The sequence below is a fragment of the Filicampus tigris genome, chromosome 19 (genome assembly GCF_054856515.1).
Source record: "Filicampus tigris isolate MCC_2025a chromosome 19, RoL_Ftig_1.0, whole genome shotgun sequence".
Taxonomy (NCBI): Eukaryota; Metazoa; Chordata; class Actinopteri; order Syngnathiformes; family Syngnathidae; genus Filicampus; species Filicampus tigris.
In genome coordinates this window covers 13,205,739-13,349,917 of record NC_141235.1, presented here as the reverse complement: position 1 = coordinate 13,349,917, position 144,179 = coordinate 13,205,739, and the positions used below count along the sequence as shown (strand labels likewise).

At 40.3% G+C, this 144,179-nt stretch overlaps 2 protein-coding genes and 1 non-coding gene across 6 annotated transcripts; 2 read left to right on the top strand and 1 right to left on the bottom strand.

Annotated features, from left to right (window-relative positions):
* Positions 1-5,113: 5,113 nt before the first annotated feature.
* On the bottom strand, positions 5,114-5,232 carry LOC147129597 (5S ribosomal RNA). Its single transcript, XR_015083338.1, has one exon. It is a non-coding gene; the product is annotated as a 5S ribosomal RNA (ribosomal RNA).
* Positions 5,233-25,559: 20,327 nt separating this feature from the next.
* On the top strand, positions 25,560-96,569 carry exoc6 (exocyst complex component 6). Of its 4 annotated transcripts, none has more exons than XM_086016819.1 (24): positions 25,560-25,729; positions 32,162-32,333; positions 35,565-35,612; positions 43,101-43,191; positions 44,656-44,701; positions 47,859-47,912; positions 52,433-52,583; positions 52,658-52,813; positions 55,558-55,626; positions 55,756-55,839; positions 56,317-56,363; positions 56,512-56,632; positions 59,409-59,480; positions 59,562-59,659; positions 60,575-60,680; positions 60,917-61,026; positions 61,527-61,638; positions 61,717-61,851; positions 62,057-62,236; positions 62,949-62,978; positions 70,855-70,996; positions 74,385-74,458; positions 88,637-88,749; positions 91,849-96,569. In XM_086016819.1, the coding sequence occupies exons 1-24, from the start codon at positions 25,590-25,592 to the stop codon at positions 91,973-91,975; spliced, it is 2,478 nt and encodes an 825-aa protein (XP_085872945.1). In that variant the 5' UTR covers positions 25,560-25,589; the 3' UTR covers positions 91,976-96,569. The 4 variants fall into 4 exon arrangements, with proteins under 4 accessions (XP_085872945.1, XP_085872943.1, XP_085872942.1 ...); XM_086016817.1 differs by lacking the exon at positions 25,560-25,729 and adding an exon at positions 26,860-27,010 and having other exon boundaries at positions 60,920-61,026; XM_086016816.1 differs by lacking the exon at positions 25,560-25,729 and adding an exon at positions 26,860-27,010.
* Positions 96,570-121,568: 24,999 nt separating this feature from the next.
* Positions 121,569-124,894, top strand: cyp26a1 (cytochrome P450, family 26, subfamily A, polypeptide 1). The gene is made up of 7 exons (XM_086016766.1): positions 121,569-121,843; positions 121,947-122,171; positions 123,157-123,438; positions 123,526-123,675; positions 123,749-123,883; positions 123,956-124,102; positions 124,171-124,894. The coding sequence occupies exons 1-7, from the start codon at positions 121,655-121,657 to the stop codon at positions 124,507-124,509; spliced, it is 1,467 nt and encodes a 488-aa protein (XP_085872892.1). The 5' UTR covers positions 121,569-121,654; the 3' UTR covers positions 124,510-124,894.
* The last annotated feature ends 19,285 nt before the right edge of the window (positions 124,895-144,179 follow it).

Sequence of the window (144,179 nt, the reverse complement as noted above, 5' to 3'; positions counted from 1 at the left end):
AGTGACTTTAGGAAACAGAAGCTATTTGTGACTGTGTGTGGTAGTTTTGAGGTCATAATTACATTTACACAATAAATTTAGCTAGGTTCAACGGCCTCGCACACATCTGACTTGTCCAAAATCAACAGTAAGCTTATTGATCTGGGCCACTGTATTGTGTAATGCTTCACAAATTTCTCAGGGTAAAGTCAACAATTTGAGGATTAGCACACACAGTTGACGGTGAAATGTTCAATAAGAATTCAGCATGCACACACAAAAGCATTCACAGAATACTTGGGGATACTACAACACAATCTAATGAGAATCAGTACAAGATTTGTATCAAAACTTCAGCCATTTCCAAGACATTTCAACAACATGATTATAACCGAGGTCAGTACATTGGATTCGTGGTTAGGATGCTTGGCTCACAGTTCTAAATTTCTGGTTTCAAACTTATCCGTTTGCATAGTCTGCCCCAAGATGAGCCTTCTCTCTAAGGTGTCAATGTGAATATTTTTTTTTCTCTATAAGCATCATCCTCTGCAATTGGGTGGCAACAAGTTCAGAGTAAAAACCGCCTCTCTAGTCAGACTAAGTGGGTTCCAACTCACTTTAGTCATAATAAGCGCTATCGAAAATGGATTGGTGGATGTGTGAGACTCTGGTGGAGTCTTAGGAGTGAAGTGAAAGTAAAACGAATCACACTAAGAGAAGAAAACTGAGCATCCATCCATCCGTCCACCCAAAGCCCATAAAGGCACTCATCCATCCATCATCCATCCATCCATCCATCCATCCATCCACCCAAAGCCAACCCAGGCACCCATCCATCCATCCATCCATCCATCCATCCATCCATCCATCCACCCGACCCATCCCTCTGATATTGACAGAAAGGCGGACTACACCCCGGACATTTCTTGCAACAAAGTCAGACAAATGTACCAGTGACTCTTTTCTTATCAACTCTACTTTAAAAGTATTACAATTGTAGGGCCAATTCGGTTTCAGGTCTGTAAGTTGCTGATGAAGTCTACATTCATACCAATTATATTGTCGGTGTAACCAAAAGTGAAAACGAGAAATCTATTTATGGGTGGGAAACAAGCAATTGGAAATAAAAGATCATATGATGTCATATTCATCTTATCTTTAAAGTTTTCAGTCAACAGCAAAAATAAAATAATTGGCCAACCTTTGCTAATACTTTGGGGAGTTCATTTGTAAAGGCCACATATTTAATACAGCACTTGATTGTAGTGGGTTTCATTAGTAACAGAAACTTACCATCTTTCAAACAGACACAACTATCAGAGGTCATCTGATACCGGGTACTTCATCTGACTAGGGCTGTATTTAACCAGTCCAAGGTTTTGTCAATATTCCGACCAGGAATTAGTTACTTTGTATTACCTCTTCAACAGGAAAAAAAAACCCTCATATGACTGCAGGACAGTATTGGCACAGCCCAGTGACAAGCTATAAGCTGTGTGTGTATTGGAGGACACAAGTTAATGTGTGGTTGTATTTAAACGACTGAGGAATGCGCTGATTGTTGACCTTGGCCAAATGAAAGCCATTATCTCCCCCTCCTTCACTCAGCTGATAAATTAATGAGAGAAAACACTGTTTACATCGATAATCGTGTCGCCACCAGCCACAGAGACAGGGGTTGGGGGGGGGGGGGGGGGTGGGTGTTGGTAGAGGAGGAAACAGGCAGAGACTGACAAGGAAAGAGACAAATATCAGTGATACAATAAGATGAAAAAAGGAAGAAAGAGCTGGGGCTGTGTCTTCTTTGATCCTTTGGATTGATTACTGTAATGCCTCTTTGGCATTCCCCAAAAAAGCATTTCAATCTTACAATTATAACAGAAGTCGCCAGCACGTGCCCTGGCAAAGACCAGAAGGTGGGAGCACATTACAGCAATTTTAAAATCACTGCATTGCCTTCTTCTGTGTTTCAGGATAAATGTTATTTTACAGTTTGTTTTTTTAAAAATACAATCCAACTTTATTTATATAGTGCATTTCAGAACAGCTGCAGCGATAACAAAGCATTTACATTTAATGAAAACAGCACTGATACAAGAACAAAGACAGTGAAACCAATACATTAAAACACAAATTAATGATACTAAAACATATAAAGTAGACGCCGGAAAACGGCAGAACAGTGTCAGTCTCACATAGGGTCAAAAGCCAAAGAATACAAATGTGTTTTAAAAATGGACAGAGAGGGGGCTTGCCTAACATTTAATGGAAGGTCACTCCAGAGGGAAGAACCGGCAACAGAAAAGGTTTGAGCCCCTCCAAGGCTCCACTTAGTCCTCGGCACCTCCAGTAGCGTCTGGTCCGCAGACCCGAGGCACCAGGCAGGTGCGTAGGGGTGGAGGCCATTTAAACATTTGAAGACAAATAGAAGCATCCTAAAATGAACCCTAAAATGCGTTGGGAGTCAGTGAAGGGATGTCAAAATTGGTGTTATATGCTCCCTCCTTCGAGATCCAGTTAGCAGCCTTTTAGACCAACTGGAGACGCTTGAGGGAAAACTGTCTGACTTCAAAATTAAGTGCAATACAGTAACTAGCCGCGATGTAACAAAGGCATGGATTACTGTTTTGAAGTTCTGCTGGGAAAAGGAAGGGCTTTACCTTAGCCAGCTACCTAAAATGAAAAAGCTGGATCGAATAATAGCACTGATTTGCCAGTCCAATATAAATTCACTGTCCAATTTAAAACCAAAGTTCTACACTGTTGGCTTTAGATAAGAAGCCACGGGGCCCAGATCAACAGGGTGGGATGTAGAAGAGCCACTGGGACCGAACACCATAACTTCTGTTTTCTTTTTGTTGAAATTTAAGAAATTGAGTGACCTCCGGGCTTTGATTTCCTCTGGACAGGACAAAAGTGATCTAAAGGAGGTTGCGTCTTTTGTGCTCAGCAGGACATAGATTTGACTGTCATCTGCATAGCAGTGGAAGGAAATATGTTTATCGTAGGATGGAATTCAGGGGCAGCAAATACAATAAAGAGCAAGGGCCCCAAAATAGAACCCTGTGGAACACCATACGACAGAGTGGCAGAGCGGGACTCAGAGGAACCTAAGCTAACACAAAAAGTCCTGCCATCCAAATAGGATCCAAACAACTCTAGAGCGCTACCACTAATGCCCACCTGGTGATGCAAATGAGCCAGAAGTATACTGTGGTCCACCGTATCGAACACTGCACTTAAATCCAACAAAACAAGACATTCATAGTCCACACTGTCATTTGCCAGGAGGATATCGTTAAAAACACATAACAGGGTTGACTCTGTGCTATGCATCATCTTAAAAGTGTAAGCGATTGTGGTATTAGGAAGCCTTGGAACGTGTCGCGGTTCAGGGAGTGTCCGGTTAACTCAGCCGTCTCTTGCTCACCAATGTCACACTGACATGTACGACCGGGATGGAACGCAGTCTCCAAGTGGCCACTTCACAGGTCTGTAATCTCCCTGTCCAACTTTACATCATCCGCCTGTGGATGACTGATTGCAGTTCCTTCTAAATGTATTTAGCGGACTTTGACCTCCTGTATGGACTCCAGCAAAGTTCTCCTTCCGCCATGTTAAAGACTGTGCATGTCTTGCATGCCAATTTTATAGGTAAATTGGATGGAACTTCTACATATTGTTGGCGAATCAAGTCGGTTGTGTTCATGCCCACAACTGCACATACCTACCGTTTTAAACTGCGGCAAGCTGAATGCGTCTGCAAAAATACCATCAAAAAATTCTAGCCCGCCCTTACGCTGATTTAGACCACGCCTCGCGCCAGACTTACGCTCACGGATACATGCCATCTAGCATGATGCCATGCGTGATTGGGGTTTCACCTGTGACTTTAGAGGCGCATTTCCCAGAAATTCTGTACTCCAATCTTGCTTCATATATTTTTTTTCGTGAAATTTGCATATTGTCTCATCCTTGCCTGGGTTTCCTCCTCATCGATCCTGTGTGTACATCGCCTTTTGCTCAGGGAAAGTCTTGAGCTCACCAGGGACCTTGAGGAGGATGAAGCAGTTCTGAATCTGTGAAACACACATATGTATATGTAGAACCAACAATATACTTATTGTATATTGACTGTTACTTATATCGACTGTAAAAGGAAAAATCGGTTCCAGTTCAGATTATTAATGAACGTTAGGCAGATCAAAGATGCGCCAGACATCAGGTCTTTATGCAAAGACTTGGTCAAGGCAGTTTTGGCAGCCTGAGATCATTATTCACGTACTAACCTCTCAGGGCAGAGGAACTACAAGTTAAATTGGTTGTGAGCTGATTTGTTTCAAAACTGAGCAAACAATGTCGCATTCTCAAAGGATGGCACACCGGTCCAAGCAGCTTTCTGAGGACTTTTAATGATGACAAATGAGTGTTCCATCAAGGGTACAGTGAGTCACACACTGTCATTCCCCTTACCATTAGCCTCCCATTAATGCTCAACCCTGGAATTGTGTGTGATTTGAGCTAAATAGTAGTATATTTGTAATGCACGGCTGACTGGACTTTCCCTTCCCTTGACTCACCATTTTCAGGATGATAGCATCAATGATATCTGTTGTGGCATATCTGTTGACTTTTCAAAAGTGGTAGTTGGTCAAAGTTGGTAAACGGAAACGCTAACGGAAGCCCGTTTAAAATGCTTGGCGGACTGGCCGATAAGCCATTATTATTTGGTCCGGCCGGACAAAAAGGCGGATAGACGGACGGCGGAATGGTACTTGGCTGCAGGCGAACCGGGAAATTTTAGTAAAATGCCCAGCTCTGGGTGTACACATCTCTAGTCCAATGTCTTCTGGGATAGGATAACCGAAAGAGGATTAGCGTTGAAGAAAATGGAATGGAAAATTGGTATTGTATTTTATTTATTTAACCTAATATAATCGTTTTTTAATCTTGTAATATGATTATCATTGTACAGTATATGTGGTTTAGTTCTACATGCTCTGTCGGTTTTGAACACCCACTCCTGTAACTAGCTATTATTTTTTTATAGGCGACGCAGTGTCAGGATAGCCTGGTTAACTGTGAGCAAGAAGCTACAGAAGCTGAAAGACAGATTTTGCGATTGAGTTGCAAAAGCTTACAGCACCTGGTATTCCCAGGCGGTCTCCCATCCAAGTACTAACCAGGCCCGACCCTGCTTAGCTTCCGAGATCAGACGAGATCGGGCGTTTTCAGGGTAGTATGGCCGTAAGCTGTACTGAGGTTTAAAAATAAACTTTTTATAGGAGTTGCAAACCCCAATTTGGGGGGGGGGGGGGGGGCGGTAGGGTCGGGGCCGAAGCATTTTGTATTTGTTCTATTTGATTTCCTCCACTATTTTTCCACAGGCAAGGGCTGTTAGCATTTTCAACTGTCAATCTGTCAGGATAGCATGTGGTTAGCTTTTACCAAGCAGCTACAGTACTTGACGTCCGTTGTAAAAGTTTGCTTTTGTGAGTGAGTTCGGGGGAAGTAGTTCCATGTCATTTAAGAAGGGCTCACAGAAAGTAAATGCACAGCAGGGAAAATTGGGTGATCAACGTGAACCATCGCTTCATTCTTTTAAATTCTGGCAGCAACTTCTGTCAAGATATGAAGATGCTGATGCATAAATTATAAAACCAAACAACCAGCACCATTCTCATGTGCAAGCAAATGGATGATATTAAAAGAAAAATGTGGAGTTTTGCCCGATATGCTGGATTCCAAAAACATGCATGTTAGGCTAATTGAAGAATCTGAGTTGACCAAAGAGTGTGACTGAATGATGTTGGTCTATATTATTTGTCAACCAGATAAAGATTGACCCATTTAGATTATATTGTATTGGTTTCAATAATTGATCTCAAAGTGTACTATATTTTGAAACTAGGCACTTGCAATTGCATGAGAATACTGAAATGTTGAATGGAAAAAGTATATGGCATCCATTGCGGCCAGGTCATCCTGGAAAGGGGATTGCCCCATCTATGCCGTGCAAGGTTTCTCATTCGTCCCCTGATGTTTTTTTACTTATTTATTTTTTTAGTTTTTCCTTGCCCTCCTGGGGCTCAAGATTAAGGGTGTCGTTAATATTTGTCAGCTGTAGGCATGTGAAGCCCTTTGAGACGTTTCTGTGATTAATGGCTTATATAAATACATTTGACTTGACTTGACTAGAAGCATGTGGAATGATGTTGAATGATACAGAATGATTTGGAATAATATGGAATGATGCTTAATGAGTGGGAATGGGAATGAATGGGAACATGGAAATTTCTTGCATGTTGAAAAATATCCCCAAGGTGAATTGAATGAGCTGATCAATGTGAAATTAAAAGGAAAATCATTTAAAGTTGTTTTGTTGAATGTGTTATTGGGATTGAATAGGTATATTTTTCACAGACTTTTTGGGCTGACCATTTTGAGATTTTGGTAAATGGGAATGTTGGCATGTTGAAAATCCTTCCCAAGGTGAATTGAATGAGTGGAATATTTTGAATTTCAAATTTGAATGACGCGAATCCGTTTTGTTTAATGTGTACTTGTGAATGGATAGGGATTTTTTGTTTGAAAAATGTCTAGCTTGGGGAAACAAAGTGCTAAAGAATGAGAATAACGTGTGAACGCCTTCAAAATTCACACAATTATGTTTAGGGTTAGGAATTGAAAGTCAAAGAGAAACACAGAAAATAATTTGTTTGATGTTGGAGTTTCTGTTTCAACCCATCTCTCTGCATCAACCTCCCTCTCGTGCCATAAAACACACATGGATTTGCCCCAAACAGTTGCCTCTGTTGATGTTTTTGCTGCTTGATTGAAATCTCTTTTAATCATTAGAAGACAGTGAACAAAAGCCCCGTTAATGTCACTTCAGAGAACACTGACTTGAATACTCACTTCCTGGATACACAACTAATCATTGACCTTTGCTTAACCTACTATGCAACTGACAAAATATGCCCATAGCAGTAGTAACATCTGGTACAGCAACATATAGACAAGGTCATTGAAAACAATGGAAAACATCAGCGGGTGTGGAAGAGGGCTCAGTAGCAGAGACCCATTCCTGCAGCAGCTAAGGAGATGTCACTCACTGACTCACGGATGCAATCATGTGTACTATTTACTTTTCAATTAGGCCATATCCAAATGGAAGATAGGGAGGTTTTAAAAGTATTCACATGGTAGTTAAAGGTGTACAGGATTTTCTGCCTCACCTTCCAATTTAGTTCGAGTCCATTTGCACAATTAGCTGTTCAAACAACATCCTCGGGCAGAGCACACATAATGATAATAAATCTTATGAGCTAATGTTGCAAAGAGCTGGCAAAAAGAAAAAATGGTGGTATAGGGTCAAAAGAGATGGCATTTTACCAAAATAGCAATACAGTGTATGGCGATATATCTGCATGCCGAGTAAGCTTATCAGTAACTCATAAAGTAAGCGTGATACATCATCATACAGTTGATTGCACATTTTGCCAACCATTGGAAGAAATATTATTTTTTTCTGCCTGTCATTACGCACCACTTGCATAGACGAAGATATATTTCGGATTGATTAAAATAATTGAAATAACAAGAATGCATTAACAACAATGCAGTGTTTTAACCTAACTATACGAGACACAATTGATTTTCCCAAGAGTCACCAAATAATGAACCGTGACCACAAAACCGAGACATGAACTTAACTATGGATTTTGTAAAGCGTTCCACCCCGAAAAGGAAACTTTAATACAAGGCAATAGAGTGAATCATTCACTCTGAGGTCAAATTCATAAGTGTTGCATTCTTTCTATTTATCTGATTTGTTCACATTGAAGAGATGCAGTTTCTCTTGGTTTCAGTGAGGAGTTTTCCCGTTGAAGTATGAAATATTGCCACTTGAATAATGTTACCAAAAAAGTGTGCTTTTGCATTGTAGGCATTCTACGTAGTGTTGTGTCATTCAACTTTCACTTTGCACTTAAAATTCTACCTTAAAGAGGAAGTCAACACAGACATTTTCAAGGATATGTTCTATGCAAGCCCACCAGTTGAAACAAGGCATTCTGATAAACACAGTATGTCATGTCATGTCATCTTCCAAACCGCTTATCCTATATAGGGTCGCGGGGAGTTGCCGGAGCCTATCCCAGCCGTCAATGGGCGAAGGCAGACTACACCCCGAACTGGTCGCCAGCCAGTCGCAGGGCACACATAGACACTGTCACTGAGCGGGAATCGATCCCACGCTGCCCGCACACAACTCAGGCGTGTGTACCACTACACTATCAGCGGACAAACACAGTATTGTGTTTGTCAAATAAGAGTTAATCCAACCGTTTTTAGCTATTTCTGGGGGCAGCCATTTTCTCACTTCTGTTGACTGAAAATTACATCACAACTGCTCAGGGCTCAGGTAACGATCAATCACGGCTAACCTGTTTTCTGAAGCTGAGCGTGATTGGTCGTTAGCTGAGAACTGAGCTGTTGTGATGTCATTTTTAGTCAACAGAAGTGACAAAATGGCCGCCCCGCTGTACTTAACTCATTCACTGCCAGTGACATATTTATTTGTCTTTTCACAGTACAGCCATTCAATCCCTGGAATTTATTTATATTTATTTCCAAAATTTTTAACCCTTATAGTAAAAGAGGGTCTGAAAGTGTCTAAAGTGAATGAGTTAAAGGCAAAGTAAACCCCAAAAGATTATTTGCAATAATATGTTCTAGGTGCCTTCACCAGTCTAAACGTGGCATTCTGATTAATATTGAGTTTGTGGAATATAAATAAATTAAGAAGCAAAATTCACCCATTTTTAGCCATCTCATTTTGTCACTTTTGTCAACTGAAAATGACATCACAGTTGCTCAAGTAACAACCAATCAAGGATCACCTGTTTTCTGAAGCCGAGCCATGATTGGTCATTACCTGAGCCCTGAGCAACTGTGATGTCATTTTCAGCTGACAGAAGTGAGAAAAATGGCTGCCCCCTGAGGTGGCTAAAAGCGGGTGGATTTGTACTGCTAACTCCTATTCCACAAACACAATATTAATCAAAATGCCATGTTTTGACTAGTGGGCCTACATAGAACTTGTAAAGACTGAGGTTGACTTCCTCTTTAACAGTTCAATAGATGAAGTTGCCCCCCGTGAGCCGTCACCTTATCGTGGTGGAGGGGTTTGCGCGCCCCAACGATCCTAGGAGCTACGTTGTCTGGGGCTTTATGCCCCTGGTAGGGTCACCCATGGCAAACAGGTCCTAGGTGAGGGACCAGACTAAGCACGGCTCAAAATGACCCCTTATGATGAGAAAAATTAATGGACCACGTTTTCCCTCGCCCGGACGCGGGTCACCGGGGCCCCCTTCTGGAGCCAGGCCTGGAGGTGGGGCTCGACGGCGAGCGCCTGGTGGCCGGGCCTGCACCCATGGGGCCCGGCCGGGCTCAGCCCGAAAAGGATACGTGGGTCCCCCTTCCCATGGGCTCACCACTGGTGGGAGGGGCCAAAGGGGTCGGGTGCCGTGTGAGCTGGGCGGCGGCGGAAGACGGGGACCTTGGCGGTCCGATCCCCGGCAGCAAAAACTAGCTCTTGGGACATGGAATGTCACCTCTCTGACAGGGAAGGAGCCTGAGCTGGTGTGTGAGGCTGAGAGGTTCCGATTAGATATAGTCGGGCTCACCTCCACGCACAGCTTGGGTTCTGGTCCCAGTCCTCTCGAGAGGGGTTGGACACTCTTCCACTCTGGAGTTGCCCAGGGTGAGAGGCGCCGAGCAGGTGTGGGCATACTTATTGCCCCCCGGCTTGGCGCCTGTACATTGGGGTTTACCCCGGTGGACGAGAGGGTAGCCTCCCTCCGCCTGAGGGTGGGGGGACGGGTCCTGACTGTTGTTTGTGCTTATGCACCAAACGGCAGCGCAGAGTACCCACCCTTTTTGGAGTCCTTGGAGGGTGTGCTGGAGGGCGCTCCACCTGGGGACTCCATCGTTCTGCTGGGGGACTTCAATGCTCACGTGGGCAATGACAGTGAGACCTGGAGAGGTGTGATTGGGAGGAACGGCCCCCCCGATCTGAACCCGAGCGGTGTTCGGTTACTGGACTTCTGTGCTCATCACGGATTGTCCATAACGAACACCATGTTCAGGCATAAGGGTGTCCATATGTGCACTTGGCACCAGGATACCCTAGGCCGCAGTTCGATGATTGACTTTGTAGTCGTATCATCGGACTTGCGGCCGCATGTTTTGGACACTCGGGTGAAGAGAGGGGCGGAGCTGTCAACTGATCACCATCTGGTGGTGAGTTGGCTCCGATGGTGGGGGAAGATGCCGGTCCGACCTGGCAGACCCAAACGTATTGTGAGGGTTTGCTGGGAACGTCTGGCAGAATCCCCTGTCAGAAGGAGTTTCAACTCCCACCTCCGGCAGAACTTTTCCCACGTCCCGAGGGAGGCGGGGGACATCGAGTCCGAGTGGACCATGTTTCGTGCCTCCATTGTTGAGGCGGCCGATCGGAGCTGCGGCCGCAAGGTGGTCGGTGCCTGTCGTGGCGGCAATCCCCGAACCCGCTGGTGGACACCAGCGGTAAGGGATGCTGTCCAGCTGAAGAAGGAGTCCTATCGGGCCTTTTTGGCCTGCGGGACCCCGGAGGCAGCTGACGGGTACCGGCAGGCCAAGCGGAATGCGGCTCTGGCGGTTGCTGAGGCAAAAACCCGGGTGTGGGAGGAGTTCGGGGAGGCCATGGAAAATGACTTCCGGACGGCTTCGAGGAAATTCTGGTCCGCCATCCGGCGTCTCAGGAGGGGGAAGCAGTGCACCATTAACACTGTTTATAGTGGAGATGGGGTGCTGCTGACCTCAACTCGGGACGTTGTGGGTCGGTGGGGAGAGTACTTCGAAGACCTCCTCAATTCCACCGACACGCCTTCCACTGAGGAAGCAGAGCCTGGAGACTCTGAGGTGGGCTCTCCTATCTCTGGGGCTGAAGTCACCGAGGTAGTCAAAAAGCTCCTCGGTGGCAAAGCCCCGGGGGTGGATGAGATCCGCCCGGAGTTCATAAAGGCTCTGGATGTTGAGGGGCTGTCATGGTTGACACGACTCTTCAACATCGCGTGGACATCGGGGACAGTGCCTCTGGATTGGCAGACCGGGGTGGTGGTCCCCCTTTTTAAGAAGGGGGACCGGAGGGTGTGCTCCAATTACAGAGGGATCACACTCCTCAGCCTCCCCGGCAAGGTCTATTCAGGGGTGCTGGAGAGGAGGGTCCGTCGGAAGGTCGAATCCCGGATTCAGGAGGAGCAATGTGGTTTTCGTCCTGGCCGTGGAACAGTGGACCAGCTCTACACCCTCAGCAGGGTCCTCGAGGGTGCATGGGAGTTTGCCCAACCGGTCTACATGTGTTTTGTGGACTTGGAGAAGGCGTTCGACCGTGTCCCTCGGGGAGTTCTGTGGGGGGTGCTTCGGGAGTACGGGGTACCGAGCCCCCTGATAAGGGCTGTCCGGTCCCTGTACCACCGATGCCAGAGTTTGGTCCGAATTGCCGGCAGTAAGTCGGATTCGTTTCCTGTGGGCGTTGGACTCCGCCAAGGCTGCCCTTTGTCACCGATTCTGTTCATAACCTTTATGGACAGAATTTCTAGGCGCAGCCGAGGTGTCGAGGGGGTCCGGTTTGGTGGCCTCAGTATTGCATCTCTGCTTTTTGCAGATGATGTAGTACTGTTGGCTTCTTCAAGCCGCGATCTCCAACTCTCGCTGGAGCGGTTCGCAGCCGAGTGTGAAACGGTCGGAATGAAGATCAGCACCTCCAAATCTGAGACCATGGTCCTCAGTCGGAAAAGGGTGGCGTGCCCTCTCCGGGTCGGGGATGAGATTCTGCCCCAAGTGGAGGAGTTCAAGTATCTTGGGGTCTTGTTCACGAGTGAGGGTAAGATGGAACGGGAGATCGACAGGCGGATCGGTGCAGCGTCTGCTGTGATGCGGACCCTGTATCGGTCTGTCGTGGTGAAGAAGGAGCTTAGCCGAAAGGCGAAGCTCTCAATTTACCGGTCGATCTACGTTCCTACTCTCACCTATGGTCATGAGCTGTGGGTCATGACCGAAAGAACAAGATCTCGGATACAAGCGGCCGAAATGGGTTTCCTTCGCAGGGTGTCTGGGCTCTCCCTTAGAGATAGGGTGAGAAGTTCGGCCATCCGGGAGGGACTCAGAGTCGAGCCGCTGCTCCTCCGCGTCGAGAGGAGCCAGTTGAGGTGGCTCGGGCATCTGATTAGGATGCCTCCTGGACGCCTCCCTGGTGAGGTGTTCCGGGCATGTCCCACCGGCAGGAGACCCCGAGGACGACCCAGAACACGCTGGAGAGACTATGTCTCCCGGCTTGCCTGGGAACGCCTTGGGATCCTTCCGGAAGAGCTGGAGGATGTTGCTGGGGAGAGGGAAGTCTGGGCTTCCCTGCTGAAGCTGCTGCCTCCGCGACCCGACTTCGGATAAGCGGGAGATAATGGATGGATGGATGGATAGATGAAGTTGGCAAATACTAGGCCTATAAGTGTATGTGAGGCTTTGTAAAGCTCTGTGGGCAGCCATGGTATGATGTAGATACACTGATATATGGTGCGCTCCATTTATCATTTTTATCAAATCATCTGTTGTGGCCATTGTGACCATGTCGAAGTGTTCCTGAGCAATACATTGAATCCCAAGGTGCCCCTAATCATTAAGTAAATGAGGTAACAGTGTGAAGCGCTTTGAGTACTGAAGGTAGAAATTAGAAAAGCGCCATATGAGTGCCCGCCCATTTTACCCCAAATTCATTTTTTTTTTTTTACCAAAATCGGAACAGAAAAGACCTCATCAAAAGGTGACAGGCCTTTGAGCCACTGGGACTCAGCAACCCCTTGCCTTAACGGCCCATCACAGATACCGTGATCAACTGTGAGAAAATGTGTTGTGTTAGACAGATAGATTTTGTTTGAAAGGGGACAGTGAAATTTCACATAACGCATGAAAAAACATGGTTAAAAAAAGCCAGAATTAGCCAAGAGGCTATTTTTCATCTGCAGCTCCCTAGCTGGCCATGATGTAAAAAAAAAAAAGCTTTAAAATACAATTTCAAAACATAAATACCAAGACACTAATTCCTTCAAACATTTTACAATATACATTATAACAAATAATTAACGAAAGGCACACAATAAAAATCACAAATTAAAAGCTATGAAGACATGAAGACAATGACAGCAAAGAAGGTATATGTTTTAGTGTAGTTGTTTTTGTGCCATGTGCTCAAATTGATGATTATTGATTATGGAGAAAAAAAATGTCCAAAATCCCACTTCGCGCTATGCAGCCAAACAAAGCTGCCGTGGTCACCTGGAACGTAGTGTAAACGTAATAAGCTTTTATCAGTCTGCTGCTAGCTGCTGTTTGTCATGCTTGTGCCGTTACCCTCATCACAGGCCACTGATTTTTACTGCTTGCGTACACATCAGCCCCCTTGTAAAACTGCATTGGTTCACAACAATGTGTCGGACAGATTGTAAGAGCGTTTGTATGTTGATGTTTGTGTTCACTGATATGTTGTACGTATTCTGGATCAATGTGAGAGATCTTTTCGAGATGCAGCTTTTCGTATGCGATATTGGACCCGCTGAAATGATCTATTCAAGTTGATTAACTCTTCGGTCAAGCATAAACCTTTAACTGCACGTGTCAGATGACTTCCTTGACCATTTGTCCAGGTAATAATGTGGCAAAAGCAACTCACCAGTCATGAACCTCACTAAAAGTCACTGTCTGGAAGCAATGAGATGGAATCCAACTGGAAAGAGGCGAGGTCACTGGAGCAATGGCAAAGCACGGAGCGGCAAGCAATTGCAACACTCCGATACCTTCCTTCCATTTGAGCGGCACGTAAAACACCAGCTTGCTTATCACAACAATGCATGTTGTTAATGTTTTTATTTGTGTGCGTGTGTTTTATTATTTTTATTTTTAAAGCAACATACAGTTTTCCTCATATTGTTGGATGGACCCTTCGGTGATATATACGCTGTGTGTTTATTTTCAAGAATAAATGCGCTGTTTTGTCATCTCTGTAGATTTATAAGCTAACAATTGTATTGTGGGGATTTGCGTGTCTTCACACGTTGCCAGTGTTTGCAATCATTAGCAAACATTTTTACATAGTTATGACAAATAATACTCATCCAGAGACTAATTGACATTACACCTGGACATCTGATAATTCTTTGAGACACTGACCTCTTATTGTTTTTGGACTTTGGCCTGGTTCTTGTTACCACCCTGTATCCTGCCAATGAACAAACTGAGGTTATCCTGTTTTCCTTCTTTTGTTGGGTGACAAAATGATTGTTTCTCTCATCCCAAAGAGAGAGTCATCTTGACCCATGCAAAACAATGACAGGACTCCATAGATGATCATTCAAGAGTGTTGAGATAAACACATGGTTACATCTCTACAACAAAAACGTTAACACACTGATTAGTACACTGGAGCGAATCTATTCTCGATAATATATTATAAATAATTTAATAAATTACTGATGAAAAAAGACAGTCAAGTAAAAGCCTTTATAGAAACCTAAATGATCACTTGCTATTCATACAGCAATGTGCACATACTCGTGCCGGAGTCTGAGGATTGAGTGCCGAAAGCGTTGGTTCATACAATACACACTTTTCCACAATGGCCTTATCTTATTAATGTGGAGTTTCAGGAAACTATTGCTGCACTGATGTTTCCAGCCACAATGCAACAGGCCAGAACAATGTAGCGTTAATTTGTTTGGTTTCCGGCAAAAGGACTGTGAAAACAGTGATGGCCATAGAGACAGGAAAGGCCATTAATAGATGAAGGAATGTTGACTGAGAGCAAAAAAGGAAGTGGGACAGAGTCAAATGTATCAAGTAGGGAAAACCAATATGTTGTCCTTCACTAGCTAAACATAATGTGAAAAAAACATCTTCAGTACTGTGTTCACACATGTGATTTGGTGATTCTTTTTAACCTTTTTTTTTGCAATACAAAACATCCATCCATCCATTTTCTTCCGCTTATCCGGGGTTAGGGTTGCAGGGGCAGTAACTTTAGCAGGGAGGCCCAGACTTCCCTCTCCCCAGTCACTTCGTCCAGCTCTTCCGGAGGAATCCGGAGCCATCCGAAAGTAGTCGACATAGTCTCTCCTGCGTGTCCTGGGTCGTCCCTGTGAGACGTGGCCAGAAGACCTCACCAGGGAGACATCCAGGAGGCATCCTAATCGGATGCCCGAGCCACCTCATTTGGCTCCTCTTAGCAGCAACTCTACTCTGAGCCTATCCTATCTCTGAGGGAGAGCCCGGACACCCTGCGAAGGAAAGTCTTTCCGGGATTTTTTTTCTTTTGGTCACGCCTCATAGCTTGTGACCATAGCTGAGGCTCGGAAAGCCGATTGATCAATAAATTCACCACAATGGACCAACAAAGTCCGCATCACTGAAAATGCTGCACTGCTCAGTCTTTTGATCTCCCATTCCATTCTTCCCTAACTTGTGAAAAAGAGCAGAAGATGATTCCCTACCTGGTAGGGGCACTCCAACCTTTCGTGACTGAGAACCATAGTCTCAGATTTGGAAGTACTGATTTTCATCCGAACCGCTTTACACTCGGCTGCGAACCACTCCAGTGAGAGTTGGAGATTGTGGCTTGATGAAACCAACAGTACCACATCTGCAAAAACCAGAGACATAATATTGACCAATAAACCGGACACACTCTCCGCCTTGGCTGCGCCTAGAAATTCTATCAATAATGTTCTGAACAGAATCGGGGAAAAATGGCAGCCTTGGCTAAATCCAACCCTCACCAGGAACGAATCCGATTTATAGGGAGACAGTCGAATGCCATCTCCGAGTCCACAAAACACATGGAGTCACATGTCGTTGGGCGAACTCTCATGCACCCTCGAGGATCCTGCCGAATGTGTAACGCTGGTCCACTGTTCCACGGACGAAATCCACACTGTGCCTCGGTAAGTTTGACCTACAGCTATGAAAACTAGGAGGCACATGTAGCATCCTCAGGCGTACAAAAATTCTTTGGTACCCATGCCCTAACATGCATAGGAAGTGAGTTATGAGTATTTTAACGTACAATTTTGGCCTATTTGTGCACATTTACAGGGGTATGCTGTTTTTATTTATGTTTAACACAACATCCCAACTTAACTGGAATTGGGTTTGTACTACGTAAGGCGTAGGTGGTAACGTTCAGCCAATTGAATGGTCGCTTTAAAAAAAAAAAATGTAAGTAATTCGTGACACCAATGTGAGGCATAATGGGTTTTGTTGTTTGTTTTTTCCCCCTCTCGTTTGTGGTGGCACTTGCATATTAAAACGAATGCTTATAAATGCATGTGTGTGCTGGGGTAGTAATCCGTACAGCGTGTAGAGGAAATGATTGTGCACTGACTGAACATGTGACATTCAATGCCATTTGCGTTTAAATTTGTTTTTTTCTTTTTAAATGTATTATTATCATCATGGTTTATTTTGTTAGCATTCCTTAGTATGATTATTTTATTTTACTATTAATACTGTATCTTTATTTACTCTTTATATATTTTGTATTGTTTTGTTTTTTAGGTGTATGGACCCCACAAAGATTAGCTCTTGTATATTGCAAGAGCTAATGAGGATGCAATAAAGAATAAATAAACCTAATATTTGAACTTTGACTGATGGAAATAATTCATTTAGTGCAACCTGATTTTGAACTCTAAGTAAACATTTTTTTAAGGTAAAGCAAAGTATTTATTTCAAGTCGTCTGAAATCAAAATGGTTGAATTTACTTTATTACCTTATTTAGTACAAATAGTCTAGGAGACTGGTTAGCACACCAACCTCATAATTCTGAAATCGGGAGTTCAAATCAAATGTTAGCCCTTCCTGTCTGGAGTTGGCATTTTCTCCAAGGCTTTTCTCCAAGTAGATTTTTTTCTTGGCCTCTGGTTTCCTGCATTCCAAAAATGTGCATGCTAGGTTATTTGAAAACTGTAAATTGTCCTTCTGTGCAAATGTGAGTAAAAATACAATTATGGCAATGTTATATCTTTATTTGCAGCCACACAATGTTCCAACATTCAAAAATGGTTTATATGAGGTTGAAACTTTCAAATTAAAATTAAAGGATTATTTGGATTAATTATTAGAGCCAATTTATTATTTTAATTTCAGCCCACGTTAGATATTTAGTTTTCTCCATCTTAAGAAATTTGTTTGCATAAAGCTAAAATTTTCAGCTTGCAATAAATGAGCGCTGAGCAACCATGATGTCTTTTTCAGTCGACGGCAAGTGGGAAAATGGCTGTCCCCTGAGCTGGATAAAATCATGTGGATTCATATCCCACAAACGTAATATTAATCAGAATGTCGTGCTAACACTAGGTGCGGCGCATAGAAAATATAATTGTAAATATAATTTTTGACTTGACTTCCCTTTTAAACTGACTTTACGATTTTTAAATGTTCTTGAAAATTGATCTGTATGACTGGCCCATACATCTGCTTGAGATGAGAAAAGTTTGTTCTTAAACACATTCTTAAGTGGTTTCAGATGAATGTGGAGCACCAAATGATTTGCCTACTAGTCGCAGCACACGTGTCATACTTCAGAAACAAGCTATCGAGTGCACATTGATGTGTGTCACTTGAACTTTCACTTCCTAATTTTAAATGAACACTGAGCCAATTTCACAACAGACTGGCACACAGTTGATCACTGAAAAATTAGTCTATGATCTTGTTACCTCTAGACTGAATTACTGTAACATAACTCTCTATTAACAGGAGACCAGTAAGTCTCAGTAACTAATGACCAAGGCAGAGCGATGAATGATTTTCTTATTGTGGGGTGGTAAGAGAACTATCCTTTTCTATCTAAATTACCGGTATTTAGAAGGGAGATTAATGCTGGCTGTAATCTACATTACAACCAATTGACAAAAATAAATGTGGTGGAAATTCAGACATGATCACTGAGGGACTGGCTATCTAAATTAAAAAGGTATGATCACTGAAATTGTACTTTTCTGTTACTCGGATTAATGGCACAGATTTGCTATTTGGCGGTGAGATGGACTGAACGCATTTGCACCGCTGAAACTATAGCTGATGTTTGCACTTTGCAGGCTAACCATTATGCTTTGCTAAATTACTCAAAGACAACACAACCAAACATTTTGTACATACCTGTGAGAAAATGTGTTCCACAAACCCGATGATGGGGGTTTGGTTCAGTCTCTCCCTTTAGAAGTGGCTCCAACATTACCAGGCATTCTTGCTATCTTCTATGTACTACTAGCATTCACAATGTCCACTTGCCTAAAAGAAGGAAGTCAACTAAAAAATGTTCTTTACAAGAATATGTTCTATGCGGGCCCGCTAGTCGAAACATGGCATTCTGATTAATATTGCATTTGTGGAATATGAATATATAATATATAATATCCACCTTCTCAGGGGGCGGCCATTTTGCCACTTCTGTCAACTGAAAATGACATCTCAGTTGCTCAGGGCTTAGGTAACGAACAATGAACATAAAACATAAAAGAAAGAGAATTACACATTTTGTATTTCAGACGGATACAGTAGTTTTATCTTAAAAAAGGTCAGTTTAGCTTAATTGGAAGTCCTTCTTTTTCAAGAATATGTTCTATTCAGGCCCACTAAACAAACATGATTAATATCGCATTTGTGGAATATGATTTAAACAGTAAAATCCACCCGTTTTAGCCATCTCAGGGGACAGCCATTTTGATTCTCCTGTTGTCCATAAATCATTAAACGCCTCGCCCCGGCATACCTCTCTGAGCTCCTCCAATCCTACGCACCCTTCCGCAGCCTCAGGTCTGTGGACCAGGCGCTGCTCGAGGTGCCGAGGACCAAGTGGAGCCTCAGAGGGGATCAAGCCTTTTCGGTTGCTGGTCATTCCCTTTGGAATGACCTCCTATTGGTTGTTAGGCATGCCCCCTCTCTGTCTACTTTTAAAACCCGGTTGAAGACATTTCTATTCTCTGGCTTTGGAGCAGACCTGAAATTATCGTCTCTTTTCCGGTGTCTATTGTATATAGTGTGTTATGTTAATTTATTGATTCCATTTTGGTGTATTATGGCTATTTTGTTGTTTGTGTGTAAAGTGCTTTGTTGCAGCTCTAGCTGTTATGCAATGCGTTATATAAATAAAATTGTATTGTATTGTATTGTATCGTATTGTATTGTATTGTATTGTATTGTATGTTCAGGGCTCGGCTAACGACCAATCATGGCTCATCTTCATAAAACAGGTGAGCCGCGATTGGTCGTTGCTTGAACCCTGAGCAACTGTGATGTCATTTTCAGTCGACAGAATTGACAAAATGGCCGGAAAAAACGGGGGGATTTGACTTCTTAACTCATATTCCACAAAAGCAATATTAATCAGAATGCCATGTTTAGACTAGTGAAGGTCCATAGAACATATTATCATATTTTGGGGGGATTGACTTCCCCTTTAACTTCCACACCCACTGGTTCCTATGGATTTTTTTAAGGAACTCAAAAACGAAATCTCAATGTTTTGGGATGTATCTGGCAGCGAAACCACAAACACAAGTCTTTGTCATCATTTCATTTCAGGTCAACAGTAGTCATTTGCATTCTGCCTCCAGGAAGTAACCTGGTTCATATTGTTGACAAACATTTGAAAATGTCCAATTACAAGAAGCCATTATTTGTCAAAAGTGGCCATCTATTGAGAGTTTGTAAAGGTTTACATACAGTATGTGTGCAACTGTACATTGCCCAAAATGCATATTTTTCTGTCATTCACCCTCAATATGATTGCTATTATGCACAATCAGCAAGAAAACCACACTTACAGCATTATTTATATTGGCTAAAATTAACTCTGTAAGTTTGCTCGCTTGCATACAACAAACAGACTGCATGATGAGGATCGAAGAGAGCTAAAGCAAATGGAGCAAATGAATGTTAACATTCCTACAGGTCCTTAGTCTGAGCCTCCCCACTTGAAGGAGACAGGAGAGAGTGCTGAGAGGTTTTATGTCTGCACAGATAAGATCACCCACGTCTCTCTCCCTGTACTTGTATAATAAGTGAGTGTTCCTGTGTAACAGGTGCATGCTGCTGGAAATTATAGACACTTCAATAATCAAGCGCTTTTTGTTCAGCTGACTAGAACTCTTCTCAGACACACTCATTTTCGAGGGTAAGACCAATGTTGAACAACATTATGACGGTTAAAGTTAGATGGACAAAAGAATTCCTAAACCTAACTGTTTACCACTCATCTATTTTCCGAACCACTTATTCTCACTAGTGTCGGAGCCTATCCCAGCTGTTTTCGTCGGTAGGCGGGATATATATCCTGAACTGATCTCAGCCAATCGCAGGACCTAACCATTACAACTACCGAACAAATAAGTGCAGTACGATTTTGGGGTGTGCAGGGTTTGGACGCTGTCATGCTTGCCTTCCCTAAATGGAATCATATAATCTAAAATTATTATTTTAAATGTAGATTATGATGTATCTAGGGTTCGAGCTCTATGCCCTGGATAAGTATTAACTGAAGTCTCCGAAGAGGTCTGTCTGCATCTACTGTAGGTTTGTATAACTGAGTACACCACTGATTACACACGCAGTGGGCCATGCCTATACTCAAGGGTTCCCTCTGCAGGCAAAAATGAGGCAATGCAGCATTAAAATCAATTGCTTGACGAGTAGCCTCTCACATGATTACACATAACATGACAGTAATGCAAAGAAGTGAAATTTTATACATGGGATGAGCAAACACATTACATTGAGTTTGTAATCTCAATGGTAAATAAATAACCAAATGATTAATGCATCAAGATTGATGGTGATTGTAAAGCGTATCAGTGCATTAATAAATAAGAAATCTGAATACTGCTCTGCTTATCCTTAGTAAAGAATAGCATGTATGTATATATATAATATATATATAATATATATATATATATATATATATATATATATATATATATATATATATATATATATATATATATATATATATATATATATATATATATATATATATATATATATATATATAGTCTGTTAAACTCAGGTGTGGGTCAGCACATATACATGTGCATATGCATGTGTTATATGAATACAACATTGAATAATGACAACATTCCTCAGTCATTCCTGAGTCATTCTAATCTGTACGGTTATATGTAGAGATGGGCATTGCGTCCCAGGGATGGAATGGTCCGGACGGATGCCCAATTTGGGGATGGAGGACGAAGTTTTTTTTTAAAAAGCACGGACTAAACAAGGGCGAAAGTGTTTTTTCGTCCGTCCCCGTAATCGTCCCTAACCGGGTCAAGTACCGTCTGACGTGTTGTGTTGTGTTCTTTAAACAAAGACCAATGTTCTCTTCAGCTTTACCACAGAGCCACCTTTATTAACTGCAATAACATTGTAGAGTCCTTTTTTTTCCCTTTATGTGCATTCTCTGCAGTAATATTGTACTCACAGGCATAGTCTGCCCTCTAGTGGTTCAACACATGTAATGGAATGCCCGAATGTGAAATATCACGACGCGTCTCTCACTCTCTGGCTGTCTCTGTCTCTCTGTGTGTGTGTATTTGTATATATATATATATATATATATATATATATATATATATATATATATATATATATATATATATAGGGACAGCCATTTTGAAAGCCTTTTCGGTCATCTGACGTTCGCAAGCTGAGCCGTTATTGGTCATTACTCGAGCCTTGAGCAAATGTGACGTAATTTTCAGTCGACAGCAAATGGCAAAATGTCTGCCCCCTGAGATGGATAAAATTGGTTGAATTTTGCTCCTTAATTCATATTCCACAAACACAATTTTAATCAGAATACCTTGTTTAGACTAGTGTGGGTGTATAGAACATATTATTGTACAGAAAATGTTTGACTTGACTTCCACTTTAAGAGGGATTAATATTATTTTGCACAATATTTTCATTTGTAAATGAGGAAGTGAAATGAATTAAGATACTGGGAGCGTCGGTCCCTTACTAAAGACTGAAACTGCTTGAAGGATTTTGAGCAACAGCATACCATTACTATTGCCATAATGCTATTTGACCCCAGTTCTTCTGGGAAGAAAACCCCATGAGCAATGGACTTTCTTTAAGTCCAGGATGTCCTACAATGCTAATTGTTTGGAGTGTAACTTACAATAAAGGTCAGCAGCTGTACGGCACAACCTGTGGTCTGGAGAGACAGAGGAAGTGGGCAGGAAGCTGGCAGGCATTGAAAGGAAGAACACATGGTCACAGGAGAGCTCATGGAGGAATCTTATTTTCCAAACAACACATGAGCATAAAGAGCCGTGAAAATATTTGAGCCCATTCTGATTTCAACCCCATTAAAACACAACAAAATAAAGACGGCCCAAACAAATACAAAACACAGTTTCTAAATGATTACATATTAACACTACCACCCTTCTGGTGAACTTGCACATTTGACGTATGTAGCTGTCAATGGCAGTGAATGATTACAGGAGAACAAATCCAATCCTATTTGGGAAAAAAGTCATTTGACGCCCTTGTCAAATTATGAGCTAACTGTGGTTACCCACAGTTTTTGGAAACCTTTGTGCAATGTTAGCTGGCCACATCCAAGTGTGATTACCACCTAATTTGTTGAATCAAGAAATCACTTAAAGTACCTGTCAGACAAATGGAAGGAGACTACAAGATAATGTGCTGTAGTGTAAAGTTTTCAAGAACAAAAGAGAAGTGATCAAAATCTGTATCAGACTGGAAAAGGTTACAAAGCCATTTACGGGACATCTGCAAATCAAAACATAATCCACAAATGCAAAAAACTCGGAACAGTGGTGAACTTTCCCAGGATTGGTTGGTCAAATAAAAATGAATTGCAATTACGACATTACAAGGATGTCATAAAAGAAGACACTAGGCAAAATAGGCAGAAATGAGAAATACGTTTTAAGTTTTTATTGTGTTATCCATCCATCCATTATCGATACCGCTTATCCTCACAAGGGTCGCGGGGCGTGCTGGAGCCTATCCCAGCTGTCTTCGGGCAGTAGACGGGAGACACCCTGAATTGGTTGCCAGCCAATCGCAGGGCACACAGAGACAAACATTTGCACTCACAGTCACACCTAGGGGCAATTTAGAGAGTCCAATCAATTTACCATGCATGTTTTTGGAATGTGGGAGGAAACCGGAGTACCCGGAGAAAACCCACGCAGGCACGGGGAGAACATGCAAACTCCACACAGGGAGGCCGGGGCCGGGATCGAACCCACGACCTCTGAATTGTGAGGCGGACGTGCTAACCTGTCGACCACCGCCTTTATTGCGTTATTTCACTATATAAATAATTATTGCAAAATAACGCAATGTTATTTTAGGAGACTCCCACTTCCGGGTCTAACTTTAAGTGTATGGTGTCGCTTGCATGAGCATGAATGACAGCTTGGAGAAATGTTTATGCTCTAGAGATGTCCCGGACAAGGACATACTTTGCATGCAAAGGGGTAATGTATGTACGAACAGTTAGTGAACAAAATTGCTTTCCAGCCTACCTTTTTCCTCGTCAGTGAAATGGTCGTCCTGTGGCATAATCCATGGTATGATTACATGTGTTGAACAACAAGAGGGCAGACTGTACCAGTCAGTAGAATGTTTCTGCAGTGAATGCACATGAAAAAGAAAAAAAAAAGACTTTCCAGTGATGTCAGGCAGTTAATAAAGGCGGTTCTGTGGTTTATAAAAGAACCCAACACAATATGGAAATTGGTACAGGGATGGACGAAAACCCACTTGCGTCCTTGCTTAGTCCGTCCTTTTAAAAAAAACTCCTCATCCTCTGTCCTACGTCCCCAAAATGGGTGTCTAGCCGGGACAGATGGACGGACCGTTCCGTCCTTGGGACAGAATGCCCATCTCTGAAAATAGGCATACATGGTGGAGTTCAAAGGCAAAATCCCATTCTGACAAATAAGAACACAAAGGCTTATCTCACGTTTTCATCTTATTGGTCCAAAAGATTTTAGCACAAAATATTCTGTAACAGATGATAGACGTTTTGTGTACGTGTCTAGGAATCTGGTGCAAAAATAACACTGCAGTTGAAAAATAAAAAAAGAAAACATGGTGGTAGCAGTGTGATGGTCTGCTTTTCTATTTCAAGGACTTGGACCATATGGTGTGATTATTGGAATACAAATTGGACCATCTCAAGACTACATAAGCATTTTTCTTCCATCCGTCATCTTACTACTTTATATACTATCCACCCCAAATGTCCATCTGACTCAGTCCATTGTTTAACTTTGTGTTTTCATTCCTGCAGCTCTGGCACATTTCCGATGCTGCTGCTGTGAGTATCCTTTTTGTGTGTGCCTTGCGTACGTGTGCTTTGTGTGTGTTCTCTGTGTGTGTGCGAGTGCGTCGAACCACTTCTTGTTTTTGGTGAAGTAATAAGGAAACTCATAGTCAGGGCTTTTGTAAAGACATACTACAGCCACGCTTCCAATTGGTCAATCCATTTCAAGAAGAATGGAAGGAAATAGAAAGTGGTTGTGTAAACTGGTCAGGGCCTGCTACTTGACAAATGCAGTAGTTCCACAACAGCCATTCAGCTTCAATATTTGTTTGTATTCACACTTTTCAAGTCGCCCATTTGCAGGCTCATACAGTTTGACAAAATGTAAACTATTTCTATGCTATGTATGTATGAAAATGTAATGCTAAAATTATTTTGTTATCCATGATTTTAAAAAGGTATTCACATTTATATGACAGTATAGGAAGACACATTATCAATTAATTACTGATTAAAGACAAAGTCAACCCAAACATATCTTTTTCAAGAATTACTTCTATGCAAGCCCACCGACAAAATGGCCGCCCCCGGAGATGGCTAAAAATTAGGGGATTAACACTTATTCCACAAACGCAATATTCATCAGAATGCCCAGTTTCAACTAGTGGGCTTGCATAGAACATATTCTTGAAAAAAAATATGTTTGGGTTGACTTCAGCTTTAAATCAAATTATAATTGTTCATGGAATCTCCTGAACAGAAAATGTTTTAGTAGTTGATTTCTTAGACAGGTTCAGTAAGGAGGCTCAAATCTGGGTAAAAAAACCCAAAACAATAGAAAAAAACAAGTACTGTAGTCAAATTCCTCATTCCGTTTGAAAATGGAAAAAAAACATTTAGACTTCACAGAATATGAAAGAGTCCATATTAAAGAAGTTTATGATGCTGGACGAAACAAATAGATGGTGGTCTAATACATTTGTGAAACACTGTAAATGTTAACTTCAAGGGAAAATTGATGAAAAATACATTATTACTTGTGAAGTTTTATTGCACTCAAAGTTCAGTGAATCACAAGGTTTCTTTTTCCTGTTAGTAATTTTCTGCTGACTTTGGCAGGTGACCTAGAGTTCACCACACATTCAAATTCAAACACATTTCCTGTGGTGCTGACATTTTGCCGTCGCACACTAAGAAAGCTTGAATTAAGAAATGGACAGTAAAAGGGTCCATGCTGCTTTACCCGACCCTCCTAGTCCAAGACAAAATGAGAATGAAGAAGAAGAAAAGGTTTTTGGGAATATTTTTGCAGAACTGGAATCTGTCGATCTTCCTTTGGGAACCACGTTAAGGTAAACCTGATGCAATATGGCGACACAATCTGGCAAATATCATACATGGGAACAATGAGCTGTTTTGTATTACGGGCATTGTTTAAGAAACTGTAGGCAGAATCATATTGGTTATATAAACACAATTGATACTGGAATTGATAATACTGCTGAAAATTACAGTTTTGCTGACACAATCAAGAAAGAAAGGTGATTATAATAATACAAAAACTAAAGTCAGAACCGGCATATTGTTACTATAGGCTAAATATCATTTTATTAGATTCCAATAAATTTCCAAATGTTCAAATTGTTTTTTTTAAACTTGGAAACGCACATTGCATTTGCAGCTGATGTGTGATTTGATCTACAGTGATACAACTACGTAACTGTACATTTTGAGCATTTTTGATATCATCAACTAAACACTAACATTCAAAATCCTGATTTCATTTAGTAAGAACATTCAAAAGTATACATGTGAAAGATAACTCTGGGACTCATGGGAATTTGAAGCAACAAATGGGTATGTTGATTTAGATTTGATAGACTAGTAACTGATTAAGCTTGCACATCAAAATCATATGCAAAATAAATATAAACAATGTAAACCACAAAAACAGAAATGCCATAGGGCACAATATACAGTATGTGAAACGTTACAGTTATAAAATGGACAAAATCAATCCATAATATAAAAAAAACAGTAGGGGTCACATTTTGTTAAGCTGAGAGCTATTTCTTGGGTACAGTACTATGATTAATGCTAAGGGCTACCAACTTGATGAACATTTCTGAAATAACATCTGCTCAAATTATCTTTGATTGTATGTTATTAGCTGTACAATATGTCAAGACACTGATCACCTCGCAATAATTATCAACAACAATTTAAAAAGGTACAGGAGAGAGAAACATGAACATGCAACACTTTATTTCTATACATCTCTGCAAGTGTTTACATTTTTAAACGGTCATCACGTCAGCGTTCCGAGGAAATCCCAATGCTCCTTCACTGACGCGGCCTACTCATAAGCTCCTTGGGCTCTACCCGGTGCCCCTCGTGTAGCCAATGTTTTATTTCCGGGTAGAATCAGTTGTTTCTAAATTAAATATGGATCTCGCGCGCCCTCCACAGGCCAGTACTTGCCTGTACTCCCCTTCAGCTGCAACTCTAGCCAGCCATCAGAATGCACACGTAATCATGGCGGAGAATGAAACCCTGGAGTGTATAACGGAGCACGAGCGGATTCTACAGGAAATTGAGAGTACGGATACGGCTTGCGTCGGTCCCACGCTTCGGTGAGAAGATCTGTTTTCTTAGGTAGACAATGCAATTTGCAGTGCCAGTGAATGTATTTCATTCACCCATTCTACCTTTTGTTCGGAAGCGCGTTTATCGTTAGCTATCTTAGCAACCGGTAGGCTATGTTAGCAGTTTTAGCTAACCGGCTGTTATTTTGTTGTAAATTAATAATTATCGGTGCATTACCTAGCAGGGTAATATCGACCAGCGTTTTGGTTTAATAGCTACGTATTAAAGTGTACCGCTTATGTAGAGATTTGCAGAATTTTATAATTGACCGGTGACCTGTCAAAATGTAAACACGAATTGTGGGTGTGGCTACCAGTCTTTTAATCACGTTACCGTTGTCAGCTACCGGTTCGAACAATTACCTACTTAATTACCGTCTTGATCACTGATACCCGGTTTACTTTAGTATTCCTATGCTCGATGTTAATAGTTGCAAGTCAAACTGATGAATAATTGCTCTTTGAGGTAGCTGTTAACTAACTGCAGCTCGCTTTCCACTTGTCTTGCAATGTATAGTCATGTGCAGCCATTTAAAGTGTTAATAAACATTTGAGCGTTCGTTCAATAATACCTCCATCACCTTTAAGTCACTCACAAGTCAAGACTGCTAGTATATGACTATGACTCTGGGAGCCAATAAGATTTCAAGCTTTATTGTATTGGTTCAGTTGAAGAAATTTGTTTTGCGTGCAACAATATGCTATATCAGAATCTGAGCGTGAACATACAGTGGAGGAAATAAGTATTTGATCCCCCACTGATTTTGAAAGTTTTCATACTAGGAAATGAATATCTCAGATTTTTACGGCAGCTTTATTTTAACAGAGATAGAAAGATTATGCCTAAAAAATGGAGAAAATTACATGAAATTAAAAATTAAAAATACATTTGCATTTTAATAAGGGAAATTAGTATTTGACTCCCTACCAGCTACGAAGACCATTGACATACTCCTAATCTCAGTGAAGTCGTTGCCTGCATGCCAGACTCTTGTCCCAAATTGTCATGTGTATAAAAAGCCACCTGTCCACAGAATCAGTGACATGCCAATATCTCTGCCATGGGAAAGACCAAAGAGCTCTCTAAAGACGTCAGAGACAAAATTGTGAACCTGCATAAGGCTGGAATGGGCTACAAAACCACAAGTAAGAAGCTGGATGAGAAGTTGAAACCTGTTGGTGCAATTATTTGGAAGTGGGAGAAGTACAACATGACTGTCAATCGATCTAGGCTGGGAGCTCCATGCACGATATCATCTCGTGGGGTCTCAATGATCGTGAGAATGGATGGAGATTAGCGTACAACTACATGGGAGGAGCATTTTAATAATATCAAGGCAGCTGGGACCACCGTTCCCAAGAAAACCATTGGTAATAAATACACTGAGACGCAATGATGTAAAATCCTGCAATGCACGCAAGGTCCCTCTGCTCAAGAAGGCTAATGTCCGGGCCTGCCTTAAGTTTGCCAATGAACATATTGATGGCTCAGAGAGAGACTGTGAGTAGGTGCTTTGTCAGTTGAGACAAAAATCAAGCTCTCAACATGTTGTGTTTGGAGGAAGAAAAATGATGAATATGACCCTTAGAACACCATCCCCGCCGTCAAGCATGGCCATAGAAGCGTTATGCTTTGGGGGTGTTTCTCTTCTAAGGGGACAGGTTGACTTCAGTGCATTGACAGGAAAATGAACGGGGTCATGTATCGCAATATCTAAGGTGACAATCTCCCTGCCTCCATCAGGACACTGAAAATGGGTCGTGGATGGGTCTTCCAGCATGACAACAACCCAAAACATACAGCCAAGGAAACAAAGGAGTGGCTCCATAAGAGGCACATCAAAGACATGGAATGGCGTAGCCAGTCTCCTGACCTTAATCGTATAAAAATTCTACGGAGAGAGCTGAAGCTTCGAGTTTCCAAACACCAGCCTCAGAACCTCCAGGATTTGGAGATGATCTGCATAGAGAGTGGACTTAAATTAGTCCTGGTGTGAGTGACAACCTTGTAAGGAACTACAAGAAATGTCTGGCTGCTGTTCTTGCCAACAAGGGTTTTGCCGCCAATACCATATGTTTTGCTTGGGGGTCAAATACTTGTTTGCCCCAATGAAATGCAAATTAATTTTTTACACACATTTTTATTTTTCATTTAAAATAAAAGGTCGGAACCACTGCTATAGCTGACTAATGTTGTTTAGTTTTATTGTCCTCCTCTTTAATCTGAACTCCTAGTAAATCCAAAATGTATCTTTGCTAATTACAGTACTTTTCAAAGATTCTGAACATGTCTTCTTCAGCTAATTAAAAGGTGCTCTTTGAAAGCATGAAAAAGAAAGAACTGGGTCATACTTTTGGTTGATTACAGGCACACCTCAGTTTCTACATTTCATTTCATAGTCAGTAGATGGAGCTGTAACTGTAGAAAACAATGTTAGTCCTCTTGTCTCAAATTTGAAGTACTATCCAGTCATCATTTTTCTACACCTACCTACAATTTAAACCTATCAATCTACCCTGTCTTTTTACATCCATCATTTATGAGGGTTTTAAATGTGATGCACTTTTGTTGTTCAGATGGATTGTAGGGAGCACAATCCAGGGAGCCTTGGAGCCTACTATAGAAAGTGTAAATTGTTTATATTCCTTTAGGAGTGGGTTATAATATACGTTTACAGCATGTGTGACTCGCATTTGGTCTCTTGTCCAAGCAACACTCGATGTTCAATAATAAATACAGTTTCTGTGATCAAACATGATCAGGGTGCAAGGTTGATGATGTGGCCATAAGCTGTTTGTTGTATTTACGTTTTTGTCACATTCGACTCACTCACTCACTGAAATGAACCTGGGAATTAATCTCTAGCCACCTAAAGATTAAGATGATGATTCAGGGGGCTACAATTGAAATCAGTTTCCAATTTTCTGTGCATCTTGAATTGATGCACACTTTCTCTCCATATGTTTTTCTTACTGTATGGACACCCCACTACTTATAAAACAGCGGCAGGTGGTCCATAGTCTATTTTTAAATTTCCGATGAATGTACTTTCATTACCTTTTATTTATACTGTATATATAAAAAGGAAGATAGTGTGTATACGTTTGACTGTAACGTTTGCCAATAGTAGTTTCTCAGCACTTTAAAATCCAACAGGAAACAAAAAGTATTTTTGTTACATATCTGAATCACCAACATAAATATGGAGGATTGAGAGTGCCACAATTAAATAAGTACCCCCCCTTAAATATTTAATTATACATTTCAAATAAATATTAATTAAATAAATCCTTCATAATTAAAGAGCTGGCATTGTATAAATCCAGTAGTGCGCAGAGTTGGGAATTTTACAAAATTTTGCTGGTCTGTCATTCGTCATCCGTCAGCGGCCTGGCTACCTGTCCGTCATTTGTCAGTCCGTAATTTTTTTCAAGCGGAACCAACCTGTAATCGCCAGTTGGTCTGTCCGGTAGTTCGTCAGTTAGTCTGTCAGTGGTCCGTCAGTCCGTTGCTGGCTGCAGATGTTTAACTCCTAAAATGTCAAAAACCTTTAATTTAAACCTTACAATGGCTTACCTTAACTCATTAAGGACGGTAGCACATAACCGCGTTTCTACCACTAGAGCTGGGAGCGCTGTTGCGTCTTTCTACCCTTAAAGCCGGGAGAGCGTATATGTAATTTTCTATTTTTTTCTATTTATTATTTCATTCTCGGTCTCTTAACCAATGAAATGCATCAGAATATACACGTGACGGTGTTGTAAGCCCGCAATAGCGGACCCTGCGGAGCTCTTAAATGAGTAACGGCAGTGATATAAACGACGCAATTGTGGACTTTGAACCAGTAGAACCAGTCGAACGTGATATATGGTTAAGATATACTGTATGTTTGTAGACAATGATAAAATCAACGACTTTAAAACAGAATAGAGGATTGTAGTTATCACTCGATATTTAAAAATTAGAAATAGTGCTTCTCTTGCACTGACAGTTTATTTTTACCTCTTCGATTGAAACAGTAAAGTTTAACAAACTCGGGTCTGTGTGAAAGACACATGTATAAACTCTGAAATTCTTTTGGGATTGTGTTTCTGTCTGCAACAGGGGCTGAAATAGTAATTATTTTGTAGGTGTTGAATTTTTGATAAAACCTCAGGTTTTCAAGGCTAATTCCCAACTCGACCATAGGTTTTGGGGAGCTGTTGAGCCAGGCGCTTTAGGCCTTAATGGGTTAACCAGAATCTAGCTCTACATTGTGGCCAAGGGTAAATAAAATCCAATCCCAGCAGCGCACTCCAACTGCTGGTTCTAGGTGCTCTTCTTCTTCTCCTTCGCTTTCTCCTTCTTGGTTCATCATGGCTGGATTACAGCTCTTTGGTGCATACCACCACCCTCTGTACAGGAAGCGCAAAGCGTTTTCATATATAGTCAATGGAAGCGCCCTGGTATTCAATAGGACTCGTTCACCACGTCTTATCATCCACCATTTTGGAGGCTGTGGCGAAATTTAAGACGAGGTGTACCGTGCAGGCTGTGTATTTGTTGAATTTCCTTGCAAGTTAAAAACATGCTAATAACCCCCGCCCCAAAAAATGGAAATGGGAAATTGCATTTCACAACAGCTGTAACAAAGCACTTTACATCCAACAACAAAATATCAATAATACAACAAGTGAAAGCAATAAATTAACACAAACCAAAATGGCGGCTACACCAGTAGTGTCGTCATTGATGACACGCCTTGCTGGAGCCCTATTCAGTCCCGCGATCAAACACGTGAGACAGACTTGAATATAAATAATTTCACCAAGATTTAACAGAAGACCATAACCATAAAGATTTACATGCAAATAATTACACATAGATAAAATATTAAGACTCAAACAAAGATTGTAGATTTGTGTTGTCATAGCAGAGTGAAGTGACGGTCAGTCTGACGGACCAATGTTAGTGTATTTGACGCGGCTTTTAATATCGGTCTAATTTTGCTGATATCGCACCGATCCAGGTGATGCCATTTTTCACCCAATATTGGTCCAATAATTATCCTTCCAGTAGTTATCGTGCATCCCGAATGAATATTTAAAAATGTTGCTTCACCTAACTTGCTTACTCCTCACTGTGATTTTCTGTGCTAGATCAATCTACGATGACCAGCCAAATGCCCACATGCGCTTCATGGAGAAGCTGGATGCCAGGATAAGGAATCATGACCGTGAGATTGAGAAGATGTGCAATTTCCACCACCAAGGGTTTGTTGATGCTATCACAGAGCTCCTCAAAGTCCGGACTGATGCAGAGAAACTTATGGTAAGTAGGAGGGGGGTGTGCTTCTCTCCCCCAAAGACGTTTCAATATGATTCCTGATACATGGGGTGCAATGGGATTCAAAGATGCAAAAATTTTAAAATCTAACGATTCGATTCGATATGATACGGCTGTAGCTTATGTCACGTTTATTAATATGCAACAACATCTTAAAGCTCTCCAAAGCCCAAAGTATCCAAGTTAATTAAATTCAAAGAAATAACAAATCATCATCCAAGTCAAACCAATTTATATCTGGTGTGCATCACTCACGAAAGACGATTTGATTATGCATTGCGAAACATGGGGCACAGTGATTTTAAAATGTAACCATTTGATTCAAAACCAATTTTCGATTCAAATCGTTTTATGTTACACTCCTAGTAAGCAAACGCTTAAAGTGGAAGTCAACCCAAACATATTTTTTTCAAGAATATGTTCTATGCAAGCCCACTAGTTGAAACAAAGCATTCTGATAAATAATGGAATTTGTGGAATAAGAGTTAATCCACCTCTTTGACAAAATGGCTGCCCCCTGAGATGGCTAAAAACGGGTGGATTTTGCTGCTTAACTCATATTCTACAAACATAATATTAATCAGAATGCCGTGTTTCAACTAGTAGGCCTGCTGAGAACATATTCTTGAAAAAGATCTATTTGGGTTGATTTCCCCTTTAGGCCAAAACTGATACTAAGACATGCTCTTAGGCTTAACTCATTAACTTACTTGTCTTTTCACAGTCCAGCCATTCCATCCCAGGAATTTATTTAGATTTTTTTCAATTTTTTTTCAAACGTTAAGGTAAAAGAGGGTCTGAAAATGTCTGGCAGTGAATGAGTTAAGAGCAAATGCAAAAAAAAAAAAAAAGTACATGTATTCTTCTCTCAGGACAAGACCAAAAAAAGTCTTGCAATGGGACAAGTGGCAGTAGGCGGGGTACACCCTGAACTGGTTGCCAGCCAATCGCAGGGCACACAACGACAACCAACCATTCACATTCACAATCACACCTAGGGTCAATTTAGAGCGTCCAATTAACCTACCATGCATGTTTTTGGAATGCGGGAGGAAACCGGAATACCAGGTGAAAAACCAACGCAGGCACGAGGAGAACATGCAAACTCCACACAGGAAGGCTGGAGCTCGGAATCTAACCCTTGACCTCTGCACTGTGAGGCAGATGTTGGTAACCAGTTGGCTACTGTGCTGTGCCTCTAAAATCCGCTATGATAAATAAATTCCTGAAAATAACAATTGACAGTGTATGTGCTCCGCAAAAAATAAAATATAATCTGCGAACTGGTGGTTGGAGACCACTGTTTTAAGTTACCATTTTTTAAGATATGTTAAAAAAAACGAGTTTAGCATGGCCAATTACATGAATGTGTGAGGTTTTGGAGAGATATGTTGACAAATAGTGAAGTCATTTCCTGTTTTACCTGTAATTTGAAGACATTTTTTTTAGTTTCTATCGGCATGGACACACAAAAGCGGTCCCCAAAAAGGTAATTCTCCACACAAACAGCTCAATTTCTCCAGAATCCATTGTCTGATTTTTTTTTTTCCCCCAAAATCTGTTAGTGCGTTGTACTCAGCTTGAAGTAGCCATTCCAACCAGAATTTGAGTTTTGACAGATTCATGCTTTTTTTTTTTTTTTTTTTTTTTAAACTTGAGCAAGTCCATGATGCACAAGTCAATACTAAAAAGAAAATGCCCAAGGTAAATCATGCACTGCGGACATAATCAAACCATAACATTTCAAATAAACAATGTTTACTTACTTTATTTTTAATGCATTGGTATAATGCTGGCCAAATGTACCAAAAAGGTTGTGTTTTTAAATTTTTTTGTTTCACTTGTGCATGCTCAAGTTATAAAAATGCTACGTTCGAACGTACTCGCAAATATGTTCAGTTATGTTCGAATGTATTAAGTCCTTGCGAGTACGTTCAAACGTATTTGCCAGTGGAAAAGTTGTACTGTACTCCACATTGCCAGCTCCATACTTCCGTGATAATTGCCGTCAATTATTGTAGAATTTTCGCTAGTCATGCATTTATTTTGATTAATGTATGTGTTTTTTAATTTTTTAATTTTTCCCCTTAAAAGATTTCAATTTGTGTTTCAATTTAGTTGCATAGATTATAGGTAGCATTAAAGGTGAAAAGAGTTGTGAAATTATTCATTTTGGTCTTAACTTTTTTCATTACAAAGCATTTGACGAGAGGTGTGTAGAGTTTTATTATGCTGTGCTTTTTCCAGGAATTTCTAAAACTTATGTGAAACTTAACAGATGTGCAGTTATCGTAACTGTAATTTATTCCTTCTCTCTAACCTTTTGTGGAGTCTTTTGCTGTCCCTTGAAAAAAAAAATAGTCTGTGAATGATTTATATAGTTTGCCATGCTAGTCAGGAAACTTCCTTGTTGAAAGGATTGCATAAAAAAGCCGACTGGTCAATTGGGTCATGGCTCTCAGCCGTGTGACAGGAGCAGATAGTTCAAAAATCCCCATCCAGAATCGAGAAGTTTGTCACTGAATCTGTGAGAAAGAGCCTGTCACAAGCCATTAAACTCCATGAAAGGCCCAGTGGACCGATGATGGGTTCAGGTCCCTGCTGCCTGGTTAATCTGAATTTGCCTGCCTTTGTCCTTGGCCCTTCATGGACAATGAGCTGATTACAAGGTTGAGCAGCTGCAGGAAGAGTGGTGGAGAGGGAAAAGAGAGGGCATGAAGGTTCAGATGCAGAGAAGACAAATTGATTGTGTGTACCTAAGAACCTGTTGACGATGTCAAAGGGTCAATATCTTCTATGCTCTATTCACGTTTCAAATAGATATGTCCGAATCAGCAGGATATAAGGAAACTACAGGTTTGCCATCATATCAAGTTTATTTACAGTATAATGGAAAAACCCTGGTTGATCATGTGATTTTTCTAAGTGTAAATTTTGTCATGTCATTGTGGGCTGTTTTGCAGAGAATTTTGAGGGAGGGGAAAAAACCCACTATGAATCGTTTCAGGATGCATTTTTACAGTATAACTGAATACTTCATACTGTATAGAAGGACTTGAAGAAAGGAACAACGTAAACTTAAAAGTCCGGTTCACTTCGGAGAATGGCTGTCACTAGAGTTTGAATATCTTGTGTGTTTTAAAAACATGAAGAATTAAAGAAATTTGTCTTTGGTCAGTTTGACTGAAGTTTAACGTCTTGTGGGTTTTTTTCAAGGGCCAAGTGACAGACACTAATCGAAGACTACAAGAAGCTGGGAGGGAGGTAAGGCCATTGTGCTTTATGCTTGTGTTACACTGAGGAAAATGATGGGCCAACTCATCAGCCATGCAATATATTATTATTTTTTTTAATTCTTCAGCAACTTAATTCCTGTCAAAGCACAATATTAATCGTATTGCTATGGTTACACATTTTCATTTACATTCATCACTGTTCTGTCTTAAAGAATTCACAATATGCATTGTACTCCATAAATATTGTACTTCAGGGAACTGTAATGATAATTTTCAACCCTTGTTTCAAAATGTCTTTTACTCTATCAATTACTTAAACTGTTTGTATCCACTGTACAACTATTGTTTTAATAATTTACAGAGCTGGGCATTCTGCCTATGTCACGGACCGCTCCGTCTATCCGCCTATGACGGACACCCATTTTGTAGGCGATAAACGAAAGACGGGAAACTTTAAAAAATAAACGTCTCGTGACATGGCACCAATAGAGATTAACATGGATTTGTGCTACAACTTTTATCTTATGTATATCTCAGCAGCAGCAAATAGCTTCTATGATTTCAACACACGGACGTTATGATTCGTTATATCGCGATTGCGTCAGTTTACGTGTCCGCCATTACAAGAACACGTCGTAGTCAATCACCTTCACAAACTCTTAAACATGCACATAAACTACATAGTTCGACATTTCTAATACTCTCAAACACTTTACACTTTACAAGTACATTATTTATAATTTATTTGCAATCCATCTTACCTGTGAAAGCACAATAATACCAGTGACAAAATGTTCTTGGTGCATGGCTTGTCTTACGACATCACATACTGACTCTTCTTCTTCGACGGTAGTCAGCCTCTGCTCTGTTATGTAAGGTTCCAAGTACCCTCTGCTGGCGAAACTTAGTTGCGCTCTGATATAAAATGACCTTTAAAGAAGAAGCCAACCCAAGTATTTTTTTCCCAGAAAATGTTCTATGCAGGCCCACTAGGCTAAACACGGCATTCTGATTAATATTGCGTACGTGGAATATGAGAAATCCACCCATTTTTAGCTAGCTCAGGCGTCGGTCATTTTGTCACTTCTGTCGACTGAAGATGACATCGTAGTTGCTCACAGTTCAGATAACGACCAATCATGGCTCAGCTTCAGAAAACAGGTGAACTGTGATTGGTCGTTATCTGAGCCTGAGCAACTTCGATAAAATGGCCGCCCCCTGAGATGGCTAAAAGTCGGGGCATTTTTCTGCTTAACTTATATTCCACAAACGCAATATTAATCAGAATGCCGTATTTCAACTAGTGGGCCTGCATAGAACATATAATGGAAAAAATATGTTTGGGTTATCTTTCCCCTTTAAACATATACAATGGTAAAAGTGGAAATGCTTTCCATGTATTCACTTTCATCATAGTGCCACAGCTGCTTATAAATACAAATATAATGGAGCCTAATTAAAGAATACCTCAAATACTGGTATATATATTTTAAGATTGATGGTAAAACATATGTGTTCAAACTGGTGATTATAAAGCGGTCTGTATAAAAAAAAAAAAGACTCACAGTTGGACTGTTATTACTCATTTATTTTGATGTAGGTGTTTATTGACAGATACAAGTCTAATGAAGTAAAGAAGATAACATTATGTCCTGTGTATAGTAGGGTTAAGCATCAATAATTGAGAACCAGGTGGAACTGGGACAAACATTCCGGTTTTCCTGGAATCGTTCAGATTTGTAAATGTCAGTGCATGGAAATGAGCGTCTGCGGCACGCAGCTCAATGCCCCCCACCGGAGCCGCAGCGCGGGCTTGCAGCAGCTCGGCAGGGCCTGGTGGGCAGCGGTAGCCCAAAGTTGGTCAGCGCCTTTGCTCGTCTATGGGGCCGTTGCCGCTAAATAAGGTGCCTGGTGGGAGATGGATCCTCCAAGGCCTGGAAAAGCTCATCTCCTGGGCTTCAGACCGGCAAAATCCACGGCCATGGCGCTGAAGAAGGGCAAAGTGGTCGACAGGTTTTGCTTCTTTGTCGATGGCACAGCACTCCCGTCTATCACAAAGAAGCAAGTTAACAGCCTGGGCAAGATCTTTGACTGTAGTCTCAGGGACACAGCAGCTATCCTAATAACCATCAAGGATCTTAATACGGGGCTGTCGGCGGAAGACAAGTCCGTTTTACCCGGGAGATTTAAGGCATGGATATACCAGCATGGTGTCCTGCCTCAGTTGCTCTGGCCTTTATTGGTGTGTGAGGTGGCCCTGTCGAGAGTTGAAATCCTGGAGCGAAAGATCAGTAGCTACCTCTGCAGATGGCTTGGTCTAACTTCTATCCTTGTCAAAGTATCGATACTTTGATATTCTATACCAGGGCTGCTCAATACGTTGATCGCGATCTACCAGTCGATCGCAAAAGGTAGTATCGGTAGGTCGCATGATATTTGTCATGGCTGCCGACTGTATTTTGAAATACGATGTCTTTATTTAGAAAATGTCATACCGGAAGCTGCGTCTTATAGAATCTCCGTACGCAGAGACTGAGAAGAACCCGTAGCGGCATTAACCATGCGTGTTGCTTACTTTTTCATCGTCATTCCTCCTTGTTTTGCCAAAGCCGAGGGAAAATACAAAGTTAATATAACAAGTTTGTTGAAGCATCACATTTTTGACAGTAATGATTATCTTTGGGAGAGGACTGCTGTTGGTTGAAAGCAGGCCAAAGTGGTCAGTACTATTTTGCATTGTCTATCGTGATTAGCGCTGACGCTACACTAAGCTATCTTTGTCATAAATGTAATATATTGTTTTATGTTGTATTTCTGTTCGTTCTACGGTGTGTTTGGCGTTTTATGGCGTTTTGCAGAGCAATAAACATCTGTAAAAGTAACTGGAGTCTCGCATCCAATCAATGGGCGGCATAACATTTAAAAAAAATAGATGTTCATAGTTGATTGTTGTGTTGTGCAACATTGGCTCATGCGGTTATGCAAGGTACATCAACATACATTGTAAATAAAGAATCCTCAATAAACTTGAAAATAAATATATGATTTGCATTTTTGTAGTGGGTAGGACCTACCCACTACAAATACGCAAAACATACTCTACCCGGTAGGGGTGTAACGGTTACGTGGGTGTATTAATATGTTTCGGTATGGCATGTTCGGCTCGGTCCACTTGTGTACCGTTTCTGATCAGTTTTTATTGTTAGCGCAAGCTTATGCACGGACGCTATTGACCGTTGCTCGCGCGAGAGGAGAGTGGCGGCACAAAAGAGGAGCCAGTACGCCAGAAGCCGTGATAAATCATTAATGCGTGGATAATTGGCATTATTATGGCATACGCAAACAAGCCAGCTCGAAGGTCACCCCGTACACTGAGGTCGCCTGTTTGGGAACATTCTGGCTTTCCTGTTAAAATTGCCGATGGGGAAACGTACGTGGATAAGTAACAAAGTTGTGTGCCGACATTGCTACATGAGATTGGCGGCTATGTTGCGTGTAGCATGTCTAAAATAACGCACTTAAAACCGCTTCATTCCCCGCTGCTCCTCTTGCTAGCCGTACGATGCATTCATGAACCTCAGAAACAATTCAGCAAAACACAAATCCAACCACAACACAGATAACCCAATTCGTTACAATATGCTGTTGAACATTCAAAGATTTCAATGCCTAAAAAGAGTATATAATTTCATAAAGGTTTTTTAAGGTTATTGTATTTTTTTTCATTATAAAAAGAATTTTAATATAGTTAGCAAAAATTTTAACTGTTATTGTATGTTTTTTTTCATCACAAAAAGTGTATGCATGTACTGTAATGACAACTTGTCTTTAACTTGAATACTTAGATGTGTCATAGGCTGTTGCTGCTGAGTGTTTAAAGATTTCAGTGTCTTAATAGTTTACAAAAGTAAGAGATCTTTATTATTAGTGCATTTTTTATTCTGGTGTCATTTCTTAGAATATCACCTGAATGGTTCGCTTTTATTTAGTTTTCCTATAAAATGCACCTTTTACTTGTCATCTTTTCAAAATAAACATATTTAAAAAAAAAACAACAAAAAAAACTTTTTTTTTTTGTACCAAAAATATACCGAACCGAAGTTTCCAAGAATCCGAACCGAACCGAAATGTGATTTAGCGTACCATTACACCCCTACTACCCGGAAGGTAGATCATTTTGACTTGGTCATTTTTATAAGTGGCATGCTGAAAAAGTGTGAGCACCCATGCTCTATACCCATCTGACTCTATTCCCTAAAAACAGCATCCGTGAACGAAGGAAGTGAGGCATTATTTTGCCACAAAGAAGCATGTAAATCTGTGTTAGGGAGTTCACAAAACCTTTGTACCTGCAACCAGATTTTCTGAGAATTCATTATAATAAAATGCTCTTGTCTTTGAGAAGACAACGGTCTAGGCGATGGAAAAAAAACGATGTTCTATTCTCAACCATGAGGGAATATTATCCAATGGCATCGAGTCTTGATTCATTTGCCAATATACCATAACTCTGACATTGGCTGCCCAATAATAATACAAGAAACATGGAATGCCAAGACCACCACATTCCTTGGGTTGTTGAAGATATTGTTTTGCTATTCATTGCGCCTTGTTTCCCCAAATGAAAGGCAAAATGACAGAATCAATCAACTTAAAATACGTTTTGGGGATATGTACTGGAATATTCTGAAATGAATAAATAAATCTTGGTAGGGAGACCGTCTTAATGGTATTTATTGATAAAGGTAATGCTCTCCAATTTTCCATGTTCTCCCTTAAGTCATTTAGTCTTTCAGTAAAATTCTGCTTAGATACAAAATTCCGATTTTTTGGGGTAAATCTGATACCCAAACATTTAACTGTATCTGAGATTTTAAACTGAGTTGAAACTACAAACACTGGATCCAAATCTGCTGTAAAAGTCATAAGATCACTCTTCTGCCAGTTGATATTGTACCCAGATACAGTGGGTACGCAAAGTATTCAGACCCCTTGAAATTTTTCATTTTGTGTCATTGCAGCCATTTGCCAAAATCAAAAAAGTTCATTTTATTTCTCATTAATGTAGCGGGTACACTCAGCACCCCATCTTGATGCAAGACCCCAAAAATGTATACATTTTTGCAAATTTATTAAAAAAGAAAAACTGAAATATCATATGGTCATAAGTATTCAGACCCTGTGCTCAGTATTGAGTAGAAGCACCCTTTTGAGCTAGTACAGCCACGAGTCTTCTTGGCAATGATGCAAGTATTTCACACCTGGATTTGGGGATTCTCTGCCATTCTTGCAGATCCTCTCCAGCTCTGTCAGTTTGGATGGTGAATGGTGGTGGACGGCGATTTTCAGGTCTCTGCAGAGATGCTCAATCAGATTTAGGTCAAGGCTCTGGCTGGGTCCGTCAAAAACGGTCACAGAGTTGTTCTGAAGCCACTCCTTGGTTATTTTAGCTGTGTGCGTCGGGTCATTGTCCTGTTGAAAGGTGAACCTTCGGCCCAGTCTGAGGTCCTGAGTACTCTGGAAGAGGTTTTCCTCCAGGATATCTCTGTACTTGGCCGCATTCATCGTTCATTCAATTGCAACCAGTCATCCTGTTCCTGCAGCTGAACCCCCCCCCCCACACACACACAATATTATGCACCATTCACCATATTAGGATTGTATTGAACAGGTGATGAGCAGTGCCTGGGTTTCTTCACACATACTGCTTAGAATTAACAACAAAAAGTTTAGTCTTGGTCTCATCAGACCCCCAAAAAATCTTATTTCTCATGGGAGTCCTTCATGTGTTTTTTGGGCAAACACAAATGCGGGCTTTCATGTGTCTTGTACTGAGGAGAGGCTTCCGTCAGGCCACTTTGCCATAAAGCCCTGGGCTACAGTGATAGTTAACTGTAAAACTTTCTCTCTTATCCCTACTGTATCTCTGGAGGTTTTTACCTCCAGGTTCTTCTCCCACGATTGCTCAGTTTGGCTGGATGGCCAGTTCTAGAAAGAGTTGTGGTTGTCCCAAATTTCTTCCATTTTAGGATTATCTGTGCTCTTAGAAACTTTGAGTGCTGCAAAAATTATTTAGTACCTTGGCCAGATCTGTGCCGTGCCACAAATCTGCCTTACTGGTACTTACAAAAATTTTAATCATTCAGTAAATACGGTTGCGCCTCGATTCGGTATATTAAAGTCAAAAACTATACAATAGGTGCATGATCTGAAATCAAGATGTTATGAAATTTACTATCAATAACATTTGGTAAAAGTTTAAGAGTCTAATTTTAAAAAATCAATTAAAGAGTAAGAATTATGCAATTTGGAAACAAAAAGAATAATCTCTATCTGTAGGATGTCGTAAACGCCAGATTTCAACTAAATTATTTAAAGAAATAAGACTATTCAAGGCTACAGAAGCATTTGAAGGTACAGGTTTTTTTCTGGAGTATCTGTCCAAATGTCAATCCAAAACTACATTACAATCCCCCTGCAAATATTCGAATAGTGTCTGCAAAATTAGACATTTCGTCAAAAACCTGCAGTATCTGCATTCGGGCCATAAATCTTCATTAGGGTAACACGCATTGAGTACAATTTACCAATTACAATCAAGAATCTACCATGAATATCACGAATAGTTTTTATATGTTCAAATGGGATGTTCCTCTTCATTCTAATATCTACTCCTCGTGCTTTACTTGAAAAAGTTGAGTGAAATATTTGCCCTGCCCAGCTGCAGGTAAAACGTGCCTGATCCTGAGGTGAGTTTCCTGTGAGTTTCTTGTCCAAATGAAACATCTGAATGAAGAGATTTTAAGTCTGCAAAAACGTTAGCCCTCTTGATATACCGGTAGTTAGCTAAACCCCTCACATTCCAGCTAACCATATTCCAGCTACCTTTTCTGTTAGCCATTGTCATCAAAAACTGTGGTTCCCATTTTTAAGTAAGTGGACCAATTCACTACTTAACACACACAAAAAAAAAACAAACACACAAAAATATAAAACCTACACAAAACCCCTCCATCCCTTCTCACTTTCCCTAACATCTATCTAAGATAAGATAAGATAAGAATGCCTTTATTGATCCCACAGTGGGGAAATTTAAATCTAAAGGGGTACTTCTAACAGTACTTAGTAATAGAACCCACTACGCTGTTACAACGCAATTAACTACTTCCTGTACTCATGGCAGAAAAAGCAAAAACTATCAGTTAAATAGAACACCTGTTTTATAGTGCTTTAGATATTATATGTCAAAATGGCTTTGAAATCAACAAACGGATTCACATATTAAGTTTTTTTTTTTTCATATTTAAAAAAATAATTGTGACTTTATTTTTCAATTCTCTATTCTTGGGTCGGCCTGATCACTCGTTTATACATCTGTTACTGGTGCGAGTGCAGTTCTCAACTTAACTTTCGTTTTTAGACCAGTTTGCATGTTGATGCTTTGCCAGATGAAAGAGCCTATATTTCATGATAATGCCGTGCATTTAGTATTTGTGTTCTCTTTTCTTACCCTCAGGTGACGGCTCAAACTGGGGAGGTGATTCGATGTCGGATTCAGCAGAGGAACATGGCCACAACTGTGGAGAAACTCCAGCTCTGTATACCAGGTAGCTAGCACATTATCACACATGGGTCACCAACATGGTGCCCGCAGGCACCAGGTAGCACCCAAGGACCACATGAGTCCAAAGGCTCTTTCTAAAAAATAGCTCACCTGTGACGGGATGTTATGATTTTGTTGGAATGCTGTAAACGTAATCATTTGAAAATGTAAATACTTGTACTGAAAAAAAATGTTGCATATTGATATTTATCCATTTCCAACCTTAATTCTTTGTTGACCACATATAACTAAAGGTAATTTGAGCATATTTGTTATTTGAGAAGAACTCAAGCTGGTAGCCTTCGCATCAATCAGTACCCATGAAGTCCATTCGGGTCCATATTGGGACATCGACACCATTCTCATCTTTTGGCTCTGAGCACCACCACAATGTATTCGAAATGAAACATGATGACTTTCAGCTTTCATTTGAGGGTATTTACATCCAAATTAGGTGAACGATGTAGGAACTACAGTAGTTTGTGTATGCTCCTCCCACTTTTTAAGGGACCAAAAGTAACGGGACAGATGACCTCTTAGCTGTTTCATGGCTAGGTGTGTGTATTCCCTCATTATCCCTTTTAGAAGGAGCTGATGAAAGGTCTTGATTTCATTTCAAATGTCTTGTGTGCATTTGGAATCAGTTGCTGTCAACCTTCAATGTCAGAGCCAAAGAGCTCTAACCATCAGTGAAGCAAGTCATCATTAGAAACATTGATACCATGAATACTTTAGATCAGGGCTGTCAACTCATTTTTGTCGTGGGCCACATTATAGTTAGTTTCCCGCAGAGGAAACAGTACAAATGTTTAATCTCCTCATATTATCACATTATGCACAACAATTGAAGGATAACTAGTTTTGAAATGAGACGTCGAGGATAATAGTTTGTTCAGCTATTTCTTAAGGTATTGTAAAAAGGGGCTTTGTAAAAAAAAAAAAAATCACTTGCAAAATCTACATGACATTTAGACATTTTGGTAAAGGTTTTAGCAAGATTCATGGAAGTTGATGCACAAGACTTGCAAATAAAATGAAGTGGCGGGCCAGATCTGGCCCCCGGGACTTGAGTTTGACCCTTGTGCTTTAGATGCAACCTTTTCAAAATTATTTCAGTGGCTGTATGAGCCCCAGCTGCATAGTCACAGAAATCGGCGCACTGTGTGTGTTGCTTAGGAACAAGTGATAAACTGTAAACTCTCATCCATTCATGACCTCGTCGGCCTTTACAGAAAAGCCAATAAAAAGCCATCCTTGACACCTAAACAGAAAAAAACCCAAGGCTAAAATGTGTCACCATCTTTCAAGATGAATGCATCTTTCCATACAGAAAAAAAACATCAAAACCTTCCTTGAAGAAAGACATATATTGTCCAGTCCAATCGAAAATCTGTGGCTGTGCATCTCTTTGTACAGCAACATGTTGCTAATTCATTTTTCTATCCTCCTCTTTTGTTCTCTCTCGCAGTGCTAGAAATGTACAGCAAACTTAAGGAGCAGCTGGAGTCCAAAAGGTATTCATTTTAAAGATTAAAAGTGAAAGTTTTGGTTGATTTCTTTGTTTTTGTGGTAGTTAAACTTTTCATTTGACACCTGTACTATTGCTTTTTACTAAATTATGACCTAATCTGTCAAGGATCAAACCACCTTCATCAACCTCAATCAAAAAATCCATAGACTCAATGCCTATTTTGTCTGCTGCAATTTCAAACACACTGTCACTTTATCTTATAGATAGTATCCGTATGTAACATTCTTTATAACAATATTTTCTAGTTTTTTCAAACAACATTTATCTATGTTCTACTGTGAGGAAGCACACGGCGGGTGACTGGTTATCATATCCGCCTCAAAGTTCAGAGGTCGAATGTTCCAATCCAGGCTCTGGCCTTCCTCTGTGGAGTTGACATGTTCTCCTCGTGCTTGCGTGGGTTTTGTCCTAGTGCGTTTTCCTCCCGCATTACAAAACAATGCACAGTAGGTTAATTGAAGACTCTGAATTGTCACATGCAATTTGTTTGGAGTCCACTTCAGGTTGTAAGTTCAAATATGTTTTTATAATTATTTTGTTATAGGAGAGGTTACAGACATTTGTTACAACAAATGCTGCCATTGGCACTTTTTGAAATTTGTGTTGACACGTAAACAAGGTTGCCTTGTTACTTTAATAAAAGTCAAAGACTGAAATATAAATCCTTGCTCTTACTTGAGTTATGCAATTGTTTTAAAAAAGGTACCAGTGTTTTAGATTAACTATAAAATGTAAGCCATTGTAGTGATGCATCGGAATCATAGGAATCGGATGGAATCGTGGGCCTCTGAACCGGAATCGGATCGAATCGTGAGGCACCCATAGATTCCCACTCCTAGCCTTTAGTATTGTACAGTATTACTACTTTGATTATAAAATTTGTTTTTATTGTATAGTTTTAGCCTTGATAAATAAGACATTTGGTCATACATGTTTTTAATCTGCCAGTGCCAATACAGTATGTAAAAAAAAAGAAAGAAAACAAAACAGTTCAAAGCAGTAGGAAAAGAAAAGATTAATTCAACCTTTTACTTTTTGTACTGTCAAAGATTAATATTGCTCTGTTGAAAATATCATAGACAATTGAGAATGAAGGATGTTCTTGATATACTGAAGTAATATTCTGTTCAATAATACAGTACAATTCACCAAGTAATCTGTACTTTGTGCGTTGGCTTGAACTTCATTTTTACCCCATGAACTTCACTGACAGAAAAATAATGACCCTTTTTTGTTCATTACTGTGTACCAAAGGAACAGACCATTCACTGGCAAGACAATTGACCCTCAGTGTGCCCTTGTTTGCGACAAGGCCCCCTCGTTGCAGTCCTGTCAAGGCCCACTGCCAATCGTAGGCAATTAGACCATGTCGGCCACTGTGTGGGATATATTGTATGTATGTGTTTGGGGATGAAGCTCTACTTCCAGCACTTAGGACATGGCTTTCCTGCTGTTACTTTAAATTGAGAAGAGCATGTATTGCTCAAATACTTATCATTGTCTTTACTGAATGTAGTTGCGGGCAGGTCACAGTCCTGCCACTTCTTGCCTTTGTGCTGTCCTTCCTTGTGAGCTGCACTCTGACAGATCTTTTCACTGTACAGTTTATGAGGCTGTCTTCTGTTCATGTGTGTACAACACATTTTACACTCACTGACCGACCAATTAGATCCCTCACAGCCTGCCTATCAACCTAATGATGGGAGTTCAGCACACTGAACTGAGGGTGAACCCCTTTGATTTGTGCTCACTTTCAAAGAGTGCAATGTCTTTAAGTCCCCTTTTTCCACTACACTGTATCTCAGTTTTCCACGGCTCTAATTGGCTCTACCCGCTTCAGTTTGTGGGGGGTCATTTATCCATTACAAAAGAGGACTCCTTTAGTCATTGCCGGAAACGGCTCTGGCGTCATTAGTTTGAAACCACATTAAATGCATCACTCGAGTCGAATGAGATACGCTAATTAGCAGAGGTGGGAATAAGTCACATGTCCAAGTCACAACTAGGTTTCAAGCAAGTTCAAAGTTACTCTGGCTAAAATCAAGCAAGTAAAGTTGAGTGAAGTCACTACCAAATGTCATGCAAGTCGAGTGAAGTTATCACTTGAGATAAGTCATTACCAAAGTCATAGAATTTCGCTCAGTCACAACATTTATTAAAGTGATCGTGTGTGTGCGTGTGTGTGTGTGTGTGTGTGTATATATATATATATATATATATATATATATATATATATATATATATATATATCTATATATCTACAGTATATCTTAATCTATATATATCTATATCGTCAGTTCATCAGTCCGTGAGTCAGTCTGTTAATTAAGTCTGTCATTTAAGTCCGTCTTTCACAATGACATTACGTTATCTTAGCATTTAGCATGGCTTCTCTGGTTTTCCCTCTGATAATTACTCCTCATAATCCCTTTGTAAGAATGATACTTGGAAGAAGTATAGCTCATTCGCTGCCATGGAGGGTGTGGTTGCTGAGTCAGGAGCGAATCCGCAACATGTTTAGCGTGTAGTAGTATCCGGCTCATTGCTAAACTTGTTATCGCTAGCTTTAGCGGCGTCTCGCCTTGACCTGCCCAATACCCGGCTGCAGTTGACATAAGCAGCACAGTTAAGCTTTTTGCGACATCTCCGCCATTCAATTACTAGAAAAACGTTTGAATAAAAAAATCTGTGATTTTAAGTTCTGATATTCTTTGTGCTTTGTATTTGTGTCTTGGAAATTAAGTGAAAGTCATGGAAAGCTATTGCTAAAAAAAGTATATGAACCCTGTCCTTGGCAAACATGCGCTATCAGTATCAGAGGTGCATCTAACAATAGTAACTCTGTTCACCCCTCAGTCATATTATCAAATAAAGCAAGCAACAAAGCTTCAAGCTGCTGGTGTTTACATTTAATTTTTATCACTATCTTCACATGAAAGTCATACGCTACTTGGGTAAATCTCATGTTCTACAACACTACTCCATGCTATGTACCAATGAATAAGATGTTGTCTTGGGTCTTTAAACTAATATTTTTCTAAATGTTATTTTCATTGCTTTTACATGTGTTTTACTCTGCGATTGTGGAAGAGAATTTAACAGTAATTTTCCTTCTTACTATTTACAATTTTTCTCCTTAGATACTATGCTGCACTGAAAACTATGGAACAGCTGGAGAAGGTCTACATCCCTCGGTAAGAAATTCACTTATTCTCCATAGCTCTTGCAAGAATGCTCCATAAAACTGTCTGCAAACAATGATGCTGCAAAGGTCCTTTGAAGCATCACATTTTTCAGCCCAATGAGTATGCGCGGGACTTCCGGTATGAAATTTATGGTGAAATGTTGCTGTTTGTTACAGCGGGTTTCATTTCACGGAGCGGTTTATTTGAATGTTTTCTTCACCCACTTTTCTAAGTGATCATTAGTGAAAAATGTTTCGCACGGCTAGGGAACTTGTTGCGCTGTTGGCGGATGTACTAACAAACAGAAGAAGTTTCATCTGTGACGACAAAAGCAATGTTTTGAACCGGCTGCCCGGGCGAGGAGACGGTGTTGTGAAAGCTTCCAGCGCCTATCCGGGAATGAGGAACACAGATGAATTAGTGTGAGAGTCATTTGAAAAGACCACCTCAACCTTGTACATGTGCTCCTTTTCATTTTGTGGATAAAGAGCATGTCGCAACACTTGCATTGAACTTTTGCTAATAAGCTTGCATTGTGACAAACCACCTGAGGAGACTAGCTGGCTGAGTGCCACACTAACATCAGGTATAGTTTTTATGTATTTGGGAGACCTTACACTAGTATCTGTCGACCTCTGAAGTTATTAGAAGGATCGCCATAATATTTGGAGTTTTATGGATAGTAAGTGTTTTTGTCAGTAAGCTGTTGGGAGCGCCTATGGCAGGGAAGACGTTATGCCCATAAAATTCAAAATATTGGGGCAGATCAGGCTAATATTTGCAGCGGATGGTTGACATTAGTAGAGATGTTCACAACTTTACATAAACATTGAAGATTGATTGCAGTTTTGACATGGAGCAACGTGAAGTTTGTTTACATTAAGCGTCCCGGTCATGTGGTTACCATACAGTGGGAAGTAGTGGATTTGGCTGGCTCCAATGCCTGCTTTAAGATAAATAAGACCATGTCCAACCTCTTTTAACAAAACACGACCAGCTTTATTACTGTGAAGGTACTGATATGCCTCACAGCTTTTGAGATTGCTCATTCACTCACGTCTGATGCCACCGAGTTTGGAAGAAAAACGTGTGACTTTACTTGTCGCTGCCTTATTTTTTATGTCATCCTCCTCCCCCGGTACAGCAAGAAGTGGGATTCAAATGTTTTCTCTTTATAAGCTGCAACAACTGGTGTTTTCACATTGTTAAAATCTGTAACTGTCATAGGAAGTGGACTCACGCAGTTTCCATCCATCCATCCATTATCTGTACCGCTTCTCCTCACAAGGGTCGCGGGGCGTGCTGGAGCCTATCCCAGCTGTCTTTGGGCAGTAGGCGGGGGACACCCTGAACTGGTTGCCAGCCAATCGCAGGGCACACAGAGACAAACATCCGCACTCACAATCACACCTAGGGGCAATTTAGAGTATCCAATCAACTTACCATGCATGTTTTTAGAATGTGGGAGGAAACCGGAGTGCCCGGAGAAAACCCACGCAGGCACGGGGAGAACATGCAAACTCCACACAGGGAGGCCGGGGCCGGGATCGAACCCACGACCTCTGAACTGTGAGGCGGACGTGCTAACCAGTCGACCACCGTGCCGCCTTCACGCAGTTTCCATGTTAATAAAATGTCAGTTTCGCTATACTGGATGTCCCACCCATAATTTACGCAAAGCTCATGGGGCGAAGGAATGAGGTGGATAATGTTGTCTTTGTTATTGTCTCTATTCATGCTATATTGGCTGTCTTTTTTTATTGTTGCCGATCGTTAGTCCTTTATTTGTTAAAGAGTCTTTGAGTGTCCAAAAAGCACTATATAAATCAAACATGCAGTGCCTGATCGCAACGTCGCCGCCAGAAGCATCACTGAGCTGAACTGCATTTTAAAACAGCAGTTGAAGCGCGTGTGCTTTTGTAGCAAGTTAACAGCTTGCCGATCACTTGATACGTGATAGACAGTGGCTCCTATTATCATTAGCATCTAGCTTCGTTGCGCTCAGCGCAGATGAAAGCCTTCAATCGCCGAGTTTCACCATGGGTGCGGGTGATTGTCTGATCCTGTACCAGACATTTGGGTTTGATTCATGTTGTTTCTCAACAATCAGTCTTGTATTGCCTTATTTATTCATTTTATTTAAAACTCAGCGGTCAGCACCGGTGTTGGGGTAACATATTGCAAAAGTAATGCGGTACTATAATATATTACATTTAGGCAGAAGCGAAAAAATATAACGAGTTACCCTTTACATTTTTGTAATATTATTACATTTACTGAGTCTTGTAATGCGTTACAAGTTCGGGGCAACAACACCAGGGCTGTGCAATTAATCGAAATTCAATTACAATTACGATTAGTACACTCTATGATTACAAAATTGGCATAATCGTAAAAACAAATTATTAATATGCATTTCTATCCAACACACTTTTTACTTGTTTACACAAGGAAATCCTAATTGAAGTTATACATTTACACCTTTTTTAAAATGTTCTAATCACTAATTTTTTACATTTTGTTTGGCCCAAAAGGAACTGGCATAATTGTCGTGTTTGAAGGAAATTTATTTGTTGTTATATTTTTTACATTTAAACATTTTGTTGTTTTGTACCTTAAAAATAAATGATCGTTTGAACAATCGTGATTTCAATTATTTCCAAAATATTCATGGTTAATATTTTATCCATAATCAAGCAGCCCTAAACAACACACATTTATCAATAACATAATGTAAACAAGAGAGCAATCAAATACTCCACAACTAAGCTAATTATCACAATCACTTCTTGACTTGCTGGAAATAGAATGCCACAAATTTGCATAGATTGCCCATACCTTCTCTCTTCCAAATGTTTCATTTGTTTTTACACGATGATTTTACACGGCATTTTTAATGGCTGAGAAGTTATTGTTTGTGACACCAATCATGGTTTCATAAAATAAAATGCAAAACATATTCTCAAAATACAAGCAGGAACAAACCTAAGTAAAAAGCAGCGAATAAATTGCAAAGAAATAAAAGTCATTCGTGCTTTCTTCCAATATTTATATTGACAAATAAATCATATCAATCGTAAGTAATGATCTCCCACCATGGAACATTTAACATTATTGTCCACACTTTCTAGTTAAATATCCTCATTACAAGTTAACTTTCAATAACATTTTTATCTTTCATGAAGTATTTTGGATATTGAATTTTTTTTTTTTTTTTGCCGTTCTCTCCAGATTTCTTGTGTGCTATTTTTATTCTGCTCTTATAATGTGATTTTTACTTGATCTTATAATGCTTACTAATTTCTTTTTATGTTTTGTACTTTATTTCACCATCTTTGTCCTTAACTTCATAAGTCATTTAAATAACATTTTTCTTTTTACTCTTTTTCTATCCCTTTTGTAATCCATGGCTTTTTAAAAGAGTGGCATTTCCTGATGACTTTTTTCAATGAGCAATGTTTCTTCATACAACCCCAATTTCATTGAAGTTGGGATGTGTAAAATGTGAATAAAAACAGAATACGATGATTTGCAAATCATGTTCAACCTGTATTTAATTGAATACACTATAAAGAGTCAATATTACAATTGCAATTGATTGCAATTGACAGGAATGCATCATATGCAATATTGGGGTCTTCATTTGCATAAACCTTCACTTTTGTGTACATGCTAAATGCTTGCTGTTTGTGCTTTGTGATCCTATTCTTTATTAAGTGCTTTGCCGCCGTCCTGTGGCATACCACAATTACAAACCCCTTTTAAGGGGGGCATCAATTATTCACTGATTGTCGCCATGTGTGGTGTGGCTAGTTCGCTATCCCCCAAAAAACAACGGGGGTTCAATCTAAATGAATTGGCTGTTCCAATACTTTTGGAGGGAACCTTTGGCAAGCAGTTATTTTCAGTCAATAATTGTAGCTTGTGGGTAAGTAATAGTGATGGGAAAATGAAGCTTCAAATTTGTTTACTGAACCAGTTGTTGACTCCTCTAGTTGGCACTGTTGGTTTGGGTTTAAGAAATGACGAATCCGTGTATTTTCGGCCCAATATTGAACAGACTGCTATCTAGAGGAGTCCAAAAATACACAAAACTGGTTAATGAAGCAAATTTGAAGCTTCATTTTCCCATTGCTAGTAAATAATGTTTTCACTCTGAAACATGGACTCCAAAGCCAAGCTCAAGCTCACCTATTTGCTTATTTAAAACAAAAACCTTTCTTGGTCTGGCTTGCATCTTTCAAAATGCAGTCCTTGCTGAAATATGCAAAAACTACGAATTTGTTCCAAAAGTTATTAATGCTCCGGATTATTTGATAATTTACACCAACTTGTGCTCCTGTCCCTCCTGACTGACTTGTCAACTTATAACGGCAGAAAACTATTGTATAATCATCCGTCAAATGCTTGGCATGTGTGGTGAAACGTGCACAAAGTTTGTTGTGTTGACATATCTTGGTAGGGAGAGTCTCAATTGCACTACGAATTAGCATTTTTTTAAAGTAGTAGTTGTACTGTGTCTCATGCAGAGTAAGCCAGTATAGGTTCTGTCAGATCATGGCTGAAAACCTGCCCCGACTGAGGGAGGAGATAAAGGAGATCTCCATGTCTGACCTAAAGGACTTCCTGGAGAGCATAAGAAAGCACTCAGACAAAGTTGGAGAGACTGCCATGAGACAGGTTATTGGATTCGTGTTCTCAATCATACCCCAAATTCTGTGTTTGTCGCTGATATGATACGTTTGTCCATCCAGGCACAACAACACAGAACCTTCAACAGTGCTGTAGCAAAGCAGGCCAGTGCGGGCCACTACACTAAGCCTTTGTATTCTCTCAATGGTCAAACGCACACGCACAACAGTCTCATGATGGACGATGACGCAGAAGATGAGGATGATGCTGATGAGGAGGTAATGAAACTGTGCTTTTCATGTCATACTAGTTACAGCGACTACAAATGAAGTACTGCGTAGAATGACTCATTATATTTGGAATACAATCCTGAGTCATTGCCAAATAAACATTGTTTATATCTATATTCATAACATATACATTTTAATAGGGTTGGCTCGAAATAATGTTTCTTTGCAGAGCAGTTTTGCTTTCTAACTTTGCAGATCTTTTTTCTGAAGGTTATTCCTAGGAAACTGAAGTAAGGGTTTTATAAAATATGACAAAATAATGAACGGACAATTGGTTTTCTTTTTTTGTTGAATCAACAATTTTTTTCCCTTTTAAAGCGGAAGTCAACTCAACCTTTTTTTTTTTTAAGAATATGTTCAATGCAAGTTCACGAGTTGAAACGGGGCATTTGATAAATATTGCATTTGTGGAATAAGTGTTAATCCACTCGTTTTTAGCCATCTCTGAGGATGGCCATTTTGTCTTCTGCTCGGCTCAGATTCAGAAAACTGGTCAGCCGTGATTGGTCGTTGTGAGCAGTTGTGATGTCATTTTCAGTCGACAGAAGACAAAATGGCCGCCCCCAGAGATGGCTAAAAACGAGTGCATTTTGCTGCTTAATTTATATTCCATCAACGCAAAATTAATCAGAATGCCGTGTTTCAACGAGTGGGCCTGCTGCGAACATATTCTTGAAGAAAAATATGTTTGGGTTGACTTGCGCTTTAAATTGACATTGTATATAGCAGTAAACTTGATTTCCTTGTCTAGAAGCAAAGTTAAATTGATTAAAAAAAAAAGCTCTACTGTAATGTAGTTTTATAAAGTAAAATGTATTTAAATTAATTTGAAAAATACTTCTTTATTTGCTCTATGAATAGCTACAAAAATTAAAAGTACACAAAAACTATTGAATTCAATTTAATTTTTAATAATTCAATCTCAACTTTTTTCTGCTAAACTGAATTTAAAATGAAACAACACCGAATCACACCAAAACGCACCAAAATATAAATTTACATATGTAAAATTAAAAGGGTATCTTCTGTAGGGTTGGGCACCGAGAACCGGGAATCGAGTGGAACCGGGACCATCATTATGGTTCTCCCGGTACCATTCAGATTTTAGAGCGTCGGTGCTGGGTTTTGATTCCTAGTTAGCCGCACAGAAGAAGCACAAGAAGTAAGTCTGATTTAAAAAATAAATAAATAAATAAATAATTAAAAAAACAAAACAAAAAAAAAAAAGGAAAAAAAAGTCAGTCGCCCTTCGCGGGGTCGGTGATCCTGCCTAACCCTGCCCGTCTCGCTCATTCGGACAATGCCTAGCCATAGAACTGATGCGATGCTAATGCTAAGCTAATATTTATCTTATAGCATACACAGCTGCAACATATACTATACATATACACATACACTTAGACTGCTTAGATTATATAGACTTTCCTTGCTTGCCCTGAAAATGTAGCGTTATGTTTGTCATATATATTTTCTTTCTAAAGAAAGACAAGGTTGGCTAACCTAATCAGTTAGTGTTCAGTAGCATGCTTGCAGCAACAGCTGCATTATTGTATTGTCTTGAACTTTTAAAAAATAAAACTATTGTGAAAAATAATACTGAATAATAATACAAAAAATTCTATTAAAATAAATACAGTTTAAAAACAGCCCTTTGAGTAATTCATTATAAAGTTCACAAACAGTAATAAGTTCATGAAATCAAAGAACAGAGAAGTTCATGTGATTTGTCCAAGAATAACTCCTATTTTTGGTTAAGAATCGTAATCGAGAATCGTTAGGAACCGGAATCGAATCAAAGAATCGGAACCGGAATCGTCCAAATTCAAATGATGCCCAACCCTAATCATCTGTCAGAAATCACTTTAAGATTTCCTCTTTGGCAAGGAAAGCACAGTGTACATCAAGCAGCAACAGCTGCATTAGAGATACTAGCACCTTCATTACATAATATTATAGAATATTTTCCTTGTTTTTTTCCCTTGCACACTCTGCATTCTGCATTTGCACTGTCAATAAAGTTTAAATGTGTCCTTCGTTGTCTCTCCTCTGTGTGCTCTCACTGGCGCCACTTGGACTCATACAGTCAGTGACTAATTGACAATTAGTCAGTGGTAATTACTTTTCACGGTCGGCGTTTGATTATCATATTTGCTATTCATTGTGTCTTAATGAGTCCCAAGATATAAATTTTGACCGGCAAACTGCGATGCAAAACCGCTTATTTCGAGCCTTGGGCGAGTACCGATGCCAGGTATCAGTATCAGGCTGATACTGGTCCTATTTCAAAGTATCGGTAACATTAAGGATGCCGATACTAGCCACCAACACTTATGCTACAATCAGATCAAATCCATTTGAGCGTTCCGCTTCGCTTTACTCATTAGGGCAAAAAAAAACCCTGACATCGAGTAAGTCCTCCTTTCCAGTAGTTGTGCGACAGAAAGACAGGTCTTTGTTTGTACACATATGTCATTGTGTTAATTGAAATTTTACAATGATTTATCTATTTATTATAAATGTAAAGTACTATTGGTATCAGAACTTGGTATCGGTGAATACTCGAGTGCTTACTCGTACTGCTATCGGTCTGGAAAAAAAGTGGTTTCAAACATCCCAAATATTTCATTTGAATGTCATGAAAAAGGGCAATGAACATTGTTTACATACTTTCAGCACACTGCTGTTGAATTAAGAGAAGATCTGAAATTTGAGTTGTGTTTTTATCTTTCCAGATTCTTACAGCTCAGGATCTTGTGGACTTCTCACCTGTTTACAGGTGTTTACACATTTACGCTGTGCTGGTATGTTACACAACATCAAATTGTTTTGTAGTGCCAGACCAAGTTTTTTAATGAAGGCACTAAAGTTATCCTTGACATTCATGATTTTTGGACATGATATGAAAATCCTTAACATTTTTGTTTCTGCAGGGAGATCGAGAAACATTTGAGAATTACTACAGGAAACAGAGGAAAAAGCAGGCCAGGCTTGTTCTGCAGCCACAGGCTAACATGGTGAGTAACACAGGTAAAAGTTAATGGTGTGCGATACTGCAAGATTTTGTATTGAATAGTGTTAAATTTATCAGCCATTTTTAAATATAGTCTCACTTTTAGTCCACTTTAAATCACGCTTGTTCGTTTTTATCACATTTAGTCAACCTCATCACATTTCATTTGGTCAAGTTTTAGTCGACTATATATGGAAGCCCATTCTCGCCAGTGAAAAAAAAAAAATTGTATCCCACCAGTGAAAACAAAGTATGTGTGTGTGTGTGTGTGTGTGTGTGTGTGTGTGTGTGTGTGTGTGTGTGTGTGTGTGTGTGTGTATATATATATATATATATATATATATATATATATATATATATATATATATATATATATATATATATATATATATTTATAATAGGGCTGGGCGATATGAAAAGTATATCAGAATATAACTATATTTAGAATCGCTTTGTAAGTAATAAATGTCTGTGTGTCTAGCATGAAACAGTGGAGGGCTACAGAAGATACTTCAATCAAATTGTAGGGTAAGCTGTATTTTATTCCCCCCACTGAAATTTACAACATATTTTTCCCCTTTGATTTTCTGCAAAAGCTTGATATGAACAGCCAGATGCCATTTTATTCATATTAAAATTATGACATTTCAGTACTTGTATGTGTATACATCATTAGGTTCTTTGTTGTGGAGGACCATATCCTCCATGCCACTCAAGGCTTGGTGACCAAAGCTTTCACTGATGAACTGTGGAATATGGCCCTGTCCAAGATCATCGCTGTGCTCCGCACACACTCGGTAGACTTCTACACACACATGCATGAACATGTCTGCTTTTGGTCTCTTTATCCTGGAAGAAGCTTCTTTCACTAACCTTTTTACTGCACACAGCTAAACTCCTTTGGTTTTCCATTAACAACAGGCAGTGGACGGGATGGGGGCAGGATCAACTCAAATTGTGCAAGCGTCTCGCAGCGAGTGGGGTTCTGGTGTAACATTTTACGAGTGGCCAGTCTCGGCCACAGTTTTGCTACGATTCAAAATATTAATTGTCGTTCCATGATGCGGCAAAGTACAATCTTGGGCTGGGCGATAATTCAATATCAATATATATCACGATTGACACATGATCGATGTCAATAGAAATTGCCTTCCATAAAATAAATCAGAAAGCATTCCCGACCGCGGCACTGTGCGTAATGTTGGCATCGCGCAGCCGCTTCTAAACATGTTGAAGAAGCAGTTAAACCAATGAAGTAGAACGCAGAAGAAGCATACAAACTAAAGAAGAAGCAGCAGCTAAACCAACGACGAATGCTGTAGCATACTCACGCGGAGCGAGACATTGCTGTAACTTCGTTCAAATAAATGACCAGTCCAATCCTTCAATTCTTAGAATAAAATTATATCAAGCATACTAACCCGATTAAACACCACAGAATGGAGACGTGGTGTACGCACGCAATAACCCAAATTCGTTTTTGTTTTTTGTTTTTTAATTTGGGGTTTTAAAATTTCGAATATCATGCCTGGGTTACTCCCTTTCCAAACCGAATATACGTGCATGTATACGGCAATCGGAATATCCCAAATGCACGAAACGCTCTGCGCATGCTCAACTGCAAGGAATCCTGGACTTTGTAGTAGAGGAAGTGCTTGTAAGAGTGGTATCCTTGCCGTTGCGGGCCTAACCTGAATACAGTGATTCCTTTGTGGCGTACGTAATTTCTGTCTCTATGGCAAAGATGACACAGTGTGTATACAGACACATATAGACGTGGTATAAGTCCTTATGTCTGGTGCGCAACTCACCGGAAATACGCAAACAGAGAGGTAAACAATCTGAGTTGAAACCCAGAGGCGCAACGCGGTGTCACACTTTTGGAATACGGAGGAAACCGACTGAATATACAGAAATACGTTTTATTGACAGCATCAAGTAACAAGTCCGTGCGTCACCGTTTCAATCAGTTTATTCAAATGCTGGTGTACCTCTGCCCACTCTCGCATTCAAACGGGTTTTTCCAAATGTTTCAGAAATCAGAATTTTGACTGAAACCCGAATATTGACTGCATGTTAACGTAGTCATTGAAGGCTTTAATGAGAGACAGATTACAACAATAACAACAGATCAAGATGGTATATTCCTGACCACTGGGCTCCAGTCACTTGTAAATTACCAGGAGGATTATGCTAACAGGCCAGAGAATGGGCCGCACAGCGTGGAGTCAGTTTGACAAAAGCCCGGGTCACCCCCCTACTGGCTGCCCTTTTTCTGGAGATAGACACAGGCAGCTCCACATTTGCAATTATCACATGGTAAACCCAGAATAAGTATTTCCCTAATCTGTCGATGTAGTTTGACTGGCACATCTATGTGACGCAAGACTCACGAAATAGATCATCCTGTAGCTATGACAATCACATTTTTTTAAGACTTTGCCTTCTCTCTGTACTGGATAAACTCATCAATTGTACTGGCTGAGAAGAATATTGTGGGTCTGAGCAAATAATCTACCACACTCAAACATATTGCAGTACCTGTGCTGCGATTTGCTGTTGTTCATTCCAATTTCTAGCTGTTTTGTTTTTGTGTCCATGTTTGTGTTTGAGTAAACAAAGACTCATTCAAGCGAAGCTTTGTTCATTCGAGTCTTTGATTTACAAACTCCCGTGATTGACAGGGTCCTTATATCAAGGTTAAGGAAGCTTAAGTCAATCCAAACATATTTTTTTTAAGAATATGTTCCCAGCAGGCCTACTAGTTGAAACACGGCATTCTGATTAATTTTGCGTGTGTGGAATATAAATTAAGCAGCAAAATGCACTCATTTTTAGCCATCTCTGGGGGCGGCCATTTTGTCTTCTGTCGACTGAAAATGACATCACAACTGCTAACAACGACCAATCACGGCTGACCTGTTTTCTGAATCTGAGCCGTGATTGGTCGTTGTGAGCAGTTATGATGTGATTTTCAGTCGTCAGAAGACAAAATGGCCGCCCCCAGAGATGGCTAAAAAAGAGTGGATTAACACTTATTCCACAAACGCAATATTTATCAGAATGCCCTGTTTCAACTCATGGGCTTGCATAGAACATATTCTTGAAAAAAAAATGTTTGCGTTGACTTCCGCTTTAAAGATATGGAGGGATTCTGCCCTACCCTTTACTGAAATCTTTCATGCATTATATTGTGATGCTACCTTTTCCAAGTTTTGAATTTTAGTTTACTGTAGTGCCATTTTTAAAGATACGCATCTATTAGAGGCTTAAATAATTAATTAAATAATTGTATAGCTTTCATTTGGTTGTTGACTTGGTTTACTTCACAGAATCAGATATAAGTCATCGGTTGATGGTAACTGTGTTCGATAGTAATTACTGTGGCAAACAAATCGTCCAATGTGAAGTAAATAAACGTTAAATAATTAAATAAATGTCCACAAATTCCAGTTAAAATTGGACTCTACTAAATGGAAGCCTAATAAAGAATGTGTTGCTTTTTTAATTGTTCACAACAATCCTTCCATCATTCCGACAATCCACATAATGTCCTTTTTCCCCCCCCCTCAGTCATACTGTGAGGACCCAGACCTGGTCTTGGAGCTGAAGAACCTTATTGTCATTTTTGCGGACACACTACAGGTTATTGTTTTGTTTCCCGCCTCATTCAAGTGCTTAACTTCATTATGTGATTTAATTTTTTGTTTGCATGCATACATAAAGGGTTTTGGTTTCTCTGTGAATCGACTCTTTGACCTGCTGTTTGAGGTTCGAGACCAGTACAATGAAACTCTACTGAAGAAGTGGGCGCTGGTATTCAGGTGGGTGTTTGTGTTTCCATTTACAGGCACTTGTTTTTGTCCCTGTATTGTTGATGTAGGGCAGGTACACCAAACGTGAAAGGCTATGTTCTATTGTTGCTGTTTTGTTTTTTTAATTTGCATTTAGTTTCCCAAATTCAGTCTCAGCTGTTATGCTTCTAATGTTAATGTTTGCAATAAATTTGCCACCCATTTTACAAGCTGGCCACTTTGTGAGGAGCTTGAGCTAGTGTAGTTAAAATTTCGGGAATCATGCTGGGTGTATTTGAGTCTGTGGATTACCCTAGTCCTGAAGGGGGTGAACATAGTCTAAAACCTATTACAGCTTGGACAAATTAGGATGATCTGAAAAATTTTAATTAATTCAAATTTACAGCTGTGTACATTAGAAGTGTAAATTGTAAAAGTTATCTGGAGTAACCGTGAGACGACTGCTGCCCCTAAAAATTACTGAACAACAATAAAATGACTATGAATTACTATTGACTAATAATTTAAAAACATCTGTGATTAATTAGTGAATGTCTGTGAAGTTCATGTGAACCAGAAAATATAAAACAACTGCAAAATAAGAACACTCACAAGGATCTTATACACAGACGCTCACACACATGATGTCACTCACTAGGCCACCCTCCATGAAGACACACATCCAGTACAGTTCAGCTCTGCTCAGTAAACACATTTTCACCTGTGACACAACGGTTCAAGCTTGGAACAAACCGGAGCAAAGAATTGTGCCAAATATGTCTGGACAGTGGACACATGTGCATGTCATCATAATGATTGCACATTTCAAGCTGTAACCTTAACCATATGGAATGGAAAGTGTGAAATTTGAATGCAAAGAATTAAAAAAAACAAATCAATGACTTGCATTTTACTGAAGAATGGATTCATTGTGTATCTATGCAGGGAGATCTTCGAATTGGACAACTACAGTCCCATACCAGTGGAAACAGACGACGAGTATAAACTGGTAGTCAGTCGCTTCCCATTTCACGATGCAGAGATAGAGAAGGTAAACATGAATTCTATGCAGTAATTGTGCTGTCTTACTGGTTAAAACAAGTGCTAGAAAGTTCATCAAGACATAAAAAAAATGCTCAGAAACCTTTATTACAAATTAAAACCATTGTCATCCCTGAAACGTTTTATGCAAATATGAAAGACAACATTGTTGAAGTGCACAGAACAGATGAATTTAGATATTATTTTGTTAAAACTCTATTGTTGTTTATTTTTGTTTGTGAGTAGCAGGATTTTCCCAAGAAGCTGCCAATGTCCCAGTCTGTGCCACAGATATATATCCAAGTCAAAGAGTTCATTTATGCCAGCCTCAAGTTCTCTGAATCACTTCACCGCAGGTACGTCTCAATCAACTATAAATACACAACACAAACAATTATTTCAGTAATTCTCTCTGACGTTTTGACTTTTACCCTGCATTTTTCTCCTTTTAGATAATGTTATAACTAGTGCTGTCAATCGATTAAAATATTTAATCGTGATTAATCACATTTTTTCATAGCTAACTCATAGTTAATCACACATTTTATTTACTGTAAAAAAATCCCTTGATTTTTCTGTCACATTATTTTCTTGAATTTTAATACCCTTAACATGAATAAGAGGATTGATTTTCTTATGCAAATACTTTATTCAAGAGAAGTCAACCCAAATATATTTATTTTCAAGAATATGCTCTATGCAAGCCCACTGGTTGATACAAGGTATTCTGATAAATATTGCATTTGTGGAATAAGAGTTAATCCGCCTGTTTTTAGCGTCAAAAGGCGTTGGGTTAACACCGATAATAATGCGCAAAACTCACACCCCTAGTTATAACACAACTGCTTTCATCCAGTTCAACAGAGATTGATGATATGTTGCGGAAATCAACTAACCTGCTGCTGACAAGAACTCTCAGCAGTTGTCTGCAAAACCTCATCAAGAAGCCACATATTGGGCTGACTGAGGTACAAACAAAACAGTGCCAGTAAATGTCATTCCCTACCTTCATGTTGAGTGAATGTGAATTTGTCTTGTCTCTAAAGTTGGTGCAGATCATCATCAATACCACCCACCTAGAGCAGGCCTGCAGGTATCTTGAGGAATTTATAACAAATATCACCAATGTGTCTCCTGAAACGGTGCATACTACAAGACTCTATGGCCTGTCTACTTTCAAGGTAAGGACTGCTCATCATTTCTCAGTAGATATGATGTATTTGAGTGTTTTAATCCCACTGTACATATTTTGTTCCATTTTAATTCTACTTTGTTTTATCGTGGTAGAAATATCATTTTTGTAATGAATGCTCTTGCATCCCTTCCTGCTGCTCCAGTCAAAGTTTATATACCGTATGTACTTTTTAAAATTTTGTAAATTTCCAGGATGCCCGCCATGCTGCAGAAGGAGAAATCTATACCAAACTGAACCAGAAAATTGATGAGTTTATCCAGTTGGCAGATTATGAATGGAGTATGGCTGAGTCTGACGGTCGGGCCTCAGGTTATCTCATGGACCTGATAAATTTCCTACGATCCACATTTCAAGTCTTCACACACCTCCCGGTGAGTTGACCCTTCTTTTTAACCTGTGAACATATTTGTTGTGACTGCACAGCCATTCTGTTGAGAAAATGTTCTGGTCTCTTTTAAAACATTTTGTTGCAAAAATGATTGCATTTTTGTTGACACTATGTTCTTGTGTTGCTGAAAAGCCCACTGTTTTTAATGGTTACACAACATGTTCTTCACATATCTATCATCTAAAGTGTTTTTTTTTCCATGTGGAAAAACAACATAAATGTCTGGATGTAATGGGAACATGTGGTGTGTTATGTTGATTTGTCAACATATGCATGGCAATACCTTCCTTACTTGACAGCTCTTGTATGTCATCTCTGACTGCCATTTTAGCATAGTTTATGTTAGCATAGTGCCAAGGTATTGGTCAACAGTTTTTATGCTTTTGCAATTCCATCCTGTTTAGCTCCTTTTTACTAAGCCTTCTCCTCCCAAACATCCAACCAATGTCTGCCTTGTTCCAATTGTTTTATTTTTTATTTAGAATATATACTGCCACATCCCCTCAAAAGTACTTTTTCTAATAGTTTCCCACCTGTTTTATTCCTTAAATAATTTGCCTTGTGTTAAGCACGCAATATCGCGTTACTTGAAATTTTCCTCCTCCTGTCCATTTATTCTTGCCGCATTTCTTTTCCTGTCCTTTCCCTTTTTCCCCACCCCTTGTCCATTTTGGGTTGGTTTGGGGTCTGCTCAGAATAACAACAATGACCATGCATCGATGTCGGTGAGTATTTCTACCTGGCTATTGCACTGTACTGCTGTTTCACTTTTTGGGGAGTGATGAAAAGCATGCTAGCATTTTGGCAGTGGAAAGTGCCACTGCTTCAGATCTGTTTGGTTTCTACTGGCACTTGTTCCAAACTATCTGAAGACATAGTGTCGTGTCTTGCCCTGAAGACTTCTGGTTTCAGATGTGTATTGTTCAATGTAAAAAAAAAATGTGGCATCAAATGACAAAGGCTGCTTTTCATAGTCTAGTTGGGTGTTTGCCGGTATGCCAAGCAGTAGAGCAATTGTAATCTTGCAAAGAGGTCCACTTTCTGCTTTAACTCAAATGGAAATTTATACTAAGGCTTTGATGTTGTCTTACAGAGCATGTCCAAGTTACACAATATTGCCAGAAATATTCGCTCACCATTTCAACAACAAATGCAACCGTGATCTTTTGGAACCAATATAAACAATTGAATAAGTGATGAATAGCAAGGTGAATTATTTTGAAATGAACGTTCCAGCCCAGTTATAAAATATTTTAGTTTAGTGCCAGGAAAGGAGACGCGTGTCGCAAAAGACTTTACTGCACTTCACTCCGAAGAAGAGGAAGTAAATCGGAAGTACACACAAAACAACTCTGTCCCGAGCACAACCCGGAAGTCTTATTTTCCAGGGGGGATTATGTCAGCAAGCACCACATAAACTTGTAATTTTGCAATTTTGTAATCGTGGAGTGTAATAATAGAAATCGTAATTGAATTTCGATTAATTGCACAGCCCTAATGGAAAGCCCGCGGTGCCGTCCCAGTGCAACGTGCATAAGATTAAGTAGAGCCGTCAAATTGACTGGCACGCCGTAGTTAAAGGAGTCATGACTCCTAATTATTTTTATGTTGTTTAATACCATAAAATTGCACCACGGGAATGAAATATATAAAGAATTAGGAAAGGTCAAGAGGTCAGGAACATTGGATATTTATATACGCAGAGTAATAACACATCGAAGTTTGAAAGCAGTCAAAATGACTGCTCTTGTAGTCGTAGTGTTAAAGGCAACGTTAACATTTCACCTTCACTTGTAAGTGTATGTAAATCATCGATGGAGCGGGGCGCCAAATAAAATCTCACCTAGGGCGCCACATTGACTAGGGCCGGCAAACTTTTACCCACTCGCATAAAGTAATGCAGGTTACAGCAGCGTAATGTCTCACCAGCATTTATTTGCTTTGTCACTGGTACAGTGTACGTTAGCTCAACTCAGTGAAGGTTTCATGTGCGTGTTGCTCAGCATTACTTAACTTTCGAAGTCTTTCCTTAGTGGGAGACGTGGTTGTGGAGTCGCAAATTTTTTCTGCCACGGGGCAGCATGGCTCAGTGGTAGAGTGGTTGTCTCCCACCCCAGAGGTTGTGGGTTTGATCCCTGGCCATTGTGACAGTTAGCCATTCTTGTACTCTTTCATGTGGTTTGTGGTGGAACAGGTTTGTCGGGGAATTGCTCTTCACGGCGACCGTTTTTTGGCACATCTTACACCGTTATTTGACACAGTCATGTGGCTGAATCTTGCCCGTTGACTCACAGAATGAAGACTTATCACTTCCTCCTCCTTTGCTGTCTTTGCACGTTGAATCGCCAAATGAGGACTTTTATTACTTTGTCCTACTTTGCACCCAATGAAAAACCGTATTAATACTGGATAATGTTTTTACATTATTACACATTGCGAAAGAAACGTTGACAATAATATTGGTGGCGTAATATATCGCCCATCCCTAATCAGGTGTGCCAATCACTTCCATGGCCACAGTGGAACTGTGGTGGGACGCCACCTGTGCAAAATGTCCAGTCATGAAATTTCTTTACTCCTAAATATTCCACAGTCGACATAAACTGATGGAGCACGGTGAGCAGATGCGGAGGCGCATAAAGTAGTGTGAGTAGGTTGTTAACTTTCGGCCGAGTCGATCGCTATAAACCTCCAAACATCATGTGACCTTCAGTTTAGCCCAAGAGCAGTGCGCACAGAGCTTCATGGAATGGGTTTCAGTGGCCGAGCAGCTGCATCCAATTCATACTTCACCAAGTGTAATGCAAAGCGTCAGATGCCATGGTACAAAGCACGCCACCGCTGGACTCTAGAGCAGTGGAGAAGCGTTCTCTGTAGTGACAAATCAGAGCTTCTCCATCTGGCAATCAGATGGACGAGTCTGGATTTGGTGGTTGCCAGGAGAGCGGTACTTGTCTCACTGCACTGTGCCAAATGTAAAGTTTGGTGAGGGGGGGGGGTTAGTATGGTGTGGGGTTGTTTTTCAGGAGCTGGGCTTGGCCCCTTAGTTCCAGTGAAAGGGACTTTGAATGCTTCAGCATACCAAGAGATTTTGGACAATTACATGCTCCCAACCTTGTGGGAAGCTGGCCCCTTCCTCTTCCAACATGCACGTGTGCACAAAGCCAGAGCCATAAAGGCCTGAATGACAAAGTCTGGTGTAGATGAACTTGACTGACCTCTACAGAGTCCTGACCTCATCCCGATAGAATACCTTTGGGATGAATTAAAGCAGAGAATCAGTGTGTGACCTCCAAAATGCGCTTCTGGAAAAATGGTCAACAATTCACATACATTTATAAACGTACTCCTAAACCAGTGTTTATCAAACCTTTTTGAGTCAAGGCACATTTATTTCATTGAAAAAAATCCCGCGGCACACCACCAGTTGAAATTGTGAAAAAAAACCAACTATATTAACAATATAAGGTTATATATATACGTATAAGTTATATGGTTTATAGACACATTTTTTAACATTGAAGAATGACGTTATATTATAACATCTTGAATAGGAATTAAATCAACACAAAGAAAAAAGTATTTTATAATGTTTCATATTGATACTGTAGAAACATGAGTCACTAATTCGCTTGTCTCTAATCAAAGACAATTAGCCTCCTGCTGCTGCTGCTACCTACTGGTATGGAAGAGTACTACAATGTAGTAACTACAGTACATGATTACGCTGCCAGGCACTTGACCGCACAGTCACACAAATTAGATGATTTTCCACGGCACACCTGACAATATTTCTGCACAGAGTTTGAAAAACACTGTCCTCAACCCTGTGGTCAGTGTTCCAAGAAGAATTGAAAGTGTTATAACTGGAAAACACAGACCAACGTCATATTAAACCCGATGGATTACGAATGGGCTGTCATTTAAATTTTTACGTGAGCGAATATTTTTGGCAATATAGTCCCAAGTTATGTACTTCCATGTATAATTTTGTTAGTAACCTTACCAAACTCATGTTTCATTGCATCCCACTCATGGTCAGCCTCTCACTGTTGCATGCTTTACTAATTTAGGAGTAGTTAGAATTATTGTTTTGACCTTTCATTTTGGTGTATGAGTGCACGAAACGGGGTAAAGGAATATTGTAAAATCTATTTTGATTACTGCTAAAGAACGCTGTCCCCTTTTACGGACCTAATATAATAATAGTGCCTGTGAGACGCCCAAAATTCACTTCACTAGTTTTTGCATGTAGTCAGTATTTAGTTTGTCTGAAGTGGGAATGTGAGGTAGGCATGGATAAACCTCCCTAAATACTGAAATTGCTATGAAATTGGTTTAATGTGCTCCTTGACGAAATTTGTGACCCAAGTTACAACCGGAAAAAAATTGTTTTTAATAAAGAAAAATAGCACTGTCTTGTGTAAAACATAGATAAAGAGAATTTAAAGTAATACATGTTTTTTTTTTTTTTTTATAAAATTTAATTACTGTACATACTGTGTTTTTGTGTGTTGGGTGTTTGCCTTAAAGGGGCATGGTCTAGTGAGTGACATTAAGAGCTTCAGTTGTTTAGTCTGCTTGTAAGCGTCTGGGCATGAGTTGGCAGCCTACTGCTGCTCAAATTCAGAAAACAGGTCAGAAAATTGGTCGTTGTGAGCAGTTGTGATGTCATTTTCAGTCGACAGAAGACTAAGTGGCCGCACCCAGGGATGGCCAAAAACGAATGCCTTTTGCTGCTTAATTTATATTCCACAAATGCAAAATTAATCAGAATGCCGTGTTTCAACTAGTGGGCCTGCTGGGAATATATTCTTGAAAAAAAAAAATGTTTGGGTTGACTTCCACTTTAAAAAAAAAAAAAAAAAAAAGCAAAAAATTTAAAAAAAGCTTTACGATCACAAAATCAGGTTGTCTGAGATCACAATTTCGATCCCAAAATGCTAAATCATTCAGCCGTACTTTGAAGTCAAGGTAGCAATGTATTGGTCATTTAAAAAGTCTTCTACGTTATGCCTCATAATTTTTTTTTTAGAGAAGACATGCTGAAAAACCAATTTCTTTCATATTGTTTCCATATAATTAACATTTCTTATGGGCCTGCTTGCAGAGCAATGTACAGTACGACCTTAAGATTTTGATCAGGTCTTTAGGAAACTACTGTGGAAAGATCAGCCATACTGTAATGTTTCTCCCAGAAAACTTGCTTAGCCTGGTGGTAGAGAAGCCGACCGGCTTCATAATAGATACAGTATTTCATTTTGGTCATTTTCATGTGAAAACATTTTCAATGACCAAACAAAACAGATGTTAAAAATATCACTTAGCATAGCCGCACTTCAACAAGCCGGGGCCGTTTGTATTCCAACAAGTATTAATTATGACACAGTGCAGTGTCATAGCGTTTTCTCTGCATCCATCCATCCATATTGAGAACCATTTTTTTCTCACCATGGTCGCATGTGTGCAATAAAGTTGTCATTAGTTAGCAGCCCCACTTTTGTTTACGTTGCCTCCGCTACCTCCACCCCCTGCGGTGCCTGCCAGACCAGAAAACAATGCACGCAGGTCCTGCTATCTCATCCGGAATGTTGAAAGTGCAGTAAAACGTCGTTCAAACTGGTCACTTTGTACTGTAATCCAATGCCGATAAAGTCCACACAACTATAGTATCCAGCAGCGAAATTAAAATCACAGTTAAAAGGGAAAATGCACGGCTGGTTCCTCATCACACTCCGGTGTCCAAGCGTTGTGGCGACTGCATGAAGGCTGAAGCCGATTCCCCCGGGGCGGGGCCACGCTCAATGCCCGCCAGGCTTATATTGCACTGGGTGAAACCCTGTATGCGCATTGTGGTATTATCGTGTCATTTTGTGTTAATGACAATAGTTTCTGATGATTATGTAATGTTTTGAGAGGAAAACATGATTCTTGTGTTTTTTGTTGAGTTGACAACAGTCAACAAAGTCAAAACCGTATTGCAAAACAAGTCAAACCGCGTTGCTTGCTGCAAATCAGTACAAGAAAACCCCTGTGCAATGAACATAGAGGTAAGAGTAGACGAAACAATACAATGTGAAGAAACGAATGAAAAGTAGTACATTCCCTGAGAGGCTGAACTGTATATTTGTGCAAATTGTGCAGGATTGGTATTTAAGCAATGCGGCAGCTTACTGCCGGGAGCTGTTCGTGTGTCTACTGTGAAATTATCCAACATAATGTTTTTCTTTTTTATCTGTTTCAAGGCTGTATAGTTGTCAGTGCGTCAGTCGCCTTCAGGCAGGAACACTACTGCTTTTGTCCATATGGCACCGCCATCATCAACAAAAACTGAAAGTTCCGCAGTGTCGCTTTAACATCAGGGGTGCTAATAATTATGGCGAACCTGATTTGATGTGAAATAATTATTTTACAAAGTGGGATTTTTTTTCTAACTGAATAAATGCACTTGAATTAATGGTTAGATTTTCCTCAATTTTTTTTATTGTAGTCCTATATTATTTAGAAGAAAATGAATTTTTCAGAAGATAAAGGAAACACCTTAACCATGGGTGCCAATAATTATGGAGGGTGCTATATGTATGTGCGTGCACGCGTGCATGCATGTGTGTATGTGTGTGTGTGTGTGTATTTAGGGATAGACCGACTATCGGCGCCAATATTCTGCATTTTGACAAATACCGGCATCTGCCTTTTTTTTAATTATTATTTTTTTAATCTGATGGCCGATAATAAATACATTTAAAACAGTTAACTTCGAGGAACTATTTATGTAAATTTTGCAGTAAACTTTATAGGATATTCTACTGACCCTGGCAACATTCTGCACCATTTAGTTTTTCTTAGAAATCCAAACAAAGATAAATGATATGTTAATATTTCTGTCACTTTGAAGAACTTTATTTACTGTAGAAAATATTGAGAGCTATTGTTTAAGTTTTCATTTAACTCTATAAGACATGCTGATGATGATGGGAACTCTCTGAACTTTGTTAGAATTTTACAACAAAGATGTATGTCAAAAATGTATGATGATAATAATAATAATAAATACAATTAAAAAGTCGACATTACGCAAATGTGGGAATTTTTTTTTTTTTTTGACGCCAATATTTTCCTTTTTACCGAAAATGAATATCGGCTCCAAATATCGGTTATCGGCCACCTTGACGACTAATAATTGGTATCCGTATCGACCCTGAAAAAAAAACATTTCGGTCAATCATTAGTGTATGTACATGTGTGTACATTAGAGCTTTTACCGACTACTGTTCTGCATGGGAAAATATGCCCTTTTCAAACGACCTTTTTTTTCGGTTTTGCATTGATGCCACGTGTGTGCGTGTTTGCAACAAAAACACGTTTCAAAAGAGGAACGCACAAAAAAACCTGTGCAGTGGGTTCCTGATTTGTGGCACTTTCTGTCGGTGTTGATGTGTGCTTTGGTCACTTAATTACTGTACATACTGTTGTGTTGTGCCCTGCCCTGCACATTCAGTGACTATACAAGTATACCAGTTGTATTAAAAGTGTAAGTCAATCCAAAAATGTTCTTTACAATAATATGTTCTATGCACGTCCACTAATCTAAACATGGCATTATGATTAATATTGCCTTTGTGTAATATGGATTAAGCACAAATTCCACCCAATTTTAGCCATCTCAAGCGGTGGTCATTTTGTCACTTGCTGTCAACTGAAAAAAACATCACAGTTGCTCAGGGCTCAGACTATTTACATCTCAACTTCAGAAAACAGGTGAGCCGTGATTGACAAACACAGTATCAATCAGAATGCCGTGTTTAGATTAATGGGTCTGCATAGAATATATTAATGTAAAGAAGATGTTGGGGTTGTCTTCCCATTTAAGTGTGCGTTGATTGCCTACACCCTACAGAGTGGGGTGTAGCTAGGACTAATCAACCCACGCTTAATCTAACTGCTATACAAGTAGTGTTTTTTGTTCGCATTTTTTTATGGTTTATTTTTTTTATACATATAATATACTACTGGACTGTCATTTATATATAAGTATATAAGTAGCCAAGGGACGGTCTACCATCTTAAAGATTTGGTTGAATAACGGTAACTTGAAATCTTATATTATTGAGTGCCCTACAGGATTTTGTCCCACTTTCTGTTCATTTTTGCCGCTTTATTCGCTTGTCACTGCCTCGTCAATACATCATACCTTCTTCTGCTTTATATTATTGTTACCGATTTGAGAACAGAGCAACATTACCATGGACACGGACATTACTTTACAAACTCACCCACTGATTTGTACCAGAGAGATCAAAACTTGTTATAACAGTGGAGGGAAAGTAAATATTTCAACAGCTCACACACAGCAATGGCATGGTATAATTTTAAACAAATCCTGAATTATGTTTGGACATACCTGTCTCCCTTATCGATATTTGCTTTGTGTCTTACCCCTTTTGCCCACTTTATACATTCCCATACTCCACCTTTCCTCCTCCTCTTTTTTCCTCATTTACTGTCCGCCAAACCCTTCTCTTCTCTTTGCATACACAATACTTTTTTTTCTCTGCCATTGCCTCACCTTCTCTCTCCCTTCCTCCATTGCTTTTTCTGTAGGGCAAAGTGGCTCAGACAGCTTGTATGTCAGCCTGCAAGCATCTGTCCACATCACTGATGCAGATGCTGCTGGACACAGAACTGAAACAGATCAGCATGGGCGCCATTCAGCAATTTAACTTGGATGTCATTCAGTGTGAATGTAAGTACAAGAAAATGTATCACAATTCAGTATTTTTTTGTGAGAGAATGAGAGGTTTACATTACAAAGTACTTAAGTACAATGGATTAGTACTACTGTATACAAGCGAGTGTGAATATATATATATAACAAACCCGATTGCGGCATGGTACGTGATGTAGACAGCAGAGGTGGGTAAAAAATTGTACTTGAGTAAAAGTAGTTATTTTAGAATAATTTGACTCAAGTACAGTAAAAGTAAAAAGTAGTTATCCAAATAATTACTTGAGTAAAAGAAAAATAAGTACTTGGTGAAAAAACTACTCAAGTACTGAGTAACTCCAGCAACGTCTCATTAATTTTTTTAAATAATAAGATGAAAATACAAAATAATCATCTTTAAGCGAATTAAAGTCCATCCAATCAACAAAATGAATGAAATTAAATAATTTAAATAAATTTAATGGTAAATTGAAGAACCGTGTCTGCATAGTCGGCATTGCTGCGCGACATTATCGATCCGTTTCATCCAAGCTGAAGTTGAATATGATCACGTGACAAGACTGCACGGCTATGTGTGATTGGTGAAGCACAGTAGAGAGAGAGACAGACAGAGACACAGACAGACAGAGACAGACAGAAAGAGACAGACACAGACAGAGACTGAGACAGACAGACAGACTCAGACAGACACAGAGACAGACAGACACACACAGACAGACACACACAGACAGACATACACACACACACAGACACACAGACAGACAGACACACCCCCACACACAGACAGACACAGCAATCCGCCTCCACACGAAGAAGTTATACCAATGAAGAAGAATACGCTAAACCACATATGTCAAAGTCAAGACCCGCGGGCCACATCCGACCCATGAGAAGGTTTTCTACGGCCCCTGGGATGATATTGCTTTATTATTAGATCCGGCTCGCAGCAAGCCGACGCCTGACGATGACATCACGCTTTAAAATATATTGTAGCGTCTTCCAAGAACACAAACGTAGTTTAATTACCATGTTTTAATTAGTCCAACCGGCTACTGTGGGCCGCAGCCGACGCCAATACAGTACGACAACCGTTCAGTCAATAAAGAGCAACGGCTCTCCTCTTCGTCCTCCGCTACTCTCGCTCGCATGGTCGCATCTGTAATATATTTCTTTCTATGTTTGCCACCCCCTGGCTGTTGTTATAACGAACATTACCTGCTACTTTTGCGAGGATCGTGCTTCGGTCGTCTACGCGGCGACTGAAGACTTCTTGTCACTGTTTCATGGCTTTCAGACTCGGATTGTGGTGAAAAGTTATTCGGAGTAAAACACGCTTTATTAAGAAATATTTCATGTTAGAAATCTCACGTTTCATTATTAGTAATTGTTGGCATTTGATAAATTCATTGAGTTTCGACGTAATGCTGAGATATCCCACACTGTGAGCGGGCATTGAACGCTCCTTGAGCGCTAAGTGTTGATAGCGAGAGACGTGATTTCTTTTCTTTTTCCTCCTTTGACAGGGCTAGCTAGTAGTTTGTTCGTGCCAGCAAACTCAGTAGTTGCAGATTGCCCGTGTTTCACCACGTGCGTTGTTGTGTGTAAATGTTAAAAGGGTAACTGCTGTACATAATAGCCTGGATATGTTCTCGTGAGTGATGTCACATTGATGAAAACTAGTTAGTTATTTTGGCTAGTATGCTAACTATTCTCGTGATGAAACGTGTGAATGTGTATTGTATGTATTGTTTGGCTGTTTAATTGCTTAGTACAGTGAATTGTAATGTTTAGGCATATTATTAACAAATGGATATGCATTGGGTGATGTTGCTAGGTTATTCTTTGTCTGTGTTGTTGCAGACCACAATAAATAGACGTGTCAAGTGGAATACGGGCCTGTGTTTTCTGACAGGAGCATCCACATTCATACCTTGCCACTCTAAAATAGAGTCAGCTGGAGACATCATACCAATCATATGATCCTCTCTGTTTACTTCACATTATGTACAGCTCATACAATCTTGCAGCCCGAGTCAACCAGAAAATTGTTTCCAGTTTGGCAGGAGAAACGCAAACATTCCACTGATCTTGTTTCACAAGACGGGCAGCGGCGTCTTCTCGGGTCATAAGCGGAAGTGAGGTCCGAGCTGCCTCGCAAAAGTAGCAGTAATGTACTTTATTTTATTTTTTATTTAGTAACTCCGAAGATAAAAACACAACAGCCAGGGGGGTGACAAACATAGACGCAAAGAAATATATTACACATATATAAAGCGTGACATCATCAGCAGGCGCGAAGGACCCGATCGAATCTGGACATTTAAAAAAAATTTCAATGAACATTCTATCAGTCACAATTTTTTTTATTTGGCCCTCCGTCCATTTGACTTTGACACCCCTGCGCTAAATCAATGAAGAAGAATTCTCTAAACCAACAAAAAAGCTAATCCAACGGAGCAGTGACCCAGTGGCTTAACTTCAATGTTCAAATAAATGACCTGTCGACTAAGAACAACTCTTACAATATTATGCATGATAAACCGATTAAACAACTCCGGATGGAGACGTGGTGTACAGAAAGGAGTTCACTGTCTTTGACATGCTAGCGGCAGTGTTAGCCATGTCCACCACTCTGCAATGCACTCAAATCGTAATCAGGCAAGTCAAATATGAACTGACGCAATAATGAGTCCGCTAAAAAGATAAAGTAGTCCTACCGTTGGTCAACGGTAATGCATGCACTGCAAGGGAGTATTAGTTCACTTACATTGTATGAACATTGAATGAAGGCAGTACAGTATGTGTATCAAAAATACTGATTTGGGGTAGCACCTAATGCAAATAAGCATTTACAATGCACTGGTGGAGGAGAAACTGCACATTACGCTACATAATGCTGTACACAAAAACAGTTAACAGTTTGTTTTAAATACGTTAAAACAAAATCAATAATTATCATTATTTCCTGATATGAAATACTTAGATTGTGAGATTTTTTCAGACATGTTGCCCAGCCCTACTAAGCAGATTATGTTTAAAACTGAGTTTATTTAATCTTTATATTGACCAGTTTATTTCATTCTTTGACAAAGACTGTAAAAGAGTATGAAAGAGAGCCTAATTTGGGTCAGAAAAGGTCCGGAGATGCGAGCGAATTCCTTGAAATCAACGACGGGTTCCTCAGATAATCATTTCAAACTGCAGATAATCGAGTTCAGTGAGGAAATGTTTATTCTAACTTCAACAATGACAATTTGAGTTTCAGTCAGTAGTTAAAATTTCAGTCATATGTAATCACGACACTCTATCTCCATTTTGAGACAGAGTTAAAAACACAATTTGTGTTTATGATATATTGTTAGTGATATTTTGGTGTAGTATGTAAGTGCGTCTTTGTTGTTCTCAGTGTTTGCCAGCTCAGAGCCAGTCCCAGGCTTCCAAGGAGACACACTGCAACTGGCGTTTATCGACTTACGACAGGTAAGATGGGCATAACAATAGAGTAATTGTTAGCATGTCCGTCTCATAGTTGGGAGGCTGTGTTTCAGGGTCTATGCTAAGGCCTTCCTGTGTAAAGTTTTCATGTTCTCCACATGCTTGCATGGGGTTCCTCAGGGTATTGAAGCTTCCTCCCACAATCCAAAATCATTCATATTAGGTTAATTGAAGACTAAATTGCCAAAATATGAGTTTGAATGGTTGTTCGTCCATGTGTGCCTTGTGATTGAGTGGCGACTAGTCCAGGGCGTACCCTTCCTCTCAGCTAAAATCAGATGGGATAGGCTCCAGTTTGCTTGCTTCTGTAATCTGGGTGAGTGATGTCAAAAATGGGTGGATAGATGGACTGGTCCGGTGTCTCATTGAACTATATATATGGATCAGCTTCAGAAAACAGGATGTGATTGGTCGTTACCTGAGCCTTGAGCCGTTGTGATGTAATTTTCAGTCGACAGAAGTGACAAAATGGCCGCCCCCGAAGATGGCTAAAAACTGGTGATTTAACTTTTATTCCACAAACGCAATATTTATCAGAATGCCTTGTTTCAACAAGTGGGTTTGCATAGAACATATTCTTGAAAAAAATATGTTTGGGTTGATTTCCTCTTTAACTATCTACAATATAATTATAATACTTGAAACGTATAACTTAGTTTTTTTAACTAAACAAATTTAAAGTGAAACAAACACAGAATTATTCCAAAACACACAAAATATACAGTAAATGAAAAAATAAAATAAAACAAAACAAAACAAAAATGAATCCAGATAACTCATCTGCAGTTATGATTGGCATTGAGAAGCACTAAATGCCTCAACTTTGAGGAGCTGGTCCGGTTTCTTTCTTTCTGTCTGTCTGGAAATTTTCTTTCCTGTTTTGGTGAAGATTCTCTCAGGAGGGACCGATGTTACTAAAATGCACAGTCTCCATTCAGCGTCTTCAGCAATAGTTGCATTATACACACATACACACACTTCAGTAATGTCAGATTCAAATGTTTGTCTTTATTCATCCAAATGCTTGGATTGGATGCCTTTAGCCTACAGGTTGTTTGTGGAGCCAGCTAGATGAGAGATTTTTTTTCTTGCAGATTCTACAGTAGCTTTGTATTATCATTAAAATGTAAATATGTTCAAATTTGACTCCTTTTCTACCGTCACTTATTTTCTTATCTGCATTATTCCTTAAGGTGGTATTTCATTGAGCGGCAAATATTTGCGTAGGTAGCAAATGTTGGATTCGTCAACTTTTCTGACAAATGTTGGCGAAAATCAGTGGTTTGCTTCTGCCCTTAGCGACATTTTGTGACGTAGAAGCTGTCTTTCGATAATACAGAAATGAATTATGTGCAACTCATGAAATTTAACACAAAAAAAATTATTTCTTACAGGTTGGTGCAGGCCAGCTCTTGGCTTATAATGTCTTTTAAATGTTAATGTAAGAACTTACTATAGTAAATGTCACAGCGTAAATGTAGCTCATGACTTACCCACCCCTCATTTCAAGAACCATAGCTGATGTTGAAAATGTCCAACTTTTAACATCAAAATATATCTATTACGACATACATGTCTTTAATTCCAAATCATAATATTGATTTAATTGTGCTTTCTTATTATTTCAGTTGTTGTATATTGTTTCTATTCCAATGGTGTGCCTTTGTATAACCTTTTCAACTTTTCTCTGGCCTTTTTTTCACCTGCTCAAGAAAACAACTACTCCCCATTTTACAGACATGATCTCTCCAACTTGCTTTTTTTGTAAACAGCAGTGGTATGTAAAGTATTGCTGGGTCTCATTAACTTCGGTCTAAGTTGACCTGTTAATCTGGGCCTGAGGTGCAGGCTTGGCTGTTCATTCAGTTCAGGTCACAACCTTTCTGAGACATAGTTTTCTGCATATACTGTAGTTGATGTTACATTCTTTTTTTTTTTTCAATAATCTCTGAATTAGAGTGGATAATTAACTACTCACAGCCACTACATAAATTATGTAACACTGACTAAACTTTCTTTTCGTCCCTCTTGTTATGTATAAGTCGTACAGATAAAGATTTACCACGATCAAGGCGCAGGATGCCATAATAATGAGTATGGAGTAACCATCATCAACCAATCTGTTAAATTTAAAATTAAAATGTTACTTTGGGCTCCGTTTCTTTGGAACTGCTTTTGTTAGGCAGAACCTCGCATGCCAGTGTGCACGGTTCAGTGGAGGCTTGCACAGTTCAGTTGATCCTGCCCCAATCGGCCTCACGCCTTGTTGTAATGGAAAAGCAGTAGAGGCTGGCTTAAGCAAAGCCAGTGCGATGCAGTCTTAGGCTGTTCTGGAAACTGTAATCGAAAAGCTATTTGAAGTGGAAGTCAACCCAAACATATTTCTTTCAAGAATATGTTCTGTGCAAGCCCACTACTTGAAACAAGGCATTCTGATAAATATTGCGCTTTGTGGAATAAGAGTTAATCCACTCGTTTTTATCCATCTCTGGGGGCGGCCATTTTGTCACTTGTGACATCACAACTAGCCAAAACTCAGGTAACGACCAACAACGGCTCAGCTTTAGAGAACAGGCGAGCTGTGATTGGTCGTTCCCTGGGGTAGTTGTGATGTCATTATCAGTCGACAGAAATGACAAAATGGCCGCTCCCTGAGATGGCTAAAAATGGGAGGATTTTGCTGCTCAACTCATATTGCACAAATGTACTATTAATTGGAATGCCGTGTTTCAACTAGTGGGCCTGCTGGGAACATATATTCTTGAAAAGAATATGTTTGGGTTGATTTTCCCTTTAACTCATATTCCCCAAACGCAATATTAATCAGAATGCCGTGTTTCAAGTAGTGGGCCTACATAGAACAGATTCTTGAAAAAGATATGTTTATGTTGACTTCCACTTTAAGTGTCTTTGCGCTCTGTCCCTTGCCCGAGAGTTTCAATGGCAGAGCTTTCATAATTCATAAACATTATTTAAAGATCATTAGCTGGCTAATTTTCTATTCACATCCACTTACCGGCTGGGAGTATCATGAGTGGATTGAACTGTTTCAGTGTCACCCAAGATAGCATTTACTGTAGCTGCCAACACAGCCACAGTCGGTCACCAGACTACAGAGCCTGCCAGGAGACATCACGAGAATATTTAAGATTGTGCTATAACGCAATACTGTTGTGTTTTATTGCAAAACTTTTGCGTTTGGTGGCCACAGTATTTGGTTTCTGCTGTTTTCAGAGAGTGTGGTTCTGTTGGCTTCATCAAGTCATTATCTTCAACAAATCATAGATGAGTGGTAAGCGGCTGGGATGAGAATCAGCACACTGAAGTCTGAGACCGTTGACCTCAGTCAGAAAAGGGTGGCATGCCCTATCTTGGTCAGCGATTAGAACCCCAAATGGAGGCGTTCTAGTATTTCAGGCTCTTGTTCAAGAGTGAGGGAAGAATGGGGCTGGAAATTAACGAACGGGAGACCACCCAGGACACGCCGGAGAAACACTCTCTCCGCTGGCCTGAACGTCTCATGATGACCTCAGAAAAGCTAGATAAAGTGACTTGAGAGAAGGAAGTCTGAGCTTCTTTGCTCAGCCTGCTGCCCCTGCAACCTGACCCGGATAAGCGGAAGAAAATTGATGGATTGATGGATGAGTGTGTGTGCGCACCCTTTTATACATCTGCTTGCTTGACATGTTAATCCTAGCCTTAGGTGCAGGGATTTTGGAGCCATCTTCTGACTGAGGTTGCACTAAGGCCATCCATTTTCTTTCCTTTAATCTTATATAAGTGGCAGCCCATTATATCAGTTGCCATTCTGCAAAAATGTTTTTGGCTGACTATGGTTAAATGTGAAGCACTAGCTATGGGTGAGGCCTGCTTCAGATTTTTTTTTTCTTGTCAAAAGGTTTTGGAAGAAGACATTATGAAGCTGTACTTTGGTAGAATCTGTTTACACAAAAACAATCAAGTAATCAAGTTGGACCTTTGAAAAGTTTAACCCATTAAGGACGGGAGCGCATAAACGCGTTTCTATCACGAAAGCCGGGAGCGGTGTTGCGTGTTTCTCTCTTTAAAGCCGAAAGCGTATACGTCATTTTAAAAAAAAAATTTATTCCAATTCTCGGTCTCTGGGTCAATGAAATGTATCAGAATATACATGTGACGGCGTCGTGAGTTGTCGGAGGATATCCAGAATTTTTTGAGTAATGGCAGCACAGTCAATCGCGAGAGCTCTGATATAAGTCACGGCAGTGATATAGACAACACGTGGACTTTAAAGCCGTGAAACCATCTAAACGTGATGGATGGTTAAGCTATATGTTGGTAGACAATGACTATTTCAACGTCCTTGAGAGAATACAGCATGGTAATTACCACTCGATTAAAAAAGATAAATAAAAATAGTGCTTCACTTCCATCTTTGATTGAAACAGTAAAGATGAATAAACTCGGGCCTGTGTAAAAGACACATGTCTAAGGTCTCAAATTCTTTTGAAATTATGTTTCTATCTGCTACAGGGGCTGAGATATTAAATATTTTGTAAGTGGCGAAAATGTCAGGTTTTCAAGGATGACTCCAAAGACGAGCGTAGGTTTTAGAGAGATGTCTCACAAAGGGCATCAGGCTTTAATGGGTTAATGGACAAGTAGATTGACAAAATGATCTCCCTTTACTTGACATGTGGACTATGATTGAGACTACTTTCAAGCTCATTATCTTGAATGGCACACAAAGAGATGACGTCCTTGGGCATATTTCAGTTTTTGAAGCTTGTCACACTTCAGCACTGATACTCGTCTCCAAAACATCCTGCCCTTTTAACATTCTTCCGATGTAATGAAAAACTCAAAACAACAACAATTATCTACTCACACTTAAGTTCCGTGCATGATATGGTGGCAAATTTGCAGAGGGAATACTGTAACTGTGCCTGCGAGGTGAGTCTTCCACTCTTTTGCTATTGTCAAAATATTGTATCTTGAGCGATATTTATTTATATATTTATTTTACTCAACAGCCAGCCCATAGAGATGAGTACCATTTTCGCAAGCTGCAATAAGTTCCATTACATTGGTCATCATAACACTACTCATCATTGATATCACTAACCAGGTTTGCATGTAGACCTTTTTTTCATAACGATTGCAGATCTCTGGTGAACTGTTTGTGACGTAGTGACGTAATCTATTCTGATTTAGCGTTCGTATGCGCCACTATGTTTAATCAGAACAGCTGTTTTACAGCCACGTGGCATATGTAGTTTAAGGTAAAATGGATTTATCAAGATGGTCAGTCAACTATTTTGCGCAATGGTTGCAATTATTTTTAAACTTTTATTGGAGCAATAACTTGATTTAAAACAATTTAGAAGTAGCTATAAGCAAGCTCTTCTTTTGCAGACCAGTTTTTTTAAGTGCGTAAACTTAGATGTCACAGCACTTGTTAGTGCATCAAGACAGGATGTATAGACCGGATGCAGCCTGGCTATTCCGACTGAGCGGAATTGGCAAAAGGAATATACCACCCCTTTGATTCCAAGGTAAATTCCATTAGGATTCAGCCTTTTTATAGATAAGGGGAGCTTGCAGTTTTAAAACTGAAAGCAAGATTTAAATCTAGTTTTTTTTCACTGCCCCCTTACATTTCTCACTGAAACGTCTCACTAACGTGTGTAAACAAGCTGATCTTAGCACACGGCTGCTACATTGCTAGCATGACTGACTCATGCTGTTGAAGTATTGCAAAACACTAAAGTACAATGGGAAACCAAGGCTGCTGGGTGTCCTTGCGTGGCTGTGTCGTGTGCCCGCGTGCATGGCAAATGACTGACACGCCCCTCAGTCACGCCTTCTGTCTCCCCTGTCTCTGATGGGCTAGTTTTCCTTAAAGTGGGTCGGGTCGGTTTTAAATCATTAAAATAAAATCAGAGGCAAACGATGGGGACAGGCAGGGATGATTTGTCAAAAGATCATTTAATATATTCTACCGTCAGATCATATAGAGTTTTTCAATACATTTCAGAAAATGTTTGTTTTTTTAATCTGCCAACTCTCCCTTTATTTTCTGTGATGCTCACTGAGCTGTGGTTCATCAAATATGCTGAAGTCCCGTGAGCCTTGCTGGAGCGTGAAAAAATTGTAATTGATTTGCTTTTGTACTGCAATATTTTGATTCACTCCAAAATGCTCTATTCTAGAGTGTCATTTCACTCTAGTTGTTTGCAATCTCTTTTTCTATTCTTTTATAGTACAGTTTAGTAGAAGTGTTTTTTTTTGTATGGCCCTACTAACCTCATCTGGACCACTTTTTGGCATCCTCCATACCAGCTTCAGCAGTATAGAACATAGAGGGTGAAGCTTGAGATGCTGCTGTCTGGCTCGGTATCAATGAGGAAAAACAAAATGATTAATGTTCTCCTTTTTTTTTTACTCTTTATTTACTGTGCCATAGTCATCCTTTTCTTGTTGGTGTTTTTATTGTGTAGATCTTTCATTGTAGCTCTCACCTCACACCGACAGACAACATTTGTAAACGCAGGCCAGAAAATATTTTACTATTCCTAACCATATCATGGCCATGTGAACTAAACTGAGCTGTACTGCTTGGTAAAAAATTAAAGCAATGGTGAATTCAGTCCATAGTCAAGCTTTACCCAACCTTTACACTCAAGTCAAAGAGAGGTAGCTTTACAATTTTGAGTGTTGACGGCCCCTGTAGTTCTTCTTCAGAATGTATACAAATCCGATGCCCTTGAGTGACAGCTGGTGACTACACAAAACAAAACCTCTCTACCTCACTCAAAAGCACAAGTGTTTATGACTTAATGACTCAGCCCGCCAGACAAAATCCCTCAAAATTACTCCAAAATCATTGCTTTTGGGGCTGTCTGACAGATAACTTGATAGAGAAGCAGGGTATCAGTCGCTGGGGCCAGGGTCTCTGTTGAGAAATGGTGTGGCACGCGTATTACTGTGCAACGTAAGAATCAAGGAGGTGTGTTAGACGTCTGATATATTTTTGACATATTGAAACTATATTGAAACATATACATTGCTGTAAAAAAAGTAGTTGCCCCTTTCCCGCTTCTTGAATTTTGCCTATTTATCGACCTTAAATATTTCAAATCATCAAACAAATTATATATCACAGACGACCCAAGTAAATGCAAAATGCAGTTTCTTTACATCTAAAGGAAAAACAAAGCAAAGCAATCAAAACCATCAGAGAGGCTTCCAGGGGGCTTCCTAATCAGACACCCGCATCATCTCTTATGTAAGTGAGTGCCCAGGCACTCTGTAGATCAAACTCATTTCACCCGTTTGTATCCATAGTCTTGTTTTAGTCACTACCAACAGCTCATAACCAAACCGAACACAATGGTCTCAATTTTGGAAGTACTGTTTCTCATCCCAGCCACTTCACACTCTGTTGTGAACCTCTCCAGTGAGAGTTGACGTTCACAACCTGTTGGAGTTTATGGAACCACATGATCTGCCAAAGGAATCAATGCAATACTGAGCCGACCATACTGGACCCCCTCAACGTCACAGCTGTGCCACGAGGTTCTGTCGATAAATACTAACAGAATCAATGACAAAGTCCAACTCTCATTGGAAATTAAACCCCCTTACCAGTTGCAAGCAAGCAAACCAAACTGACAAAAATTGTTATGGTACTGAATGGCCCATTTCAGGGAGTCCGATCCCCGTACTCCCAGAGCACCTACCACAGTACTCCCCAAAGTCGAACGCCTTGTCCCTAATCCACAAAGTACATCTGGAATTTTGTGATAACTTCAATGCCGCCTCAGGAACCCACTGAGGGTGTATAGATGCAATCATGAGTCTACCACACTGGACCCACTAAACTCCATTGCTCTGCTTAGAAATTCTGTCCATAAAACTAACAGAATCAGCAACAATGGGCAGGCAGCCTTGGCGGAGTCCAACCCTCATTGGAAACAAATCCAACTTAGTGGTGGCAATACAGACCAAACTGACACCTGTTGTCCAGGTACTGAATGGCACATATCAGGAGATCCGATGCCCCATATTCCTGGCGCACAGTCCACAGTACACCCCAAGGTTGAACGCCTTATCCAAATCCACAAAGCACTAGATAGACGTATCTATTTTTTTGTGGGAACTTCCATGCTGCCTTTTGGACCCTGCTGAGGATATAGAATACAATATTGTGCACCCCACCATAGACCCCCTCAACTCCATGGCTGTGCATGGAAATTCTGTCCATAAAAATAAATAACAGAATCAGCGACAAGGCAGCCTCACGGACCTTGCAGGGGGTGTAGAAATGCAATAGCGAGGCCACTACATGGACTCCATCCACTCCATGGCTGTAGAAAGAAATTCTGTCTTTAAAAAATACGTAACAGAACCAGAAACAATGGGCCGCCTTGGTGGTGTCCAACCGACATTGGAAACAAATCCAACTTAGTGGTTGCAATGCACCAAATTGATACTTGTACAGGCAACAAACAGCTCATATCAGGCACAGTGGCAGAGAATTTTTAAGTGGGATGACCAGCATGACACAATGACTCAAGAAGGGCGCCAGTAAGTGTGCGCATGGTCGCACACATGCAGACGTGCTAGCACACGCATTTGCATGTGCACATGCACGCCTGTAATGTAACAACTTAGAGGTTGTCAGGTCAATCCTGGCTATACAGCAAACATGGCAGAAAATTTGTTTATACAATCCACAGTCAGGTTTAATGAAATAAAATGCACACATTGCATGATAAATAATGCCTTTCCCTTCGCCGTTGTTTGCTTTTGTCACTTCTATCTCATGTGCAGGTTTGCTAGCTAATAGCCTATCAAAGTCGCAATAGCACCTGCAAGCACTAGCTAGCGCTGGAGCTGTCGCTAAATTCTGGCAACGGGCACCATATAAAAACAGCATCAGAGTAATTAAGTCATTTTTAGCGCCCTTATTTGGTGATTGGATGTTATTTTAGGATGTCGCAGTGTTGTTGAAGTCAGTAGGAAGAATTTGTGCTGGCAAACGGCCCCAAACAGTTAACTAACAGCGCTAGCAAGCGCTAACTGCGCTCAAGTGGTCCATATAGGCTGGCGAGAGTGTCATCGGATTACTTTTCAAGGGCAGTAGACGTAACTGACTCCGCACACTTTGATGCTGACAGCCTGACACAGTGCCTGTTCTGATCACTTTTTAACAAACCAAGCAGACTTACTCAAATATGCGGTTTGGCTGGTAAAATTGCTGTTCTAGTTCTGGCGTCACTTCGTCTCATAGAGCACAATTCTTAGGGAGAGATTTATCTAAATTCTCACGAATGTTTTTCGAGAGGAAAATAGTGTACTGCAGTTTAAATGTAAGTATATGAAAACCAGTTGGCCATTTATTATTTAGTTTAAATGTGGGTTTTTTTTTGTCTTCTGTATCTTTAACCAAACAAAAACGAAATATTTTGGATTTTTATTTGAATACCAGATTGTTCTATTTGTATATCCAAATACTAAAGAATACTAAATCGATAGCTGCAGCCCTAGTCCCTACTCCTTTCTCGAGCTGAAGGTTGTTCCGGGAATTTTCATTCCAGAGACAATCACATCTTTTATCGACGTGTACAGTTCCAAGTCAGACACCTACTCTTCCAGAGAGAGGATTTTATTTTGATTCACATTGGACTTGAGCTGTTTGATCTCTGCAAATAAACCAGTTATGGAGGCCTGCTCAGTCACCATTCCAGTGTTCATCATGTCCTTGAAAATTTTCAAACATTTCAGCTCCTTCTCAACTTCTTTCAGAGTCACGATGGTCATTACAGGCCTGTCGCATATCTACAGTGAATACAAATCACACAGTGAGCGCTGCCAACGGCTAGCAAGATGAGACTGCCTAGCCCCGTCTCATTGCTAGGTAAAGATTTTTAGAGTTAGTTTCACTGCAGGACCAGAACCAGTCCACACACTTGAAAGGATGCTTTTAGGATATGAGCATATCGAGATGTTTAGTGTAATATGAGGCTTGTGGCTCATCATTAAGCTTCAGGTGAGAATAATAGCATTGTTGTAGAGCTTCACTTAGTCAGCTGAATAATCGTATTATCCCTAAGCTGCTCTTTCACTGCTCTTTCAACATGAGCTAAACACCCAGCTGTTTCACCCTATGACATTAGCATACACTGTGTGTGGGTGCACAAGGGGAGGGGGCGAAGTCCATCAGGTTAACCAGGGGTCATTTGGGGGGTGTCATTTGGCCTTAATGGGTTAACTCTTATTCCACAAACGTGATTTTTATCAGAATGCCTTGTTTCAACTAGTGGGCTTGCATAGAACATATTCTTGAAAAAAATATGTTTGTCTTGTCCTTTTAAGTAACCATCCAATAAGGAAAAACATTCGTACTGCGTTAGCTTGTCGAATAGAGTATATTGATCAATGTACTGCAGGTCCTGTCCAGCTTCATTTGTCCACACTGACCAAGATTACTTTCTTTGCACACATTATTTTCCTGGTTGGTGACTTGAACCAGGATTCCCTACGAATAGTGGCATTGATCCTAATCACACAGCTGCTCCAGTTTAGTGGAAAACTAACATTATTGATGGAGCAATTGGCAGCTTTCTAGTTGGGTACCTTGCCCCAGGGCACCTCAGCCATGATATAGCTGCTTTTTTTTTGACTCCCTACAGAACGCATCCTAATCTGTGGAATTGAACATGGTCAAGTTTCATTCTTAACCAATTCTCTCCTTTTATTGGATGAATGGATGGATGGATGGATGGAAGGAAATTGTCCATCCATGGGTTATACAACTTAAAATTTTGTTTCATATTCTCCTTTGAAGAAGAATTATAGTCTCTTCTCAATCCTTATCCCTAGCTCAGGCGTGGCCAACCCGTGGCTCGGCAGCCGCATGTGGCTCTTTGGCCGGCTCATGAAGCCCTTTTCAAAAATGAGCTTAGTTTGGCTCAACGCGCTGTCAACCCGATTTATTGTGTATGTGGTGAGGGGTGGGGAGCATGGAAAGGTGCGATGAAAGTTCATTGCTATCGATTTGGTCACGTTTGGCTGCAGAATAATGAGCCGTACTTCTTAAAATGTAATTTTGCTCACTAGTGTGGTGGTTAAGAGCTTCACTTCAGGGTTCATGTTACGCGGTCAATCAGGTGTCTGGATTCAAAATACAGGCACCCGATTGGCTGCATAACTCACATAATAATGTGACTGAAGAAATACACTGACGTATGTGACATTTCTCCCGCCAGCTATGTATGTAAACAACAGCCAGCCGTGTACGCCCGGAGCGACAGTACATTTATCTTCCAATTTAAAAAATAAAAAATTTTAAAAAAGCATTGAAGCACACATTGATTATGGACACTTTGGACACTTTCAACGCATTTTAGCAGCCCTGGCTCACGTGTCACTGCAATGTCGTCTGGTGGGGAACGGTGTCCTTTGTTGAGACCTCTGCTTCGCCCAACTTCCACCCCTTTCCTCGGACAACACATCAGAGACAACCCTCCAAATTTAAGCATCTCAGTAAGCACAGAAAAACAAACTAATCAGTGTTGTTTTTGGCAGGCATTTTAGATTTAGTCTTAGTCTTTTGGACGAAAATGCTTATTAGTTTTCGTCACATTTAGTCATTCCTATTAGTGATAGTTTAAGTCTAGTTTTAGTCGACGAAAACTCAAAAAGGTTTTAGTCTAGTTTTAGTCGACGGAAACTCCCCCAAAAAGTTTGAATCTAGTTTTCGTAAATTTAGTCATTGGAAATTCAAAAATGTTTTAGTTCGTTTTAGTTAAAAATAGGCATACAATGTTTAGTACATACATTCCGTACATACATGCATACATTTTTTAAGTGAATTGTCAAAAAATGTAAGTACTTTGGCGGCTAACCGCATTGCTAAGGCTAAAAAGTCATTCAATATTGGTGAAATAAAAAAACCTGTGCATTCGCGTTTATTATTGTACACACACACACACTAACGCGGACTAACCGGTCCGTGGTAGAAAAATGGTTGGGGACCACTGCCTTAATCTACTTAATATCTACTTAATATTTGACTTTACACACAACAAGCGAATGAATTGACATTAGCCTTGACGTTAGCTCAACCAAAATAACTTTTGCCTCAACTCAGCACATTTGCGCCACGAGTATGTGGAAAACTTCAAGCACAATGAAATTGATCACAAGCCGATTGTTGAATAACAGAGTGCAAGTAAATGTATACAGTATATGTTAACAGGACGAGTTGGGACAAAATATCAGCGTGGTGAGCCCTCAGTCACCTGAGATTTGTCATTCTTTCCACCTAGTTTGTGGCCACATTCACCGTTACCGCTGTCTACAATGCATCGTGTTGTTCTTTCTGTTGGGTTGTACATAAAGTATGTCCATATCTTTCCTTTGTTTCCGACCACCAAGCCCACTGTTGCCATAGTCCGTCAAAGGAAAGCGCGTCAGTGTGCGCGAGCCGAGACCAGACCGCAGACCTGTTCGTTTTTTGTTGTGCCGGTGCAAAAAAAGGGGCGTTAACGAAATATTTTCGTCTTTGTCTTCATCATCGTCATCGTTGACGAAAACAACACTGAAACTAACAAAGTGACAAATTATTTTATTTATTGTTACTTAGCTTTTTCTATACAGTACCTATGTTGCCTTTATTCAGTGTTTCTGCGTTTCTGACTTGATAAGCAAGGGAATCACTGTCAGTAGGCAGTATCACATTTCAAATGCTATAAATAAAGAAATATGATACTGTCAAATTAGTGACCAGACAGTGTCCCGTGAACGTAACCAGCAATACAGTGAGGCTTACTGGAGTATTGTTTGGAAAACATTTGGCCCGTCGCATTACTAAGTTGCTGACCCTTGTTTTCCACAAAGTTAGCAAGTGCGTGTATAACATGGGCATGTACTTTAACACAAATGACTTAGAGGTAAAAAAAATGTTGAGTAGTGTTGGCCTACCAAATACGTAATGGCCAGCCATTCTGCCTGGGCATCATTGGAACTTTTCAAGGCTTCAACTCTTTAGTGGTATTCGAGTTCCCCTCCATTCAAACATCAACAAGGAATTTCAAAAAGGAAATGAACTTCTCAAACACAGGTTGTTCACTTTAATGTCAGGAAGAAAAGTAGACGGTTGTTCCCAGAGATTGGCACTTTCCTCTTTTTTGCAGGTCTGCCACCTGGGTACCCTTCCGTCATCATCCCTCCATCCTTATTCATAAAAATAATCGTCCTCCGACTCCATCCGTCATCCTTTTAACGTGCTTCCGTCCTTACATTCTGTCAATACGCCACCACTCAGCGCTTGCAGAGATTTGTACGGTCTAAAGATGTCCCACACAAGGACATACTTAGCATGCAAAGGGAAAAGGTATGTACTGTACTAAATGTTAACAGTTAACAAAAGAAAATTGCAATACATTATCCCGGATTACACACACAAGACAGGCTGGGCGTGTTTCTCTCAGTCAGTGAAACGGCATCCTGACTCCTGTGGCGTAATCCATGCTATTACACGGGTTGAACCACTAGTGAACCGCATGTGTAATGTTACTGCTGGGAGCGCACATGAAGTGTTGTGCAGTCAATTAATAAAGGTGGCCCCGTGGTATCACAAAAGAGAACAGTGGTCTTGCTTTTTAAAAGAAGCCAACACAACACTTAAGTAGGTACTTGACCCGGTTATGGATTTATAGAGGGACGGATGAAAACCCACTTCCGTCCTTGCTTACTCCGTCCTTTTTAAAAGACTTATTGTCCTCTGTCCGTCCACAAAGTGGGATGGGACGGAATGCCATTCTGTGCTTGTTCCCCAAATTCATGAAGCAATTGTATCAACTTGCTTCGAAATTTTCACGGGTTACAAAGGTATACAATGAACGGAAGTTTGTCAAAACATGTGAAAGAGTTAGGGAGTGAGGGGACGCGACGGATCAGTGTGTGTGCTTATGTGTATGCTGTGGCTGTTTGCAGTCACACAGTCAAAATTGTGTCTCTTTGCCGTTGAGTGGTTGGCCACCCCTGCCCTAGCTCATCTTAAGTAATCTTCCACTGTTTTGTGTTCTCTGAGTCCTTTCAGGAGGAGTCTGTGATTTTAAGTTTTCTTCTTTTTTTTTTTTTTTTTGTCTGTGTGTGTTCATGTGCGGTTTTCAGCTCCTGGACCTGTTCATGGTGTGGGACTGGTCAACTTACCTCGCGGACTACGGTCAGCCGACCTCCAAGTACCTTAGAGTAAACCCAGCCACAGCCCTGACTTTACTGGAGAAGTAAGTGCATCCAACTGATTTTTCACTCTCATTTGTGGTACCTTGCCATATGAGTTTAATTCATGCCAGGATATGCTCCTAACTCAAAACATTTGTATCCCAAATCAACCTAATCCATTACAGCACAGAAATAAAAAGTTTTTTCTACATGGTTTTAAAAAGGGCAAACAGCACAGTATTGTAAGTTATAAATATAAAAACATAATTAAAAAATAGAATGTAATCAAATCACACTTTTTTATTAAGTCCTGTGATTGGCTGGCAACCATTTCAGGGTGTACTCTCTCCCAAAGTCAGCCGGGCTAGGCTCCAGGACACCTGTGCCCCTAGTTAGAATAAGTGGTAGAGAGAATGAATGGATGGACAGTACGTTGCGGCACACGCCCAGCTCCACTACAAGGAGATAGGTGCACTAATTTACAGCAAAAACAAAGACCAAGATACCTAATAGACATGATGCACGGAGAAAATTCCCAAGTGAGTGTACGGATGTCATGAAGTGATAGTTCGCGAACCCTAGCAATATTTATCGAAATAATTTGTCTGTACACCGATTAGTTAGTGAACTGAGGTTCCACTTAGCGATTCCACCTTAATTGCTCCCTTTTTTTTTTCTTTTATTTTACATATTGCTCGTAAGTCAGTGCAAAAAAAGTATCTATAAAGAACGTGTAAGTTTGGGCTCATAAATTGCGCATAACTTACACCTTAAAAATGGATTGGTTAAATTTAACCGATTGGTTAAAACAACCAATCTAGAATTGTTGTGTTTTCGACCAATCTATATTGGTGATTGGGCCAATCGATACCAATTGGTCATTTTAACCAAGATATTGATTAATTTGCCAAAACAATTTTTTAAAAAGCCAATTGTAGGGCACACATAGGACAAACAAGCCATTCGCACCTAGAGACAATTTAGAGCAGAAGTCTTCAATCCTGTTCCTCGAGGGCCGGTGTCCTGCCTATTTTCCATCCCTCCCTGCTACAGATATTCACCAAAGGTCTGCAGAAGCTGGATAATGATCCTGATCATTTGAATCAGGTGTGTGTTGCAGCAGGTACAAATGGAAAACAGGTAGGACACCGGCCCTCGGAGGACAGGATTGAAGACCCCTGATTTAGAGTGTTTAATTAACCGACCAGGCATATTTTTGGAATGTGGGAGGAAACCGGAGTACCTGGAGAAAACCCACACAGGCACAGGGAGAACATGCAAACAGTTTACACGAATCCGTAAACCGAATTTGAACCCTTGACCTCTGTACTGTCAGGTGGATGTGCTAACCAGTCGGACATTGTGCTGCCTGAAACATGACTGCAACAAAATAATGTTACAACCAAGCTTACACCTCCAGTGCAGTTTATTTTCTTCATCTCAGCAACTATGCAATACCATACAATACAATATTATATTATAATAAAACTACAATGTACAAAGTGTGGAGTTTCTTCGTCACTAGTTGGGGCCAAGGGTTCATTGATTAATTAAATGTATGAATTACAATTATATAAATTAAAATGTATTAAATTAATTATAAATTAATGTACTTGCTCTCTAGGTCTATACACACTACACATGAATACAGCCAACCATTTGGGTTAGTCAAGTGTACTCCCTGTAACCAATTTCATTGGTTGTTTGGCTAACCGATAAAATTGGTAGCCCCATACCCAACCGAATTGGTCAAATTCTGACCTTTCTATTGGTTGCTGTAACCAATATTAACTTAACCAACTAGATCAGGGGTGCTCAAGTCCGGTCCTCAAGAGCCCCTATCCAGCCTGTTTTCCATCTCTCCCTGCCTGCAACACACCTGATTCAAATGATCCAGTCATCACCAAGCTTTGCACAAGCCTGATAACGATTGTGATCAAGTGTGTTCATTTAGGGAGAGATGGAAAACAGGCTGGACTTTAGGAACCGGACGTGAGCACCGCTGAACTAGATAGTAGTTTTTTTTAATTAATTTGTTTTTAGGGTGCAACTGGATGTAAAATCGTTACATTCTACCTTAGCGCTTTCTCTATTCAGGTTGCTGTATTGCATGTTAGCATTTAATTATAGCTTGGCAACTTGTTGTGCTCTTGGTGTTTGGAAAAAATAAATAAATAATGGGATCAACCCGCGCATTTGGGATTGGTTTACGTCAAATCACTTTCACTGGAGAAGACTTGCAGGAGGCCATGAAAAGATTCAAAGCGTCATCAAAACATCAGGAATGATTTCATGCGTATGGACTCCATACACGTTCTCTTTTAAGATGCGTCAACTGGCGTTCCCACATGGTTTGAGTCTGTAACTGTCATAGAAAGTAGTCTCGCGCTAACAGTTACCATGTAAACAAAATGGCGGTTCCGGTGATGTCACATCATCTGATCTGGATCCGCAAATTATGATTCGAGTTTTAATTTGCCTGGCCCACTCATACGAATGGCTTTAGCACTTTAGCACCATAGCACACATCCATTGAGGCACGAAACACCCGTAACATTACAGATAAATGTTACTTTTTGGAGGTCAATGTTAAATGAGCTCTACAGGGCCAGTCCAATTACAAAGAACTCTAGATGCTGAGTTTTGGGTAGCAGGCCCGTTTTTAAAAAAAAAAAAAAAAAACATTTTTTAAAAAGAAGTTACTATAACTTGACTGAGGTCCATGTAGAATTGACTTTTAAGAAGTTTACATCCCAACCTCCACAAGGTTAGTATAAATTCTAGGATTGTGTGTATGAAATTATCTAAATCTTTCTCTCTTGCTCTTGTGCCGCCAGAGTTTACAGAGGGTAGGTGCAGCTTTTCATTTGACTTCAATCTATTGATTCATTTAGAATGTTCCCGCACGCCCGTGACCCTTGTGAGGATAAGCAGTTTGGATAATGGATTGATGGATAGTTTAAACAATGTTCACAGGTTCAGCCACGGGTAGTCGTGTTTAGCTCTAAAGTTAACCCAATTTGGCATAAACATATCTGCGGTTGGATTTCATTCCAGCTTCTGATTAAAATGTTTCTCAATATGTTGCGTCACGCAGTAATAAACAGAAAATGAAACAGTCTAATAATTGTCTCTCCCTCTCTTGCTCCCTCTCTCTCAAGGATGAAGGACACCAGTAAGAAGAACAATATATTTTCTCAGTTCAGGAAGAACGACAGAGACAAACAGAAGCTGATAGAGACTGTGGTCAAACAGCTAAGGAGCCTGGTTAATGGCATGTCCTCCTAAGGTCATGTGCGTCACTCACTCAACATACATGTACATACACTGAAACTGCCACGACCCAGTCAGGCCAACGCTTTCAACCAATGAATGAAGTGACCCACTCCCAGGAATATCCAAGCACATAACTTGAACAAACAGGGCCTGATTTACTAAAGGTTTGCCCGCCCATAAATAGGGGCGCACTTGATTGTTCACGCAAACAGATGTGGAAGTTAATCTACTAACCAAGCGCACCCGGCATTGCATCTGCCAAACGTACGAAATTGCAGCACAGTTCATTTTGCACGCTCTCGGAGGAGTAGATCGCTGCCGTCGGGCCGAAACCTCCTATTTTACAATTTGGTCAATTTAACTCATTCACTGCCAGACCTTTTCAGACCCTCTTTTACCCTAACGTTTGAAAAAAAAAATTTCAATAAATATAAATAAATTCCTGGGATTGAATGACTGGACTGTGAAAAGACAAGTAAATTTGTCAATAGCAGTGAATGAGTTGATTTCACTAATCTGTCCTCATGTCTGGGAGTTATTTTTGCAATTTATTCACCAAAGCGTTGAAAATGACTTACTGTCTTTGACTATGCAATGTTAATGGTTAAACAAACATGCCGTTTTGGGGGTCTCCTAAAACTTTTATCGAGACAAGGCATATATTTCACATCGGAAAAAATCTTACGACACACCATTTTACAAAAAGTGGCTAAACAGGGTCATTATGTACCTTCTGTCATCTAGTGGAAAAACAATTTATTGCTTTGCGTGTTACTATGTAGGTTTGTTTTCATTCGAAAGTATAGACTTTTTCTTCAAAATAATTTCCCGCGGCACAACTGCCGATCTGTCATCGCACACCAGTTGAGAATCACTGTCCTTTAAGTGATGATTTTAGAGGTACGAGGATTCAGCCCGATGCCAACGATAGACAAATAGTTTAATTTAGCATGCGCCTGTGATTTATCAAACCTGAGATGAATTGCATTGGCTGATTTAGCATCTTTAAAAAGCAAGTCTGAAAGGTAGACGTGAACCAGCACGCAAAGCCTTGCCAAAGGCGGGCAACAAAGTTACAGGAGGCAGGTTGAACTTTTCGTCTTGTGTAAACATTTTTGAAACGCCACAAACAAAACATTATCGGGATGTATATTCTATTCGGCATCATGCCCCAGAGCAGTTTTCCATTACTCCAGTCTTCATTTTGCGCTGGCAGTGCTCTCCCAAATGTTGCACGGTGTAAACCACGAAAGTGCAAAACCCTGTTTTAAAGTATGTTGCTCCCCACTACTTTTACACCTGTTGCCAACATTTGGAGTCATCTGTAAGTGAGTGAACATGCATTTTAGTGCCCACTATTTGGGATCTTTGTAAATCTGGCCCATAGAGTGATTAGACACATGCTACTGTACACAAAAGAAAGCAAAACACACTGTAGAATGTATGCAGTGAACAGACTCCTAATACTATATACAGTACATAAAACTACATACAATACAATACAATACCATTTTATTACATAACTAAATACTCCACCTAAATTGAATACAGAACACATACACGTGTGACAGATTACCAGGATTAACAGTAAATTATTTTGTCAGTATTTTAATTGCTGTAATAATACAAACGAGTTTATTTTTAATATTTTCAATTGTGCAATAATTATAACAGCAGAGAAAGTGACACAAAAAAAGTACTGGGACAATGACATCAATGAGAGGCAAAGCACCGCAGATTAATGGGAAAATATGTTCTTGTGTGTTTATAATTCAGATTTTAGAAATCCATGGGGAAACATCTCTCAATCTTGGTTCTGAAGAAGGACTTGTATTTTCTTTTGAGCCCATTTAATCGCAAAATATAACATGTTGACACTTTAATGCAAAGATCAGAAACATGGATTTTTTTCTTCTGCCACACTGCTACAGAAGGTGATTAGAAGAATGTTCAGAATGTCCATTATGTACAAAAGAAATGAATGATGATGTCTTGAGGGACTGATGTTCATTTAAAAAAGAAAACTAGCCTTTTATTTTTAAATTATTCATTGTTTTTTTTGTTTTTTTGTTTTTTTGCTCATGTTTTAAGTTCACTGCCAAATTTAGGTTTATATTTGGTCTTAAAATGGGGATTTACCAACCAGTAAAGCCCCACCTGTAAGCCTGGTGAAATGGATGACCGATGTATGAAAAGGGAGTTTTACATATTTGCTTATTTTGAGCATCACGTGTGTGTTTTTAACAACTGTCAACTGCATATTTATTGAATGGGGGGGACAAACAAGACAGTGTCTTTCCAAAAAGGCTGCCAGGAATCCAAAGAACTCAACAAGGTGGCCACTTATAATTAGTTGGGAAAGCTGATGAAGGGTGAAGATTCAGATATAAGGCTTTAATAAAATAGCAACTATGGTAAATAAATATGACAACTAATGTGTCAATAAAATCCATGAGAGTCACAGACTTGAAGAAATGGTTTGTATCCGTAGACTTAAGCACGTCTCCTTTTCTTCATTCTGTACCAACTCTAGCGCCCCCTGAAGGTGAAAAATGATATTGCACGTTTTGATTCAGTAGCGGAACGACTGGTACAAATTCTAAAATTAATATTATTATACATATGAAGTTAAATGCATTTTTGCCTAGTACAGTAGTTCATTCAGATGACCTAATGTATACAAAAAATAAGGTCCAAGGTGTGTGTGTGGGGTGCGGGTGTGTAATGTTATGATAAATGATGTATACTTGTATATTCAACAATTCAAAAACTTTTAACTTTTACATTTTGAATTCTCTATTTTTGTTCCTCAGGGTGAAATGAGGCTTTTGAATCTGTATATTCATAAAGCACAGCAATAATGACTTGGCTTCTTTACAGCCTTGCTGGCAGGTTTAACGCTGAATCCTGCCTGCAGATGATTACCATTTTTGTAATGCCATGTATCTATCGTTATTCTGTGCTCTCAGCATATTTTTACTGTAGCATTTGGCTTCTTTTATTATTCAATGGTTGTTTGTACTGTACACTCACCCCCAAAATTAATGGAGCTGTGTGGCCATATACTTAAGTTTGCCTGAAAACCTTTGGGTCAAAAGATCAATATAAGACAAGCAATCAACATTTCAGCTCTTGTTACGAGTTAATCGTTTTGATCAAATATGCAACTTTTTGTTTGAACACATCCATTTTGAGTTAAAGTATTGGAACATGTGACCAACTTGTGTTCTTTTGCCGATGTGTGTTTTTTTATTTATTTTTTTCAGTTTTATTGATACTTATTCTTACCTATGGGGATGTCCTGATGTGATCGGAAATTGGAGCTGATCCGGTGTCGGGTGAAAAAGATCAATTTTATTATGTTCGGAACATTTAAAGGTCACAAAGCTACAGAATAATCAAAAGTAGCGATGTAATTAGTGTGGAGCGCGCGCGCACGCACACACACACACCCACACACACCCACCGACAGACACAACACGTCTCCGCTGCGCACAATTCTCCTGCATGCAGAGACAGAGAGCGGTGGATTTATCTTCATAGCTTGTTTGGAGGAAGGGGCATGCCAAAAGATTAACTCCTTAAAGCGGAAGTCAACCCAAATATTTTTTTTCAAGAATATGTTCTATGCAGGCCCACTAGTTGAAACACGGCATTCCGATTGATATTGTGTGTGTGGAATATGAGTTAATTAAGCAGCAAAATCCACCCGTTTTTAGCCATTTCAGTGGGCAGCCAAAAAAAAATGGTCGCCCCAGAGATAGCTAAAAACGGGTGAATTAACTCTTATTCTACAAATGCAGTATTTATCAGAATGCATTGTTTCAACTAGTGGGCCTGCATAGAACATATTCTTGAAAAAAATGTGTTTTGGTTGACTTTCCCTTTAAATAAGTCTGCCTTGCCTAATATAAAGAAGCCTCCTACTAAACAGCATCATCAAAGAGTTGATAAAACTTAAGAAGCGGGACGGACACGTTAGCAATTGTGACACGTCCAAACGACAATACTTCAAATAGAAGTTTGATGAGTGTAAATTATTTGGTGACAAGCAAGCTTACCCTCGGTTGCATTTAACTAGGTCATAAAATAGAGAAGTCACGCACATACCCAATAACTACGGGCACTTCATTTAGGCCTGCACTCTCTTTTTTTCTTAATGCATTGCCGAGGTATTGGATTCAAACTCGGGATCGGCATTTACTTAAGACCAAAGACTCGGGTGCCAAAAAGTGTGAGTTTGACATCCCTACTTACCTGTAATTGTGCTTATTTTACATATAATCCATAATCTAATACCAATTGTTTATCCGATTCAGATGTCTAAATATATTGAAATAAAAGTTAATATATTGGTCTTTTGTCACAACATCATTGGTTTGAAATATGTTTTCAGTCTACAGCAGAAATATTGGCCCCATTGTTCCAATACCTTTTGAGGTGAGTGTAAATGCTTGAGTAGTGCATACTATAAATTTGGAAAGCAGTTTTCAAACTTTTTAAATATTTGGAGGTTAATGCTGACCTCAACTGTTTTTTTTTGTGTGTGTTTATCTTTTTTGTGAAGCAGTTGAAAACAAAGTGAGGAGTAAAATTATGAAATCACCATCACCTCATTTGCATGGTTAAACTGAGAATGCTATTTTGGGATATACATTTGAAAAAAAGATGTTTATGTAAAATTCCTGACAAACGTTTGTCATTCTGCTCTTTTAGACACCCTCAATTATTATTATTTTTTTTAAATATTTGACGTGATGTACTAAATTTTAATTCAGCGTTAAATTTCCATTCTTGTTAAATACAAAGCTGGTGTGTCAATGATGATGAGATTTAAAAGTTCGGTGGAATAAAATTGAAATTTACAGGAAAAACCTAACTGTGGTCAGTGTGTCAAAATTAATTTGCCACAAGTCTACATGATTGATAGGATGGAATATCAGTAACAAAAATACCAGTGGTGTGTCATTTCCTCCATAGCTTTCTTTTATTTCTCAAAGAATATATTTTTGGAATGTGGGAGGAAGCCGGAGTTGACAGAGAAAGCCACAAAAGCACTGGGAGACAATGAAAAACACACAGAAAGGCTGTGAGGCAGATGCTTACCACTCATTCCACTATGCTGCCGGGAAAACATTTTTTTTTTCTCCAAATGAAATAAAATGTCATTGTTTTCACATTTCGGCAGTCTTCATGCGCACAGCTAGGTAACCACAAGTCTACTGTATATATTTCTATGAGCTTTTCACGATCAATAGAAAAAGTTTTGAAAATGCTACACAAAGGTAACTTTTTAATGCATTGTCTTTACAATGATGCAGACTTTTTATTTCTCTTTTCTTTACATAACCTTGCTCAGCTTCATTCTTGACAACTACAACTGCAAAATAAAAAAACGAAACAGCAACAAAAATCCAGTATTATGAGTACAAATATCTATTCAGTAGCATGGGGGAGTATGATATGCTAGATTTCCAGACTACTTTTCTTTTCTTAACTCTTAAACATTTAAGCCTCTATACGACTGAGGGGGCAAACATTTCCGACTGTTGACGAAGGTAAAAAATGCACTTTCATGTCAGGGTTTGTTCAATATCGCAACGCTCGTCAGACGTTCGCCTGTACTTTTCTTGTCGCAAGGGAATTTTGAACATGCTCAAAATATCCTTGCGAAAAAAAATCACTAAAACTATTGGCGAACTGTTGCCGAACTATTTGCGAACATTTGCGACATTGAACAAACTGACGTGAACGCATCGTTAGCTGCCTTCGAAGACACTCACAATTGTTCGCCGCTCAGTGGGATAGGAGCTTGTTATGAACACTACTTTTTTTCATACGTTTCTTTATTATTTTTTTTTCTTTTATTACCTCTTTGTGAAAAGATGTACAACTTCTCAGTAAAGATCAAGTTGTACTGACCTGATTTTTTTTTTTTTTTTTTTTTTTTTTTTTTTTCATCTTTTAATGTTTTCATTTGGGTTTTTGGATTCTTCCTCCACATTTGGACCACTTTTTTGGTACACCAAATCGTTAGGAGTTCCAAATGTCCGTTCTATGCCCTACAGAGGATGTGTAGAAAACAGTGACTAGAAGACAACTTTCTTGGAACATCCTTGCTAGGGATGGATCGATTATCGGCCGGGTTAATTATTGGTGCCAATATTGTATTTTATTATATATTTATTCACATTTTCAGAGTCAAAATTTAATATTACAGGAAAGCAGCACCTTTTAATTATCATCTCTCCACTTAAAAAAAAATAACAGCAGTTGATAATGGCTTGCCACATTACCTGGCAACCGGAATTCCTCCTAAGCAATAATAAGTTTCATTTTTCAAAGTTAGGGCTGGGCCGATAATTCCATATCCATATGTATCGCGATTGACATGTGATCGATACCAATAGAAAATGGCCTTAACTTTGCTCAAATAAATGACTACTCGACTCAGTACAACTCTTACAATTAAATGATATCATGCATGATAACCCTATTAAAAACCTGTGGATGGAGCCATGGTGTACAAGTAGAGGCGTTCTTGTCTTTGACATGCTAGCAGTAGTTAGCCTTATCCGACATCGGCATCGCACTCAAGGTAAAATCACGCAAGTAAAATATGAATGGACTATGGCGATAATGAGTCCGCTAAAAAGATAAAGTAGTCCTAAGACGGTTGGTAAATGATGATGTATGCACTGCAAGAGGGTATTCGTTCACTTACATTGGATGAACATTGAATGAAGGCTAATATATTTGTGTCAACAACTGCTTTGGGGTGCACTGATGGAGGACAAACTGCACATTACACTACATAACGATGTACACATAAACAGTTAAATGTTACTTAAAGAAAAGGTTTAAAACAAAATCAATCATTATCAACATTGACTGATATGAAATACTTAGATTGTGACAGTTTTTCAAACATTTCTCAGCCCTTCTAAGCACATTATCTAAAATTGAGTTTATTTAATCTTTATATCGGCCAGTTTATTTCACTCTTTCATAGTTACATTAACCTCTTATTAAAGGTTAAGTATTATGTTGAAATAAAATAACCTAAATGTATTTTTCTTCCGGTCATTATTTTCAGTAGTTTAAAAAAAAGAAAAAAATTCAATATATATGGATATCGACCAATATGAAACACTTATATTGTGATATACTTTTCAGTCACATCGCCCAGCCCTATTCAAACTCCCCCATCAATGAAAGACTGCTAATGTTTCCTGTCATCTTTTTAAGTTTTATGCTTGAGCCTGGCATATCTACACCCCCACACACACTGGGGAACAGCAAGTGAACTTTAGCCCGGGTCAATGTCTGAATGTGAGGATCCCTGTCGCCGCAGATGTAATGAGGCGAGAAACATTTGGAGTGCTCCATTATGAGTTGCCAGCAGCCACCCTGCCAACACTCACACACAAAGAAACATGTTTGTTTTCCTCTGGGGGTTTTCATGCTCCTACCATGTCACTTCAACTGTCCTTATGTTTTACTAATAGTAAAATAACCAGTCCAGGGAGATCTGCCTCGATATCAAATTAGTTGTACAGTAGTCACTGATGGTGTCGTGGTTCACTCTCCTGAATTCCGTGCAGGCAGTTTATGTTCCGTTGCCATTCAGTGAAAGTGTGAATGTGAGTGGGCTTGGTTTTTTGTCGATACACTGTTTGCCCTTTGATTGACTGGCAACAAGTTCAAGGTGTACCGTTTACCTGCGATACGCTCTAACAAACACTAGTTTCTCAAAGTGGAAGTCAACCGAAGCGTTTTTTTTTTCAAGAGTTATGTTTTATGCGGGCCCACTAGTTGAAACACGACATTCTGATAAATATTGCGTTTGTGGCATATGAGTTAAGCAGCAAAATCCACCCGTTTTCAGACATCTCGGGGGGCGGCCATTTTGTCACTTCTATCGACTGAAAATTACATGCCAAATGCTCAGGGCTCAGATCACGACCAATCATGCCTCAGCTTCCTAAAACAGGTGGGCTGTGATTGGTCGTTACCTGAGCCCTGAGCAACTGTGATGTCATTTTCAGTCAACAGAAGTGACAAAATGGCCGCCCCCTGAGAAGGCTAAAAATGGGTGGATTACCTCTTATTGCACAAAAGCAATATTTATCAGAATGCCTTGTTTCAACAAGTGGGCTTGCATAGAACAGATTCTTGACAAAAAATATGTTTGACTTCCCCTTAAAAGGCAGTGTAAAGTTTAGTGACAATGTTTTTGTTCTGATTTTTTTCCTAATGGATTTTAAGGTTAGTGTGATGTGATAACTGAATTTATTTCCATGGTGTAGCAATAATTGGTCTATGTAGGTGTTATTTAACATAACTAGTGCCACCCGTTGTGTGTCTTGGTTAACTGCAATTGTTTTAAAGTAGTTTGAGTATAAAGGCACTTTTGAAAAATCGTATTTGTTTGTACGTTATAGGGCTGCACATTATATGGGAAAATATCGTCAGCATGATAATAGTTTGTCAATATGCGTATTGCATAGACGTGCAATACGTTTCATAATATGGAATTGTATGTATATATCGTTGCTGTCCGGCAGAAAACTCGTATAGCCAAATATGGTCAAATTCTTTCTTTTTTTTTCACAAATCAATTCCAACTTCGCCTGTAATTTTATGCAATTGTAGCCAATTTAAAACAGTGAAAATAGCAAATACACAAATTAAAAACACAGATACACTGCCGCTCTTGAACGCAACTTATGCTGGAGTGTTGCAGAGGTGCGGCAATATGACTTCCGTTTCCTCATTGTGCGGAAGCCGTGTGGCGAAATGGTTGCCTCTATTTATCGTCTGGGTGTTTTGTTTTGATTTTATTTTTTTCAGACATTAGTGAAAACAGTAAGGTTTCATGGATTAAGTTGGCTTGTTTGTTTAAAGTGACACTTGGATGAGCTTAACATTGGCACTTATAGGTTTGCATGTAAAAATGACATCAGTACTAAAGTGCTCCCCCCCAAAAGACTCTGTCGTGATTTAAGGACTTTTTTGTTATTAGATTTAGGACAAATTGCCCCGCCCCCTTTTGGGGCATGGTTTAAGTTATGTTTTCGGTCACAGCGGTCTACGTCACGGGAGGGAGCCAAGCGTGGTAATATTGCTGGCTTTGTCACTTCTGTTGTCTAAAAAGGCGACCGATCGCCACCAAAATGCAAATGCACATTACTACTCTTGTCCACTTCAACCTGTGAAAGTATAAAAGTGTTCTGCACAATAGTTTGGATTTATTGACATAAAACGTGATGTCACCATGATCACCTCCACAAAATCCAAAATACCGTGGCGATCACTTCTCCGCTTACACAGGTTGAAGCAGACAAGAGCATGACTGCCATCGCACACGAACCCCAACTACTTATATTTCGGACCTTTAGCTACGCTAAACCCGTGTCAACTCTCGGGAGGCAGACGGCGACTGCCAGCGGGCGGGCAAGCAATCAGGCAAGCATCTATCTTTATTTCCCCACCCTCCCTTTCCTCCCCGGCTAACAGCACGGCTAATAGCAACAACTAGCTTCAGGCCGTTAAAACAAAAGGCGTTAGCACAACAACATTAGCTCCTTACTGTCCGCCCAGCCTGAGTCTTCATGTTGCGGGGTTGCTTCCCAAGCAGTCACGTGCGTTGTCCGACATCGCTTGCAGCCGCCAGCTTCGGCGTGACTGAAGCGGCGTGAGAGTGAGGTAAGACCTCATCAAACAACCGTCAATGTTCAGCCAAGTGTGGCCGCATTGGAACGTATCGTTTTGGCTGTTACGTTCCAAATTGGGCGGCGTGTTGTTGGTCGAAAACCTGGGGCCCTTCCTCATCCAAATAAAAGTACACGTCTCCTCATTCCCACTTCAGTCTCTGTAAATATCCTGACTGGTGTTTAATGCCTCGCCCGCCCTAACCGTAATCAGCAAAGAAGCTATGTTTTTTTTTGTTTTTTTCAAGCAAAGAAGCAGTGTGCGCTCGTCTCAGCATGGATCTATGTAGCTCTGCTGACTTCCACATTTCCTCATTCTCATATAAATCAGCCACGGAGAGGTTAATCCTTTTGATATGTTGAAGTGGTCATTAGTAGGGATGTCCAGATAAATCTTGGTGCCAATTGATCACCGTTTTTGGATGTTATAAGCAACAGAAGTACAATGATTTCCAATGGAGAGTTTGTAATCGGTTCCTCCAGTGTCTCCGACCGAACAAGGATAGAACAGTAGGGGGCGCGGCCTTTTTCCTCATTAAAAAGAGGCGTTATTCATGGAGTCACTTGTTTCCTCATTTTCCCCAAATTTATTGATAAAATAGAAAGTGACAACTCTTTTCATTTTCCCGATCAAAAAATATATCAAATAAATTTGCTAGTGAAAACATGGCCATCTCGGCCCAACCATCTCTTTATTATGAATCGATGTGATGCTTCGTTGCAGATTGACCCTCGATTGTGTGTCACGGAGGCAAGTCTCCATTTCATTTTAATATCCACCTTATATACGCGGTTAGTTGGATCATTGTTTAATCTATTGCATCACTCATGGCTTTAGACTTTTAAGAAATCATTTTGTGAAGGTGTTGTAGATGGGGGGATGCACCAGGCGCACGGGCGCACAGTTATGTACCTTAAGTGCCTTGCTCAAGGATTGTCCATAGTAAGCAAACTGGCACCTCACCAGCAACCACTGCTCATTTCAGTACGGTTTGTTTGGTACAGGTCTAACTAAACTATTTACATTAGTTATAAAAGGACAGCACAGTGGGGAAAGTGATTAGTGTTTCTGCCTCACATTCAGATGTGGGTTTCAATCTCCGATGGCATGCTCACCCTTCATCACACTGTGGTTGTGCTGTTTTTCTCTGGTTTCCTCCTCCATTATTTGAAAACCTGCTTCGTTGGTTAATTGAAGACTCTTAAGTGTCCGTGTGTTTCAATGTGAGGAATGGTTGATTATATGTGCTCTGTGATTGACTCACAACCAGTCCATGTCGTGCCCCACCTCTTGTCCAAAGTAAATCCAACCAAGTTAAAACCAATTTATGAGGTGATACACTGATATACACAACATCAACCCCAGACATCACCTCACAAATGTTACCTTCCTGTGTCAAATGCGGAGAGAGGAGTTGAAGGAGGACTCCTTCCTGAGTGTTAACAGGGGTGACAAATGTTTTAGTGGAGGGATCAAACGTTTTAACAAGGCAGTAAAACGTTGCACATTCACTCCAATACAATAGACGGGGGGTGCGGGGGTATATGGTACGGTTTCCGCTTCGACATTGCTTCCTTTTCTGGCTAAACCACATTGTATTTCATCCAGATTCAATGTTGGAACAACACTTATACTTCATATTTCTATACAGTCTGGAGATCAATCTGAAAGATAGCATATACATTTTTCCCCACGTATTTTGAAGCAGCCATTTGTCATCTACATTTTATATGATTAACTTAGTTTATATAGTCAATTTAAAATGTATTTTTTGTATTTGAAAACAAATTGTGTGTTCACCCTACAGTGACATGTTACAGACATGTAGATTGCTAAACATGAGTTTCTGAAGTTGCACAAAACTAGCGCTGTGAGACCTCAGCCTATTTCAAATCAAATCAATTTATCTGTCTATTTTTTACTAAACAGACTTTGAACCAAAATAATGTTGTGAAATCGGGAGACAACGTCAGAAGTTTTGTCATCCGCAAGGGGCTCAGATTAGAGACGCTTCTCTTCCACATCAAGAAGAGCCACAGGAGATATCTCAGGCACCCGGTTGGAATGCCTCCTACGTCTTATCAGGTGGAAACCCCTCGGAAGGCACCGAACATGCTTGAGGGACTGTGTGCTTTATTTACTTAACATTTTCACATGCAAAAAAACAACCCAAATGTGACAGATGTGGAAACTGATGTACAGCTGCCAAATGGGCAAAATTGCTGTGCAGTTCATTTTGCACGTTTTGGGAGAATTAAATAGATGAATTTGTATGAACGCAAAATTTTATTTACCAAATCTGAGACGAATTGAGATGGCTGATTCTGTCTTTATATACGTCATCTGAAAGGTAAGTGCAAACCGACACACAGCAGTGCTGACATAGTGCATGTGCTGTCTCAAGTTTTCAATGTTACACAGATTACCATCCCTAATTTTCCATGGTGAAAACCATAAGAGATACCTAAAGCACAAAACCGGCAGTCTCCACTACTCTCACACCTGTTGTCAACAGTGCACACCAGTTAGAGTGAGTGAACATGCAATTTAGCGGACGCTCTTTGAGATCTTAGTAAAAGATCTTGTTGGTCTATATGTTTTATTTTGGTAGTGTCATGGATGCTCTTAGTTATCTCGGTATTCCTAACCTTAAAATGACACAACCAACAGATGGCAATCTTAGTCAATTATATGCAACATGCCCACCAACAGCGTGTGCAATCTGTTAGTGAAGATTTTTTTTGCCGCACGATATTTGTGATCTTAAAGCAACACCGCGTAAGTATTCGACCTTAATAAAATATTTTCATAACTCTTCTGAAAAAAACATCGACTTGTTGAATGATACCTTTGTCATGGCCTGAGGGGGTCTGTATCGCTTTTACTGGCACTAGGCAACTTTGAGGAGGAAACCACACTAAAAAAACTGCAAATGTGCTGACTGCTTTACGGCATATGTCACTTCCCCCCCTTTCCCGATTCGTTACAAAGACAAAACATCATTATATTTTATTGTTTGGACATGATTAGATTCACTACATCATCGCCATTCATCCTAAACGCAGCCACTGGAAACACAAATGCAATTCAGTTCAATTGCAGGCGAGCGAGAGCTAAGGATTTCATGACAGTACATTGTGTGCTGTGCCACTGGTCATGGGAAATATGGTTGACTTCACTCAAAACACAAGCGCTTTTGTCCACATGGTGTCACCGTAATCAATGAAAACGTAAGGTTACACAGTGTTGCTTTAAAGTAAATCAGGGGAGAGGGAAGTTTGGGCCTCTCTGTTTAGCTGGTGGTTCTGCGACCTGACCCCAGATAAATAGTTTTTTAACGTTGTTATTCTTGCCCTTTATCCCAGAATCCCACAATCCTCCTGCATTCTTTGTGTTGTGCCTAGCCTTAAAGCGGAAGTCAAGCCAAACATATTTTTTCAAGAATATGTTCCCAGCAGTCCGCTGATAGTGTAGTGGTACACACGCCCGAGTTGTGTGCGGGCAGCGTGGGATCGATTCCCGCTCAGTGACAGTGTCTATGTGTGCCCTGCGACTGGCAGGCGACCAGTCCGGGGTGTAGTCTGCCTTCGCCCGTTGACGGCTGGGATAGGCTCCAGCAACTCCCCGCGACCCTGTATAGGATAAGCGGTTTGGAAAATGACATGACATGACATGTTCCCAGCAGGCCCACTAGTTGAAACACAGCATTCTGATTAATTTTGCGTTTGTGGAATATAAATTAAAAAAATATATAAAATGCACTTGTTGTTAGCCATCTTTGGGGGCGGCCATTTTGTCTTCTGTCGACTGAAAATGACATCTCAACAGCTCACAACGACCAATTACGGCTGACCTGTTTTCTGAATCTGAGCCGTGATTGGTCGTTGTGAGCAGTTGTGATGTCATTTTCAGTCGACAGAAGACAAAATGGCCGCCTCCAGAGATGGATAAAAACGAGTGGATTAACACTTATTCCACAAACGCAATAATAATCAGAATGCCGTGTTTCAACTAGTGGGCCTGCTGGGAACATATTCTTGAAAAAATATGTTTGGCTTGACTTCCGCTTTAAATAACATTCCAAGTAGCTATTCAGTACAAATAAAGTACCCAGCTCCCCGCCACCCTGAACAGGTAAGCGATATAAGTAGAAAATGGATGGATGAATGAATGCATTGATCCATCCGTTTCTACCATAACATCTGAAGTCCTCAACAGGGTAAGCATTTTCACCTATAGACCAATTTTAGCCTTCAATTATTTGACTTTGGCTGCTCTTGGACTGTGGCTAGAAGATGAGAAAACCCACACAAGCACTAGGAGAGCATAAAACTTTATACAGAAAGGACTGAGCTGAGATTTGAATCACTGTGATGTCTGACATCTAATAGATTTTGTGTAATATCTTCCATAAATAAAATGATTTAATTAAGATTTAAGTCTTAAATCCACCTCACGATTTTGTAGCGCCACTAAGGTGACATGGAAGAAAAAACAACTTTGCGTTCCCTCGCAAAGATTGTGGTATCTCGCATTGATTGCAAAGGAATGCTTTTTTTTTTTTTTTGTAGGAGGCCTTGGAACGGTTAGTTTTAAATTCACTATAAAATCAAATAAAATAAGTTTACTCGGAATATGACCTGGGAGTACATAAACGCTCATTAAAATGTATTTTTGTCTTCCATGTTGCTCAAAAGGCCCAAATCAATAGGCTGACTTCGCTCAACACTGCAATATAGGGCAGTAAAGTTTGTCCCCTCTGAATCGCGAGTGCACCAGTCATCAGTCAACAGCCGCTTGTTAATTAAGCCACTATACACGTTTGTAATGCTTTTAAATGGGAAATCAACCCAAACATATCTTTTTCAAGTATATGTTCCCAGCAGGCCCACGAGTTGAAACATGGCATTCTGATTAATATTGCGTTTGTGGAATATGAATTAAGTGTCAAAATCCACCCCTTTTTAGCCATCCCAGGGGGCGGCCATTTTGTCACTTCTGTTGTGATTGGTCGTTACCTGAGCCCCGAGCAGTTGTGATGTCATTTTCAGTCGACAGAAATTACAAAATGGCCGCCCCCAGAGATGGCTAAAAACAGGTGGAATAACTCTTATTCCACAAACACAATATTAATCAGAATGCCGTGTTTCAACTCGTGGGCCTGCTGGGAACATATTCTTGAAAAAAATGTTTGGGTTGACTCTTTAAGTATTAAATATATCCAGGTTTTTTGAGGACACAAATTTAGTAAGTCCTTATCATGCACTTCAGATGAACTGTCAACTGTTCTTGTGAAAGAAAAAAATTATGTTTGTGGACGCTTGAGATCGGTGTTGTAGTGCCGACTTTGAAATCTTTTTTTGTGTATATTACTCATGTCCTAAATGTCATATACTGGTCTCTCTTGCAGAAGTAGTAATCAAATTCGTCAGCATACGATGTTAAGAAATAGAAAAAACATTTGGCTTAGTATTATTAATTTTCTCGTCACGTTTTCATGTGGAAAAGGCTGTTTAATTACTTTTCTAGTCACGTGAAAGAAACCAATTCGTAGCTGAACTTGATCTTGCTTTAACTGATATTTCGTTTGCAAGCAAACTGGCCATGGCTGTGGTTTGATCTGTTTTATTGTAAACTTCTCTGAGTATATGTTTAGCAGAAAAAAAGGAAGCGACCTCATGTTGAACCAGCAGCTTGACACTCCCCTTGACCTCATCTTGGGAATGTACCTCTGATTTGCACCTCAAGCTATAAACTTGTACATCATACACAGCTGGTGTAGGCTGCGCCTCTGACTACAGTGATGCCGTGATTCTTGACAAAGCAGTTAAGATCTTGAGGAGACCCATTTCCTTTGATTGAACCGTCCGTGAGAGATGTATTGATAAGGCCATTCCATCCAACCTTCTTCAATTGGAATGAATGAACACAGGACTAAAATCAAATGCACATGGACACGAATGATTCGGTTGGAAGGTGGTCTCCGAGTGCCTACTTCAAAGCAGAGATCTGTGAACCGCAAGTCAGCCAATCGCTAACGTAATGAGTCGGCGGCCAACTGAGACGAGTAGCCGCCGGAGTAGACGAGGATGAGAAAAACTACGAACCGTGGGAGACAAAGTTTTTGGGTCACTTAAGACTGCAAGGGCTCAAAGACGTGATCCTGTACGATCCTGCTGAAAATGAAACAGATGATGAGGATAATGAAACAGTGAAAGCGAAAAATGCAGAAGCAATTGCAGAGCTGATGAAATTTTTCGATGACAAATGTTTGTCACTGGTGATGCGAGAGGCACTGCAAATATTGAGGAAATATTATGCAGGCGCTGGCAAGCCGCGCATTGTTAGCCTCTATACGGTGTTGACATCGCTCCGGAAGTCTAACAGTGAGAGCGTCATTGAGTATATTAGATGGGCAGAGACCGTCATCACAGCACCACAGCGACGGATTGCTCATCCCAATGGTATTAAAAGGGCTCCCTGAATCTTTTCAGCCATTCGCTGTCCACGTAACTCAAAGTGACATTGCAATTACTTTTGCTGAGACAGAACTACAGAGCTACGAAGACACCGAAAAGATGAGCGGCACGGCGTCTAGGGACAATGTCATGAAGGCATGAATTCAACCATGTAAGAAAACAAAGCACCGACATTGTTTTAAATGTGGACGAAAAGGACATAAAGCTAGCGAGTGTCAACATAAGAGCACCACACACCACGACTCAAACTCAGGCGTAAACAACTGTTGGATAACGCACGAAAAGTTTCCGACCACAAGGATTATGCATTCCACGTGGATGACGATGGCTCAGATATCCAACAGCATTAAGAAAACGGGACTGATGGTTGACACGGGTGCCACTTCACACATCGTAACTGATGTGAAGAAGTTCAAAGCGTTCGACGACAGTTTCCAGGCCGAGAAACACTGCGTGGAATTGGCTGACGGCACAAGATGCCATGGAGTAGCAGAACGCAGACAGCAACGGGGAATGGCACAAAGTAACGCTGAGACAGGCGTTATACATTTCCTCCTCTCTGTGTTAGCAGCTACATCCAGTCATCTTCAAGAAAGGACATAATGTTCCACGACAGGGATGGGACACAATTCCACATTCACAAAAACAACAGGCTGTATTATTTACACACTGTGAATAGCGACAATGATGAGCAATGCAAAAGGTGTTGTGACATGCAGACATGGCATGAGATCATGGGTCACTGCAATGATGATGATATTCAAATCTTGCAAGAAGTTGTTGATTGCATGGTGATCAAGGCTAAAATTGACAATACGACTTTACGATGTGATGTGTCCACTCAGGGAAAGTTTATTCAAATTAGGAGTAGAGAACCAGATGTGACAGCTAACGGTGCACTCGACATGAACCACACAGGCATAGCAGGACCAATCGATCCAGAGGCAATTGACGAACATTGCATTGTCATTTACCGACGATTATTCCGGTACAGTGTTTGTGTATTTCATGAAACACACGAGTGACTAAAAATGAGACATCAGCAAGTATTCGCCACTGCTGCCAACATGCATGGACTCCAGTGATTCTTTATCTGCTTCCGCATTGTCAAAGACTGCGCGCCTCTGACGCGATGACTTTAAAGACAATGAGAGAAGCAGCTTCAATTGGCCAGGAAGCGAGTCAGCCCTGTTCACTCCCACAACGGTGCATACGCCCCATTCAAGTTGTGCCCGTCTACAAAAGTACCAAAAGAAAGAAAACTCCACCCATGCGTAAGGTTAGACCGTGCTAATAGGGCCCATGGAAGGTCTTTTGTAACACTTATTGCAGCGCGTTGTTAACAGCTGACCACGTGTGAATGCAAGTCGGACTGGCATGGAAGGTGCAAATGCTGACGGCTAAAGTTCAAATTCATCTGAATGACAAGTAGGCCATCCGTGTCATGGATCTTTTGAATTAAAGGACGAGACCAGTTCACTGTTGCTGCCAATGACGCAAGGGGACAATGCATTCATGAGCATTGTGTTCAACTCTTTGAACTCTTCAGTCACAAAAAAAAAATTGTGTTTCCAACATTTTGTCCTGGTCTATCCACACAGTATATTGATCATGTTTTCCTAGTCATATTAGATAGAGCTGCCTTATTTGGTTTGCAAATTCCGATAGTCAAAACCCAACATTTAGTCCCCATTATTATCTAAATTGATCAAAGTGGTAATCTTCTATGGTTAAAAATCCCATGTGCATGTCCTACCATGCGCTAGGTTGTAAAAGTGGGTCGCCATCTTGAATTTCAGTTGGCCTGCATGCTTTTTCAAAAGATTCATATCTCACATGTATTGTGAGTTGGGTTCTTGTCTCATGAAAGATTGTGTCAGTTACCTGATGCACTAATCTGTGTGAATATGATTTGAGCTTCCACATTCATCAGGATGAAATGTTGTTTCTAGGGCCAAAGCTAATTTTTGTATTGAACTATCAGATTTTCATTTTATTTACATACATTTGTACACACGACTGACTCCACAGGGGGGAAATTCTCCAAACAACCGGAGAACAGTGAGCAGGCCATGCAATTGTATCACAGGTCTGAGGAGTTTGTGTTTCTCAGAGGGAGAGAGGATGAACTTGGTTGAGAGTTCACTGAAGTGTCAGGGTCACTAGCAGGTCAGCAGCACAGGAGCTGGAAGTGGGAGGGGGGTTGTTGATACAAGCTACAAACATGCCTGCTCACACTGCAGTTGATTGGTGTGATTGTTACTGCCTGTGTGTGCTTTAATGCATGGTTGGTCCACCAGCGGTAGCAAAGGATTACCGGTTGAGTCGACCTGCGAATGTGCCGCTTCACTGAGTGCTGTCAGAAAGGCACAGGCGAATTCGTGCTGCCTCTACCGCTGCTCCTCTGACGCGAGTGGACAGTAAGGCATGTGAAAGGAGCTTATGTCATCAGTAGGATACAGAGACCCCACTTGATCTTAATACTAAAACATTTTGTGCGACAACGGATGAATAGAAAAGAATCAAATCCAATGTCAGAGTGATGTGACTGTGGAGCACCCCAAGTTGTGACACGAAGGTCAATAGAAAAGACCAATAACGTGATCCTGCTGTTCACGTATCCGTCTATCCGCCTATGACGGACGCCCATTTTGTAGGCATTAAACGTGAAACTTAGTTGGACTAAGCCCATTTTTATCCGTCGATGTAATCGTCTATTTTCTGTCTATTTTCGGGTTTCTGTAACAATAGAATTGTTAGATTGAGTTGTTGTTATTTTGGGGGACAGATTTGAGTGAGGGAACAGGCGAGAGGAAGTGAAGTTTTCCCTATGTTACGAGAGTGGGGGCCGGACTAAATTCGTCTCATTTAAATGCGGTGAGGCTTCAGAGGTTCTTAAAGGGGAAGGCAACGCAACCTTTTTTTTTTTTAAAGAATTTGTTCTATGCAAGCCCACTAGTTGAAACAGGGCATTCTGATAAATATTGCATGCCGTGATTGGTCGTTGTGAGCAGTTGTGATGTCATTTTCAGTCGACAGAAGACAAAGTGGCCGCCCCCAGAGATGGCTAAAATCGAGTGCATTTTACTTCATAACTTATATTCCACAAACGCAAAATTAATCAGAATGCCGTATTTCAACTAATGGGCCTGCTGGGAACATATTCTTGAAAAAAATCTGTTTGGGTTGACTTCCGCTTTAATGGTACATAAAGCTCTAAAAAGGTCCTGCAAGGTGCTAAAAGGAGACACATCGATGAAGCTTCCATGCTGCAGTGAGCCAGTCTTTAGTTTGAAATCTCGCCGAGCGTAGTGGTGGGGCGGGTGGCGCCAGTTTGTTGAAGTGGATAGTCGGAAACGCTAACGGAAGCCCGTTTAAAATCATAGGTGAACCTGCCTATAGGCGCTTGCTACTTTTTTCGGCCGGGCGGATAGATGGACGGTGGAAGGGTAAGCCCTGCTGTAGACGGTAGGCGATATTTTTTAGTAAAACGACTAGTGCTGATATTTACACTATTTATTGGTAAGCCTGTCACGATAGCTGGCCTCACTCATTCCTTTTTCATGCACGCCGTGCTCTCTGTCCAGAAGATTGCATGTCAATTTCTGTCCTCAAGAGAGTGCTGATTCTCTCAAGTGCAGGTAGGCAGCTGAGTCTTGACCTGAAGAGTTAGCCCGTCAACACTGTGACACGCGCCTGCCTGCTCAGTAGCTTCTTACTTTCCCCAATATATACATGAGTGCATTCCTCACAGCACTGGACAGCATCCACCAGATTGATTTTGTGAATCTGGAGTGTTCTGTCTTTGGGGTGTACTGGTCTTTGTCTCGGGGTGTTAGCAGGTTTGAAGTGTATCCTTCTGAGTTTCTCAAATACAGTAAACCTGATACATACGGAATGACAATTTTGTTGCCTCTGTCACTCATTTCCTCATTCATCCTTGTTGTTGTTCTTTTTCAAACTCTATGTAATTTTTTACAATTGACCAGCTGCAGTAAGCACAGATTTTGAGGGCCTCCCTATGCTCTTTGTCCTTTGCCTGTGGATTCGTTATAATGGGAATCTAATATTCCCCACATTGCCCGAAAAAAGAGGCCTTTTACCAATGTATCTTTTCGACTGTTGTTCTGCATTCCAAAAGAGTGAAACTGTTATTGTTTGAGCTGTGCCTAGGGTTGGCAACTCCCTGATAAATGAATAAGGGACACGACCAAGAAGATAAGCGGATTCTGTATCGTCATACTCGTCTATGATTTTTTTTTTTTTTCCGGAGGAGTGTTGCTGCCGCCAGTCACATTGCTACTCGCAGGTGTCTCATTGTCATCCTTGTTGCTTGTTGCCTTCCGCTATCTGTTTTGGCAAAGCAACAATACCTCGACCAAGAAGATAAGCGGATTCTGTATCGTCATACTCGTCTGTCTTTTTTTTTTTTTTTTTCCGGAGGAGTGCTGCTGCCGCCAGTCACATTGCTACTCGCAGGTGTGTCATTGTCATCCATGCTGCTTGTTGCCTTCCGCTATCTGTTTTGGCAAAGCAACAATACCTCGACCAAGAAGATAAGCGGATTCTGTATCGTCATACTGGTGTATGAATGTGCCTCATTGGTCACAGAGCAGTGGATGTTCCGAGGACCGTTACTGTAATTGTCATATACAGGGAACTGTTGTTCATTAACTCATTCAGTACCAGACTTTTTCAAACCCTCTGTGAAATGACATTTAAATATGTCATTGGGATAGAATGAGTTAATTCCATCGGCATTTTACGGACTATTTTTGACTCTCACGATATTAAGGGACAAATTGCGTCCCTTTACAACTCAATACGGGACGCATACTTATATTTCTAAATATGGGACGATTCCGTTTTTCAAGACGTTTGGCAACCTTAGCTATGCCTCTAATTTAGAAGATAAATACTTGGCTTTCCATTTCCTAACACTCAGGATCGAGCTGGCTTTATCTCATCTTGGTGCATGTACTGGTGAAACCTGCTCAGATAACTTGATGAGCACTCTGTCCATAACATACCAAATATTGTGGCGATCATTGTGGTATTTTTAAAGGTTGATGACGCATAAGTAGATAATGTATGTCCAAATACATTTTGGCGAGGAGTCATTGCCGTTTTCTGACATATTAAGCTACGCAAGCTTTTTTTTACACTTATGTTGAGTTTTAAACTGCTGCCCCAAATGCCAGTCTAATGTCCTCAGCTGTCGTTATTTACAAATACATAATACAGTATATCTTATAGACATGTCTTGCCACATTACACAATGCCACACAAAAAAACTTGTGGACTCCCACACACTAACATTGATGCATATTTGTTACGTACCAAACGTTATTTTCAGTAAGGGCTTGATTGGCTATGGCTATTGAATGCCAACTGTAGTTGCATATGTGGCCATCATTGTCCTCTATAAAATTCATTTTTTTAATGATCAAACTGATTATTTGATTAGATAATAATAATTTGGTTTTGTGGAGGTAATACTCATAACATTTCTATGTAACATAACCAGACATGTCAACCTATATTAACAGCCCTCAATAACATTCTGGATATTTTGTCAGGAACATTTTGATCTTGTCAGGAGCATTTGAGTTTCAGCCAAAACAACAAACACACACCAACAGAAAGGATCTAAACAACATTAATATTTCCTTTTTTTTTTTTGATTATATTTTCTTACTTTAAATCAGACGTGTCTAACACCGGCCCTCGGGGGCCCCTCTCCAGCCCGTTTTATATGTCTCCCTCTACCAACGCACCTGATTCAAATGGTCAGCTCATGAGCAAGCTCAGGTGTGTTGGAAGTGGGAGAAGTATAAACAGGCTGGATAGGTGCCATTAAGGACTGGACATAGGCACCCCTGCATTACAAGAACTTAGAGGTTGTACATTTTGTTGTTGTTTTTTAACAAAGCCAAATTGATTTAAAAAAATAGTGAAATAAGATCTAATGGGAACATTGACAGTATTGTGCAGATCTCAAATGTCACCAGTCTATTGTGCAAACTGATGTAAATGTTTACTATATATTTAATATACAGTAATTTTCATCTTAGGCTGACGTCTGTGGCAACAGTAATTCATTTACATTTTTCGGACTGTAGTGTGTGCGGTTTCATATTAACACATTAACTCCCTAGTTTTTTAGTGTAGACATTTTTAAGTCCAGAATTATTACATAAGTGTCAATGGTGAGCCAATTAAAGGGTCTTTTTAAGTTGATCTTCATAGTTGGTTACTCTCTGCTGAAATGAACGCCGTTCCAGTGAGACTGTAGAAGAGGATATCCGATTCCAAACTTTCAATTAGAGCACCCACACTTTCCAGATCATAGTTGTAAGGTGTGTCCAACCCTGGTTTAAGTTTGCGAGTGTGCTCATTTTTAGAAAAGGTCACTTAGCCAATAACATGCATGTTGTTTTTGACATGTCTTTCGAAAAATGTTAAAAATGTCATTTTCATTTGCAATAAGTGTGCGCTTTTAAGGCAACAGCCAATGTTGATTTCTTCAGCTGTCCAAGTGGGTCATCTGTATATATTGCAATGTGGCATGTTGAAATTTGAAGCTGTAAACAGAACAGAATTTATTCTCTTTCACTACTTGAACTTCCCTTCACCCCTCCTTCACTCTCCTCTTGTATCGCACCTCAACTGCAGAATGTTTCACACGCTCGCATTTTGTTGAGAAAATCTGGCCAGCTACAACACAACCAGGTGGAAACCCACTCCAGCTCATAGCCCATTGCCCCTCTGTCATTGGTAATAATGTCATGTAGGATTTTTTTTTTTTTTTTAAGAAATATTAGCCCAACCGTTATCTAAAATCTACGATACAATACAATATCTACAATATCACAGCCTTTCTAATCATCGCCATCATCAGTGACAGCATAACACATTTACTGATGAGTGTTGCTGGCAAAAATACAGTAACATGCAATTCAAGAAACTATTATGGGAGACAGCAAAAGGACAGACAACACCCTCGAGGGATGATTTTTGTAGGGTCTGTTCCACTCCCACCTGGATAGAAACCAATTTTTCGACAAGAGGAATGTTGGGTAGTACAAGTGCAGAGCTGATGAGCCAAGATTCTTCCTGTAAGTGACTAAGTAAAATTTTTCCTGAGCTGAACTCTTCAACCAGGAAAGACTGGCCATGATTCACATTGACCCCTGTGTTCAACCCAGCACACTGGCAGCGTGCCAGGTTTGGGAGTAATGGCAAAGTATTTTTTCATTCAAAAGTAAAAGGCACACATTTGTTTTTAGGTACTATTCAGAATTCACCCAGATTCCCATTCTCAGAAAAGGGCTCATCAGCAATCACCAAACAACTTACCTTCAGGTGTAGATTCTGCATCATCTTTTATGATTTTCTTGTGACTCTTGTTTCAACAAATGCACCACCTTTACATTTGATGTCACATGAGACTTCAGTTCATCAAGTACTTTCTGCTGTTTTTTTTGGGACAATTATTTCGAAGAAACGACTATGCTTTGCTTGCTTAGCACAAGACATCACAATGGCAAAAACCAATCAGACTCTTTTGGAGTGCGAGGAGCTTATCTCAGGGACTTGGCCTTTAGAAACAGAGGATCATGGTTTGCGCTTCGGTAGGAAAAAAAAAAAAAAAATGTAAGTACCGTAGTTGTATGCATCCTGAATCTTCTTCACAGAGATGGTAAAAGTACCTACATTCTGTACTTAAATCTAAGTACAGACACTAGTGGGTTAAAACATGCTGGTCAAATTACATACTGTACAAATTTTATACTTATTTAAAGGAAAAAGTACAAACTGAAATGTACTTGACTAGAAGAAGTGAACCACGTGCAGGGAAGAAGGAGAAGCAAGGCATTTTTTTTTTTTTTCCAAAAACCAAAAGACAAACACGACCTAGGAAAAAAATAGATAAAATCTAAATACAATTATCAAAGTCCAAGAAAACAAGATCCAAGTAACAAACAAAAACAGCACACCACTACAGGACATAGGACAGCACCTCAACAGGCCTTTGTCATTAAAATGATTAAAACAGAATGTTTAATTGCTGGACAGCGCAGTAGACAAGTGGTTGGCACATCTGCCTCACAATTCTGAGATTGGCTATTCTAATATTGGCTCCGTCTTTCCTGTGCGGTGTTAGCATGTTCACGCAGTCCAATCTTAGAAGCGCTGCTGCGCATCCTAAATGTGCAAATCCACTCCAGATCCGTTTGCAGCAGCACCTTCACATTGGGGCGACCCCTCCAATGAAAACACTCACGGTGCCCAAATTGACAGATCCATGTGTAGAATGAGTAATTGTAAAAGCAACCACCGAACGGTCTCACCAATGATAGATTGGCCCCGCCACACAAATGTAAAGAGGAACACGTACTCGGACGACCCCACCCCCCACGTTACGTTCATTAATCAAGGTAACATTTCCCATTTAAATGAATGGAAATGCAATTAATCCGTCCCAGGTCTCAAATTATATTTATATTTCATGATATTTTGTTTTATCATTTTAATTGGTGTGTGGTTGAAAATAAATACAGTACAGCACAGCACAACTATTGCAAAGAGTTCTGCACAGAGCCACTGATGGTTAAAGCGTGAAAAGCAGAGCACTGATTCTTCCGCTCATCCATGCTGGGATACATAATGAAACATGTACGTAACTAGAGGCAGATTTAAATATAATATAGACAAAGTTGAGGTTAGCATGATGGCTTGGCCTTTGGCAAGCGGTCTAGTTTTTCATGTGGCCCAACTGTAAAATAAATTGCCCACCCCTGCTCTTAACTTTTATATGTGTTAATGTCAGTGTGAATGGTTTGTCGCCTATATGTACCCTGTGATTGCCTGGTGACCAGTCCAGCGTTTACTGCACCTCTCACGCAAAGTTAGCTGGCATAAACTCCATCTCAATTGTGAAAATAATTCGGTTCAGTACTTTGAAGATGGGTATTTTTATTTATTTTTTTACTTACTTACCACAGATTCATATTACTGTATAAGGCTAAATAAAATAATTTGTTTTAAAAAAAAAAGACCAAATCTGAGGTCTTCCAGCCTTCTGGAATGTGTAGTTATCAATTTTACATGCTCCTCTGTATAGCCTAAATATCCAATCAATTTACTCCCGCTGAATGAGTGTTTCAGTTGCAGCAGCACCTTCACACCGGGTTGACCCCTTAAATGAAAACACGCAGTGTGCCAGAATAGACAGATCCATGCGTGTAATGAGTCATTGTAAAAGCAGCAGCCAGACTGTCTCACCACTGACAGATTGGCCCTGCCGCGCACACGTAAACACGCGCGCACGCACCCGGACCGCCCAGCACTCCACCCCCTCCCCATCCCAATGCCCCCACCTCTCCACCTCAACACTGCCGCACGCTAAACTTAACTGACACACACGACGGACATTAGGCTATTGCAGGACACAAATATTGACTCCGAATGCAGAGTTAGCGCATCCTTGTTTACTTGCATGTGGCGCCGTAGCCCGGGGATAAATTTGCGCGCATGACTGTGCGCCCGTGCGCTGGTGCATCCCTCCGTCTGTAGCCGCTGACCTAAAGTTGAACCCACGCACACACGCAGATATCATTTTTATAACCTGGACGCGCGCGGAATAAAAGGGCGAGGGAGAGCCAAAGAGAGAGAGAGAAAGAGAGAGAGAGAGAGAGAGAGAGAGAGATGGTGGTGGAGAGTGAGAACAGGTTAAAGTCTGCTTGGAGATTAGGAAGAAGTTCACTGTTGAAAGGAAGTTAGACAGTTAGAAAACTGGGAGTCAAGCTGAGGGCAACACAGCTTTCCAGGAAGTGTAAATAAGTTTAATTTTCAATAACGAAATACATGATCTAAATTAATTGTCTTAAGTGGCTACATTGCAGACCAAAAAGTTTTTTTTTTTTAGCATAGTTAGTTATAATAATATCCAGAGGTGGGCATTTTTCTAAAATTTGCCATCCATCCTCTTTTTTGTCAAGCCGGACCAAATCGCCCATTGGTCGGTCCGACTATCATTTTAAACGCGAGTCCGTTAGCGCTTCCGTCGACCAACTTAACCCCCCTCCTGCTGACTGACATGTGAAATGGAAGACTCACCACGGCCAGATTAAATACGACTGTCCCTATGCCAGAAATTAAATCAGGCATCACCCACAACATGCTCCCTTTTTAGATGCCATGAGAGAAGGTTTACATCATATTAAGTATTTTTGGTGAAATGCGCCTCGACATCCGGACTCTGTTGCTAACGCTAACACGGTTTAGTCGTGAAACTGAATTACTCACAGTGCATCTACAGTGTGTGTATATACACAGCTGTTTGCATCACAGATGACCCGGATTACATTTTCGAGAGAAAAACATAGCACCAAATAATTAAATATAGAAATTAATGACGCGTCGATTATTAAAATACTTGTCGTGATTAGTTGACTAATCTTGGCAGCCTTAAAATAAATGAATAAATAGATTGGTTTTTAAATAAATTATAATAATAACTCCACATGTGTTCATTCATAGTTTTGATGCCTTCAGTGAGAATCTTAATGTAAACAGTCATGAAGATAAAGAAAACGCATGGAATGAGGTGTGTCCAAACTTTTGGCCTGTACTCTCTATCTATCTATCTATCTATCTATCTATCTATCTATCTATCTATCTATCTATCTATCTATCTATCTATCTATCTATCTATCTATACATATATATACATATATATATAAATATATATACATACATACATACATACATACATACATACATACATACATACATACATACATACATACATACAATACAATACAATACAATACAATACAATACATACAGAGCTGGGCAGTCTGTCCCTGGGCCGGACCGGTCGGACCCTCCGGCCCGGCCGGATGCCCATTTTTGGGGCGGAGGGGCGGGGTGTGACACATTTTTAAAAATGGCTGGACTAAGCATGGCCGGAAGTGGATTTTAGTCCGGCCCACTAATCGGCCCTCATATGTTTGACGTGGTCGCGAGGCGGCCAAATTTCATCTCAGCCTACTCGCTGATAGGCTTCTTTTTAGGCTTCTTTCTACACCCGCGTCGGCACGAGCGACAACTGCCGCATTGATTCACGTGACCGACGCATTGTGCTGTTGGCGACAGGTCTGCGACACATGCCACGCACCCATCAAGAATTGTTGCTGCTCTGATCGGTCCATTATGTCCCATGTTGCGATGACATACAGTTTCCCACGAAGAGGAGGAGAGAGAGGATGCAGCACGTAGCTCGTTGCTAGTGCAAAGCAAACTAGTTTGGCAATAAGATTAAATGCATCGTCTAGTCATCTCGGCCCCTTTATGGTTGTAGCAGGCACGATATCCATTGTTGTCGCTGTCTTTTTGAAGCGACGCCCCCCGACTTGTTTCAAAACAACTTGTGTCCACGAGTATAGTCAAGCTGCGCGCAGCACTCAAGTATGACGCTGTCACATCAAGATGGAGTTCATGCACTTCATCTGGAGTCTTCCCTACTTCCAGAAATATGCCATAGCAAACCTGCTGTGTATAGTGGTTTGCTGATATGCTTTTATTTTGAAGGCCGTGAACGAAGGGAAGTGCGGAAAATAAATAACTTGTTTAATGCGACTTCTGGCCGTCTGTTGGACCCAAATAATTATACAATACGACAAAACCAACCCCGGGGCTCGCAGTGGAAGTAAGCACACGCAGTTGGGTAAGTAGTAAAGTACTAATGGCGCATTTTGAAGCATGTCCACAGCGGCGTCAATCACTTACACTTTTTATTTTTTGGGGCTGGGGGGCGGAACGGTGCGGGGGGTGATAATTTTTATGAATAAGGGCGGGGGGTCGCGGCCGGAAGGGTACCTACCCAGGGCAAGGGTGGAGGGTCGCGGCCGGACCGGCAAAAAAGGGTCAAGTGCCCAGCTCTGTATATATAATGTATGCACATACACACACTTACGCACTCACACACACAAACAGGCAAATGCGCGTGTGTGGTGAACCTTTCCAGGACAAGGAGTGATTGACAGTTGGAGGGGAGATGCGCCACGCAGGTGACATTGAAAACCAACGCCGTGCTGTGTACCTTTAACAAGCTAGAGGCGGGCTAACCTGATCTGTGCCCTTTGCGATTCTCGCCGACAAAGGTGGCGGCTTGTGGTGTCCATGATGCGAGCGGAGCAGCGCTCCTAAAAAGGACATATTATTTCCACCATTGTCCATGCTTGTGTGGCTTGCCACGAGCACCATGTCTGCATTGCACTTCCCGGTTCACTCATTTTCCAAAGTGTATTTTGTGCCATCAGAAGACCATCCAGTGCTGTATTGTTGAAGGTGGACTCTCACTCAGTAGTAAGGATGGGCGATACCACACTTTAGAGATTCGAAACAATACCGATACTTTTTCTTGCAATATGATCGATACCGATACATTGTTATTGGGATTTTTTTCGCTGAAATAAATTTTGCAGAGGAAATTCACATGACAAATACTGGCCATTCATAACACATTTGGTGTTGGTCCACCGAAGCGCTAACGTTTAAAATTATATCGGACCGAGCTATAGGAAGAGCTGGGCATGCCGCCTTTGTGACAGACCGGTTATATTTGGTCCGGCATGACAAAAAGGCGGTTAGCGTAAGGGTACCCAGGATGCCGACGGTAAACGAACCGGAAATGTATTTTGTAAAATGCCCACCTCTGGCGAGATATAACTATGTGTGTATAGCACTGTGCCGGACACGTGACAGTCGTCTAGTGACGTGTTCAATGAACAGGGCGGCCAGCTATATTATTTTTTAAATGTTTTTTCAAGTTAGTAAATGTCCATGAAAAATAATGAAAATATCAAATTAATTATAGATCAAATATGAACTTTTTACTGCTGCAAAAGGCGTACATATGTGGAGTATCCCTTTTGAAATAAGCCCAAAAAACATCTCGGCTGTGAATGACACCCAGGGAGAAGGATTAAGACATTCTTCAACCTCGCCGCTTTTCTATTTTGTGAAGCAGCTGAAAATGTACTTTGCTCTTGAATGCAGCTCGCCCCGCAGGCATGATTGCTGATCCTACAAGCAGGGCTTAAAGCCAGCCTAATGAGTGTGTAAACGAGTTGCCTTATTGCCAACAAAGGCGTCTTGGGGACGAGCTTCTTTTGTCTCGCGGAGACTCATCACCTTTTCTCAGTGAAATCTGCCAAGGATTGTCTGCGTGCAACAGGAGGTAAGGATTAAAAGATGTGTGCTGGCCCTCGGAACAAATGGCAAGCCAGCCAGCCGGGACGGGCAGGGGGCGGGGCCAAGCGACACCCACAATTAAAGATGAACTTTGAGTGAACTAATTTATCTGCGGGAGGAGAAGGTGACGGCTGCGCGGACTTCCCGGTTGGCCTATAAAAGGCGCCGAAGGAGCAGCCGGGAGCTTCACTTGCTCGAGCGACATTCACCTGAGCGGATCGCTGCCTGGACCGAGATGGCTCTGAGCACACTGCTGGCTACCTTCCTGTGCACCATCGTGCTTCCCATTCTGCTCTTTCTGGTGGCTGTCAAGCTGTGGGAAGTTTACATGACCCGGGGCAGAGATCCGAGCTGCACCAGGCCCCTGCCCCCTGGCTCCATGGGCTTGCCATTCTTTGGGGAGACGCTGCAGCTCATACTGCAGGTAAGCAACGTAGCAAGGTGCTTGCAGCAATACGAAAAGTGCACCGTCGTGCTGATTTATTGCGCGCATTAAAAAAGAAAAAATGATTCGCGGTGTTCTCCAGAGAAGAAAGTTTCTGCGCATGAAGCGGCAGAAGTACGGCTACATCTACCGGACTCACCTATTCGGGAACCCCACGGTGCGTGTGACCGGGGGCGACAACGTGAGGCAGATTCTCCTGGGGGAACACAAGCTCGTGTCCGTCCAGTGGCCCGCGTCCGTGCGAACTATCCTGGGCTCGGACACGCTGTCAAACATGCATGGAGCCCAGCACAAAACCAAGAAAAAGGTGAGACTTAATTGAGATCATTTTTTAATAACTTCAGAAACTATTCAAATACTTTCAACCTAAAGTTACATTTAACACGTTGTTAAACAAAAAAAAAAAGAACTAAAACTAATCAGCTCTGTACTGCTTTTCTTAATAATAATGATGATGATGAATTCTATTTTTGTGGCAACCTTTATAAGGACCTGAAAACCTGTTATTTTTTCTATAGTCAGCAATGCCATCATTACAGTAATGTAATTATAAATATGCATTAATCAAAGCATATACATTTTGTTTTCTACAAATACTTTAATTATTTAAAGTATATTAAAATAACCGAAATGCTGGGAGAAAAAAAAAATGAAGTTGTGTGATGCCCAAGAATTTGAAGGAAAAAAAATGTAGTAACTCAATCTGATTTAAAGGGGAAATCAACCCGCTAGTTGAAAACACGACATTCTGATTAATATTTTGTTTGTGGAATAAAATGTGAGTTAAGCAGCAAATTCCACCCGTTTTTGCCATCTCAGGGGCCGGCCGTTTTGTCATTTCTGTCGATTTTAAAATGACATCACAACTACTCAGGGCTCAGGTAACGACTAATCTGATTGCTCTTTACCTGATCCCTGAGCAGTTGTGATGTCATTTTCAGTCAGCAGAAGTGACAAAATGGCTGGCCCCAGAGATAGCTAAAATTGAGTGGATTAACTCGTATTCCACAAATGCAATATTTATCACAATGCCTTGTTTCACCATATTCTTGAAAAAAAATGTTTGGGTTGACTTCCACTTTAGGTAAACTGAATTCCTGTTTTAGCTAAATATCGCAATGCATCTCATGGCTCTGTCTGTATATTGTTAACTGGATAAACGGTACATTATATATTAAGTTGACAATCAGAAATGTACTGAATGAAAGGACAAATAAAAATGGAAGAAAATATGTACAATAAAACTGACCACAAATTTAAAGGAAGTGACGACAATCCTGGCTCCTCTCCAGGCCATAATGCGGGCGTTCTCTAGGGAGGCATTGGAGCTCTACATCCCAGTCATCCAGGAGGAGATTCGAGCTGCGGTGAAAGAGTGGCTGGCGAGAGATTCTTGTGTGCTGGTGTACCCCGAAATGAAGCGTCTGATGTTCCGCATCGCCATGAGGATCCTTCTGGGCTTCGAGCCGGAGCAGATTAGGACCGATGAGCGACAGCTGGTGGAGGCATTTGAGGAGATGATCAAGAATCTATTTTCTCTACCCATTGATGTTCCATTCAGTGGCTTGTACAGGGTAAGAAGAAAAAAAAACTGCTTCTGACGTACTGTCTGTAGGCATGCAGTTGTTTTAGCCTCTTATGTCCTGCGTCTTATTCTTCAGGGTCTTAAAGCTCGGAACTTCATCCATTCCAAGATAGAGGAGAACATCAAGAAGAAGATACAGGAGTCACCGAAAGAGTCCAAACATGGAGATGCGCTGCAGCAACTCATAGACAGCAGCAGTAAAAACGGCGAGACGTTTAGCATGCAGGTAACATGCCACTGACGCCCCGACGTTACACCTTGTTTGGCGTTTGGAAAACAAACCCATGTTCCTTTCACAGGCTATTAAGGAGTCCGCTACAGAATTGCTATTTGGGGGCCACGAAACCACTGCCAGCACAGCCACCTCTCTGATTATGTTCCTGGGCCTGAACCCTGAAGTGGTGGAAAAACTGCGGCAGGAACTGATTGACAAGGTAATGTCGTGTTGTTGTGACTTTCTGTCATCGCGTCCAACTCCTAATCCCTCACCGCTCCCGTCTCCTTAGGAGGAGCAAGGAATGCAACTGCAGAGTATGAACATTGAGTCTTTGGAGCACTTGAAGTATACCGGTTGTGTGATTAAAGAGACGCTAAGGATTAACCCTCCTGTCCCCGGAGGCTTTCGAGTGGCACTCAAGACATTTGAACTCAATGTAAGTTCAAAATCATCGACGTCTCTATTCTGTCATACGCTTCTCACGGGTCCACCTTGCCTTTTTAGGGATATCAAATTCCCAAAGGTTGGAACGTCATCTACAGTATCTGTGACACCCACGACGTGGCAGATATCTTCCCCAACAAAGAAGACTTCCAGCCGGAGCGCTTCATGACAAAAGCTTTGACGGACTCCACGAGGTTCCAGTACATTCCTTTTGGCGGGGGCTCGAGGATGTGCGTGGGGAAGGAGTTCGCCAAGGTCCTGCTGAAGATCTTTCTGGTGGAAGTGGTCACAAAGTGTCACTGTACTCTATTAAATGGGCCACCCATGATGAAAACAGGACCTACTGTTTATCCTGTGGACAATCTGCCAACCAAGTTTACCCACTATGTTCAAAATTAATCAAAGTTTTTCAAGCAGTGGCGTTTCAACTATTCTCAGTAGTCACAAATTGTTGTTTTGACTGAAAAACAAAGCATTCGAGGAATGAATTTTAAAGTCATCCCTATGATTTCTATTTTTTCAATGGCCTGTAGATAGTGTAAATATTTGGAAAACATTTTATATTCTGATCTGGTGGATTTGTATATATATTTTTAAGATGAGATCAAACTAAACAAGAGGCACTATTTACACATTGAAACACTTTAATCAGCTCTGGTGTATCTTTAGGATTATGTACATACTGTAGAGTTTGTTATATAACTTTTGTATCTTAACGTCAACTTATTTAAGTGATGCTGTATTGTATTGGCTTTTTATTTAATAAAAAACTTTTTGTGGATAATTTCTGGTTCCAAATCAAATGTCAACATTATTATAAGGCTGAATCCAGTAAATGTATATGTTGTCCTCTGCCAACCCAGAGGTTGTGGATTCGATCCCCGGCCCTTGTGATCATGTGGAAGTGACCTTGAGAAAGTTAGTGAAGCCCCCCAATTTCTCCTGATGCTGCTTCATCAGTAGATGAAAGAGGAAATAGTGTGAAGCGATTTTCGAGCCTTGTAAGTGGAAAAGCGCTATACAAGTGAAAACACCATTTACTGTGTGTGTGTGTGTATATATATATATATATATATATATATATATATATGATTTTAGAAAATCAAATAAAATTCAAGCGGGGCTTAACTAGGGCTACACAAATTTCTGATGAAGTTCTAGTGCTCTATCAAATTCACAAACACGCCGAAGTAGACCAATGCCCCGGCACGAAAATGACAATGCGCCCGTTTTTACGTCAAACGCAGACTACTTTCTGTTACCAATTGTCGGATGAGTCAGGGGCGAGGCAACGCCGTGCGCCGGAACACCCAGAGAGGCGCAACACGAACCCAAACAAAATCTACTAGACTCGTGCCAGCACAATTGTTTTTTTAATTACATTTTTTCCAATTTTTACAATGAGCGTACGGTCGCCAGTATACCAAAATAGGGCCCACAGTATCTAACCTGTGTGCACAGAGGGTGGGTGGTCCCCACACCAAACATTCCATTATCAATAAATTGAGAGGCGAAAGAAAATAGGGGAGAATTCTGGAATCCATAGAAGAAGACAAAGAAAAGCAGAGGGGCTGATGACCCTGGCAGATGATCAGACCGAGGGTGAAACAGAGTTCAGACTGATCAGTTCAGTTTCAGGCCACTGAACCAATACAGACCACCAGTGGAACAGCAGAAATGGTCCAGCAGCATGGATGTACGCGACTCTCTGTGTCCTGCAAGGTCAGACATAAAACTGTATCACCTAAAAGAACAACAAATTAGATACACTGGTGTTAAACCAGGATCTGATCGCACAAGATGTTTACACGATAAGGCCCAAACTGTGAGCTACCGAAACGCTACTTCTTGTTTTTTTCTTCCTTTCTCACAAAGATGAGACGAGCAAAGCCAAACTCATAGCTGTCCATCACTTAAACTAGTGTTTCATTCCCAAATACAAAAAAAAAAGAAAAAAACATTACTGGACTGAAAATTTGACCTGGAAAGCCATATCAAATTTCGGCAGACACTCTCATGAGTTGGAGACGTCTCCTGGATGTAAATCTACAAATGATCATGGTTATTTCATCACATTTCATTTGAATAGTGTAAATTATTTTCTCCAGTTTCTCTCTTAGTTGGCCATATATCCAGGCGCACCAAAGGCATCCTCACTGGAAGATGTGCTTTGGCCTTATTCTCAAGTTGTTTTTCTTTCTGGTGCCATTCTGATTTACCCCCAGCCTCCTTCCACTCCATGACGACGACCTAGCATTGTGCTCTTGTCCGTGGCCCATGTTTATTACTGTGCATCTTGCAATTATTGGATCCACCGATGTTGAACTCTTGTACTTTTGCAAGTCATTCTGGATACGAGTTTCAGCTTAATGCCAAAATTGTGACAGTAAATTGCAGCTGACACCTTTATGTCCTGCTATCCTATCCCCGGAGGTCCGGCCCTTGAACGATGTGAGTGAACTTTTCTGAACTTTGCCTCTAATTTTCACTCGAAAGCACACCACTTTCATTCCATTGTTCCCTGTCACTTGGTGAAGACAAAAATTTGCAGGGCAAGACCATTTTTGTCAAAATTTGTGACTATTGTCATGAATTTACAACATTGTGTGAAAGACCATGAAGAGTATCTCTCTTCGAATTAGGTCAGAAGGCCTGGACATGGTCCACAGTAAATTATTGTCAATATAGTGCAGGTAAAGGAGTTTTTGAAATTGTTACAACACACCATGGATTTTTATGGAGACCCACTCAGTTACGATGGACAGCAGGAGAACAACAACATGAGGACAAAGCAATAGTCACAATGGAAATACAAGTAAAATAAAAAAAAGTTTCAGATGAATATGTACTCGTTCACATTCTTTTCAAAGGCATTGTTTGAAGAATAACAAACAAAAATGGATATGCTGAGGCACGTTTATTTGCGGCACAATGTCTCCCGCTACTAGATTCAATTTAATGTCAAACATTTATGGTGCAAGAAAATCTTTTAGTCTGCAATTTGATCTGGACTGAATAATAGGGTGGAGTATACATTTGAGAATTCATATTGAAAATATTATTTTTGATGTCGTGGATGGAAATGAGGCAAGAAAGCATCAAAACACTCTGAGATTAAAAAAAAAAAAAAAATCATTACTTTTGACCCCCCTACCTCCCAAAATTAATATCTAAAATTCTTATACCCGGTGCTCTTATAAGTATACAACACAATGCTCAAGATTATGGTAGACTTTATCAGGATCTTTTACAGTAATTCAAATGCATGTTTCCACAAAACTGTCCAATAAAATTGAGACAATGAATATATTATCAATGAAGGATTATAACAATATTTTTCATTCGTATTCTAACGCAACTTCTTCATCCAATTTCAATTGCAAGGCATCAAATAAAATTCACATGAACAGACGATGAATATATTATCAATGAAGGATTTATAACAATATTTTTCATTTGTTTTCTAATGCAACTTCTTCATCAAATTTCAATTGCAAGACATAAAATAAAATTCATATTAATTTAATAGTTGGCCAGGCCATGAATAATTTTGGGTTGAACACTTAACATGCTTCCATTTTCCTAAGCGTGTCTGTTTACAATTGGTCTGTAGAAGATCAGGAAAAGTCTCCTGGAGTGAAAGTTTGCTGTCTCAATGGTGATAGTACTTCAGCTGTCTCCGATGATCAACATAAATGAAAGTAGAAGGTACTGTAACTGATCGCATGAGCAAGGTCATTGAGAGACAATCGACTTATAGCATCTGTAATGGGCGAGCCATTGTAATTCACTTCAAGTGTCAATTCCTAAAAGCACATTAACATGGTGTGTTTTCCTGGCTCACTGGTCCCTGCTGTGGACTAATATGAGTGCTCGATAAGAGATGCTAATAGTGTCGTTAGCATGGTTGTTAGTGTCTCACTGTGATTATTCATAATTAAAGAGCTGAGAATTGTCTGTTGACAAGTTCAACGGGTCAGCTGGAGGTCAGCACCCTGGAGGGGGGACTTACACCAACACTTCTTTATCATATCTTTCACCATATTATCATACAGTGTCGATTATAGTCATATCATACAATTGCCTCGAATCAATATGACTGATTCGATAGTATGTTTTCTACATTTAAAGTTTCACCAACTTTGAGGTGGACTAAAACAGCTAGATCAATATTTGGAACTTCAGACAAATCAAGATCCAGGATGTATAATACGTATCTGTACTTTCTTATTTGTTTTTCTGTCTTGTTACATCAGTGGATGACAACACAATGCAAAAAAAAAGACAAAGATATAATAATCAATAAATAATCAAGTCAACCGCGGTTGAGATCTTGATGGTGGAAAAAAAAAAACACAGACATGGAGCAAAGGCAAAACGAGGACGGTAAAAGATTCAGAAAAGCAAAAGCTTGGAGAGGCTAAACCTCCTCCTCACAGCAAAAATAGACGATTGCATGGACGGGAAAAAATGGGCTTCTGACTATGCTTAGTCCAACAATATTTTAAAGTTCCCCGTCTATCGTTTATCGCCTACAAAATCCTGGCATCCGTCATAGGTGGATAGGCGGACCGGTCCGCCACATAGGCGGAATGACCAACTCTGCTCCTCAGTCATCTCTTAAACAACAACAATTAAATGTTGTTTTTTCTCGAACATGATGTAAGTTAATATAAGAGGGAGACTATTTCATGTGCAAAGGATTTTTTTTCCCATTGTTGCCAATTTATCAAAATAGTATGGATATAATTTACCGTAAAAATTCTTTTTTAATTTTAATTTTGTACTTAAGTTGAGTTAGTAGACTCCTAACCCTTTTTTTTTTGCTTAAGTGCAGGAGATGACTCTACTTTTACCGGTCTTTTTTTTAAACAGTTGTACTTCTACTTTAGTGAGTGTGAGTACTTTTGCCACCTCTGCGGAACACCCATGACCCTTATTTGCATCTTCTCATTAGTCCTTCCATAACTTTACCCTTTTTAAAAAAAAAAAAAAGTATTTCTGGTATTTCTCTCTTCAAGCTCATTACTTGATAACTAAGCTGATGGGAGCCTCCATTTTGTTGACACTTGCCTTACCTTTTCAAGTTCAAATTTACAGTGGTATTGTAATGTTGATTTTATATTTATCTTTGTTAGCGTTTGTCCTTGTGCTCAGGTATTTACATTCACACTTTAAAAAAAAAAAAAAAATTCCATAGGCATTTTCTCATTAAATGAAGTTCACACATGAGAACAAACTACTTAAAAATATACTTGTAGTATAAAGTATTTTCACACCATTACAAAATAATGTTTGTTCAGAAAGTTCTTCATAGTCCCTTTTCAGTCCTTTTTTGACAGATTGTCGCTGTCCTTTGACAAACACATTTTTTTTCATTTAAAAAAAAATTTACATTAATGAGGGTTTCCGCGTTTTATCTATCTATCTATCTTCTCACTCTCTCTATCTTCTCACTCTCTCTATCTATCTATCTATCTATCTATCTATCTATCTATCTATATATATATATATATATATATATATATATATATATATATATATATATATATATATATATATATATATATATATATATATATATATATATATCTATATATATATATATATATATATATATATATATATATATAATTATTAGATACGTATTATATAATACGTTGCAAATCATCTCCAGGGAGACAAATTTACAATTTGATTATGTGCATGGGCTCCAGACTTCAAGCAGCCATTGGTCGCAAATGATTTTAACCAAGTATTCAAGATGATCATAGTTACGATGCAATTATGTCACTTTGTTCAAATTGAGACACTTCCTGTAATTCCTACAATTGTAAATGCCATATTTGTGTTAAATGAATAAATACATGTCCAAAAGTCACATCTGGATTATTTTAATGTCCAAATACTTCTTGACTGAACTGTATAAATAAACTTTCCTAAAGTTGGTAATATTGTTTGAGCAGGCAGGACAGGGGGCTTGATGTTACAATGGCAGTTGTCTTGGTCCCGACTGGGGAAATCCTCTTTGTCACTGCTGTCAGAGTCAACGGGGATTACAGGGTGCAGATTTTCCTGACTGCCTATTGCCCTCAAACATACTCTGCCAAGTTCAAAAGTTCAGCGCAAACCTGAACTCATGTCAGTGAGACTTGAAGCAATCTGAGGAGGCCAACAGACTATTCTTGGAAAATAGCAGTAGTTCCGACTGAGATCATGGTGAGGGTAATATAAATGAGCTGATAAAGGGGTCATCAGGGAGGCAGTGAAAAGCACTCATGCACACTGCACGCGTGCAATAAACGAGGGTTATACTCAACAAACACACATGCAAAGTGCAAAACACGTTTCTAAATGCCTTGTGAGGAATATCAGAATTTTTTCTGCAGTACAAGCCAGGTGTTCTCAGAACACACCAAAAAAAATACTGTATACGGTGTTTAAATTGTGTCATTGGGTTTTATGTATTATTTTTCGAGAAAGTAAAGACAATGTCAAAAAACAAATCTTGGCTGAGACGATTGTACAGGCCAGGTGATAAGGGTCATAGAGGTCATGTCACTGAGCGTTTATCTGGTTTCCTCAATTTATTGTGCTTTGGCAGGCACCGTCAAACATCTGAAAGACAATAAAACGAAAAAGACACAGACATCAATTGCCGCTGTTAACGTCTCCTCAACGTCATTTACATCCAAATGCCGCTCCCCGCCTCATAAACGATGATAGGTCAGCATAGACGCTCTGATGTCTTATTAAGGTGACTCAGCTCCACTCAAAAGCTCATAATGGTCAACCAAGGGTCTATCATCGTGCCTTATATTATTTCCCTGTCCAACTTGTTTACTTTTTTGTGTAACGCGGTACGTGTACATGATTTATACTTACTGTATATTATCTGATGGTGTGCTGCCAGACCACAGAGAGGACAGAGGATCTAACATGTCTACGTCACATTTCAATGCTTTGATGCTGCAAAGGAAAGAGAAAAAGGCCTTTGTCTTAGAGCTCACCCCAATTTAACAGTCCAGCTGTCTGAGAGACTTACAGAAGAAAGAAAAAAAATCTACACACGCTCTCAAGCTCATTGGCTGAGTCTTCAAATCAGTTGAAACGCATCGCAATATAAGGTACTACTGTGCGATATAACTGACCAGTGATTGGCCGGCGACCAGTCTAGGTTGCCCTTGCCTCTGGCCAAAAGCGCAGCTCACCTATAACCCAAATAAGGATAAGTAGCATATAAAATAGACGGATAGATGATGTTGACTTGCTATATATTGATGTATATTGGACTGCAATTTTAAAATGCCTACCATATTTTAGTTTCCATAATTTTAGATTCCCTAAGGACACAAGTTGCGTTTGAAGTCTTGACGATCAATGTGTCCTTTCACATTAGTTCTCGGGGCTAACTGCATTACCCATCAACGTACGAGCCGAGTGATCCACCGCTATGATTGTCACAGTCCATTTGGGTCAGGTCGGCTGTCACTGGTTAAGTCACCTGATACAGAAGGTCAATGTAATATTCCCAAGAAGCAGTCTTGCATTTCTATTTTATTCACATAGCACAGAGAGATAACATGGCATTCAAATACAGTATCTATGCAGTCCACGTGACCGTACTTTATTTTCTTTGAACAAAATTATTTGTTGATTTGTTAATGGGAACCCCCCCCCCCCCCCAAAAAAAACCAAATATGTCACAGTTGTGACTCTTTGGCTGCGCAAAATGACAGAAGACTGCATGAGTCAGTCAAAAGCAGCCAGAAATATCCATGGGAAAAATAAATTTGGTGAGTCACACTCCTCTTTTCCATTTCAGATTTTTTACCACCGTTTTTGGATGAAAAGAGACAAATTGTGGTTTCATATATGAGGTTTCATATGAGGTGACATATTGTCGCTGTCCTGTGAAAAGACTAACCCATTTTTTCTTATTTTTACGTAAATGTGGATTGAGCCTTAACGTGAAAATTAGAAGAAAAAAAAATCTAAAATTCATACATCATGCTCACACCACCGTGGCACCGTGCACCTGTCCCTTATTTAGGAGTGAGAAGGTTGGCAACCCTAGTTGTGGACATCATCATAGCGACAAAAAAACCATAAAGTTTAGCATCAGCTGTAAAGATCTTAACACAAAGAATGTAAATCATAAATGACTTATCACAGAAGGCGACGTCAAGTATTGTCCAATGTTTTGCTTTTAGTCATTCTTGGTTGTTTTTAGCTTTAGGTTATTATCATGTTGCAAGAACCATGACCTGCGACCGAGACCAACATTTCTAAGATTGGGCAACACATTTCTTTCTAGAATACCTTGATAGTCTTGACATTTCATTGTACCCTTCACAGATTCAAGACATCCTGTCCCAAATGCAGCAAAGCAGCTCAAGAACATAACAGAGCCTCCTCCATGTTTTGCAGTGAGTTTAGTGTCCTTTTCTTGGTATGCTGCATTTTTTCCATCGGTGATCATAGAGCTGATGTGACTTGCCAAAAAGTTCCACATTTTGTCTGCTCTAGCCATAGGACACTCTCCCAGAAGTTTTGTGACTTGTCAACATGCAGTTTGGAAAATTCCACTCTCACTTTTTAATGGTTTATTTTCAACTTGGTCCACTCCCATGAAGTCCACTTTGGTGGGAAACTAGAAGCTAGTCACCTGTGCATGCAATCAAATGCGTGTATTTTTTTTATGGGACAGTGGTAACAGTTTTAGAGGGAGCTTGAAAGAGTTCCAAGAACTGCCTGTGTTCGCATCACATTTTTACAGGTTACCATAGAAACATGCACCTGTTTGTCTTTGAAAGCAAAGCAAAGAGAAAGGCAAGCCACGAGTCTCATATTTACGTTTCTCTCAGATTTGAACAGATAGTAAGTTAAAACATCATATTTAGACAAATATATTGATTTTACCAAAGCACTCAATTAATATTTTACATTGAAATCAGTCTAAATCATAGTTTCATTGAGAATTTAAATGCTGAATTTATGACTTGGCGGATGCCCTTGTAGGCGTGGTAGTGTTCATGTTTAAAAAAATAAATAAATAAAAAATGGGAAAAAGTCATTGTGCTTTCTGTTTCTGGTCTTAATCTCAAGTAAGGCACACACAAAAAGCATTTAGTGGTCGATCTATGTTTCTACCCCCACATAGGGTCACGAGCTGTGGGTCGAGACTCATTGAACGAGATCACAGCTACAAGCGGCTAAAATGAGTTTCCTCCGTATCGAGAGGCGCCAGATGAGGTGGCTCAGGCATCTTGTTTGGATGCATCCCCGGTGAGGTGTTCCAAGCATGTCCTGCCAAGAGGCCGCATTGGGGAAGACCCACGCTGAAAAAAGTTTGTTGAATTTACTCAGTTTTATTTCTACAAGTGGTTGCAAGAAAAATAATCATCTGGATTAAGACAACATTTGTAAGACTATAGACTTTACACTATATACGATGAAATAAAGTGAGTAAATTCAACACACCATTTTTTTTTGTTTCAATGCAGGCCATGCTGGATTCCCCCCAAAATAGTTGAACGAAGTGGCTGGGGAGAGGGAAATTGGTGCTTCTTTATTTAGGCTCGCGCATTGGACAGCAAGACAGTAAAAAGGTGGAGGGGAAACGGCTTTGTGGGTCAGTGTGTAATGAAGCAAGGGTTGAAAGCAAAGTATGGGAGAAAACACAGAGTAGGCGTGAAAGAATGCCAGTGCCTGGAATGCATTTAGAGGTTACCCTCGACAAAAACTTGCTACTCAGGGTGGAAGGGCAGGCCGGTGACAAACACTGAGATGGAAAACACGTCTGGTTTAAGTTTACAGTTCAGAAAAGGTGCAGCAAAATGAAGGATGTGATTTATACAGTATACTGCAACTGGCTTAGGGTTGACTTAATGCTGTCTGGATTCACCAGTCCAGTATTGAGCCTTTTGACTTTCTAGCGCCACTGCAGTAGTCTAGGTTGTCATACCAAATGTAACAAGACAACATATAAGAAATAACACACCACAAACATAATGCAAATGCCCGTTTAAATATGATAAATGTAATATTTTAACAGGATATGTTAAAACATGATAAGTTTGACTCCTGCATTTGGCAAAACAAAACAAAGCAATTCCTCCAGGTTCGGGTGACAGGCGAAGCTCCATGTAGGTATGTGTGCCTTCTTTTTAAATCTGAAATCTTTTTAAATACTTGTTGTTGTTGTATTATAGAGTTACATAGTTAGCAACTTTGATTCGTAAGACACAAAAGATCCCATCATAACATAATAACTTATCATGTTAAACCATGAAAGTTACCACATTATAACGTAAAATTTATCACAATTTAACATAGAATTTAATACATTAAAAAGTTAAATTTAGCACGCTACCACCTTTGATACTGAACTTGTTACGTTATGAATTTTATTATGTTTTAATGTGAAATTGATCATGTTAAAAGGTGAAATTGATCTCGTTATAATGTGATACTGTTGTTTTTTTCCTGGTGTAGCAGCATTACATGTCCATACAAATGTCAGTCTGAAAAGGAAAAATACAAATTTGTGGTCCAGACATTGGGGACTTTCAGCGCTGGCACAATATGTTTTCTTCCTTTGCACTCGCCAAAATATTCCTCCTGGTGGGGCCGCCCCCTCGTACTATCCAACAGTGGAGGAAGGGAACCCCAACCACGAGCATTCAGTGGAGACACATTCTGGCTACAGGTGTGACCTGGCTTACTCACAGTTTCACACACACACATGTGCACACGCACACACACAGTCACATATGCTTGCAAAACCACCCACCCACTTATAAAAAATTCCCATTTGTGTCAACACATTTTTGCTCTGTTGACATAGTGTATTCTCATGATTAATCATATTTACGACTTTGTGCTTGTCACTGTCACCGTCAAAGTCAGGTGTCGGGTTCCAGTCTTTATGGCCTGCATCTTGGTTTGCGATTTCTGCTTGTTTCCATGAACTTTAAACTGCCGTTAGGAAGTACTGTAGACACACACACTTTCAGGCCACAGTGGCACTTAAGCTGTTCAACTCTTTATGATGGAACTGTGCCGCATTGCGTTAGTCAATTGCCCCATAGAAGGTACTGACCCTACTCCTTTGAGTTCAGCATAGCAGCCTGTTGAAATAAAACCTGGCCAAAGTGATACATGAGTCAGGTATTCCAGAGATTTGGACAATTACAGTTAAAATTGTGGATGGAGGTAAAAATGAAGTACTGCTGTCCTTATCATGATGACGAGGGGAAACGCTAGACGGCTGCGTGCTGAGCAGGTCGAGTTGAATCTAAAAAAGTGACTATGAACTTTGGAGCACTTCAGCACCAAGGCGCTGAAACACTTGTCAATTAGTGTGTGGATCTGTGTATGTTGTGCTTACAGCGGACACATCAGCTCTGCGTCGACGACTGCACACTGCAAACGTGTATGTGTTGCTTATCGGACGTAACACATCTGTGCTTTTCCTTTTGGCCCTGACGGTATTTCATCCGGTGTGACAGTGTGAGCCAGACCTTCAACCAGCCTAGCTAGCTGCTAGGTCATAGTTGAAGAAACCGTGTAGGAGCCGTTATTTTATAAACTAGCTCTACAGTTATGTAACAGTTGGATGGAAATTCAGAACAGTTTGTTCACACATTTTCGGTAAAAGGTTGTTACAATTGATTTACTTGGTTCTTTAATTTCGCAATTTATGGTTGGATAGGAACTCAGGAGACTTTGGATACAAGTCAATTTTCTATGATATCTCAGCTCAACTCAACTCAGTTTTATTCAAATAGCACTTCAAAAACAACCACAGCTGAAACAAAGTGCTATACATGAAAAAAAAATCTAACATATAAGACAATTTACATATTATGTCATGTAATAAAAAAGAACAGTGACAGTCAAAAACCGAAAAACGAATTCGACAAAAACAAAAGGGCATAAGTTTCATGCTGTGTTGAACACCATCCATCTATCCATCCCTCCTGAGACATCTAACCAGAGAGACATCCAGGAGGCAACCTCTGGCTTCTCTTAATGCGAAGGAGCAACGTCTCTAATCTGAGTTCCTCCCGGATGACCGAGCTTCTCACCCTATCTCTGAGGGAGAGCCTGGACACCCTGCGGAGCAAACCCATTTCGGCCGTGTGCCAGGGATCTTGTTCTTACGGTCACGACCCACAGCTCATGACCATAGGGGAGGGTGGGATTTAAGGAAGACATCTTTCTTCTCTAGTGAACATACATCTGACTATAATCATCTTAGCAATGATAGGAATTCCCATGTTTTCTCAAGAAGGAACCCAGAGGCAGTAAATACAAAGACAAGAGCAGCGGCCCTAAAATCCAACCCTGTGGAACCCCATACGACAGCGGATCTGAACAGGACTCAGAACTATACCAGCACTCACACACAGAATTATGTCCGCCAGTTAGGCGCTAAATCAATCCAAAGTAACACTACTAATTCTTACAATGTGCTGAAACCGAGCCACTAAGATATTGTGGTCCACAGTATCAAACGCCGCAATTGGGTCTAGCAGGACAAGACATACACAGTCATCAGAGTCATTTGCCTGAAGGATGTCACTGAAAACGTCTAATAAATCTGATTCTGTGACTTGGCTACAGAGCCTCTAAAAACACAGATTGGAAAATGTCCACGACATCATGTTCTTCCAGTAATGCCTTCAACCGAGCCTGTAATTTTTTCTCAGAATTTTTCAATCCACGGTAACTTGGAGATGGGTCTAAAATTGGCTAGCACACTATAGTTGAGCCCAGGCCTCTTAAAAAAGGGTTTTACCACAGCATATATAAACTTTGGGGAACAACACCACATGACAGACTGCTGTTAATAATCGCCAGAACCAACAGCTCTATCCTAGGAGAAAGCTCCTTAAAATGACAAGAGACATAATCATAGAGAGAAACTGATAGCCTGCGATCTGTAAATCCTCATTGAGCAAAGGCTCACGTGACTCGAACACCATCGAGCAAGGAGCAGAGTCAACTGGAGGGGCTGAAATGAGAGCCTTAGCAGTAGGAACCTTATTAATAAAAAGTATAGGAAGCTATCTTTAGGGATAACTGCAAACGGTGGGGAGAGAAGAACAGACTTTTGAAAAACACACATGTGGTGTGACTGCGTATTTGACTCAATAAGCTTCGACAGATGTTCTTTTTTGGCCCCTTTAACAGTGCTCTGGTAGTGGCGCCAAGCCTGTGTTTACAATTGTGTGAACCTCTCGAGACGGACGCCTGTAGGAAAAGAGTGAGGCACCCACTTTCCCTAATTTCAGATTGCTGAAATCATTGCTGTTGTGAAGGACTCAAGTGCTGGTCGGTCATTCATCATCCGTCAGTGGCCAGGGTACCTGTCCGTCATTCATCAGTCCATCATTTTTCATGAGGAATTCAGTTGTAATCGTCAGTCTGTCAGTCCGTCAGTTAGTCCATCAGAGGTCCGTTGGTCCGTCAGTCAGTTCCCCCCAAAAACATCGGCGAACCGTCACTGACGGACACAGTAGTGACGATTACACTGATGGGTGAAAAAACACTTCCATCATAAGATAAGATAAGATAAGAATGCCTTTATTGATCCCACAGTGGGGAAATTTTCGTTGTTACAGTAGCAAGGATATAGGTCACACAGGGGCGGCGGCATAATGTGGCCATTAATGTATAACATTGACGGCAAACATTTAGAATCAAACCTATGTAGATATACGCAGTAACATGTGTATATACACATGTGTATACACACCAACCTACATCTACATTGGCAATCCGTTATTTTTAAAAGTCATTGGGCAGTCGTCAACAAAACGGGCATCCGTCAGTGATGGACTCACGGACCGGTCCGTCAGTTGGAATAGTTCTGAGTCCTGCTCAGCTCTGCTGTCGTATGGGGTCACGCAGGGTTGGATTTTAGGGCCGCTGCTCTTTGCTTTCTATTTACTGCCTCCGGGTTCCTTCTTGAGAAAGCATGGGAATTCCAGTGCTATAATACCGGAAGTGGGTATTCCATCGGAATACCATCGGAATGCCCACCTCTGGTGTGATAGCAATTCCAGTCAACACTAGATGATACTCAGTGGAGCACGGAATTCCGGCAAGGAGCATGTTTGTCCATTCATTCATTTGAAACTGCTTATCCTGTTCAGGGTCATGGTTGAGCTGCAAATGATCCCACCTGATTTCATGAGTAGTGGTTAACCTGCATGTTTTAGGGAGGAATACCCAATGATAGGCATGAAGAAGAGAGAAATTCTGACATGAACAGAAAGCAGACACTGTCACAGTGAGCTCCTTCTCTCCATCTCTTTGATCTTTTGGCCTGCACATGAACTTGGCTCATCTTACCTTTAAGGAAGCCGTAAGTGTGTGTGTGCGTGTGTGTTTGTGTGTGTGCAGAGGCGCCGCAAAAGAGCAGGCAAGCCAGACAAGTGCCTAGGGCACCGAGCCGAAGGGGCCCCTGGAAGACGGCTGACATTTGTGCATAGCAATGATAAAGCACTGCAACACTCACGACACTGTAACAAAAATGTGTCACTGTCAAGAGCCCCAATATAGGGCCCCTTAGCAGCTGTTGCTGATATTGAGCCATGTTAGAACGTCCACTATTGGTACATGCTTGTTGCCATTGTGTTTAATTCATTGATAGTTTGTTTTTCCATCCGTGTTTGAAGTGACAGAAGTGAAGTCAATTTGCTTTGTTTCTCTCTTTATGCAGTGATGTGGCTTGTGTACTCACCTGAGGCTGTTGCAGTTTTCCTGTATTCCCTTTCTTTTTTTTTTTGTCTGTGCGTGTCAACGCTAAAAGTGACATTAATTACTTACCCATCTCATTGAGTCTTTGCGTGAATTATGTGCGGGACTTGCACGGACCCACTTTAACGTAAATTGGCAAAATGTCTTAAATCCGATCAGAGTTCGAATTAATGTTATGATCAGATGCGCTGTTTTCAAAGAGAATAAAAAATTGGATCCGATTAGGATTCGCTTGTTCATGTATCACACTTTTGATCGGAACAAATTATGTTGACGTGCAGATTGACCAAATATACTGATATATAATTAGTTTGAATGAATGTCAGGATACTTGAACAGATGAAATTGTATTTGGGGTTAATGGTAAAATTTGGCAGGCATGTGCACTGACTCCTATTCAACATGAGTTGGAATGTGTTTGGTTAATTCTAAACACTGCCACATCACCAATTATAAGTGGGTGTGCACACATGTGCAACCACAGTATCCCAGTTGTTTTTTACTTCAACTCTCTTTTTTTGCCCTAAAGAGTGGTACAGATACTTAGTCACAAAGGTAAAGTTTAGAATTCTTTATATCACTAAAACCTGGCATTTGAACATGGGTGTAGATTTTTTTTTATAGCCACTGATATCTCCTTAAATTATGGGGTATAGGCTAAATACCTTACATGAATAAAAAATGTTAAGACGAGGCATTGAAGTTGTTGCTGTAAATAGCTGTTATCAAAATGTCCATGTAGGTTTCAAATGTTGAGTGTTTGTGGCTGAAGAAGCTGTGCCTCAATCTGGTGGTTCTGCTCCGGATGCTCTGGCTGGGTTGAGTCTGATAATGGCGAGAGTCCTCTTTCTGCCTTTGCTAGTGAAGATGTCTGTGGATGTGTAACATCATCATCTTCTGGGCAGGCTTTTGAATTGTCTTCTTTTCTGCAGCCGAGCAACTGTGATGCTGGTGCTGACGATCCTTTCCGCCACACATCTGTAGAAGCTCCCTAAGACACAGCTCTCCAGTTCTGCATGACCCAGCTTCCGGAGGAAGTCAAGACATTGGTAAGCCTTCTGGAGCAGACAGAAACGGTTTCAGCTCCAGGTGAGTTCCTCGAAAAGGTGGATCCCAAGTCTTGTAGCAGGAGACCACTTCCACTGCTGCTCCTTCAATATTGAGGGGGGCCGAAGGGGCGTCTGTTTTTCCTGAAGTCCACCACCATCTCCTTGGTCTTCTTCTTCCTCAAACTGATGCAAATGTTGTTATATTTAAACCATTCCACCAGATATTCTCCCTCCTCTCTGTACTAGGACTCATTGCTGATTGTGATGCGTTCCTCTACTGCTGTGTTGTCCTCAAACTTCACTAGATGACAGCTCAGGAATTTCACAGAGGAGTCATAGGTCAGTAGTGTGAACAGGATCAGCCTCAGCAGACAGCCCTGAGGAGAGCCGGTGTTGAAGGTGAAGAATACGGTGTTTGGATCCTGACAGCCTGTGGTCAGTTAGTCAGGAAATCCACGACTCAGTTCCCCAGCGATGGACTCAGCCAAAGAATGTGGAGTTTTTGCACCGGGGGTCTGTCGGGTGTAGATGCTAACCTAACCTGCATGTTTTTGGAATGTGGGATGAAACCAGAATACCTGGAGAAAATCCACACAGTCACGGGGAGAATGCTCAAACTCCTCACAAGAAGGGCGGAGCCTGGGTTTGAACCAATGACCTCAGAACTGTGAGACAGACGTGCTAACCAGTCAGGCACCGTTCCACCTATTAGCGTGTGTGCCTGTGCTTGTGTGTATATGTGTGCCTGTCCAAAAAAGTTTTTAACTGCTTTGTAAAAATATTTACAGACGAAGTTCTTAGCTCAAATAGAATTGCATTGCAGCAGAGGGGTGAGAAAAACGGGGATGGGCTAAGTGTAAGTTGGACTCCAGTATTGACAAGGTTCTTCATCTTGTCTAGAAAATTCAGGAGAGAGTCATTCAGATAATGCAGAGTCTCGTGGTGGTGGTGTTTGGCAGGGTGAGGAAGGAGTAAAATCCAACAGTGGTGAGTGGGGCGCAGATGACGTTAACTCAATCTGTTTGGAAAGGAGCGATGGGTGTGTTTGTGTTCTACTGGGTGTTTGATTGACCCTGCTGCCAGGCTCCTGCCTCATCAGCTGTTGTGGATAGTCCCATCCGTTGTTTTGGAACGAATGACGTAGACTGTAAACGTGGGTGTCCAAACATTTTTGCAAAGCGGGCCAGATTTGGTGAGGTGAAAATGTGTGGAAGCAGCTTCAAGTTGCTTACATTTTTCACGGAATTTGTTACCAGTCACCTTGTTGTTTGGAAAGTTTTCTGGTAGTGACGCTTGACACTGAATTCCTTGAAAAAGCCAGTCTATTAGCGAACTCGACTGACGCAATTGTTTTGTATTTCTGTGAAACTCTATCACAATTTCCACTTGTCCTGGAAGTAACAGCCCTCACTGTCAACTTTCTTTATTTTCCACTACAGGCTCTATTGTAGAAATGGACTGGAAAGGGCCACACAAAAGGTCATGCAGCAAGGTGTTCACTCTGACACCGAACACGACTTTAAGATGAAGTGTTCGGAGAGGCAGAGCGCGGTTGGAGCCGATTTCCGAAAGCACCCAGCGTCGGCTGCTAGAAGACTTACTACTGTTTCTTTCAGCTACATCCGTGGGGCTAACTAGCTGTTTGTTAGCATGATCGGGTCCACAGTTTTGAGACTAATGTGGTTTCATCGCCCGATTGTCCCAATTGTTTTACCTTCTCAAACAGTTTGAGGCGTTGCATTTTAGTCTCCTGGGCTGCCATCTTCTGAAATAGGTTGTGATATACATCAGCGGAGAGGAGAGACTTCTCGCTTCTAGCCTTGTTGCTATTTGACGTCTTGTGCTTATTACCAGTCCGTGCTCAAATTATTGTGAGATGGTCACGAAAAAATGTTGAAAAAATGGCCACATGTGTTAAAAAGAAAATAAAGAGCAGTCCCACAGATATAAAAGTACCCAGGAGAGTCCAGCAGAAAAAGAAAAAAGAAGGCAAGCACAGGCAGAGCGAGGCAGCAAATGTGTACATGCTATGCATGCAAAGCGTAAACAAAAACAACACATAATCATTTGGAAGTCTTTCAAATTCGAGGCTGTAGACATCGGATGTGTTCCAATTTCACAGTATTTTGTAACTGGCACTTGCCATATGTTCATTTGTTCAGGATAATCCATCGTTTATCGTAAAATACAAACCTGTATCGTTTATATTGTTATTTTGATGTGTGCGGTATTGTGTTACCTCCACTAATGCAGCATCTAAGACAGTAACATGACAACAGTTGGCTTTCTATTACGTCAGGCTTGTGTCTCACTGGCATTCAATCAACTTTGGAGCCGGTTGTATTGGATTGAGCGTCAATCGATTTCGTCATTCTTGAAGAGTCGAGGCAGGTTTCATGTGCTAACAAGGCAACTGTTACAGTTCTGCTGGTCACTTGTGAGCTGAATTTGCAAAACTGAGTCTCAGGAGCATGTATCCAAAAGAATTTGTTTTGTGGGAGCGACTTTAGACGCCACAATAAACGGACATAAACAATGTTGCACATCACACTATGTAACGTTAAAATGTACATAACAACAATCCACAGTCCTTGAAAACTGGTTTGGACTAGCAGATATTTTGAATGGTATTTTTCCACAGGATATTTGCATCTTGCTTTTAGTGACTAATAATGTTTGGGTCTACTTATCTGTTTATTATCCTTACGTGCACCTTCCCTCGGTCCACATACCATCCTTGTTGAGATTGACTGCACAGGGCAGAAAGTGTGTGAGTTGTCGTAAAACAGTGTGATGAATCTACCTAATTAATCAGACTTGTCAGTGTAACAATGAACTATTGGCCTTTAATGACCAATAAATACAGGTTAGCAGGACAGAGGTTGACCACAGGTCTCTTGCGTGTTTGTGCAGTAGTGTGTGTATTTTGCTGGCCTCATTATTCATAGAATTGCAGCTTTATACAGCCAGAAATAGTGATTGTCCTCAATCTAATCTCATATGCACCACTATAAATGTATTTATAACCAAATCTAAAGCGAAGTAATATTTTTGAACTGCTACAAGTACATTTGGCTGAATTATTTTTCTTGTGAGTAATATTTAAAATACTTAATACTAGTACTACTATTTTCTGACTGGTTTTCCAGCTGGATCCTTCTCCTCAACTCATCTGTCCATGCCTGTCTCTCTGAGACAGCGGTCACCTTTTACCCCGGGGAACGGCTCAAGCCTCCGCCCTACCTCCCACTGAGATGACAGGGTCAAAACCGATTCAATCCAGGAAGTAATTTTACGCCCTTCACACATGTGAAGAGCTCTTAAAAAACAGGGTTTGGAGGATAGTTTTTGCCCGTGAAGACATTTACTGTATACTAGTTGAAGTTATAATCGACATGAAAACCGACATGAAAAGAGCTGTCTGTAATTGTGAAAGTAAGAGAAGATGGAAAATCAATCAGAGCCATTGCCACATCCAGTACAACCATTTCAAATGTCTTGAAGAAGAAATATATCTTTTCTCATAATTTCCTGTCGTTTTACTTATTTACTAACTTGCTGTTTTGTTAAAAACAATGTGTAAATTATGGAGTCGAGCTGTGTATCAGATTTAGACATAATAGCAGAAATCTTGATCTCTCTCACTCTTGGTTGACGGTTCCTATACCATTGGAGTAAAGATGCAGCAACTCATTTCGGCTCTAGTGACATAATTGATATATTCATAGATAAGATGGATGGAGTCATCACGGGGCTGTTCGTCAAGTGAATTTATTCATATACCCAATAATGACAAAGTCTCGAAGGCCTTCACAAGCCCACAGTTTGCAGATCATCGACGTCCCCTGTTCAACGAGAAACACACTTCTTTCCGAAAAAGAAAAAATCAAATAGGGTTGTCCTATTTGGTTTCTACAAGGATTCAGAGGGCTTGCCCCACGCTGTTGTCATATTTATCAAGGAAATATGCACCACACACATCCACGGAGCTCAGAATCTGTCTGCCTGCCCCTTAATCAAAATCCACCAAAACTGCATTACAACACCTGCACCGCAACTTAGACCTGCCTTTAGCCAGTATAAAATGTAGTCTACCAACTTGCCAGATGTGCCAGGGGCATACAACAGAATATGCCAGAAAGCTTATAGAGGCCTGTCTACCAAATTCACAAATGCACTAAACTAGACTTGCGCCAGCGTGAAAATAAAGATGCGCCCATTTTTCTGGGCACCAATCTACAAAATTCT

Bases quoted from the DNA above. Each gene is read 5' to 3' on its own strand.
- cyp26a1 (XM_086016766.1), top strand. From the start codon at position 121,655: ATGGCTCTGAGCACACTGCTGGCTACCTTCCTGTGCACCATCGTGCTT. The intron at 121,844-121,946 runs GTAAGCAACGTA...GGTGTTCTCCAG, and splicing joins CGCTGCAGCTCATACTGCAG to AGAAGAAAGTTTCTGCGCAT. The intron at 123,884-123,955 runs GTAATGTCGTGT...CCGTCTCCTTAG, and splicing joins GGCAGGAACTGATTGACAAG to GAGGAGCAAGGAATGCAACT.
- exoc6 (XM_086016819.1), top strand. From the start codon at position 25,590: ATGGACAGTAAAAGGGTCCATGCTGCTTTACCCGACCCTCCTAGTCCA. The intron at 52,814-55,557 runs GTAATGAAACTG...TTATCTTTCCAG, and splicing joins AGGATGATGCTGATGAGGAG to ATTCTTACAGCTCAGGATCT. The intron at 56,633-59,408 runs GTAGACTTCTAC...CCCCCCCCTCAG, and splicing joins CTGTGCTCCGCACACACTCG to TCATACTGTGAGGACCCAGA.